Source organism: Phaethon aethereus, assembly GCF_964289735.1.
Source record: "Phaethon aethereus genome assembly, chromosome: 4".
Lineage (NCBI taxonomy): Eukaryota > Metazoa > Chordata > Aves > Phaethontiformes > Phaethontidae > Phaethon > Phaethon aethereus.
This window is the reverse complement of record NC_138578.1, coordinates 26466725-26610903: the sequence shown is the minus strand read 5'-3', so window position 1 is coordinate 26610903 and position 144179 is coordinate 26466725. Positions and strand designations below refer to the sequence as shown.

Below are 144179 nucleotides of genomic sequence, written 5' to 3'. Positions count from 1 at the left end.
CAGAACTCACCACAGGCATTTATTGGGCTTAAGACAGTATCATATTTTTAACTTAAATTGATACTCAGGCACCTGAATATCAACAATCCTTACTGAATTACAATTTAGGGGTACTAAGCATTTTTTTTAGAAAGGGGGACAAGACACCTAAGCAAGTGTTAATGTTAGCTTCCCAAGTTAAAGAAAACAAGAGCTTGAGTTACTAAAATTGATGTGCCAGTTAAGCATGCAGTATGTAGGATTACGCTAAAGAACAAAGTACTATAGAGTAAGATCATTAATACTTCCATGCTTTATGTGCAAGCAACAGCACGCTCTGATTTTTTTAGCTTAGCCTTTAAAATTAACTGAAATTAAATGTCGTCTTTTATTTCTACAACTGTAACACAAAATTTAAATTAGCAGAGACTGCTACAGTCACGTCTCACTCAACACGGACTAGTGCAGCACGATGGGGAACTCTGCAGCCCAGGTTAAGGACGGTTGTGGAGTTTATTTGAAAAATGACCCTTCACCTTGTTTCCGTATCGGAAACAAACCGAGGCCCCCATCAGAAGTAGTGGGGAAGAAAAAACCTGCATATTCTGGTAGAGAGAGGAAAAGCCGCGGTGTCCCGGCCCCCGAGCCGGTCAGGGTGCCGCCACCAGACTCATCTCCTGACTTAGCAAAAAATCCAACCTGGCAAGCAGGGGGTAAGCGGAAAGCCTGGCACCCCTCCGCGGCAGCCGCCTCCAGGAGGGCACCGAGGCTCCGGGGCAGCGGCGCCTGGGAGCAGCGGCAGCGCTGTCGCCCACCCAGCCGCCCGCCCGCTCTCCCTCCCTCCCAGGCCCGGTCGGTCTGACCGGGCCGGGCCGCCTGAAGCGAGCCGGCCGGTGGGAGGACAAGGGTCGCCGCGGACCGGCGGGGTCTCGGTCAGCTCCCCCCCGCCCGCCTCACCGTCGCTGCACTTGTACTGGCAGAGGCCGTCCTCGCCGCCCAGGAGGTCGAGGGCCGCGTTGAGGTACACGTCGATCTTGTGCACCCCGTTGCGGATGGTCTTCAGCGTCATCCGCCAGTCGGGGGTCTGCGGCGCTTCCTGGCACCGCGCCGGCCGCGGGCCCAGCCAGGCGCAGGCCAGCAGCAGCGGTAGCAGCGGTAGCAGCGGCGGCAGCAGGGCGCGGGCCATGCCGAGCGGCGCCCCGCCGGGCGCCCGCTAAGCCCCCGCCGCCTGCCCGCTCCCGCGGCTCCCCGCCGGCCCGGCCCGGCCCGCCGCCGCCGCCGCCATCGTCCCCGCGGGCGCCGCCCCCGCCCGGCCGGGAGGGGCACGCTGGCGCCGCGCGCCCCGCCCCAACGGCCCTGAGAGAGGGTCCCGCCCGGGCAGGCGGGGGAGGAGGAGGCGGCAGGAGGCGGTGGAAAGCGGCCTTCTGCGGAAGTACGGCGGGTGCGGGGCTGCGAGCCGCCTGCTGAGGGCTAGAACGGCTTTTCCTGAGCTAGTGCCGACTGTCATCTGTCGGAGAGAGGGGTTGGGGTGGGGTAGAGGGAGTGCGAGCGGGCAGAGTCTCTCGCCCCCGCTGCAGGTGGCCAGAGGAAACAGGCCGCAAATCGCGGCCTCAGGCCCACCCCGCTACAGCGCGGGCTGTTTTAACAGGGGAAACGCCGCCGTCGTCTCCAGCAGGTCACGGTTCCACGGGGGGACCTTTTCCAAACCCGTCCAGATACGAAGCGGGAGAGCAGCGGGCTACCGGTTTGTGTGGCACGGCGGCGCTGCCAGAGCAGGGCCCTGGGAGGTGCCGCTGCTATCGGCTAATACGAAACCCCAGGACTTTCTACTTGGGAAAACCTTTATTTGGTGACTCTGTTAGAAGTGGTGAGCTTGGCTTTGCTAAGTGCGAAAGAGACACCACTAGCGTGTTGGAGGATAGACGGAAAGGCTGATTTTCTAGCCAGCCATCCAGATGCTGCCGCTGTGGGGCTGGAGGGAAGGAGGGCAGGTGTCGCGCTGGCCGCGTTGGGACCCGGCTAGTGCTCAGAGCGAAGGCTGCCTATGCAAGGAGTGTGCCCAAAACCACATACTGCTCACCTTCTTTGCAGTCTGGGGGGAGAACTTGCATTAATACAGCTAGAAAAACATGACCTTTTGGAAGGCACACTTGTTTAGAAGGGGAAAAAAAATGCAGTAGGGAATATGTACTTGAAGTGTTAAAATTTTAACCTAATTTTACGATGATGTTCAATGTGAAGGAAACCAGTGGATCCAGGAAACCAGAAGGATCCAGTGACCTTTACACATGTGAGTGAGTCAGTTTCAGGTAGCATCATCAAATGTGCAAGACAGGGTTGTAAAAGAGGGCAAAATGAAAGTCCATCTATTAAACATTAAAAGCCTAGTCTTGATTGGCTGAAAAGAAAAATCAGAGCACGATGTGAACTTGCTTGCTAAACATCCTGCTTGGTTTTGTGGTTGGGTGGGTTTTTTTAAATGATAAAATTTTTATTAATTTTATATTTAAATTCTAGATGCTTCACAGATGAGCTGAAGTGGAACCATGCGGAAATTGTTTTAATTTTTGTAATGAAAGCTCTGTTTTAAGACGAGTGGAATGCCTCAGAACATAGTAATATTGGGCTTCAGGACAAAGTTACCGTAAAGAAGAACAGGAAATGAAAGAAAACTGAGAGCCTTCCACATCAATAGGCAGAGCAGAAAGATACATGGTTAAATATTCTGCTAGGTTTTTTCTTTTCATCATCAGCATTTAATATTATTTGTAGTTAACTGAAGAAATAGGTGGCAAAAGTTCTTTACAGAAGTTAATTAAGTCAAACAAGAGAGGGAGCTCTTCCTACACCTGTCCAGCTTTTCCCTATGATTACTTTACAAAGACAGCAAAGTAATTCCTGTGTAGGAATATACTTAAATGCTTTCCTAAATAGCAACACTTGTTGGGGGGGGGGGGGGTTAAGAGAAGCAATTCATACCCTTTCTTTAGTTATTGGTGATTGACAGTGTCTTTACATGACAGATTCATGCTGATGTGGGTTTTTTACAAGATTGGAAGGTGAAGAAAAGTCAATGAAAATGTAAAAATGTTGTCTGAAGCAAACTATGATGCATTATAGAAAAAACACCACCACAACAACTGTGTTGTATGAACGTATGGCATTTGTTCAACAGGATAATTGAGAGGAATAAAGTGAAATGGTTACTAAAAACATCTGTAAATTAGAATACAGTGAAGTATGTTGTAAAACTATTGAGCAGTTTCATAGAACTGATAGAGATGGTCCTGAAGCTGTTTGACAGTTTTGTGTTGAGCGTACCAATCCACAAACCAAATTCTAGTAGTTTTAAAAAATTTTTGTGCACACTTTCTGTGCATAACTGTTGCTGAATGTGAGACTGTTACGTGTAGACTGACATTTTGTTACAGTAGGCACCATTACTACTGTCTTTGGGTTGTGCTTCCTGATGATTATGTGGGCAGAACTTCCTCACAAAGATTGGTGGAAGCAGATGGACTTTCTGCTTAATTGTTCCAGTTTTGTTGATGGCCTCTCGTCTTCATCCAGTTCTGGGTCATTTAAGGCAGTAGGAAACCCCCTCCCCGACTGTACATTGCAGGATCAGGCCCTGGATGTTCTTTCTTGGCATTACTGTTTCACACTTCTGTATATTGGTGTAGGAAGCTTGTGCTAATCTGAGAATCTGGTGGGTGATTTCTAGGACTGAGAGTGTTAATTCTTAACTGTAGATCTGCAACTTGGTTTTGTAGTATTAGGTCTATCTGTATAATATATGGACTTTTAATATATTTATATTGTTACATAAATTGTGTGTATGTGTGTGTATATATGTAAGTATATATCTATACAGATGTTAAGAATTTGTCAGATACCAGAAATATACATGCACAAAAAACTTAAGATAGTAAAGATGCTTTTTATTTAAGTTGAAGATTCAAGTTTTAAAATTCCTTTGTTGTTTGTGACCAGCTGCAGTTAAATTAATAAAACTTGGAGCTACTAAAATTGCCCCAAACTAGATGATCAGATGAGGTAGGTTAACTAGATAAAAATTGTCTGTAACTGGAAAAATGATCACCAAACAGAGTTATTATTTGGGAAATTGTATCACAACAAATCTCATGATCATAGTCAATCTGTCAATTAATAGATGGTCTGAAGTCTACTTTTGCAGTAAGCCTAAAGAATCAACTGCCAAGCAAGTCAGCATCCTGAGGGTTTCTAGTGACCTATTCCTCAAGGTGGAAGTTCTTTAAAGTACTCTGGTTGCTGTCCTTTCTGGGAAGTTCACGTATTGCCAGTGCAGTCATTTTCCAACCACTGCTTTCAGTATGGTTGTCCGTTTTAAATAAATAAACAACCGCAATTGAAATGCAATGTGAAATGTGGGAAAAAACCAAAGTAACAACAAGAAAAAGATATTTTAATTTCCCTGCTTTTATTAGAGACTTTTGCTGCGGATTCATGTAAAAATTACCTTCCTATAGGCTTCTGCAAAATTGTGGTATTCATAGAGTGTTAAGAATTTTCAAAATATATTCTGTAAAGATTTGTACTAATTGTTACTAAGTTACATGGCTGCTGAGAGTAAAAAAGGACTAGCATTCATTTTTGCATGGGTGATAAGAAGGAAGTATTTAATTTTCCGAGGTTCAGATATTATACCGTGAAATGAGGCTCCTTGTCACATGATGGCTAATCCAATCATAATAGCTGGCGACTTTTGTATATACGCCAGGATGACCAGCCTCCCCGCAGTTCTCACCCCAGCTGACAATACCCCAGACATACGCCACATTTTCTGCATCAAAACAGACCAAGGGTCCTCCTGAATCTCCTTTGCAACTGTCTATGGAGCCGTCATAAGTACCTGAAGCAAAAGAGGAAATAAAAAAGTGGAAATAAGTTCATATCCAAGCTAGCACACAAAACAGAGCTCTGGATTTTTTTCAGGTCCATGTTGCTTCCTGGCAGATGTTTGCCTAATGGTCTCCAGTAAAGGAGGTTCCTAACCTCTTCGGTCTATTACTTCTACTTTCTTTTTAAGTGTGGGGCCCCTCTTTAGATTTGTGGCTGGCCCAAATTCTCCTAATTTGCTTTGATGTCAGTGATGTGAGTCTTGTTTTACCCTGTGGAATAGAGAAGAATTCAGCCATGTTGTGTATTAGATCATTAGAAGTAGCTCATGAAAAGTGACCAAAAGTGGGAAGAAAAAGGTAAAAAGATTTGTAGGCTGATTCCTATGGAAACTAAGCTATCGTGATATATGTGTGTGCCTACATGTCTGCCTTTGGTGTCCTCTCTACCCAGTAATTCATTGGCCAGTTTCACCTGTACAGAGCTGTACAGAGATGCAGAGGCCTCAAAACTATTTTCTCTACCAGCGTTATGAAAATAGGTGGGCAAGTACAAGAAAGAGAGCATGCGACTGCTGGGATGGTTGGGGGGAGAGCAACTGTCTGTAAGTGCCCTCACTGCAAGGTCTCAGTCACAGCGTGGACCTTTTGCAACGCCAGATAGTGGCCCTGCGGCACAAGTGTGGAGGATCCAGTGCTCTTCATAAGTTTCAGTGCGAACAGAACTACTTGTTTGCAATTCAGCAAATACAGTGCTTGTGAAAAAATTAATTGAGAGTGAAGGATGTGATATAAACAGAAGCCCTGCTACAGAGCTAGAATATGATTTATGCTTTGTCCTGTATACAGGTAAAAGTGTATTAATGTCTAATACCCTTACTACACTTTTCTGTTTGGTTGATTGACCTAGTATGAAGGAATCCATACTAAGCATGAGTCTGCAAGTTTTTAAAAATGTAACCTCTTTCTTGAATCTCTACATTACTGAGGGAGAGTTTTGTGCACTTTTTGGAGTTGGAATTACTAATCCTGTAAGACAATATTTTATTGCCTTTAACTCAGTTTAATTAATACTTGCTTGTATTAACTAACTCCTATGGATACTAGCCCTTAATTCCCAAGTTTGTGTTTGCATCAGGGAGGGGAAGCTAACCCCAGATACCCCTTTTCTGATGTTGTCCCATGTGATACTGTCTTTGTTACCACCTGGTAAAGTAGATCACTTGAAATACATTGAAGATCAAGGCGATAAGTTGCGGAACTTGCACAGTAGACAAACCCAATATCTTGTAGATGTCGTGCTAAATTTATCACAAATGATTTGGCTTTTATATCTGGTTTTTATTTTTCTTGTTAAGTAGTTTGTTTAAATATTGCCTTTACTTTTTGATTTAAAGAACAGTTGAAACTATCTGCCCTGTAAGTTGAATGCTCATTGCTCTTTTAGTCATGTATTTGGCAATACCTTTCGTTACTTCAGAAGTTAACAATGTGTATTCAAAATCCTTATTTTAGTATTAGGAGTGACAACCAGTTTCCTGGCCAGACTAATCTTAGTTTGAAAAGTTAATCATGTTTTTCCTGGGGTGCAGTATGGTAGTAGCAAATGTCTAGGCAGATGAATATTCACATTCTAGTCAACAGAACTACTAATGTGCTCTAAGACAGGCATTTGCTTAAATATGTTGTTGAATCAGAATCAAATACAGTAAAGGCAGGAATTTCAGTGGGATGTAAAGTCCTTGTGTATTTAGGAAAACACAACTCAAATTGCATGCTGAAATTTGCCCACATAATCACAGAAACTTGGCACACTGTCATCTTAACTCTGTTTATAAATAGTTATATAATGGTGGACACATCTAGGCTCCAATGGCTAGCATTTGGTAATGGTGATACTGTGGCAATCAGTTTATTGTGTTTCCCAAGTCTGAAAGATTCCCAGACAGTATGTCTGACCTTGTAAACAGTGGGTTTGATGGCAGAGAAATTATAGTTAGAAAAATGATGCTTACCTGCACATGCCATTTGTTTAAAAAATCGTCCTGGATACAATTCAGAACAATTGTGAAATAAATTAACACTGCCCCACTTGAGGATATATTGTTTGATATAACCTGGAAAAGGAAAGAATAAACTTTTCTAAATTAAAAATGGTAAGTACATATTAGACACTTTTAATATCATAAATTCAAAGTTATATATTTGCTTATCTGCAGAATATAATCTTCAATATTATAAACCAGATACCTTAAACTGCCACTAACACTTACCCCATATGAATTACAGTACATTGGCCATATATTTCAAAATAAAAGCAGAGTGGTTTAATTGCAGGGTTAAATACAGTACTTTCATTTTGTGACATTTTCACCCTTTTCCCTTTCCTTGTCTTCCTTCAGGTTTTTTCTGTGTTTTCCATATCAAGGTTTTCAGACACTGGGAAACTGGTATATTGTTTTCTATGAAATGGAGATGTGGCTCTGATCATCCTTGTTACCTTTTTTCCAATCTACTCTGTCTTTGCGGGATGAGTGGACCAGATATTGACGATACACGTGAACTATGTATCACAAGCTTAAGAAGATGCTCTGTTTTGTTCTCTGTCTGTTTGCTAGTAATTCCCAACTTTGCATTTGCTTTATGTACTGCTGCTGACTATGGACAGGAGAAGCCTCACAACCAGTATGTGGTACCTCCAACGCCAGGCTGTAAGCTCTCTGATACAAAACAAATGCTTCCCAAATCTTTGAAAGCATGATTACGTTTGGCTTATCTGTCTCTGTGCAACCTTCTCTGGGCTAAACTCAAACACGTCTGAGATAAGATGTGCCGAGATTCATAACTGTTGGCTGTAGCTCAGATCCTCTTGGGCAGGGGACAGAGGATGGGCTGTGACTATGGGCCACTATGAGCTACTAACCACCATTTGTTAAATGTCATTACCAGGTCTCTGCAGCCAATATAAATTTTAGATTGGCAAAAGGAATATTTCATATTGTCAGGGTAGTTTTCAACCAGAGGTGTCCTCCAGATCAATTTACTAAGTGGCTGAAACAGCAGAGGAAGCAGTACAGAAAAGACAACCAACAGCAATAGCTGAATGCTGAACCACAGCCTATGTTTTCTGTACTCCACGTCTTCCGAGTGCTTTGTGCACAACTACTCTTCAGCTTTTTCAAAATGAAAGCTCACCACAATTAGAAAATGAGTGATACAAATAATACATTCTTGTAGTAAGCACTAAAGCAAATACCTTTCTCTAGTCCCCATCCAGAAACCTTGCATTTGTCACCAGCCGTGAACATATACTCTGACCATGGGATACAGGCAGGTGTACTGTATTTCAGGAGGCATTCTCCTTTCCCATAATCTCTCAGCTGCAGCAGAGCAATGTCATTTTCGTAAGTTGATGCATTATAATTTTCATGGATTATCAGTTGTTTTAGTCTGAAAGTATCTGTCTCTCTGTCGTACAGTATTGTATCCAACAGTCCAATCCAGACACGGTACTGATGAACTCGATTTGCCCTGGAAAAAAACAGTGAAATAAAATATGTTTGGTACTTAACACAAGCACTGTACATTTCAACTAGCTGTAAACTTTTGCATTTTATCAAAGTTTATCTGGAATAAAAATTCATATTATATACATGTAGTTTTTTTCTGGACTTGATATCCAGCTTTTTCTGAAGTGTAGCAAATGCAAGACAGATGACACTGCTGAGTACTGCAACTAATACAGAAAAAAATATTAAAGGCAAGCCTCTGTGCTTAGTCCTGTGATAAAGAGAAATCAGGCATTTATGCCTCTCTGATTTCCAGTGAAAGAAGAGTGAGCAGATGTGTATGGGATGCTGGGAGTGGCAAATCCTCCCTGTCTGCCCTTGCTTGTTCTGGGGAATATGTGACCCCAGGGATATTCTCAGGGAAGAGATCCTGGACTTCACCAAGGCAGAGACGGGGAAGAGAGGAGGTCCCTTGTGTCACCCTTTCAGGCAAAGAGGCTACGGTGAACCTTTCCTGCCTGCCTGCTATCTGACTGAAAAATGCTGTCTCTTTTCAAACTCATCGTTACTTTTTCATCTTTCTGTTCACTGCCAAAATATTCTACTTCTTTCTCTGAATCTTCTCCATCATTAATGTGGGTGAGTCAATGTTTAAAATTGTTTTATTCAATGGGCAAACCAGAATTGGCAAACAGGTAGCTAAGAAGGGCAATAATATCCAAGTCAGTCTTTTGGCCCTGCAAGAAGAAAATAATTTCCCAGTATGTTGTTTTTACCTGACACAGTGTGCAGCAGTCAGAACCCAACAGCCACCAATATAAACCCCTCCACAGTACACTGTTGTACCTTCACTGCCGGTTTCTTTAATTGCCACTTGCCAAGGGAATTCACCCTGTTCAAACAACAAACACACAAATAATGTGAAATCATCATAATTGTACTATTTTCAGTGCATAAAGGGAAACACAGTTCTTGGTATGACCTCATCTCCTTGACTATACCTGATTGTAAATAAAAAATCTGCTATCCAGAAATTGTGAATTTGTCTCCATCTGATACAAAGGATATATATTCTAAAATGCAGTAATTTTGTTCAGTCTTCTGACTTTGTGCAATGCCGCCTTCCGTCCTGCTTTCTGTCATGAAACCCCGTGTAGCCAGAGAAACAGATGTAGAATAAGACCTGGTATGATTGAGTATAGCATTTCTGACTGCATTCTGTTTCAAAGGCGCAAATTAAAATTCCATTTTGTCAGAATTGTTATTTCTAGCTATAGTATTAAGTATTTTGCTGAATCATTTTCCATGTGTACTTGTACTGTAATGCTCAATTTTGGAACTCCATATTTTACTTTACAAATTGTGCTTCTCTTTACTTTTGTTCAGTGCAATGCCACTAATGCTGCAAAACATGAAATTAGTGTTATAGCTGATTTTATTATTTCCATACATTTTAACAGAAGGACAATAATGCCCATTTAAATTGATGCCAAATGAACTCATATCTGGTAAGGGGTTTTTTTTTACCTTTCTTGCAATATGTCCACCTACGATTCTTTTCCGTCGAGTTAACGTGTGATTTGTAAGACCGCAGTGTACTTGGGGAAGAAGTGTCTTTATGATTTTTCTTTCTTTAACAAAAAGGAAGAGTGTGCATCAGAATTCAGGTATCCATTCTCTCTATTTGGGGACAGTTTTATCTTTATATTGAAAATTTGAGTGCTGTGAATATGCCAATAGCTGAAGTAGCAGGAAAGCGAAGACCAAAAATTTTGGCATCTGTTTTTGCTTTGAAAATTGCTTGTGTCTTAGCATCACATTGCTTCTCTTCATTTTCCACTACTGCTTGCATTCAGGCAAATAATTTTAAAGCAGTTCCCCTAGATTTGCTGAGAGTTTACCTCCACCAGTTGCCAAAACATGCAGATGTGGGTCCTCAGCCAGGATGAATTATTATGGCATTCTTGAAATTAGTGGAAAGCAAGGTAAATTAATAAGCCCCAGAGTGTATATTACTAAATCACAAAGTCCAGATATCTGAGTGTTCTGGATCTGGCCAGGTGGCTGGTAGCTAGAAAGCTACTAATAAGAGGGGATGCTGTGCTTTTTGGAGGGTTAGTTACACTTACCTTCATCCATAGTGTGATTTTCAGCACGTTTGTCTTTGCCTGTAGTAGAAAAACAAATTCCAAAAAAGCTGGCAAGCATTTAAATTTGTTCTATTACTTGAGTATATGTTTGTGTGAAAAACTCGTAGTACACATTTTAAATGCATAAGGGCACACCATTTCACAGGGACAGCAATACTCTCTCAGCCTGGTGCTTGCCATTTCCTTTCCTACTACACACTCTTTGGCTGCCTCAGCCTACAAATGACCTATATCCAGCAGATACTCATTAATAACTACATGACATCTACTCTGCTTTCTATGCCTAGAGAACCCTTCTGCAAAGCAACCCTGAGAAATGGCCTTTTTTTGTTTTTTGATCTCTGAAGTGATATCCCATTCTCCTCCACCAAGAAACAACAGAAATTCCTCGTCCTGCCCCATCAACCTTTTGGAGCTTTCTAAAGCCCGAAGGAGTATTAGGTAACAGGATTTTTTTTTCCCCAATTTAGATGATGCTGTATGTACTGTGTGCCTCCTTTAACAGGATAAGGGAGGGTATTCAGCATGAGAGGTAAATTAAATGCTTTCTGAATCTGGTTTGTCAGCTTTTATTCAAACAAAATGCCCATTGAATTCAGTTCCTAAATGGAGGCTGAGGATTGGGTCTGTTCTCATGTTACTGACAGTAATGTTTACCTTGAGAGTTCAGTTTACCTTTACCAGTTATCATTTACCAGTAGTGTTTACTTTTTGGCTTTAGACGTTGTCTCTTATCAGAGCAAGGAAGAACATTCCAATTTCAAAACAAAACAAAATCTTTTCAACAGTGAGGGCAACAGCACAGAAGAATTATTATATTGACAAACTAGTTGAATTCCTCATCTGTGAGGAAAATATTTCTGCCCACCCTGTCTACGCTTTCTTCACAAATATGGGATACCAGGTTGACACATGGCCACGTAAGCAAAAGGCATAATCTGCCTAAAACACCATCTGTTTCTTCCTTCCTTTAATTTTCTTGCTATTCTTTTCCAGAAGAAAAGGGAGGAAAATTACGTAACCTTATCTTCATACTATGCATAACATAACACTGGGAAGACTAATTCTTGTGTACATTTTGGTTTTGCTAATCTGTTAAATAATTTAATAATATGCATTGTGAAGTCTTTAGTTATAATTGAGCAGAATGAAAGGAAAAAAACAAAAACATCTTTCAGAAGGAAACCTGCACAGAGAACTCGAGCTTCATCCTCTCCTGTGAGGCAGTCAATTTCTTTGTTACAGACGTTCTTATTTGGAATACAGATATCTGACCGACAGTGGAAACTGTTGCCTCTGCACTCTGTAACACAGGAGAATTACAAATGTAAATCACAGGATCATATGATTCAGCAACCTCACATAGTTAGACAGCTTTAAAAATATAAACACAATATAATATCCATGTTATGGGGTACTTGGCTGTCCATAAATAGATCACAAAAGCAGGCTCTGTAAGTGTAGAATGAAATTGATACTTGGCTCTCCTCACTTTACAATCTTGAAGTTTTAAAAAATGTGGATCTCTGTTACCAGTTCAGTACTGTACTTCTAGACTTGGTATCACTCCTTACCAGTTTCATCCACAACACATGCCCACACTCAACCTCAGCCAAAGGACCTCCAGTTTTGCCAGCATTACTGATCATCTCAGATTAGGAACTTATGATGCTTGGGTCAAATTCCTTACCCCCCCTCAAATCAGAATCAAAGCTGGCCTTTGGTTGAATGAGCTAAATGCCTAAATGGAGGCTTAGGAATCAAGAGTCTTATTTTGAAGATACTGGATTTAATAACATTTCTTTTAAAATTTTTCATTATATGAAACGTTCTTATAAACCTGAGATCCCCCTTCCTTTTAACTCTTGGGGTGACATTGTACGTTATCAAAAGCAAAGCGGTGCTTGAATTTGTGGCAGGTTTTTCTGAGTTACTTCATAATCTTATGTCAATCTACTATTTAAGGATATATGTCTTTAATAGAAAATAATCATAGAATAGTTTGGGTTGGAAGGGACTTTTACAAGTCATCTAGTCCAACCCCCCTGCAGTAAGCAGGGACATCTTCCACTAGACCAGGTTGCTCAGAGCCCCGTCCAACCTGACCTTGAATGTTTCTACAGATGGGGCATCTACCACCTCTCTGGGCAACCTGTGCCAGTGTTTCACCACCCTCACTGTCAAAAATGTCTTCCCTACATCTAGTTTAAATCTGCCCTCTTTTAGTTTAAAACCATTATCCCTTGTCCTATCGAAACAGGCCCTGCTAAGAAGTCTGTCCCCATCTGTCTTAGAAGCCCCCGTTAAATACTGGAAGGCTGCAACAAGGTCTCTCCAGAGCCTTCTCTTCTCCCGGCTGAACAAGCCCAACTCTCTCAGCCTGTCCTCACAGGAGAGGTGTTCCATCCCTCTGATCATTTTTGTGGCCTCCTCTGGACCCGCTCCAACAGGTCCATGTCTTTCCTGTGCTGAGGGCTCCAGAGCTGGATGCAGTACTTCCGGTGGGGTAAAATAAGATAGTTCTCTAAAAGTAACCAGATACCCCAATATGATCCAAAGACCACTGAACTCTGTTGAAATACTTCTTTTGATTCCAGGAAGCATTGTTTTCAGCCCATACCACTGAAACAGCACTGTTTTTGGTCAAGTGGAATCTGCATAAATGTCCTCTAAAGACATGAAGTTACAGGTATTTGTTTTTTTCTAAAATGCCTGTGACTGTGTTTCCACAATTACCAGATTAAATTTACTGACAATTGTGAAACTACAAAATTAAGGTTATTTAGGGGTAGTGATGGGATTTGTAGCCCACACCACCATTTGGCACCTGAAACCCAACTTCTGAAAGTACCCTCCTGCATTCAGGTTATGCTAGATCCATTCCTTGTTTCTAATCAAAGTTGTTACAGCTGGAATTGCAGATGCTGAAAGAATGACTGCTCATGAACAGGCAATGTGATAGGAACTGTTTCACAGATATTCTACAGATAATCTTGCATTAGTAATAAATTTAAGAGATACGTTACTTTGGTTTAAAGATAGCCCATTGGAAAAACAGTGTCTTTGTTTAATTACCATTGATTTTCTCCAACTAAAAATACTTTTTCATTCTATCATGGCTCATTTTTTTGTATCAATGCTTAACAGCCTCCTAAATAATCTCATATTATTTCCTCATCCTCTGAGGAAATCCAGATTCTCAGAGATCACTTGCCTGCTTCAAAAAATTCTATTATGCTCACTTTTTTTGCACTTGCAAAAAAACATAGTTGTACATAAACTATGGTTTGATTGCTTTAATGTAGTGACTTATTGGAAAAGAGACTTCATCTGTTAGATCACTGTAAAAATTCTTTGGAGGTGGTTTTCTGCTTTGAAACATCTGAGAAAGGAAATTATTACCTCTACAGCACAGTTCATCACTTAGGTCTCCACAGTCATTGATTCCATCACAGGTTTTATTCAGAGAAATGCACTTCTTGTTGACACAATGAAACTCACCATCTGAACAAGCTGTGCAGCACAATGAAAATGAAGTTAGTGTGGAAATATCTAAAGGTTCACAACTGCCCACAGGAATTTCTGCTTGCACATTTTATTCTATCAGCAGTTTAGGCTAGCAACAGTAGGCATTCTGGGGCCCAGTAATGGAAATAGGAATTTTTTTTTATTGTTTTATTGCCTTTTCATCATGCTTTCAATGTGACCACGTATTTTCCTCCTCCAACTTGCAGTAGCCTGGCAGAAGGGAACTTAATTTCTTCTAGACAAGGACTAAACCAGAAATGATCTGTTCAAACCCACTGTAAATGATTCAAGTGATTAAGATGATGGATGTTCCCCCTCTAGAAGGAAGTCATCAAGAGTCTGTTAACTCTTGCTTTTGTGGCATAAGAAAAAACTGAGATGATTCATAGCTCTCCTAACCAGCAGCATCTTGGGCTGATATTTATCAGTGCCAAAGAAAACTCACTACAGGGAAGAGCAAGCTGTTAGAAGTCAAAAGAAGGGCTTAATTCCCCTTATGTTGGTGAGAAACTGAAGAGTTCCAAAACTCCCCAGAAGACATAAGCAGTTCTGCTATAATTATGCTTGTCTGGCTACAGTGCTACTAGCGTCCTAACTGATCTCCCTCATAGGCAAAGCAGTGACTAGGAAGTTGTCACCTGTCTCATCACCTGGTCTCCCAGGTTGTCACCTGCTTGGCATCAGTTAACCTGGGAAAGACAAGACTTGTGGGATAAAATATACCTTGGTAGGGGTGGGGGAAGAAACAGAACCATGGGTGAAATATATTTGCTTTTGGGAAACATCTGTAAAAATACTTTAGGAACAACAGTGATTTTCCAAACTCATAACATCAAGACTGCCTTGACTCATGACTGCCTCAATTGTCTTAAAGTTTACAAAGGGATTATTTAAAAAAATCAAAAGGTTTCAGTGCAGGTTTGCTCTGACTTAGAGTTCAGCAAACTAGGTCCTAATTATTTAAAATAAACTTAAAATGTAAGAACCCCAAATAGATATAAAACTAAAAAAACCTACTAACCTCTGAGATTTTCATGGCACTGGAGGCTAACAAGTCCCTCATTCCTGTGTCTTGATTTCACCTCTATGTGACATTCAGCAAGACTTGTCTCTAAGCCCCTGCAAGTTATTTGCAGACAGTGCAACAAATTTAAAGCAGATTCTGTGATTCTGGAATTGGATTGGTAATATTCAGCACCTCTGTGAAGATACAAATAATAACAAATTACATCACAATGGATTGTCTACTGCTTTTATTGTTTAGAATTTATGTGATTTTCCCCAGTGTTAAAGATTTTTGGTCATGGCTAAGAAAAAGAGCAGACTTCCCATGGAGGGGTAAGTAGGAGATGTTTCCTTTGGAAGAAAAGGTGAAACAAAGTGCTAATTTTTGCAGGTTGCTGCCTAGAACTGTCCCTAAATCCCTATGTAGCTCTACGACAGTCACTGTATCATGACGGATAGAAGAGTCTCCTTATGTTGCAAAACTTGTAAGGTCAGATCTCTCTCTTTGTGTGGGCACAGGTGAGCCATAATTTGGAAACCCCCTGCCTGGGGTCAAGTACCCTTGATGTCACCAAAGCCAATGCATATTGAGGCAGCTCAGGCCACTGCAAGGTTGGCATTAATACATTTTATCTCCCTTGGTTTTACCTGAGCGATAGCCTCCTAACAGTGTATGTGTCCCCTACCTTAAAGAAATATGGATCGAGTAAATGAGTAACTAGAGAGGCTTACAATGGGACTCCAGGGCTGAATGCTCTGTCCCAGGACTAACCCTTCCTTGCTATCTAAAGAGATACTGATCAGGATGAGGAAATATTTGCTTCTCCTCTAGAGGGGACAGTTTAGGGCACTGCAGTAGCACTTTTAGCCTTCAGGTAGGGTTGGGGAGGCAGCCTTAACTAAGTTAAATTAGTTGTATATGTGTAAAAGTATTATGTAGAGGATACAGATTTGACTCTTTATGAGGAGCTGGATGTGCAACTCAGGTCATCAGTGTGGTTGCAGGAAAAAGAACAAGCTCTTGTGTGGCTTCAGCCATGCCTGGGGGACAAAGCAAGCAATGGCAGCTGGGGCAAGGACTGAATAAAAAAAAATGTGTTCTGATTCTTGTTTGGCTGGTGCAAGTGGCAAAACAGAGCTGTACCCTGTTGTCAGCTACCACAAGATATTTTTCTCTGCATACAGGTTATCACTCAGAGCTACTTGGGGATGGTCCATCTATGCACTTTCCCTTACACAGGCCCGAGAGAAAACCTGTGCATTGGTCTTCAGCTTTATTTTAAAAGTAAAACAATTATGGCTTGTATAGTATAGAACACAGAAATTTTATGTTTTGGCTTTCACTCTTGAGTGTCAATTTAAGAAGCTTTATCAGAATATTGTAGCAAATATGTCATTCATGAGTTTTCTGTCTTAACTGTTGGCTGACTGTGACTGATACTTATGTAAGCGTGACTACTTTTACTTCTTTCTTCATCGCTACCTTTGCAATTATCCAGATATAAATTCCCCAAACTTACAATTCAAAGCCAAGGTGCCTGCAAGCCACGTTTGCTTCATTCATAGTCCACTCACTATCACATACAAAAAAGTGGTTCTTTTGACTCACAGCCTTTACTTGAAGCAAATTTGAATCTCCATGGCCCACAGAGATTGCAAATGTTTCTAAAAATAAAGAGAAATAAAAAAAATCCCTAAATAAAATCATATTATATAGATGTATCTAGTGGAAAGACAGCACAGAAACAAATCAGAACTAATTTTGTATTTAGAGCCAAAGTTCATATGGAAAGAACAGTAGATTGGGAATCAGAAGCTTCAGGTAGTATTCCCGATTTTTGAGGACTGACTTTGTGGCTTTGAGCCTGCCACTTTTTCAAAATATACCAGTTTCAGGACAAATGAGAGTAATGGTTCCTACCATGTAAGAGTACCTGCAGGTCTACCAAGGAAAGGTTGCATCTTAGTATAATGACTTTCACTAGAGAACTTTTGATAACCAACCAGTAACATTTCAAGTGTGATGGCCAGATCCTGCTTCTGTTACCTGTGTAGCAAAACTTCTGTTCAGAGTGGAGCTAAGGTCCTCAGCTTAACTTAGTGAAGCTGTATAGCGAGCGCACGAGGAACACACAGGAGCTCTGATCCTTTCCAGTGTAACAGGCAGAATTGAATTTTGCCACCCTGAAGGTTATGGGTTGAGTTGCTGCTTCTGTGGGGAAAGGGAGGGATGGTACTGGGACAGAGACTGGGCAGGAGAGCCCCGGGCTCGGCTTGCTGCTCCCTCTGCATTCGGTAGAGGTGGGGCTGGAGGACAGGTAGGAACAGCAACTGCTACGTCTGAGAGGCCACCCGCCCAGTTAGCAGGAGCCATTTCTCCCTGCACTCAAACAGAGGTTGAGCTGACAAAGCAGCCTGGTGCAGCCTGAAAAGCAGGTGAGAACAAACAGCTGCTTGTCAGTGCGCAAACCATCACTGGTTTGCAGGGCAATAGCTTTCTGTTTTGATGAAATCCACAGCATGAAGATCATAGAATCATCGAATCTTTGGGTTGAAAGGGATCTTTAAAGGTCATCTAGTCCAACCCCCCTGCAGTAAGCAGGGACATCTTCCACTAGATCAGGTTGCTCAGAGCCCCGTCCAACCTGACCTTGAATGTTTCTACAGATGGGGCATCTACCACCTCTCTGGGCAACCTGTGCCAGTGTTTCACCACCCTCACTGTCAAAAATGTCTTCCCTACATCTAGTCTAAATCTGCCCTCTTTTAGTTTAAAACCATTATCCCTTGTCCTATCGAAACAGGCCCTGCTAAGAAGTCTGTCCCCATCTGTCTTAGAAGCCCCCGTTAAGTACTGGAAGGCTGCAACAAAGTGTCTCCAGAGCCTTCTCTTCTCCAGGCTGAGCAACCCCACCTCTCTCAGCCTGTCCTCACAGGAGAGGTGTTCCATCCCTCTGATCATTTTTGTGGCCTCCTCTGGACCCGCTCCAACAGGTCCATGTCTTTCCTGTGCTGAGGGCTCCAGAGCTGGATGCAGGACTCCAGGTGGGGTCTCACCAGAGCAGAGCAGAGGGGCAGAATCACTTCCCTCAACCTGCTGGCCATGCTGCTTTGGATGCAGCCCAGGACACAGTTGGCCGCCTGGGCTGCGAGCACACATTGCCGGCTCATGTCCAGCTTTTCATCCACCAGTACCCCCAAGTCCTTCTCGGCAGGGCTGCTCTCGATCCCTTCATCCCCCAGGACTGATACCAGGAGTTGCTCTGACCCAGGTGCAGGAGGTGAGCATGGCTTACTTTCTCCCCATGCGCTCCCAGATGTACCTCAGGAACTTGACTCCATTCCTTGGACTCTTGCTCCTGTGAGGTCTGTCCCTCTCCAAAAAGATACCCTCTCTGCTAATGTTCTCAGCAGGCCCTCTCCCACTGTGCCTCTCACCATAGTCAGTGCCCTGCTTGGAAACCTCTGAGCTCTCTCCTGTGTCTATTTCCCCCTTTTCTACCTGATGATTTGAGCAACTTACCAGCAGCAGGGTGACCTGGGCCTGTCAATCACTTTATTTTTGCAAAATCAACAGATACTGTCCACTTTTAATGACTTCTTATTTTCTGTTTCATGTTTTTACTGGTGCAAGGAAATGAACAGACTTTCTGAGCTATAAATAGTAAGCATCCCCTTGACCACAAATGACTGACTGATACATTTTGGAAAAGGAGGTGTCAATACCTTCAGACATGCATTTTCCCTTGTGCAGAAACTTTGCTTCGGGATGTTGACACTCGTAGCTCTTCAGGTGACAGTAAGTATGGAAGTACTTCCCATTGGTAGAACAAACTGAAGAGCCATTTTTTGGGCACTGGTAGGGAAGCTTACAAAGGCATCTTCCCTCCACACATCGTTCCCATGGGTGACAAAAAACTTTCTGACATGACTTTTGTGTATATTGGTTGCTTAAGCATTCTCCTATGAGGTACGTGTCTTGCTCAGCTGGCTGGGCAGGCTCAACCTGCTGAAACTGGTTTTCTTCAGCATTAGATGCTGCATTCTGCAAGGCACAAAAAAAAAAAAGGGAGCAAGACTAGGAATTGCACCAAGAATTCTGCAGATCCCTTTACTGACCTCAACAAAGTGTTCATTCATAAGCCTTTTCCCATCTTATGATTCCCTTGTCTTTGGCCACCTCATCCTTCTCAGTTTTTCTGAACTTTTTCTTTCTTTTTGGATCATTCACCTGGTGATCTTCACTCTTACTGGTCTGCCACAAACTTTAGACTCTTTACTCCGCAAACATCAGTTGAAGTGCATAGCAGATTATAAACGTTTTTAAAGCTAATGGTTTATAACACACCACAGCAGTGGGACTGTAAGCAAATCAAAACATAAGGGGAATTAAACTCCAGAAAAATTAAAAAAAAAAACTTGTTTTTTCCTGAGACTTTTTTATTGGCTTGCTTGGCTTTGCGTTTAAATATCACCTGTAAATATTTATAAACTACTTAGAAGCAAATAAAGAAATCCAAAATTAATGATCTGTTTTACCGTGTGACTGCTGAAGTAACAAGTATCTTAAAGAAATTTGAAAAGTAAATGCCCTCCCTTATCAGCTTTTTTCCTGTATCTTGCACAGCAGTGGATTTGCAGTCTGGTTGCTGGTCATCACTGGACTGCAAGTACATATCCTGAGCCCCCATCGAACTGCCTGTAGGTGAGAGACTCTGCACCTGCGTTTGCGCAGCTCTCTGGTGACTTCACTGCTGGCCAAGTGCTTTTGCTTACTAAGATCTATGGGTAGGAAGAATGCTGAAACATGAAAAATACATATGGACGGACTTTGCATAAAAACAGGAGAGCAAAGTTAGTCCTCAAATGTGATTTATCAGCTTTGACTGTGTCAACTGAATTAATAGAGCTGAAGCTTAAAAGTTCTCATGAAGAAATCCTGGCCACAGTAAAGTCAGTGGAGATGGTGTTGGGGCAGAATTTAATCCAACAAAATCCCTTTTAATCTTGTATAATCTTACTAAATTCTTCCTGCTGTTCTCAGGTCAGTAGAATCCAAACTGTGAGCCAGATCCGGCTTGGCATAACTCCCATATTGTACTAGATGTTTCTCCTGGATAGGAACAAAAGGTGCTGATTTTTATCTAAGGGTTTCTCTAACAGACTCAGGGCATGCTGAACGTTCAGCCCAGATGGGCTTTCTGGGACACTTCTGCCAGAAGAGATTCTGCAGCAAACCTTCAGGCAGTACAATATACTGTGTTGCCACATTAGAAGACTGTCATCTCACTTCTCAAAAACGGGGAGCAGGGAAAATTGCAGCACTTTTCTGCGGTCAACCATGCTTGCAAATTGTGTTTAGGATAGGATCATGATTAAAATCTTTTCCAGAAGCCTGTTAGCATAAACCCCAGACAGAATCAATACATGAGAGAGAAATAGCAAGCTTCAAACATTCAAGCTGGGCTAAAACAAATGTACAAAACACAAATACTATGAAAGGAAAATTTAAAAAATCAACAGGTCCTGCTTTTATAACAATAAACTGCTTTTTAACTCTTTTTTTTTTTAATAAATTACTGCTACTACAGTAAAGCAAGTTCTTACCTCTGATCCACAAAAACAAAAGAGAGACAAGAAAACCAAGAAAACAGAGACCACTCGCATGATGAAATTTTATCTCCCTTTGTAGACAAATTCCTCTGGCTGGGATTCTTTTGAATGTCAGTTGTTAGATTAGTGTTTAATTTTTAACCACTAGTAAAATATTTTAAAGTGTGTTTAGAAATAAAGTACACGAGCCTCAACTATCAACTGATAAATCTGATCTCTCCAAAAGGATACCGCTTCAATTTAACTGGTTTTACTGTGGGAGGTGAGGTAACAAGTAAAGCCTTTAAAGTAAATGATTAAAAGGAGGCACTTACTAAGGATACACGTCTCCTTTCTTTTGATGATTGAATCATCACGCTGGTTCTCCTGATTGTAGGAGAATTAATCTATGCTAATTATGGTAAAAGAGAAATGTTTTTGTACAAGTTATGTGTTAGTATATATGGAGAGATTAATGGTTGGACTTGATGATCTTAAAGGTCCTTTCCAACCTAGTGATTCTGTGATTCTGTGATTCTGTGAAACACTCATATCCATGCTGGATTAGAAGCTCGTATTACACGCTTTATACAGAGAATTTTCTAGTATGTGACAAACGCCTGAAGTGCTCTTCTGAAAGCCGGTTTGCAGGAAAACCTTCATTAAAGCCAGGCAGGCCACACGCTCAGGCGCAGAGGCGGGACCAGGAGCGCCGCCGGCTCAGGCGCAGGCCGTGCCGGCGGCGGGGAAGCCCACCACGCTACGCGGCGGCTCTGAGCCCGTTTCACACGGGGAATCCATACTTGTGAGCGGCGCGGACGGACCGTCCCCCACCGTCCGCGCCAGCCACCTGCCCCGGCGCTCATTTAGAACGCCAGCAGCCGCGCCGTCGCGGGAGAATGACTTGCTTTGCGCTCCTTTTGCGACGGTGCCGGTCGGAGGTGCCGTTTCATTTACGGCAGGCAGCCTCGTTTCCGGCGGTGTGGGCGGTTTCCTAGTGGCGGCGCGTGCTGCTGACGCAAGCGGCCGGCGGCGGCGGGGACGGCGCGCACGTGGAGGTACTACATGTACCAGGAGATCGGGCCCGAGACGCGTATGGGGGCGCGCGGGAAGGGGGACAAAACTGTTAGCGGCCGTTGGTCGTTCCTCAGCGCCCAGGGGCGGGCGGCGGACAGGGCTGCCGCTGCCCCTCCCGCCCCGCAGCCCTTAGCGCCGGTGGCAGCCCTGAGGGCCGCGCCGAGCTGCGGGCGGGGGTTCGGGGGCGCGGGGCAGGGTGCCGCTCGTGGGGATCCCCACACCCAGACTGCAGGCGGTGCCCCGTGGGCCCCGTGAGGTGCCCGGAAAAGGCGCGGTGGATGCGCGCCCAGGTTGTTCTCGCTTTGTGCCGCTTCTTCGCGGGGCTGGGGCTGGAGAGTTGCATAGGCTTCTCCTGGGGGTGGAGAGCATCACGTCCAACCTTCATACGTACGAGTGGAAAAACATGCCGTCACTGCTAGTCAATTCTTATAGGTAGGCGTTGCAGTGGATGGCATCTTAGGTGTAAACTTGATTTTTTATGTGCCCACATGTTTTTTAAGTGCGGACAAAAACCGGCTAACCATTAAACTAACAAACAAGGCTGTCAGGAGACTTTAATTTGTACATCAAATGCGAAATGTCTTTTATATCTTAAACAACTGATTTTTCTCTACAATTCAGGAGGTAGTAGAGAATGTCTTTTCGTGGAAGAGGAGGCGGAGGAAGAGGAGGTGGCGGTGACAGAGGTGGCTTTAATCGTGGTGGACGAGGTGGCTTTGGACGGGGAGGTGGACGAGGAGGCTTCAACAGAGGCGGATATGACCAGGGGCCTCCAGAAAGGGTAGTTTGTAAGTTACATGAAGATAGTATATTTATTTAATTTAGAATCACTGCTCCAGATCTTTAGCTTGTTTGTTCTTTATTTCAGTATTGGGAGAGTTCATGCATCCGTGTGAAGATGACATTGTTTGTAAATGTAAAACAGAAGAAAACAAGGTGCCTTATTTCAATGCCCCAGTGTACTTGGATAATAAGGAACAGATTGGTAAAGTCGATGAAATCTTCGGACAGCTGAGAGATTTTGTATCCTTCCAAAAAATGTGTGGTGCACAGTATTTGTTTTTTAAAGGCTGATTGATTATTAAATGGAATTTCTCCGGGGTTTTAAAGTAGTTCAAGGCTTGGCTACCAGTTAGATGTGAACAGTCACAAGTCTAGCTGCAACTGTTGGTGTCAGTAGGTACTTCATTCACATCAAGTGCCTATCTTAAAGGTTTTTCAGTATGACAAGAGTACCTTATGTCGGGCAGAGGTTTTCAGTCAGTACTAGTACTGACAGTTGTCTTTTGGATCCATGGTGGTTTGGGATGTTACTTTTTCTGGCTACCTGACCAAATTTTTCTGCTATAGGTTACTGACCTGTAACAGAGTTGAATCAAGAGAGTGGGGTTTTTTGTGCATTAGGGGCCCTTGCTCATACTCCAGCTTACTACTTAATTATAAAGGTGAGTTTGTGATAGGATGTCCTGTTGCTCATTGTCCAGCTTACTACCTAAACTGCCAATAAAAGTGGGCATGTGCTAGGACGTCCTCTTGCAAAGCAAATTTGTTGAGACAGAGGCACTGGGTTTGTTCTGTTGTCATGGCCAGACTGACAGAATCCATGACAAAAGCAGGACGATGAGGGGAGTAACCCTGTAACATGGCAGTAAGACTTAACCTGGGTTGATTAGTTGAGCATCAGTAGCTAGCTACATGCATTTTCCTCTCCCACATTAAATGTGAAGTAAAATATGCAGGTTTAAATCACTCTCACACTCTGTATAATTTGCATATTTATGTTTTGTGTCAGAATTATTTGAATTTCAGAAACTTGTTTTCTTCCTACAATAACATATTAAGAAAATATGTTATAGGATTTTGCAGCTCCTTGTTTCCCCATTTAATCTTGAGTTTTAATTAAGCAGAGTTGGCCAGCAGCTCTTTTTGATCTTAGGAACTGCATGCCAAAGTCCTTGCGTTCTGGAGAGCCAAAGGATTTGTACAAGACTGTATGTGGAGTTACAGAGAGTGTCTGCCACCTCACTGTAGGATGTGGCTGGCCCAGGAGTCCTTGCTGGCTCTTACCTCTGCGCAGCCAGGCAGTTGTACCACTCAGCAGCAGCAGCCACACTAGCGGAGGTAGTGCTATTTACATACTATTTACACAGCATATAAATTGTTCCATATAAGCCTTGAGGTCACCCTGGGGCTAAAGGGGTCACCACTTGCTATACAAACTTGTTTTCTTTACAATTTATGTTTTTCTGTACTCTTACCACTGGTATGTTCTTTATGCCTTTAATACATGGAAGAAAAAAAGTGATTTTACCACAAAATACCATATTTGTAACTATGAAAAAACCTTGAGAAAAATTTGAAATAGTTTCTCCTGATCTTTCAATTGTAACTTTTAATTTGCAGTGATGATGTTTAGCTTCATTTATAAGATACTAATTTAGAAAATGCCTGAATGTGCCTTTCATACAAGAATCAAAATCACAATTTCTAATGTTTTATTCCCACTATGTTCCTTAAAGAAACAACAGTATTTTTCAGTTAAACTGTCTGAGAACATGAAAGCCTCTTCATTTAAAAAAATGCAAAAGGTTAGCCAATCTTAATAACAGAATTCTACTGTGTGTCATCAGTTAGATAAATCTACTCTATGTCATCAGACATTAACTCTAAAAGCTAGTTGTCCTTTGTAAACGTAAGTATTCATTTCCTCTTCCCTTTCACTTTTGTGCCTGTCGTGTTCTTCCTTTTCCCCGCTCTGCAAAAAAAGATGTAACAAATGAAACTCATGCAAATACCATCTATATTTTAATAACTGTATGACACCGTGATTTCTTTCTTGTGTGCTTTCTTTATTTGGCTATTTGCAGAGGACAATTTGACATAAAGGGTTGTGGACATTTGGATATGTGGTCAAATTGTGGATATTTGAAAAGGGAGATATTAACGTGCATTTGAAAATGGTATTTCCAAAGCTTAATGGAACTCTCTTCCTACAGTTTTACATTGATCCAGCAAAGCTGCTACCCCTTCAGAGATTCTTGCCAAGGCCACCTGGAGAAAAAGGTGCTCCCAGAGGAGGTGGTAGAGGGGGACGTGGTGGTGGACGTGGAGGAGGAAGAGGCGGTGGTAGAGGTAAGATCCCAAGAATGGAAGCTGCAGAATGTTGTTTGATGTGGGGTGACTTGTTTGGTTGTTTTTGGTGTTTGGGGTTTTTTGTTACTGTTTTTAAGCTGCAGTTGAGTACTTGAATATCAACAGTTATATTGCAAAGAAAAATGTTATGCATATTTCTGTTTGATGACTACTGAGTCAGTCAATAGTCATTGACTAGGGGAGACAGTGATCTCTTTCCAATGGCAAGACCTAGGCTTCTGTAGCTAGCTAAATAACAGCTCTGAAGCATAGGGAGGCAAGGATGCTGATTTATAACAAAGACAGAAAGCATGACTACTAAGCAAACTTGCAGCAAAAGGTTGTAGATAATACACACTCAAAACTTTCAGTGAAAGCTGTATTTTTAGTATGTTCTAAAAATCTCGTTGAACAAAATACTTGAAATGCAGTGTTTGAGAGGGATGAATGACCTGGTAGATCTCCTTCTTTGCTTTTTGAACACCATCTGCGATGTACTCCTCAATTAAAGCTGAAGTTAGTTTTCTCTTACATTGCAGCTTCTTGCCTCTTCTCCCTATTCTGCCCCTTTGCAGCAAGGCACAAGTGTTTTGAAGTTTTTTGTTTTGTTTGCTTTAATGTTCTGTTGAGTTATAATTAATTAATAGTTATAATTAATTTTTTTGCTCTTATGAAGGGAGTTTATCATGGAGTTTTGTTAGTGTCTCTAGTATCTCGGACACTCTATATCAGATATTAAACTACACCTAAAATGCTGCAGATAGTCCCTAGAAGAGACAAGGTACTAGTAATTTATCTAGTAACTGTCCAGCAATTGACAATTTCTGGTTTTTTGTTGTTTTCCTTTCAGAAGCTGTCAATTAAATAAGTTGTTATGCATAATAAAGATTTTTATATGCTCCTCAAAGCGTAATTTCTTTCCTGTGTTTAGGAGGAAGAGGTGGAGGAAGAGGAGGAGGATTCAGAGGAGGAAGAGGTGGAGGAGGCGGATTCAGAGGGGGAAGAGGTGGTGGAGGAGGCTTTCGGGGTGAGTGTGAAGTTTTTACATTTCAGTAATAAGAGTAGCTCCTGATTTCTAAAGCTTTTAAATATTAAACAGAATGTTGTATTTTTTAATCTCTTACAGATGTTTATAGTTTTGTGCAGAAAGTTTCTGTGCATCACAGTCGCTAGCTCAAACTGAAGCACAGTTACATTTTTTGATGCTTGTGTAAGACCATGCTAGTTTTTCTGCATTCAAAAAGGACTGTGAGAGCAGATAATGATGATGAATTATTTTATTCTATCAACTCATTTAGTGTTATGTATATAATTATTTGCTTTAAATGCATCTAAGATGTGAATTGTTTGGTGTATTTTTCTTCCCCCTTAAAATAGGAAGAGGATATTAAAAATGGAGCCATGAGTATCTCCCCGCTGTCTTACTGTATCATCTGCGGAAGTGAAGAGCAAGGAAAAAGTTCTTGTAAAGGACCCGGAAAAAGTTCTTTTTATAAGGAACGTGGAGCTGTAAAATGACTATTATTTTTACGCTTAATGACTGTTGATCAACACATGAGGAGAGCGTAGCCCCAGGCGAAGAACTGAAGACTGCTCAGAATATACTGGAACTTTTTAACTAAGCCAGGATTCAATGTTATTCTTAAACTGTTTGTTTCTGACGAGTGCCATAGTCAATGCTTGACTTCATGTTCGAGTATGGAGTAAAGAATCAATTGAAATGTTTTCTTCAAAAAACCGTACGGGTTCACTACATGCACATTTGTCAGTATGAACCTGTTGCCTATGTGTGACTGATCCCTAGTTCTAATCCTCAATCTTCTGGGTTGCTCTAAAGTGGATATGCCATTTAAACAACCTTTGTGAACCTTTTTTTACAAACTAGACTTCAAAATTTTGTGTTAATAACTTTTTTTTATACATAATATTGCATAAAAGGACAGGAAGATAGCAAAGGATATTTAGTGGATTTTTCTGTACAAATCTTAATGAAAGTCAAAGGCATTAAGACATCTTCTTCTTAGAACCTGCTATCTAATGAATAAGACAAGGTTAATACTATTCATAAGTCACCTGATTGTATCTAATTACACTGGTATTAAGATTGCTAAGGGTTTTAACTGCCCCCTTCTCCTTCTTAGCCTGTTTCTCTTGAGATTTTGATGTCCTGGCACTGCACCTCTGTGGTGCTCTGAGCTTGCGTGGGGCTAAGATTAGATAGCACATCATAGGGCTCCTCTGCACACTGTGCTTTCACTTAAGTATTGCTTAAAAAGGCATGAAAAAAATCTGCACAAGACTTTGATCTCTTTAATTGGATGCATTATGAGGATTGTTGAAAAGCTAGTAACTGTCTCTTCTTAAGGATGGAGGAGAATAGGGTGCCTCTCTGCTCTTTAGCTTCGGAAATAAAATAAGAATAGAAAAGTAGAATCTCCCTGGATTCCATCTGGAGCCAGGAGTCTGTTCGCTGACTCTCATGCCAAGCACTTTTGAAAAGGGATCTGTAGAATAGTCTACATGGAAGTATTTTGAACATCTTGTTCAATGTGGAAAGTAGTATATTTCAGAATTGATCATACTGTTAGATTTTTTAATTAATGAATGCAGTAACAGGCAAATGAGTTATATTAGTCTTCTGCTTAACAGAAAGAAGCAGGTAATTTGTCAGCACCAGGATTGGACCGTTACTGGTCATTTTAACAAACGTGACTTAGTTTGAAAATAAGCACTGGAACAAAACTTGAAACAAGATAGCAAAACAAGTGTTTAAGAACTCAGTTAAGTCTGAACAGATGCTGCGTAGGATAATAGATAAAAACGGTCTTCAGCTTGAAAAAACACACCACAAAACATTAGAATTTCAGCTAGTTCTGCTTTTATGAAGAGAAACTTGAGTCTACTGTTCAGCTGCAGCACAATCAGGAATTGAGGGATACTGATTATTTTTCTGGTATTGCTACAGACTTAACTTTAACCGGGTCAGTTAAATCCAGACCTCTGAAAATGTTTAGGCTTTTGTTGCTGTGTACTGCTAGGCATAAGTGACTTAGGGCTCTGACTTGAGGCATTGTAGAATTGCCCTGTATCTAGACAAAATCCTATATGCAAGTCGTTGCATCTCGGGCATACCACATTGCAGTTGAACAATGCCAGCCTGCAGTGAAGCTGGAATTGTCATTATTTTTGTCAGATTTGTAATTGCATCCTCTGCTGTGCTCTGTTTCTTCAGTGATGCTTCAGTAGCTAGTTGTGGGTAGCTGACTTGGATCTTTCCTTATTCTTCTGGCTTTGGAAGACTAACATAACACAGTCCTCACTTTTACACCCAAATTCATGCTCTGCTTTGCTATTTTCATTGCATGCTTTAGGTACATATTTTTTCCCAGGATTACAGAAGACTGAACTGCCATCGCCTTTAAATTGCATGATGTAATGGCTGATGTTTCAGTTGTGTGAAGTACCGTCTTGCAGCCTAGGACAAGAAGCATATGCTGTGAATCTCGCAGCAGATGGAGCAGTGAGTCAGCCTGAAGCCGATGCAAGGCTGAAGCAAAGACCTCTACATCTGTGTGCGGAGGCATTAAGGAACAATATCTATTGCAGCTCTAGAGGGAAGATTGGCCTCTTGATTACAGGGAACTGGATTGCAGTCCCAGATGAGAAATGCATGAGAAGCATTATGGCATGCCCTGTGCATAGAAACAATGTTGGATGGGATTAATACAAATAGCCAGAGAAAATTTATCATCTTGGATCTTTGTGGAGGTTGTAGGATGTTCAGATGCTGATGGAAGGACATCCTTAGTGATTGGGAGTAAAATGGGCTGCAATACGAGGAAGCAGTGTCTGGACATATCTGCTGTGTGGTGATGCCTTTTTATTTTTATTTTTTTAAATTTTTTATTTATTTTTTTTTATTCCCCCCCCCCCCTTCCACATTCTGGGGAAAGACCATGTTTGGTTGTGGCAAAGCCCATCCTGTCCCTGTTCTGCCTTGTCTTCACTGTGTTATGGCATGACCTTGCCTTCCTGATGCACATAGTTGCTAACTGTAATAGGTGAAAATTCAGTATTTTAAAAAAAAATGAAGATGACCTGTGTTGGCTGCAGTGTGATGCTGCAATGAACTAAAACACAGGTTCGCTATGATTTTATATGATGCCGCCTTCTCTGTCTTGAAGTTTTTATTCAGATCCTATCTGTGATTCTGTCACTGTGCTTGTGATCCTGGGAAGTGTTTGAGTTTTATGTATGTGCTTACAGATATCCTAGGCTTTTTCTGCAGAGAATAGGAAAGATGGGCTTACCAGCACCCTGACAGAAGTGTGTATGTTGGCAGAAATGGTAAGTTTCAAGTAACTGTAGTGTCTCTGGAAAAAAGTCACAGTGCAGCCTGAAGCAAGGCAGGGCGGGGAAGGTGTTAGTGGCAGTGTAGGCTCTGGATGACTTTGTTGTTCCCTGGACTTCCCCTCACTGGTAGCCTTTGCGGCAAATGGCTGGGCCACCTAAAGAGCTGTCACCCGCTCCAGCAACGCAAAGCGGGTTGCTGTCGTGCAGTATTCCTCTGAAGCTCAGGAAGAAGGTAAGGCTTCAGTGCACCCCACAGTGCTTGGCTTCCCACCCAGGACACAGCAGTAGTGGTGTCACCTACCCATCTCCTTGTCCGCTTGTCTGTGTCTGTGTCTGCATGTGCTTACTGTTGGGAGAGGCAGAGCATTCAACGACCAAGTCATTTTCAACATGCAGTTGCAAGTAGTGAACATGTTAGCCACTGCAGTATTTGACCCAGATGTAGGGTCTGACTTTCAGCTGATTTTGAAAATGACAGCTGGTAAACCACTAGGATCAGATTGCTAAAGGTATGTAGAAGACCTTGAGCCTTTTGTCTGCACCACATGAAAATTCCCATTTTATTTTTTTATATGTGGGATCTCAGTCCTTGCTAAACAGAGGGTTTTACATGGAGGTATATTGTAAAGCTTAAATTGTTACCCATTGAGAACGGCTTTAGTGCCCCTGGATTCCTTCTTGGAGGAATGCTTTTTCTCCTTGTGTTTTTATAGTTGCTGGGGTAGAATGGTTCAATATAGTTCATAGATTTGCTATGTTACTTTGACAGAGAAATTTGATGAAGTGCAGAAAATAATTGGGATATTTTAATGTATGTCTGCAGCACTGTCTTTTGTAGAACAGAAAGGATTCTCCCTAGCACTGACATGAAACTATGGACGTTTGCGTGAAGGGATGCTGGATAGTCACGTACATATTGGTGCAAAGTTATCTGCAGTTGTGCAAAGCATTATTGTCTTGGCAAGAAACAGTGCTGTGGCCTTTAAAAAAAGCATGGCTACTGCATGAAGTATGGCGAGTAAAAGGCTTTGTGGAGTCACATGTTTTTCAGGGCATTTTCTTCAGTCAGCTGAAAATCTCCTTAGTTTGAGTCAAACTTTTCTAATCAACAGTATAAATCTAGTAGAAGTCTCTGTGAGGGAGGAAGAAACCTAATTTACTAATTTGTTTTCCGTTGGGTTTGAACCATTTGCAGCTGTTTGCGAAAATGAAGTTCGAAGGGAGGTTCAGCCTTACAGAACCCTCTAGTGGTGATGTGCTTAATAAACGTGGGAGGGGGCTGGTTTGGTTTGCGTTTTTAGCGTGGTTACCACTAAAACTAGGGAAGACGTTTTGCTTTTGTCTTGTAATTTTTTTTAAGTTCTAATGCAAACGGTAAGTTTCTCTACTCTCATCAGTTGTGGATTGGAATATACTTTACACATAACTGAAAGCAACTTGCTAAACCCCGTAATGGGTTCTGCCTTGCCCCATATCCATACAGATACCTACAAATTTAAGAATGGACTTTGAATAGAAATTGCATTTTGTTGCTACTGATCTGGGACAAGTGGGAAGGAAAAGCATCACCTGAGGTTATAAAGTGCCCCTCTGACACTAGTAATACTATGTTAGTGAAGGATAAAAACAGCCTGAGGTTTTGATTTTTTTTTTTTTTCCCTTATGCCAGTATTAAAAAGCAATGTGGTAAGCCATATTTTATCTAGTTTAGGAACTGTGGTTTCAACTTTCTGGATTATTTGTATACTTTAATTCTTTGCTTTATCTTTTTGGCTTTGTTTTATGAACTGCGGTGTTTTAGAAAAAATTACTTTTAGGTTAATGATAAATAATGTCTGCCTTTAATATTGACTTTTTTCCTCTCAATTCCTGTTGCTGTAAAATTAGCCAAATTTAAAACAAGAGGAGATGGAGACCATGTGGTGGTACATAGGATGGACCGTACATATTAGAAACTTGTGTTTTAACCAACAAGTACGTATAAAATCTGTATGGTCTCATTAACTGCTACTCTGAGTCTGGAATCCTATCTGAATAAAAATAGCAATGCTTTGCTTTTCTGAGACATGCAGCATTGCAAGCTATGACTTCTGTGGAAGCTGCAAGATCTGAGATGCTTTTGAAAATCTTGCCAAAGTTTCAGGGGAGGAAAGCAAAGCTATCAAATTACCCCCATGCTTTTATCTTTCGAGGCAGGGCTGTGGGGCACTAGGGAAGTGGCTTCATTGCCAAACAGATCATCTTTCCTTTCAGAACCCTCCCTCCCTGTTCCTGCCTAATCCTCTTCTGACAGGAAAAATACCACAATAGTACAACTACCCTGAGAACTGTAAGAGTGAGTGTAGATCTGTGGCATTAAAGAAAATGTTTGCTGGTAGAACTGTGACACGTGATCCCTCATCTGTAGTAATGATGACTAAATGTCGTGACTGTACAAGTTTTACGTCAAAATTTTCCTCAATTTAGATTCAAATGGGTGAAAGATGCAGGATGCCTGTTTTGGAAAGCTGAGGAGTGGGAGGGAATGCTCTGAGTGTTTCATGGGTTAGAGAAGGGAGAGCTCATCAGGTATACTTCCTTTCTATGGGATGGCTATATTCCTCAATACTGCCTGTGCCACTACACCCTTATTGCTGCTCAGGAGATGCAGCCCTAGCCTGGGAGCCTGCTTGACCTGCCTGTGAACCACAGACAACTGAGGAACCACTGGTTGCTCATCCTTGTCACTGTTACACCCAGTATGAGTACAAAACTGGAGGCAAAAACTGTATGAAGGGGAACTGGTGGGAAACACCTTATTTGATTGCTGATACCGATACTGCATATAAGCTCTTTGGGCAAGGGTTTGTTGCAGCTAGTATTTATGTAGGATTTTGTAAAATGTCCTTTGATGTGCTGCTAGCTCATCACTGAAAAGAAGAAAACATGGGCTTCTGCTGCTCAAGACTTTGGAAAATGCCTAATAATTTTCTGCCCAGTAACATGCTTTGGAAAATTTGCCCAAAGTAGGCTTACATGTGTGTGTTTGGGAGAGGGAGAGTGTTCAGATTTGTAAGGCATATTCAACAACTGTTTTCTGCAGACCAGGCTCTTTTAGAAATGTATCAATTGAGTTTTCTGAAAGTCATGCTTCACTTTAGAAAATACTGGACTGTGTTCTTGTGTCTGTGTCAGCTTCAGAGTTTAAATTAAACTAAGAATCTTGAAAAAGTTGGAAGCAGGTGTTTAAGGATTTGAAGGGATGGACTTCAGAGTAAGCGTATCCTGCTTTTAAAAGAAATTTACATTTGTGTCTCTGTTGTGCTGAGGTTTTGTGTGTTTGCTGTGATGATGGGAATTAATCCCAAGCCAGGCTGATGACCGACTGACCTGAGCCAACTTCTGCTGAGGTTTCCAAAGCATTGCACAAGAGGTTTGAAGGAAGAGGTTTGGGGGCATGTGACAGCTAATCTCTTTAGCAGTAAGAACGAAGTTTAAGCATGCTGTTGGAAATGTACTCAGTTCTGTGCTGCTCTTTGTTTTAATTAACAATCTCCTGCATAGATTGGGAGTGTAAACTTCTTTGCACTTTAGTCCAATTAAATCGTGCTTGGAGGCTGTCAATGGTGGGGGGAACTCCCCCCAACCCCCCCTTTTTTTTTCAATTGTTCAGTGAGTCTGTTGAATAATGAAAGAATTTGCCTGACAGGGTTTTGTAGTGTTTCGTCGTCTTGATGAATTCTTGCAGAAGATAGACGACAGTCTCTTTTGTCCAAAATGCATTGGAATGATTCGTCCAATTCCTCAGAAAGTGACAATGAAGCTCATTCAGCCTTTACACAGACTGAGCACAACATAGTTGCAGCTTACTTAATAACAGCAGGTATGGGCATTGGCAAATTGTTGCGTAACTCTTTAAAATAGAACTGTAGATCTGAATGCTCATTTTGTATAGTAACAGCAGTGGTATTTCATTTTGTATTATGCAAATGTCTGATGGCTTTTCTCCATAGCTTACTGACAAGTTAGCAATCAGCAGGCTGACTGAAGTGTGCAGAAACATCTACGTTTTCTGCTCTATATTTGAAGGCAGCGTTGTATCTCGAAAAATATATTTTGTTGATATGTAATTATAGAAGAGAGTGAGAATTAATTTCTGCCAGCTTGCAAAAGAGATAAAAATAGGGCATAGCTGTCACATCTTGCATTTTTCTGTGATGTGCTCGAAGCTATCTTGAGATTTCTCCTGGGCCACATGTTCGTAGCAATATATGTGTAGTCTGAGCATGTGAGAGGGTGTCTGCTGGGGGGATGTAAGGGGAAGGGTTGGAATGTGACTTAGAGGGAGGGAGCTGGTCATTAATCAGAGAAGAGCAGACTCCAGTTGCAGCTGTATTTTTCACCGATGACACATGTTAGAAAAAGCACGCTGGAAGGCTTGACATCGCGTTCGTTCCCTGTGACTGCGGTGGCCTTTGACTAAACTTGAATGATTATGGAATTATTATTTTTTTCCCTCAAACTTTCTCAATGTTCTAACCACAACTGCTTCAGTAATGTTTTTCCAAGGCATTGAGTGCTATAGCAATGAAACATCAACCTGACCAAAACCTGAAACCTACTGTGTTTAAAAATAGGCCTCCTAAACCTTTATTATGTAAAATTAACTCGGTTTATAAATACTTTGTTCATAGACTGTACCATATATTTTCTGTTATCATTAGCTTTTAAAATACTTTATAATATTAACACTTTAAAATATTAATGTACTTTAGGTTTATATGAAATAGTGTTGCTAATGGTCACATTTTATTTAGCATATCAGTGAGTGAGTATCAAATTGCTGTTCTGGTAATGTATTTTTGAATGCAAAGGCAATAATTTATTTCAGGTTTTTAAAGAAATTCGTAGAACAGCTACACAGATCAGTAGACTTATTAAGAAGCTGTAGACATGGATGACGGTCAAGTATTGGAAGGCTAGATACTCTCTGCAGTACTTCCACAGTATTTGCAGGTACCTGGATCTATTAGGTGCTGCAAATACCTATGATACCTGTTATATTTTAATTAAAATTGATTACGTTGTATATAACAAGGTGGTCTTTTTCAGACAGTTTGACCACCTGGTGTTAGGGATCAAGGCTGTCATAGGTGATCAGTGGGATTAGCCAGAATCAACCCAGCTCTTCTTTCTTAATCTTGCATGGAAATTACATGTTTGGGTTTTTTTTAAAGTTGCATTACTTTGTGGTGGGGGTTTTTTTCACTTTATGTTTTTTTCTTACTATAATGGGGGAGTCTAGTAAATCTTCCACCTGCAGCTTGGACTTTGCTTTCTTAATGAGGAATGTTTTTGACAGTAAGATCTATAACATCTTTGAAAGTATGATTGATTGCTTTGCAATTGCCTTACCACAGCAAATCTCACATCTGGAAAACTTAAGCTGTGTTAATAAGCAGATGTCCAATAGTAAGAATGAAGTACAACTACAGTGTTCATCATTATGCTGCTTTTTAAAAGGTTTGAATGCTGCTTGCAAATAATTGTTTTCTGAGAAGGAATAAGTATTGCACTCTACAGTGGTCAGTGTATTAATTTTAGTGATGACAACAGGGATACTCAGGCTGCAGGAAGCAATACTGCCTCATGGATATCCTTCAGCTTATAATGGTGAAATGCTCTGGTATCATTTAAAAATGCTAACTGGAAAAGTAAATTCCATGTTATACATGGACCTATCCTTCGTTGTTTCGATGCTACTACGCATGTGTCTTGCTTAATTCTGTTAGGGCTTGTATTTGCATTTGGTCTGCCTTTAGTTTTCATTGCTTCCCTGGGAAGAAGCAAAATAAGAAATTATTCTGCTCTTGATTAGGTCATGAGGTTTTTATCTTCATTTTCACAAAACTACAAGGTTTAATTAAACAAATATGGGAATAGTTATCTAAGAGGTTTCACGGGCCAAGTGGCAGCATCCATGTGCTTTTTCTGAATCACATGATTTTGTCCCAGCTGATGATTTCAGGTTACTGAAAGTCTTGGGCTTTGTCTGCACTTCCTGCCCTCTAAGAAATCACAGAATCATTTAGGTTGGAAAAGACCTTTAAGATCATTGAGGCCAGCCATAAACCTAACACTGCCAAGTCCACCACTAAACCATGTCCCTAAGCACCACAGCTACACATCTTTTAAATCCCTCCAGGAATGGTGACTCAACCACTTCCCTGGGCAGCCTGTTCCAATGCCTGACAACCTTTTTGGTGAAGAATTTTTTCATAATGTCCAACCTAAACCTCCCCTGGTGTAACTTGAGACTGTTTGTTTCCTCTTGTCCTATTGCTTGTTACTTGGGAAAAGAAACGCAACACCCACCTCGCCACAACCCCCTTTCAGGTAGTTGTAGAGCGTGATACGGTCTCCCCTCAGCCTCCTCTTCTCCAGACTGAACAACCCCAGTTCCCTCAGCCGCTCCTCATAAGACTTGTGCTCCAGCCCCCTCACCAGCTTCGTTGCCCTTCTAATGGGCACTGCTTAACTCCAGCCTGGAGAAACTTTGTTCTTCTACTTGACCTGATTCTCAGAAACAGGGAAGAGAGCATTTCTTGAATCTCTGTTCAAGATGGAATCAATCATCTTTCTTAACATTTTGCTCCCCAGAACATTTCTTCTTTTTTTGCTCTATTATTAATTTGTTCTAGTGATGATAAAAATTTTCATGAATATGGGCTTAACAATTTCCATTTTCTCTTCCCTGTTTTGGTTTGGTTCCCTCCTCCCTTTCCCCCCTTCATTTTAAGATTGGACTCTGAAGCACTAAATTTAAGTGTGTCTAGCAGGACCCTTCCTTCACCCTGAAGTTACGAGTTCACAGTCCTGTTGTATTTCTTATTTAATTCTTGGTAGCTGTAATATTTGTTGAAGCATGCCTCATAAGAAGCCTGTACTGTTTTATAAACTTGTAATACTGTTTTGCTTCCGCTATCCCAAGAGATGACATACTACCTTGTCAGCAGGAGAGCTGACAGAACTGGCATTGTGAGTGCTTTTACTATGGTGTTGGCTTCAGATCAGATCCCCAGCTCCCTGCTTTTGTTCATTTTAGGGGCTCATAGCATCACAGTGTCATTACTGAAATGTGTGAATATATGAATGTGATAGCTGATGGCATCTATGTGGCTGTGCATCTCCAACATCATCTGTCATGTATTTTTATGTACTACGCAGGAGATTAGCCCCTGAGAGGAGACGTGCTTGATGGTTTTGAAAAGAGAATGGAAAGAGAGATAGCCAAGAATTAATTATAATCTTGCCTCATTTGATTTTAAAATTACTGAATCTGTTAGGAGAGTTTCTGTAATGTGGGAGGTTGGTACTGCTTAATAAAATGTTTCACTGAAACTCCTTATGTGAGTTTCAGGTATAATAGAAAAGGTACAAACTTACATAATTGAAATGGAGAAACTCCATTTAAAAGCTGAAGAATCGGCGGTGTCCCTAGTGTCCGTTACCCAAAGTATCTTTGTTATGTTTTTACATATGTTACTATGATTGTATTGGCTTTCCTTCTGCCCTTTTTCCATATCCGTCATGGTATTAACATAGCTCTTGCTGAGCATAGTGGTTCAGATGGTACTTCGATGTGTATTTGACTCTAGAAATGTCTGCCTCAGTTTGATGCACTGGGGTGTGTGCTGGTATTTATAAATGGATTGTGTTCCTGTGGACTGCCAGTGATGGAGTCCCAGAACTTTCCATGATTTGAAGGAGTTTCCATATCGATACCAGTTGAAATCTTCAAAATTCATCGGTAGAGGTGAAGTGCTTGAAACTGGTTCTTGCCCTCAGGTTTTCTAACCCTGCTGATTTGAGGTTATTATTACGAACTGCAGCGTGTTTGTAGTCTGACTATAAACTGATGTTAGAGATTTTTAACTCTGTGTTGCAGCATTGACAGTGACAGAGATGGAAGGACATTGTATAATACTTAAACACCTTATTGCCCTTTCCACGGAGGCATGTCAGCAAAAGCCAAGCTGTGTGTGTTGGGTTTCTGGTGGAGCCAACAGAGGAGCAGAAATCCTACCAGTGAAGGTGATGGATTGCCAGGGATCTAGAGGAGGATGAGCAGTGACTGTGAAAGAAGGTGGATGGGTCTGCTTTTGGAAGTCCACATTCAGTATGACAGCCATTCACTCAAAGCTCTTTACAGAATTATGCCTCAGATCTGTGGTGATGAAAAGTACAGTGTTTTGATTCGTTGGTGAAACTTTTTAAATAAGAAAAAAAAAAAAAAAGAAAAATTCTGAGGGGCATTTCCATGGGTAATGTGTTGTTAGACTTTTACCAAAATACCATCCCACTATGCACTCTTAATTTAAGGTGTCCAGGCTATACAAATGTTTGTAAGTTTAGGATTTGGTTTTGTGATACTGTAACAGCTGTTCTAGACTAGAGAATCTATGAACAACTTATAACTTGTAAACAGTAACATTAATTTTTTTTTTTTTTTTTAGCAGCTGTGTGTGCTTGAACATGTTGGAATTCTCCATTTTATTGATAAGGGCTGTGAGTCTTTCTCTGCTGAGGTGCAAGGAGGAGTTTTTAACCTGATTAGCTGTTCATTAATAGCTTGTATTAATAGAGGGTTAGTAAAAGTTTAGAGGATGGGAGTTTGCTCTTGCTACCTCTGCAACAGGCTAGAGTCTGAAGAGAATAAAACTACAACAACCTCGCACCCCGCTTTGTTGGAGTGCCATGTAAACTCATTCCCAGAGCCACACAGTAGGTTTTGGCTAGGAAGGAGGAATAGCAGGAGAAAAGGAGGATCTGGGGGTTCACCATGATCAGATAAAGCTTGCTGATGCACAAGGTCCTGAAGGGTGTCCTGGGTGACTTGAAGAACATTAAGTCCAAAGCAAATTTCAGAGGGATTGGACATGAAGAGAGGAGAATGTACATTTTAGCTTTAGTACTGCATTTATTACAAGTTTTTGTCTACTGGCCATTTCTTGTCTTGCCTAATAATAGACTTCAGACACAGTTTGAGTCAAGCCAGACCAAAGAGGTTTAAAAATACACAGGTTTGCGAGGCAGGAGCAAGTTCAGCGCAGAGCTGGGCTTTTACCATGGCTGTGACACAGGCCAGGGCTTGTCAGCTGCCGGAGATGGCTCTGGTGCAGACCCACAGTGCCACTGTGGCAGGCCCTGCGGGCCATCCAGACTGCTTGACAAGGCTTAGAAAATACAATTTGCAGCAACCTGAGCCAGCTCTGATGCTTGCAAAGAGTTGGGACCTCATGAGCAGAGAGGGGAGTTAGTCTGGCTAGGATAGTGGTAGCAAAGGCAAAGCTTCTATATTCCTTTTGACCAGGATTATTGACTGAACACTCAGTGGAAACTCTCCACTGAGAAAGGAAGATCTCAGGTGGTGGCAGGGTGCTAGACCAGGTGCATCGTAAGCCCCATTTTTTTTGCCGGTCACCAACCTGCATTCTTTTTTTCCATGGAAGACAGCACTGTACTCTGTGGCTGGAATGTTTGAATTGTAATCTTAGATGCTCTTGAATTTCTGCTATGATTGTTGGCTAGGTTCAGCAAAACGGTCCACTTCTGGCCCTTACTGAATCCAAGTGAAATTTACCTACTTGGAAAAGGTTTTCTCTCCTTTTCAGGTGTCTATCCTCTTTGCCAAATTGTGCTTGACTGAAAATAAAACTTTTTTGGGACTTAGATATTACAATAGGATGAATTTTCTTCTGCGTGTATATTACTGGCTGGTGTCTATCTTTTTGTGAAGTTTCTCCTTTTCTGTTTTACAGGAGTGATAAGCATTTTCAGTAACGTTGTTGTGCTAGGCATCTTTGTTAAGTACAAAGAGCTTCGGACAGCAACCAATGTAATTATTATCAACTTGGCTTTTACTGACATTGGTGTTAGTGGCATCGGTTACCCCATGTCTGCTGCCTCAGACCTGCATGGAAGCTGGAAATTTGGATATACTGGATGCCAGGTATTGCAATTCAGTCAGAGAGAAAGTTTTGAGCACTTAAAAGCAAACAGCGAAATAAGTTGTAGCGCTACCTGATATTAGCTCTCTTAAGAAATAAGATGGAGATGCAAAATTTGACTCTATCTAGACCTGAAGGTGATGGACTGTAATGTCAGCAATTTCTGGATGTAGGATTTCATGTGAATTTCATTCCAAACTTATGTTTATAAACTGAAAACATTAAGGTGTAACCTTGTATTTATCAACTAGAGATTTTAAAATAGCTTTAAAAAGGCTTAGAAAATTAAATCCCCAAATGAGGAAGGTTATAGTAGCACATGCACATTTGACAACTTATTTGATAGTTGAAAGACTTTGGATGTGGCTACTGTTTTGAAGACTTTGACAAGTCTTAATGACTTCTGCTTGGCAAATACATGCTCTTTTGGATGGGACTATTAGGATATCCAAAATGAAGGCCTGCAAGGCTATTGGTCTCCATTAAAGATTTAGCCTAGTTTTAATAGCTGTCTATTTTTAAAAATAGACTGACTGAAAAATTATACTTCCTGCCTTTTGTTCACTGTGTACTGTGATTTAAATCTACTTTTATAAAAGACTGTTGGGCTTAAGTGCCCAGGAAAATGAGTAGTAATGTGAAAGCGTATGCCAAAAACATGACTCAAGGAAAATATTAGCAACATTATACATTTTGGACCTTTATATAATGGGTGTCTCGCTTTTAACATCTTTGGATCTAGACTGACTTGTAGTGGATTGAAGTTGATGTGAAATCTCACTGCCAATGCTTTGGGAGTTAAGGTCACTTGAAGCACAATTCACATCAACCTAAACCAAATGAATCCTGTGAGCTGAGATGGCTGAATGTCAGGTGGTTCTATTATAACCGCTGGTGGCATGTGGTCTGGCACAGGACTCTCTACTTCTGGGGTGTCAGTGGTAACACAGACCTCCCAGTCATCCTTCCTGGCCAGGCTGCCCATGGGATGACTGGGCAGATGCATCTGGAGCATGTTGGGATTGCAGCGTATGTCACTGTGCAGTAGGCCTGACACATGTAAAAATGGCGGCCAATGGGGAAAATCGGTGTTCCATATCCCTGAAATGAGTGTGGTTATGCAACAGAGGAAAGAGTGACAATTCAGGACCTCACATTTGCTAGAGCCATAACTTTTTTGATGAATCAGATGCTCTTCAGGTTTCTTTAACATATATTAAAAATATGAATCGAACACCCCCAACCTCCAAACTCCTTATCTCTGAACCTCAAACATTTACTTATGGAAGTATGGTGTTTGTTTGCTTTTTAGACTTCTGTCTTTAGCATTTCTGATGTGCAAACAAGCAGGTTGCTTTTGAAATGTTTAATTTTAAATAAGCCAGCTCCAAATTGCCTGCATTGAATTAGTTCCTTCAGTATCTTGTTTATGGAGGAGAACACTGGCTGAATGTAATATATCATAGTACCTTCGATTCAGTCCACAAATTTGTGCTTGTACCTTTGAAACATTTCTCAGAAAGGGTTTTTTTTTGTTTGTTTAATTTCAGATCTATGCTGCCTTAAATATCTTTTTTGGGATGGCGAGTATTGGTTTGCTCACTGTTGTTGCAGTTGACCGTTATCTGACAATCTGCAGGCCTGATATAGGTACTGTACTTATGGTCAAAAATTGTTCCCGGTTGGGCTTCTATGAAATACAAGTCTAACTGTATTGTTTTCTCGTGAATGACTCCATAATTACAGTGCTGGGCATAATTTGAATTTAGGGCACGATCCTACAGTACTTGGTTAATAAGTTATCTAGTTGGCATGGATGCTGCTGCTTGTGAAAGTGAAAATTTCACAGTTAGGCTGCCATTTTGTTTATAAGTTGTATTTTCATGGCTGTTTCCAGTCTTTAGAGGGCCACATCCACATAGAGAAGCACATGAAAATCCTCTAGCTGTGGGAGGTTTTGACCTCTGTCAAGCAGGTGTGTGCCTCTCGTGTTGTGTTTAACACTGTACTGGATGTTTTTCCTCTCCTCTCTGTTACAGCTGTATTCTAACAGCTAATTCCTCCGCCTGCAGTCGTGCACAGATGTACTTGAATGCACTGTTGCATAATAAGCTTTTTGGCATGGGGTTAGGGTCAGGTATTGCCTGTATGCTGCGAGTTGGAATGGGTGATGGTATTTAAGTGGCATTTAAGGCTGGAAAGCTTGAGATGTTGTTCAGCTGTATGAAACAGGTACGCTACAGCGTTCCGGAGCGTAGGCCTTTGAAAGGATCGTTATTAACCTGCTATGTGCTTGCTGGAAGCTACTTGTCGTTCGTGTTCAACACTGGGAAGAAGCAAAAGACGACAACGGTTTGTGATTGTATGTGCTTGGCCGCAGGAAGAAGAATGACTACCCGTAGCTATGCCGCTCTAATCCTTGCTGCCTGGATAAATGCAGTCTTTTGGGCTTCCATGCCTACGGTAGGCTGGGCTAGCTACGCTCCAGATCCGACTGGAGCAACGTGCACAGTAAATTGGAGGCAAAATGACGTGTAAGATTCCCCTTCACCCTTTCTTTTGAATTTGCTGTATCATTGAAGGATAAGATTATTTAATTCACCATATGTGAGCATAACTCCTTCTTTCTGAAGTATAAAGCCTAATCTATAAAAATAATTTTAAAACAGTGGAAATAATATAAAGCAAGTCTAGAAAAAACATAGGAATTGAGCCATGCTTGAAAACTGCAAGACCTGTAGTTGCTAATAAAAAAATCAGAGTTAAAGAAAATCTTCCTAATTCTTTAAAAGCTTGTTTTATAATTTCATAATCAAATCAAATAATCAAATTCTTTAGTAACTTTTCCTGGATGGCTATTTGTAAGTTACTGTGTTTTGTTTTTCTGTCTTATCAGGTCCTTTGTTTCCTACACAATGAGTGTAATTGCTGTTAATTTTGTTGTACCCTTAACAGTCATGTTTTACTGTTATTACAATGTTTCCCGGACAATGAAACAATATGCCAGCAGTAACTGCCTGGAGAGCATCAACGTAGATTGGTCTGACCAAGTAGATGTGACAAAGGTATGGTAAATGAGAGCATGTTTTGTTTTAAGCATGTTCTTTTGTGTTAAAGTCTTGGGGGCAAAGGAACAGTGCAGACTTTTAAGCATTTCTGTTTCCTTTCGTACTAAATATTAACTGAAATTTAGCCTTGGTATAACACTAGATTCTTTACTTTTGGCTTAATACTCTTTCCAGATAAATAGCTGCTTTGAAGGCTGGAAACAACGTGAATTTTCCTTGCCTGTGCCGTCTGTCATTACACAGAAGTGTACCTCCGAGATGTCCTCGGAGGACTTTTACTCTTCGTGTCTGCAGAGTCCTTAGGCTTTCTGCTAGGTTCACAGGTGTATCTGGTCTGAAATGGCTTGGTCAACTCTGATTTGAATTCACGGCCTAGAAAGGAAAGTGCATTTCCAAGCTCCTGATCTGTGTGACTCTGATCCCTTGTTCCTTTCAGTGTATTGAGCTTATCTCTTTCTTACATAAACAATAGCAAATGTGAGTTATGGCATAAAATGATATATCCTGCCTAGAAGGCTGACATTCATTTAACATATAAAAGTCCTCGAGAAAGCTTGAAGTTTACTAGCTCCTTCGATTTTGTGTAAAGATATGATTTATCCTTGCGCATGATTAAAAAAGGGAGAGACAATTGGACAGAGTCTGTACCTATGATTTTGAAATACTTATCAATGCAAACTTAGCATTCCTTGGAAAACTTTCTCATTGCTAAATTCTGAAAAATCATATTTTTTACCTAAAAAAAATAATTGGAGCATTTTGCTCTTCTGAAGAAACTTCAGAATGCTTGAAACTGAGGATTCAGTTATAAATTTAGACTCACATTTGTGAAGACAATGCATTTTTCCTGATTTGCCATTGAAGACATTGAGTTTTATTTTTTAAAAAAGAAAGGAAAAACAAAGATTGAAGCTTTGGAGTTAAGCAGTATCCTTCTTTAGAACTGGACTGCTTGCTTTTTCACAGATTAGCATCTTCTAAGCTTTCTACACACCTAACAAGCTTGTAAATGAAAGGGTTCTTTACATTATTATCAATAGGTATTGCATTTGTATTTAAATAGGAATCTTCTGTGGAGAGGGTCACTGCTTGTTTATTGGTTATGCTCTAGAACAGCTCATACAAAGTAGTCATTTACTTCTTGTTTCTCATTTTGTTCATCACTGGAAGACTGAGTACAGGTATGGATAAACAAGGTAAATAAGGAATCTTGTACGTACAAAGAGCCCTGCAGGGTTTTTTGGTTTTCTAGTGGTTTGTTTTGTCCTCTTGATTAATTTGAGATTTCCTTTACTGATTCTTCTCCCTGACAAAAGCCAGAAAAGTTTGTCCTAGTTGATTCATCTCCTACCCTCCCACTACCCCCAGTTTGTTGCTGTTCAGTTCTGCCTGTGGCGTGGTGTGTTCTGGGGTGTGAGCCCAAACATGCCCAGACTGTTCTCTCTGAATGACATGACTGCTCAGATATCTCCTCAGTATGATGCTTGAACACGGCTGTCATGCTTCATTAAACCAAGCAGGCACTTCTGGTTTCCTTAAGTATATGGACTGAGCCTTTGTGTCCTAGAACATTCACTTTCTTTTACTTAAGTGTACCATATTTAAGACTTATGAAATGTTTTTATTAACAGCCTTATTAAATGTTTGACTATAGATTTTTCTCTCTTATCATATTTATTGTTTGTAATAGCATCCCAGAGTGATCTGTTATGGTGGTCATCATCCATGTGTGAAGTCCTTTCTGGCCATTTAAACTTCTGATGGGTAGATTTAACATAATCAGTAGTGCTGACTGTGAAGGAAAATTGTACATAATGAAATAACAGCATGCCAGAATACATGGCAATGTGATGTGCTATTAAATCCCCAAAGCGAGATTTCATTACAACCTGTCAAAATTTGCCACGTGTGCTTGTTTACATGTTGTTACTTGGTTCTGGATAGCTCTATTTTCACACAGGTGCACGTGCTTTTGAGGTTAGGTGGTGAGTTCTTCATCTTCAGGTAATACTGGTTATGTGTCTGTTCCTCTTGTTTTACAGATGTCTGTTGTGATGATTGTAATGTTCTTGGTGGCATGGTCTCCATATTCTATTGTGTGTTTATGGTCTTCCTTTGGAGACCCAAAGAAAATTTCTCCTGCAATGGCCATCATAGCTCCTCTATTTGCAAAATCTTCCACATTCTATAATCCCTGCATTTATGTTGTTGCAAACAAAAAGTAAGTGTTCCTAATTTAGTACTGGTCTACTTCATGATTTTAGCATATCATCTAACTATAGAAGCGTCATCTGTAAAATATGACAAACTGATTAGTGAAGAGATCAAAGGGTAAGCCACCGTTGATTTACCAAAGATGGCCTTTTGGATGGGAACGTCTAAAAGAAATTGTTTTGATCATCATTTGATCATCATCAGAACATACCGAATTGATAAAGATTTTTGAGAACAGATTAATGAAGCTTTTGCAAGACAGTTTTGGAAGTCCCTTTGTGGTTTCTCAAAGGGACTTATTATGGAATTTGGGCTGCATCAGCAGTACACTGGTTTTAATGACTGTAGCCAAAATGTGTGGTGGCTTAGTGGCATGTAACTTCTGTAGATTTCCTTCCTTGATTTGGGATGTGTTGTATTTTGACTGATAAGGACAGATTGACACTTTTTATTAAAGTAAATAAACTAAGCCTATTCTTCTCTTTTGAGCAAGCGTATCAAACGCTCTAACCAAGCCAGTGCCTCTGACTGAGAACTGGGCTTTGCAATGAGGCATCCTTCCTTTTTCTACTACCAACCTAGGTGCAGAGCCTGTGATCTCTGTCTAGGTGAACTTATCTGATCCTGCTGAGTCAATGAAAAACAATCAAATTTTTTCCCCATTCTGTAAGTTCATCTTTGTTGTGGCTATACTCTGTCCTTGGATGAGCAAAAGTTGCTGTGACCCCTTGTCGTAGAAGAAACACTGAACTTAACTGAGTTATTCCTGTACATGGAAGTGAAAAAGACTCAGGTCCTTTTGAATTGCAAATACACCATTTTTTATTAAGTAAGTTTTACTAAAATTGAAAACTGTTTTAATACTTAAGGCCAGTTTACCCAGTTTTGCTTTGTATGTTGTTCTCCAGCTAATGATCTTTCTGCTTTCACTTTCTTGTCCTTTGCAGGTTTCGGAGGGCAATCCTGGCAATGGTGCGATGTCAGACAAGACAAGAGATAACTATAAGCAATGCCTTGCCCATGAGTGTATCTCAAAGTGCACTGACATCGTAGAACTCGTGTCATTTGCCTTGGAAAGGAGTGAAGTCTGGGTTAAAGTTAATTGACCTTTTGGAATATTAATCTTTCTGGCATAATAAACTGCCCCAGCCAGCCAGCTGTTTTCTGTTAATCACAGTAATCTTTTTAGATAGGTTAAGACGACAAAAAGACAAAAACCACTAAGACGTTAGTTCTTGAGAGTGAGGTTCATTGGCTCAATATATCTGTCCCAAACAAAAGAGGCCAGTGAAGTGGTCACTGTGACTCTTACAGGGTTGGACAAGGTGACACAGGGGCAGGGAGAGACTGAAGCAGGAGGTGCTTAGGTTCAGTAACATAGATTTTGCACCTGTAATTCCTTTCATGAATTACTTTCCCTCAGCTTCCCTTGACAGTTTTCCAGACTTTAAATATTCTGGGTTCTTCCTGTGTGAATTTATTTCTATACCGAGTGTCCTTGTTGATATGCTTTGCAAAGTTCTGTTTCTGTGAATATGTTAAGATATCAAACTATCTAGCCAAACCCTATAGAACCTGCTATCAGCTTTTCAGATTTTGAAGGAGTTTTAGGATAGATAATGTATTTTTAAAGTTTTTGGCTCACACAACCAAACGAATTTGTAGGAAAGACAGCTTTTGTTTTAGTAGTAGTACATTTCTAGTGCTTGTGACGGCACAGCAAATCCTGAAAATGAGGCAAAATGCACCCTAAGACTTGAGGAGGCACATAAAACTGAGTGAATATTTATTTCTTATAATTTCTAAGTCAATCTCATGGTTACATAGGTCTGTTGTGTAATTTTCAAAAAATACTTTTGGCAATGTGAGCAATGGATGGAAAAGATGACTGTGTATAGAACTATTTATTAGTAGTATATGCACTCCTGATGATTCTCAGATTTTGAGAATAAATATCTTCTATTATTACGTATGCATACATCTGAAGTTTGGCTTTGCAGTGTGTAACTTATTTAAAAGATGTGTTGTTTTGGTGAAAACCTGTTTTTACAGGATTTTTTTTTTTTAAAACTCTGGAATCTACGCTTCCTATTAATTTATAATTTTTAGTATTAAAGAAAAAGCTGTGCAATATCCTTATGCTCTACTAGATTTTATTCAGGAACCTTGGAACACTTTATGGACAGTAACTAATGCATTGTCTCTTAGAAGGGGCAAAGAAATATTTTTATTACGTACTAACCTTACAAGCTACATATTAAAACAGCCTTGGAACATGCTGGATATGATTTGAAACAGAGTGTGTTCTTCTGACAGAATAAAGAATGAGCTGGTTTAACTGATCCCTTTCAGGACACATTTGAAGGTTAAGCAACTACAGATCTCGGCTAATCTCGTGTAATCTGCTGTTACTAAATGGATGTCTACATTCACATTCGTAGCACACTGCACATGAGTGCCTAGGAATAAAGTTTTCAAATTTTTTCATATTAGTTCTGCTGGGAGGAAGCCATGTATCTGTTTGTTTACTTCTACCTCCTAATGAGCTTTTTTGAAGAAGTGCATTGTTTTTGTCCTTCACAATGCACTTGTGTTTACCATGGCAGAAGTGATGGCACTGGAACAAGGTATATATTTTATTATTTGTTATACAAGGCAATTTATAGGGAAAAGGGTTAAAGAAATTGGAAATAACATACATTGCAAATTAGTTCTAGCATAGTTAAAATAAAGGCATTTTTTACACTGGTGTTATGTGGCTAGCAGCATTCCTGAATAGGAGCAGATGGTGATTATGGCTTTGTACTTAACAAATAGCTACTCTGAATCTTCAGTTTCTGCAGAAAGCAATTTCTTTCTGCTCCACAATTTTCCTACTATTGTAATATACTTTCTATTTCTACAAACTAGTTGCCTACTGTAAGGTGATTCTGGTTTAAATAAATACAGTATTTTCTTCTTTTTTTTATCTGCAGGGAAATAGTATCATTTTGGGGAATAAAGAGGTTAATTTGAAATTTGATGATCTGGGTATTGTCATGTTAATTTTGGGAGATACTGTTTGTCATTGCTACTTGTTGTCACAACATATCTAGTATAAAGCTGCATAAGGAGAAAGTAAAACAGGGGAAGAATATAGAGAAAAGGGGACAAAATTAAAGATAGGCTTATTGAGGGGAGGGGAATCTTCAAGCTAATACAGGGCGTTTCTATGTAGACACCAGAAAGAGGGCTAGAAAGCTCTCCTTTAGAAATATGCTAATGTTTTAAATTTTCTGAAAAGTAAATCTAGACAAATACTTCGAATCTTCATCATGCAGAAAAATCAGAAATTAGTAATCCAACACTCTGAATTTTAGTAAAACACACGGCATGCAGTTCTCACTTGATACATTCATGTATTATTCCTTATACAATGGCTTCTGTTTTTTAGCTGTCGGTAGAATGATGGACAGAAAATGGTGCTTTCATGCTTTAGAATAAAGCAAATCTATTTTTTATGTGAAAGTATCATTGCTACTTTGTATTCTTTTTCGCTTTAGAAACTCCACATTTGTCTTTCCAATTTTTAAATGCAGAGGACTGTTCTTGATTTGATGTTATTTATTCTGCTAGTAGTGTTGCAGAAAGTAAGAGCATTTGCATTTAAATCTGAAATACAAATTTCTGATAAAGAAATGCTGGTATTTCTCTCCTTTATTTGATGCTAGGTCCGTGCTCTGTAATGATCCTGACATGTATGAGATCCCTGTGAATGTTCCTGTGGATACTGTAAAACTTCGTATAGAGAAAACTGTCATACGAAGGATTCCAACTGAAGCCTTTTACTACCTGGTAGATCTCAAATACCTGTGGGTAACTTACAACTGTGTGGCCAACATTGATATCAGCAGTTTCTATAACTTGAAACAACTGCATGAGCTACGCCTGGATGGTAATCTGCTCTCCACTTTCCCTTGGGAATCGCTGGCAGAGATGCCCAACCTACGGACTCTTGACTTGCACAACAATAAAGTCACCAGCATTCCTGCTGATGCTGGCCGGTACCTGAGAAACCTCACCTACCTGGACATATCCAGCAACAAGCTAACCACCTTGCCATCAGACTTGATGGACATTTGGCCCCCCTTCTCAGAAGCTGTCCTGTCCAAGAACGCGGACATTCTGGCGACCCAGAGAGTCATTTTGGGTATGTTAAACAGCCTGCCTCATTCCTTATTAAAATGTACCTAATTGTTAAGTTGCAAGTGAGAGCAGGTAGGGGACCAGCCTGGGATTCAGGAGAGTGGCTTTTATACAGGTCAGTCTTCTGGTTTGCTCTGCGATTATTCATTTATTTATTTTCTGTTGGTGACAGAAAACCATCAAATGAAGATAGTGATCTCCATGTATGTTGTTATCTCAAGGTTATAAAACTGAAATAAAATCTATGAGACTCCAACAGGAATACAGGCCTTGTGGAGTATTTAGTACCCATATAAATGCAGGATTTCCAAAAATTGTGTTTCTGATTACATTTCCCTCATCACTGTATGTGGGTGCAACTGTGTGCATGTCCATTTGCAAATGTTTTTTCCAGTGTCTCACAAGCCAAACAAGTAGCTAGAGTTGATGCTCATGTGATGCCTGTCCTGAGACACAGTGCTGCAGATAGTGTTGGTGGCTCAAAAGAGGGCAACTCTGCTTTTTCCATGACTCCTGTTGACCTTGTGTTGCTCTAAAGTTGACTGATTATCCTGAAGTTTTTCCCAATTTACATGTTGAATATGAGAGAGAGAATAGGAGTCTGATCCCTACAACTTCACAGTACTTAAGTAGTATTTAAGGTGAATATTTAAGAATAGCTTGGTCAGACTCTGATTTTTTATTTTCATAATTTTATTCCATATCTGTAGTATACCATCACATCAGTTCTGTGTGTGACTTTGTGCTTTATCTTACGCTTTCTCTCCATTTCCTGGTCTTGCAGGTCACCCCTTTCTCTTCTGCAATCTCAGAACATGGCTGGAACAGCTCTGTCAATAGTGTTCTGTTCTGTCACTGTTTATGTATAAGTGCATGTTTTGATGTTTGTGTAGTGTAGTGTAGCAGGTGGAAGGGAGGAGAACTAGCTGGAGCTCTCTACTGCAGTAGTTCTATACCACTGGTAAAGATCTGCCCTGCATTTTACTGCCCAGTATTTCCAATTTCTTGATCTAAGCCCCAACTATTCAGCTTTCATTTGTTCAACTGCTTTCTTTCACAGCAGAAGCTGCAATTTGAAACTCACGCTCAGATGAGATTGTATGTAAGGAACTGAATAGATGCAAGTAGGCTGAACGAGTTCCTCACATGCATGGTAACTGTAGGTTTGCAGCATTAATGGGATCTTTGTTTATTCAGGGTTTGGAGAGAAAAAAAAAAAAAAAAAGAAAAAGCTGTAAAAGTAAGCCCGGCTCAGTATCCCTTTCCCTGTCCCCACACTGAAGGCTACAAGAGGCAGTAAAGTAGGAGCTGACTGTGCAAGATCTAATCCTCCCGATGATCTCATGTGGGAGTCCCAGAGGTGATTTGGTTTCCTTGTCTAACATAGCCCTCACCACTTAAAAAAACAAAACAAACAAACAAACAAAACCCCCAAAAACCCTAAAACCACACACACTCTTTTCTCCTTCCCTTCCCCCTGGCACCCATCTGCAGGCTTTGCTGGTGCAGGCACTTTGCCAGCCTCCTCCTAGTCCTGGCAAACCCTCTGGTGCCAGCATTGAGTACTCCAGAGACTTGGGATGTGACCTTTAGATCATTTTCATTTATGAACTACAGCTGGGTTTGAACACAGATCTCCAGAGGGGAACACATAATTGGGTTCAAATGGTGCCTTGCTTCTCTTTTTTTAACGTTACATGCTGAGGGAGGTTCTGCGCACTCGTTATAGATTTGGATCTGAGAAGGCAGAATGTTAGGTAGTACTTTCATTGTGTTGTGTTCAGTAAATCTACTTTAGGTAAGCTGTGAATAATTAGCTGAATTTTCTTTCACTGACATCGTAGCCTTCTGATGAGTATATCAGTGCAGGCAGGCAGTGCTTGCTATATGAGAAACTCTATAGCGAATAAGAAAACATCCCCTTCCTCTGGAGATTAGAAAGCGCAGTGCTCTTTATGTCATGGGTTATTTTGACAAGCTTACTTAGCCTCCACTAAGTGTTAGTTTTATTACCTATATTACTGGAGCTTGAAGTTGTAGTTACGCCACTCTCACTCGCTGCCAGAGGCTCATCCTTAGGTTGCTGCTGACGGACTGCTACCAAGCAGTTGTTTTTCAGGAATGAACGGCTGGTAGCAACTATCAGGCTAGAAGGATGACCTAGGAGTTGAGATCTCTCTATAATGTTCCAGCCGTAGGAGATGTTGGCTTAGAACGACAGGAGCAAGATGTGCTCTGTGGCATTGCTTCCTCTCTGACACCCCTCCAGTCTCTACCAGGATTGCTGGAGCCTGAGGGGCGAGAAACTTATCCCACAGATACTCTCCTCCCCCTCTGAGGCGGAGATAAGGATCACAGAGGTGTGTGATCAGGAAGGATTTAAAAAATGCCTCTAGCCTGCTGGGGTGCAGGTCCAGATGAACTGAACCGTTCTGGTTGAATTAGTGCTGTTCTTAAAGCCTGCAGCCAGACCATTCCAGAGCCTTCTCGGGTAACCTCTTCCAGTGCTTATCTGTCAGGTTAGTGAGAAAGTTTCTCTTAATATCTAACCTCAATCTCCCTTACTGCAAACTAAGCTGATTACCTCTTGTCCTATATGAGATGGACACACAGAAAAACTAATTACCATCTCTAATAGTAACCTTTCATACATATTCCTTCTCTGTTTGCCACCTTAAATAATCATACCATTTCTTTCACCAGTTTCTTATAGACTCTGAGGGTTGGTTTTTTTCCCCCCATTTTCTACCATAATTACTTGTTCCCTTTGGACTCTTTAGGGTTTTTTAAAAAAAAAAGTTTCTCTTAAAATATGGTGCCCACAATTGCATGCTTTGATGCTCAAGGGCACCCTGTGTGCTCCAGCTGTTCTCTGTGGGAGCGTGCGGCATGACCTGTGTGCCTGTATGGAATGGTAACTGCAGCCAGAGCTCTGCTAGAAGCTGAACCCAGAGCAAATAAATGCTGTTTTTGTCTAGTAGGGAAAACAGCAGTCAGATTCTTAGTGTAAGCAATTATGGCTTGAGCTGGCTACTCTCCTAGTTCTGGCAAAACAAGATTGTCACTTGTATTTAATTAACAAGATCAACAACAGCAAAGCCCCAAACTCAAATGTTTGTGCATATGTATTTTTTAACACCAGGAGGCAATTTTAGCTTCAGTGTCTTGACTGAGCATCAAGAAGGTTGCATGTAAGAAGTTCAGGTTCCCTGTGTTTACTTCAAGGACTCTTGGAGGAGCCACGGACTACTTTTGTCAGGGGACTGGCAGGTTAGCATCTCCTTATTCCAATTTATAATCTCTGTACTTAGGGGTTTGGAGTTTTTAGTTACCCCCCACTGTATGGTGTTCCCCTGTGGGGACACTGTGGTAAAGATAAGAGGGTGAGGAGTGATTCCTGGCCCTATGGCCAAGTGGCTCACTGGCTCTCAAGCACCCAGTTTAGGACCAGCTCTCTTTAAAGCTGACTGTTTGTTCCACGCTTTGTAAGATTTAGCCCTTGGTTTTATGTGGGCTCTATGGGATACTGCAGCGACTCTAAAATGTAACTGTCTGGGTGGGGGTGTTTTTTCTTCAGTTTGGACTGCCTGAAGTAATGTGAGAATTGCATTGCAACCCACAGAATTGTGCTTTTGTAGTATAACGTAGCAAGGGTGTGTTGTATGCCTGATGGGCTGATAGGCACGCAGAACAGTTTGGAGGTGCAAAGCCTGCTGTCCGTATGCTGGGGGCAAGAACAGGGTAGAGAGAGCCGTCCTTGGTGTGGTCTCATCCGTAAGCCTTTCGGGGAGGAATCCCTGGAGCGCGAACTGTCCCTGGAGCCACGTCTGGCTTTTGTCTTGGAGAGTGCCTTTTGGAACAGTTCAAAACAAAGCTGTGGAGTGAGCTGGCAATTACGCAGTGGGAATGATTGGGGGCCCAGCGTGTGAGTTCATCGGGTCCTCTCTCGGTTACCTCTGGAGCTATAGCCTAGTACTTTGATCCAAATCGCAGCTAAGTTTCAGCACTGGCTGCTGTACAGAGATTGAAATTCCTGGTGTGAATGATGGCAGGAGCATTTTCCATATGGAAAATTACATGTAGTGATTCACTGAGAGGAACAGAGGAATCCAGGATTCGATAGAGTGGCAGTTAGATGAGATCTTGCCTCTGTTGCACTTAGAGGTGCCAAAAATCTGAAATGCTGCAGGTCCATCAGGCTCCCAGCTGTTATGCTGGCCCATTGGGTAGATGCTGCTTTTCCTGAAACTACTCCCTAGCAGTTATTGTCTGTAGGAAACACAGGGGCACAGTGTGGGAAATGGGCTTTGCTGTTCAGAACCATGGATCAAAAATTTTGTAGCTTCATTTGGAAGAGAGCCTTGGGTAGGTTGGCCCGAGCTGTGGTGAATATTTCCATCAGCCCAAAACTTAAATATTTCACATACCGCCATTTTACAGCAACTGAGAAGCAGTATATTATACAAGTTATGGACTGAGACTGGTTACTGACTTACAAAGGAAATTATGCTCATAGCTATTTTGAATGCTAAAGTCCATATTGACACAGCATGGGGAAACCCTGCTTACCGAGAGGACTGCAAAAATGTGCATGCACAGACAGACATATACGTATATTTCCTGTTGTACGTGCAAGCACACATATAAATGTGTGAGAGTAAATTTTAAATGTGCTAAATCTGGGTTAAAAAAAGAGTTTTAGAGCAATTTATAATATATATTTAATGTTAAAATACACTGCATTAGTATATTGCAATGCATAAATATTTATCAACGTTTATTTTGCCTTGGTTAGTATTTTTTTCTCAGGTCAACAAGCTGCCTTAATATTTCTACAAAAGAATCCAGGGTTTCTAAAGACTTGGTGTTCCATCAGATGCACATGCCATTGGAAACTTATCATTATTTTTATTTTCTCTTCTTAGGAAGTTATTTTCCTGAGAGGATTCTATCTCATTCCTTTAATCAAAGCTCTCAATTTTTTCCAGTTTATTAATTTTTTCCCTTTTTTTTTAACCTTTTCTTTATTCTTTCATGTGTGTGTTTTCACGTTTGCCATCTTGTAAACACAAGCTGTTAAATTTCAGAATGCCTTTTGTAGTTTGGAAACTAGGTTTACATTCCCATTTCTGTCCTCTTCAATAGCTGACTGGTATATAATAGAATTCAGCGTTTTATCCTTGCTTCCAACTCAATAACGCTTTCATCTTTTCATTTTGGGAGTTCATGAGACTCGATGACTTACAATGGCTGCGCAAGTTTACTAAAATAATGTGAATACTGTCAGATATTGGCAAGACACAGATAAATAGAAGGGATCAGCTGTGGAGGCAAGGAAGGAACTCCTGTAGCTGTATATATTATATGTATTTATATAAATTCTGATTCTTTAGCCAGTTCCACTGGGAAGCATGATGGATGCAGGAGATGAGATAATTCTTTCTTTGCACTAAAACACAGAAGTACAGAGTCTTCTGGGACTACAGCTTTCTTCTGAAGCTGAAACCAGGCATTCAGAATGATCTGAGATGGTCAAACCTGTGTCCCAGACTGGACTAAACAACGATCCAATCTAAGGACTATCCATTTTGCTTCATCATTTCTTCTATTTTGTTAACTTCTGATACTGTAACAACGTTGGGTCTTCTTTGGGACACTGGGAAAATATGAAAGCCATGTATTTATATATAGTAAGAAAAATTTCTTCACCAAAAGAATTGTCAGGCGTTGGAACAGGCTGCCCAGGGAAGTGGTTGAGTCACCATCCCTGGAGGTATTTAAAAGACATGTAGATGTGCCGCTTAGGGACATGGTTTAGTGGTGGACTTGGCAGTGTTAGGTTTACGGTTGGCCTCGATGGTCTTAAAGGTCTTTTCCAACCTAAATGATGCTATGATTCTGTTTGAAAGGCCTTTGAGCACTGTTAGTAGTATTAGAAACAATAACAAAACCCATCCTTTCCTGCAGTAAAGTTTGTAGGATGCAGAAAGCTCGCAGAAGAAATATATTCAGTAGTGTCCAACGTAAGGGAGAATGTGCTGCCTGGTATGAGGGATGGGAGCCCTACCAATGCTTCAAATCTGTCCTGATCAATGCTGTGGACCCAGAGTTCCCTCCCTGCCTGCTGCAGCACAGCTGCCCCACGCTTCTGTCCTCTAGATAGGACAGAGGCCATGCTGGGAGGGCACACGTATTTTAGCAGCATTTGTTGCAGAGGAACTCTGGCAGTTGAGGCCTTGTTTCAAGGGGATCCTGTCTTCTCTCTTATAGCTTAGGGGAATTTAATTTTCAGATGCTCATATAGTCTCTTTCTTAACACAGTGAGGAAAATTGACCCCTTATAAGCAAGTGAGAATGAAAAAAAAAAAAAAATTACAAGAATATTGTCTCTAACCCTCTCTAACCACAAACTAAAGCTTGCCTAATTTAAAAGATGAATGCAAATAGTTACATACATGTGCTTCATTGGGCAGAATTTTTATGAGCACAAACAGTTGATGTGCCTAGACATATGGAAAACATTCAGATGGTATCTCTTTTGCTTGTGAAAATACGTGTGAAGTTCACAGGCAAAATTTTTATCCTTTGGAGTGTGTTTTGTGTTTTGGTTTTTTTTTTTTTAAGAAAAGCATTTGCCAATACAATTTCTTTGGTTACTCCTTCTCCATTCAAGCTGGCAATAAGTAGTGAATAGATATAAAATCTCTTATGTCTGGAAGGAGTCAAATTGGATTGTGATGTCAAAGTCATGGAATCTCTTCAGGTCAAGTCTTGTTTTAAAGAGCGGGGATTAATTGGAGTTTACCACAGTTTTAACCAATGACTGCCATTGTGCTTAAAATAACCTAATCTTGGGCAGGCGATAAGAGGAAGCAGTAGTTAATTATTCATGAATTCTTTCACCTACAAGTTTCTTCCAGAACAAAAAGCAGAATTTTTCCACTAGCTGTTTGGGTAATTCCTAAAAATACACACTGAACAATATTAGCAGGTGTTTCAGGTTTTTTTTTTTTTCCTTTTAATTTTGGTTTAATTAATATGACTTGTCTGTTGCACTAATCAGTAAATTCAATTGCGAGAGGTTCTTGCATACCATCCCTTGTTTCAGACTGTAAATTCTGTTTATTGTTAATACTAGAAAAAAATGTAAAAGGTATGCCCAGATGTATAAGTCAAATGAGAAAGTATTTGAACTCATGAGTGATATGCTGGTGTTTTACCTGGTGAAGCTGCTGTTGCTCTATGAAGGTCAACATATCAGAGTAATCAATACCAGCTGAGGTTTTAGACTTCTCTTCCTTAGAAATGGCTACTCTCTTTTACCATAATAAGCTCACCAAGAGGGAGAAGCCTCTCATTCAAAGACTTTGGAATCAAGAAGCAAATGTTACAGCCTATAACAGAAGGGGACAGATAGCGCTCTTGTGTGCCAGCATAAAAAAATTGTAGTCATTGGCTTTTTTCAGGGTCCTTCCCGTTTTCTACTCTTCTGCTATTCTTTTTGAATGTATTTCAGAGGTTATCCGAAATTGAAGCCAGATTTCGAATAATATTGGTATAGTTCAGAGCCAGATAAGAATTTTATTGGCCTAAAGCTCTGTTTCCATAGCTTTTATCCTTTTTTCAAGGGGCAGAGATATTGGTGTAAGCTCTAAACCCTTAAATCATCATATTCTCTGCAAGCATTGAAAAAAGGGTCTGAGAAGATCAAATTGTAAGAGCCCAAAGAAGGCCTAAGCGCGGAGAAGGGTGACAGGATGCAATAGCCCTGAAAAGCTATCTTTCCAGAAGGCACAGGCAAGTGAAAATGTATCATCAGTCTTAAGACATCTTTTCAAAGTGTTTTTGCCTAGATAAATAGCAAAGTTAAGGAAAGGTAATGCCAGTATATTACTACGCTACTGTAAACTTCTGTGAAGAAAAAGTTTAGCTTAATAAACAGTCATACTGTTCTTCCTCACCTCTGCAAAATCTCCCCCACCAATCAGCTGAACAAAAAAGACATATTGAAAGAGAAAAGATTAACTCAGAATAGGTCCATGGTTCTCCTTGATTGTACTTGGTGGCAGTCATGTGTCATACTCTAATCACAATATCCATATTTTGCCTGACAACATTATTGTTTTGGGTTTTTTTCTTTCCCCTCTTCCCTCCCTGCTTTAGGTTTGCAGGACAACCCATGGTTTTGTGACTGTCGCATTTCAAAGCTAATTGAATTTTCCAAAATTGTGGACAATTCAGTTGTACTTCTTGATCCATTGGTTTCATGTAGTGGACCTGAGAGCTTGGCAGGAATCTTGTTCCAGAGAGCTGAGTTGGAGCAGTGTCTTAAACCATCCGTGATGACATCGGCGACAAAAATCACTTCACCGCTGGGAAGCAACGTTTTGCTACGCTGTGATGCAACTGGGTACCCAACACCGCAGCTTACTTGGACTAGGTCAGACAATATACCAGTGAACTATACAGGTATAATTGCTCTTTTATAGGAAATGGGAGAGCCTGAAATTGTTGGGTTGCTTGTGCTTTGAGATCATTATAACGAGTAAAGATGGACCAGGTATTGCACCAAACTGGCAATTGTTTCTGTGCAACAGCTGTTGTGAAATTCTTTGTCTAGGTCTTGGTCTGAACAGGTCCAACAGACTGTTCTGATTCTGGATGTGGTCTGTAATAAGAACAATGTGCGTGAAGGGGGAAAATGGATGGAGTGGGGGAAGGATAAAGGAAAATGGAGGTTGGGATATTTGGGCCCTCAATCAGAAGCTGAAAAGCAGGATTCATTACTGGAATCTCTGTTTTGGTTCAAAATGTTTATGTCAAAAAAGCTAGCGAGGCCATAACCGAGCCGCTTAAAACTCAGCATTGTAAACAGGATTTTCCAAAATCATGTGTTCTATGTGGTTTGTAAATATTTATTGTTTATTTGCAACACCCATTTTGAATGGTAAAGAGGCTGTGGTTGTCTGATATCATTCTAGCTGCTATGATAGATATTTATGCAGTAACTTAAATGTAAAAATTGTTTCTTGCTAATGCCAAGTAGTTAGCAGTTCTCTTAAATCATAGGTCTGAAGAAGGTAATAGTCCAAAGCACTGAAATATCTTAAGACAAAGGTAGTTTCCAAAAAATGTTTTAAATGGCTAGTGTGTTCAGTGTCACTTGAAATTAGTGAAACTTGTATTTCCTAGTCACTTAGCAGCTTTAAGACATTTGATTTATCTTTATGTGGTTTTGTTTTACTTAGTGAAACTGCAAATTATATTGTAATTCCTCTAGACATTCCATTCCATTTTGACTCAAGCTGAGCACTTTTCTGCAATAATGTAGAAAGGAAGGGAGACCCACAGTTTGTGTGCGGGATTTGGTGGTTTGGTTTTTTTGGTGTTTGTTTGTTTGTTTGTTTGTTGTTTGTTTTTTTTTTTTGAGGGGGAGTGGGGGTTTTGGTTTTGGGTTTGTCTTTTTTTAAAGTTTGATACATGTGATTCCTTCTGGTAGAAATAACTTAAGGGAGGAAGTAGTCTAATAGTGTTTCTCTTTAGCTCCCTTTTGTAATGTTTTATTCTTTGCACTTTCTTGTAGTTATTCAAGAAACGCCTGGAGAGGGTGTCAGATGGTCCATAATAAGCTTGACAGGGATTTCATACAAGGATGCAGGAGAATACAGATGTAAAGCCAAGAACTTAGCGGGAATGTCAGAAGCTGCTGTGACGGTCACGGTGGTTGGTGTAGTTACTACAACGGTATCACCACAGAAGTATGGAAGGAAGCAAGAGGCAGAGAGGCAGAATACCACTGGGGAGGAATCCAAGCAGGAACCTGAGAGGACAACCACACCTCTTCCCACCACGCCAACCAGCACAGCGCTGGTCAGCACTGAAAGATCAACGAGCAGCAGGTTTACTGACAAGAAGCAATCCAGGCCCGTGTTCGACGGAAAGAAAAATTCAAAGGCAGTGACAAATGGAAACAAAAAGCAGACTGGGGAGATAAGCGAGAAGAGTGAGGAGACTTCATTGAATACAGCAGGTATGGCTGAGCAAAATGTTACTGTAGAGAACCTAAGAGTGATCAGTGAAACTGATGAAAGAGTGACCTTAACTTGGAAGACTGTCAATGCCACGAGCAGCTCTGCAGTGACTGTGTTATACTCAAAGTATGGTGAGAAAGATATGTTGCCTCTGAGCACTGATTCTAGCAAAAACAAAGTCACAATTGATGGTTTGCAACCTAGTACTCAATATATGGCATGTGTCTCACCCAAAGGAGTGCCACCTACAAAAGAGCAGTGCATTATTTTCTCCACTGATAGGTTAAATGATGAAAGCAGCTCTCAGTTTTCTATTCTGATGTTGGCCAGCAGTGCAGCGTGTGTGGTTGTTTTACCTTTGATATTTTTCTTACTCTACAAAGTTTTAAAGCTTCGTGTGAAACCAAAAACTGCAAAGGAAGCTGACCTTGCAAAAGAGACCTATGTGAAATTTGAAACACTATCTCTGAAGCCTCGAACAGTGAACGCAGGAGAGCAGCTCTGGGCACGAAGGTACACAGACGAGTCGGAAAGGCTTCTCCTTTGTTCCAGGTCAAGCATGGATTCTCAAATGACCTTCAAAAGTGAGGGCTCTAGGTCTGAGTATCTGTGTTGAACATGCGTGAGGGTGAAGGAGGTAGAATATACAATAGGTAAAATTAAAATGATGATACTGCGTCTGGAAGCAGGTTGGTGCTAGGTGGTGGTCAGAATATATTATCTGATGTAATGAAGTCTACTGGATGGGTAGGGTGGTGAGCAGGAGGGAGAATAGGAGAAAAGTGTTGCCTGTTTATTTTCTTTTTTATGTTTGTGACTTTGGATGTGAAGGAAAGATGTTCTTCAAAAGATAAATACAGCATGAAATGGTTGCCTGGTTAAAGATCTTGTATTTTTTGTTTTCATTAAAACATCATTCTGGTTTGGTTTTTTTATCCCTCTCATTTTACTGTATCATGTGCTAGTTGCATGTATCAAACATTAATTACAACCTTCATAAAAACTATGTACTTAAAAAAAAATAGAACAGTTTACTTCTATTGAGGTCAAAACTTTATTTGAAAATACAAGTTTTCTTCTGACATCAGCTTGTGCTTTGAGATGTCATGCAGCTCTATTTGTACAGTATTTTGGACTGGAAGTTATCTCAGGCCAATCAAGACTGAAGCTAGGTAGCCACAGCTTATGGACTCTTTAGAGGTACAATATGCATCATGTTGTCATTTTGCAGATGCTATGGCAAAGGAGCTTCTTTAGTATTCTGAAGCGCAGGAAAGATACTGTTATGAGTGACTCTATGAGAGATACTACATGTTAATTATGTTAATTTACATCAAATGATCCTATTGTAAAATCTCAGCCTTAGAATTTACTTGGATGCATATGTCCATATACCTCAATTTCAGAAATCTCTGTACAGAAAATTTTGTGGTACTGTGTAATACAACACACATTCTTATATACCTATATATTACATAGATATTGCACAATATTATGTACTACACTCTAGTAATATAATACCTTTTGAGGTACAGTAAGAGGAGGTCTTGTCCTCAGGTCTCGTTGGATGTGTAATGAAGTTCAGTGAGCATAGTGAAAGCTAATTGTGAGCATGCTTCCCAGTGTGTAAAAAATCAGGTATTAATATTAATACTAACGATGAATGCAGAATTGCCTATTAATGAATTGTCTATTCTGAGCCTGCTTTATTATTGCCTGAAGTAACTATTGCTTTAGGTTCAGATATTATGGTTAGGAGTATGTATGAATTGAGAACCACAGTTTTTCCCCAAAATTACAACTGCATTGTTTTCTTGGACCTTTCCATGCATTGAAAAGCTGTTTGTTTTGCTATGAAATTGGGAATTTCTTTCCAGAGGGAGAAATATTACTCAAAGCTACAAACCAATGCTTAGTTAGTTAACTTTAAAATAGTGGCATTTCTTCGTATCGCTAGTGTAGCATTAAATTTTGCCTGCTGGAATGCTAGAGAGTTTGTCATGTAAGGCATAGTTTGGAGAGAGGAAAAGACTGTCAAAAAACTTCCGACATAAAATCGTGGCAGAAAACGAACACATTGAAAGATCTCCATAGCATTTACATGATGGTGCTCCATGGTCAGGAATAATAGAATGAGTATTTGAGACCGTGGGTGCTGTAGTAAGGAAGCGGGTGAGATGTTCAAAAGTACAAAATTAGCTTACCTGCATATGCTTTTAGAATTAACCTTGCTGTTCCTTTCTGTGTTACTAGTATCTGTGGTTAAAAAGCTATCTTTCTTCTTTTTCCATGGATAATTTTGATTGCAGTGAAAATGTTTTTAGTTTTCTGAATGGAATATTTTTGCTTTGTCAGTTCTTTAGAAATTTGGGATTTTTTAAGGAAAGCAGATTATTTTTGTGTCAAGATCAAGGTTCATCTGACAAGCAGTTTATGATAAACTAGATTTTTAACGGGACTTGAAGTGTTACAATATTTGCCTTCTATTTTCCATATAGATAGTGTAGCCAGTAGTTGTTGCTGAAGGCGTTTCCAACTAAAAACACCATGTTTGTCATTAATGAGAGCAATTATTTTAACATTTATTTTTTAATTCCTGGAGAATATTTGATTTCAGGTTTCAAAGTTTTGCAAGAAACTTGAATCCAATTCTGGAGCTCAAAAGTGCTATCACCTGACTTGTAGATGACACATCAATATATAGGACTTAGATGGTGCAAAGCTCTTTTGAGAGAGCTCACTTGCAAATGTGAAAACTTTTGGTTTGACTAATCCCTGTGGAATTAGCATGTCCTAAAGTTAGAAATTAATCTCCATGACCACGTGTGCTATCAGTATATCAGAGATGGAATGTATTATAAAGGGCATGTTTTTTCAAGAAAACATGAGATACATTTTTTTTTTTCCACAGTTCTTGAGAACAACAGAGTTATATAGCCCAGACACGCTCTCGTACCTCATGTCAAAACAGCAAATTTGCTGCGGAATTTTGATAGGAATTTGATGCAAAAGCCACATCACACAATAAAGACCTGTGCCCTGCATCACACATTAAAGAGCTGAAGAAATACAGGTGCAAATTTTTGTACTGTATATTGTTAATATTAATGGTAGAATCATTATGAGATAGGTTTTGTCACCTGTAATCGATTTGTATAGTATGCTCTGAAATGCAATACTGAATCAGTCATCACTACAAACAGTGATGACTGTAATCTATGTTTGCCTGGTAGGAGAATTTGGAGAGGATTTAAGCAATGTTTATGCATCGCCTTTCATATATTTTGCACTTTGTTAGCCCAATTAATCTTGCATTTCACCAAAAAGGTTAGACTTCTTTTTATACATTACCTACAACGGTGTGTCAAAATTGGTTTGTTAATGAAATAACTGAGTAATGTGACCTGAATTCCAAATAGACCTCATTTTAACTTAAAGCTTTAGGGACCCTCAGCACTTGTCATAGTTAACTGCAATCCTGGCTTCAATGTGCAGTTACTAAGCCAAACTTTAGGCATCCATGTATCTATTCTCGTCCTTGCTATGGATCACAGTGCGCTTTGTATTCCTTGCACTATCATCAGATTCTCATACTTTTCTCAGGTGGGGGATTAAGAAAGAAGACTCTTCTGTGTGTACCATGAAAATGTCTGTAATAGCAAAAACATTCAGACTTGGGCTATATCTAAGAGGCTAAATAAAGGACGTTTAAAATTCATTACCTTTTCAAAGATGTAATTAAAATAAGAAGTTGTTTTGATGTGAAAATAAAAGATTGTTTTTATACTTGACTATGTGTTTGCCTGACCCTTTCATCTTTCTTTATAGCTTTAGACAATATGTGATGACTATAGCTGTGGGGACAAGAGGAAATCTGAGAAGAAATAAGAGAAAATACAAAAAGAAGGCTGAGAATCAATGGAAGGGTAATATCCTAGAGAATGCTGGGACTGCATGCCACATAGTCTTTTGCTTGCAATTCTGCTATGTACATGGCAAGGGTGCTGGGGTGTCTGCAGACATGTAGCTATAAAAGGATGGATGGAGCGTGTCCAGAGAAGGGCAACGAAGCTGGTGAGGGGTCTGGAGCACAAGTCTTATGAGGAGTGGCTGAGGGAACTGGGGTTGTTTAGTCTGGAGAAGAGGAGGCTGAGAGGAGACTTTGTCACTCTCTACAACTACCTGAAAGGGGGTTGTGGCGATGAGGGTGTTGGTCTCTTCTCCCAAGTAACCAGCGATAGGAGGAGAGGAAATGGCCTCAAGTTGCACCAGGGGCGGTTTAGATTGGATTTTAGGAAAAATTTCTTCACCCAGAGAGTGGTCAGGCATTGGAACAGGCTGCCCAGGGAGGTGATGGAGTCACCATTTCTGGAAGTGTTCAAAAAACGTGTGGACGTGGCGCTTCAGGACATGGTTTAGGGGACACGGTGGCGCTGGATTAATGGTTGGACTTGATGATCTTGAAGGTCCTTTCCAACCTTAGTGATTCTGAGATACTGCCAGCTAATTGCAATGAGCGGAGCTCTATACATGCCCAGTTTCGACTAGGTGGGGGCAGCTATAAAACTGGAGTGTGGAACAAAAGCACCAGGGGAATTTGAGGAATGTACTTGAAGCTGGTCTTAAAGCCTACCTGTGTCCCAATGAAAGTTGTGAGAGCTTTTTGAAGAACATCATTGCCTGTAAACCGAAAAGGGGGGAGTGTGTAGTTTATGCATGTATTGCAAGAAAGAAGGGTATGCATCAGTAGCAATTCTGGCTAGGATGTAAATCCTAGACATAATATACCACAATAGTCCATCATGACCTATAGTTTTCTTCTAAAAACAACCATTTTGTTAGATTTGTGGCTGGCAGGTAGACCAACTTAAATTTCCTTCATGAACATAGATTAGATTTCAAAATTAACCTTTTTTTAATTATCTGACTAGATGTAGACTGGAAACTTACTGAGCTGGATGCCTTCTCTCATGGAATTCATTGCATTGTTCTAGATGTTACGGTCAGCCACAGAAGCTCCAGGCTTGCACTGTCACTTTCCTTTGTTGAAAATGAGAAGTTTTTAATAGAATAGGTGCTTTTTGTTTACTTCTTAAATCACTGCAAAAAATTTTCCTCTGAATTTCAGAAGATCAAAATTCTTATCAGACTGGAGGCATGATTAATGTGTCGTTTTTATAAACTAGTTTTTATAAATCTGAAAGGCTCCTTTGTTAAACAGTGGCAAAATCAAGTTGAAATATCAGTCTGAAACAGCCTGTAGCACGGAGACAATTCTTTTTACAAAGCTGTGTTCATTATTCATCAGTATTCAGGATGGGAATCTTTTAAATCAGTAAGGCAGAAAGCAACTATGAATGAAAGGATATCAGCTTTCCCAAGATCTAAGTAAAAAAGATGCACTTTTTTTCAAGTTTCTATTTTTTATGAGATAACATCCTAACCTTGTGCTTAGAAAAGAATGTGAAATTGCTCCAATTATTGCAGCAAGTTCAGTAGCACCTGTCAGGTACGTATTTTAAATATATTTCCTCTAACAAGGCCTGGTATTTTTGAAAGACATTTGATTGGCTTAAGAGTGTTGTGAAAGGAGTTGACTTTACAAACAACTATAACTTTAACTTCTCATAATAGTGGAATACAAGTTTATCCACAATGTGTGAATTATTACATTTTGGAGAAGATACTCTGACAAGAAAATACGTTATTCAAAAACACGATGAGTAATCAAGTATTTGGCACATCTTTTTGAGGAGGAGTCAAAGGAATTTGGCAGTGGTGTGGGGTTTTTGTTTTGTTTTGTTTCTTATGGAACTAAGGTGACCGAGAAAGGACTTGGTGAAATATTTCATGTCCAGAGAAGGCTGAAATGGAATGTGTTCTCTTCTCTCTTAATACAGGAGAAAGGAGGCTTATGTATGTGTGTATTGAGGGCAGGAATAGAATATTCCAATGTTGCCTCAGACAGAGTTCAAGTGGTTTCTTCTGAGGCCTCTGGTACGGGCTGCTGGTACTTGAGACATGCTACTGGACGAGATGGAAAGTAAGAACAATCCAAAATGACAATTACTAGTAGATAACTATAATTTAAATTCAATGGGTTGCTTGTTTAGTCAACTAAACAAGAGCTTTGTTGATATATTTTTAGTCTTTTCCTTCATTTAGACATACAGTTGTAGGAAACCTTTAGAGTCCTCAAACGGCTGTTTCTCTAATACTGCAGAAAGTAAATTCATAAACAAATCTCCAGATCATGTTCTTGCTTAACTCTTTCTCGCTTACTCTTTCCAGTTTAATATTGTTTTGGAAAACAGGAACAAAACAATATGTATAGTCTTCTTTGTAATATTTTCCAGTGTCTAAAACAATTACACCTTTGTCAAAGAAAAAGGAAATTAAGTCCAATACTCATAAGTACCTTTTTTTGGAAGAACCTGATTTGATTAATGATGCTGAAGTCTAATGCCATGGGCTGATCGGATCGACTTCTGAGTCATGTGTCTTGAATTTTATGCTGCTAAGATTTGGCCAAATGTTTGAGTCTCCAAAAATATCTTGTACCAATTATATGTTTTGTTTCATAGCTCAGTGCCTTGTGCTTAAGATCATGTGGAGGTTAAATCACAGAGGGAGAAAGAGGACAATACAAGAGTATGGTAAGCAGCCAGCTATAGAGCATGGCAAATTAAATTCAGAATAATATTACTTTCTCTTTTAATGTTACTTTTCTCTTTTCTTTGTCTTTTACATTTTATCCTTATTTGACTTTGGATAGAGCCTTCTTCTATGTTAGACTAATCCTGCAGTGTACTGCTAGCTTCAGATTACACATGAATGACATTATCTGTGGGTATTTTTCCAGAGCATGCTCTCAGGTCTTGAGTGAAACCTGTTCTGGTTTCTCACTGATTGGTTTAAAAAAGAATAATACTTGGTATTTCTTTGTTCTCTAGCATAAAAGTGACATGGCGGAGTGATTTCCTTCCTGCTGAAGCAGGAGTGTGAAAACAGGAATCATAACACTCCTGCTTGCTCTAGGACTCAAACTTCATAGCTGAGGATCACTTACACCTTGCAATTGTAGTGTTTGCCGTCATGTCTGCATTGCACCAGTATCCACAAAACACTAAATTCCTGGACTTCTGTGCCAGTCATTCTGAGTTCAGCCTAAAATCTGAACATAATATTTTTTAGTAGAAGATTGCCCCTATTATTTCTCAACATCAGGAAAGAATCTCTCCAGAACGGCAGAGGCACATTTTTGTGCACAAAAGTGCTGCCTATTTGTTCCTTAGCTTGCTTGAGCATTCTTTACTCTTTGACAGAGGAGCAGACATTCCCTTTGGATAGGGTAATCAGCAGCAGAAACAATGCAAGCCACGTTTTTCACAAGCCAGAAAAATAACAGTCTTTGTTCTGGTCAGGCACAATGGTTGAATAGACATTACGTCCCATATCTGTATGAGCTATTTCTTTGAAACTATAAAAGGGACTTCATGAGGAGAGGTAACTAATAAAGTTCTTTGTTTATTGATAGAAAAAAGTGACTTTTTCTTGTGTCTTTAACAATGACATAGCTCTAGAGATTGCCTGAATGTGAATTGGTACAAACAAAAGTTCAGCCCGTCACAAGATGCTTAAGTTTTCTGTTTCTTCCTACTGAAGATTCATATAGCAATGAAGTCTGGATCAAATTATATGAGAGGAGAAATGGTGATTCTTAAAGCTCATTGGCCTTCATAAAGAAATTAGAAGAATGGCCATGAAAATTCTTTTAAGTACGAGCAGAACACATAAATGATAGTTCGGTGGCTGGGACATGAAACAAGAATTTTTAATATAACTATTTATGTGCAAGTCTGTCCTGGAAAAGAGCATTAAATTGGCAACCTTATCAAACACAGATTCTAAACAAGCAAAAAGGCTGTGGTGAAGAGGAGCGCATAAGTAGCAAAAAAGAAATTCCTACAGGAAACACAGAAGTAAGATTAAGTAAAGAATAAAAACACTCTGCTAAAGAGTACTTGGTTACCTGAGTGGAAAGACCTCATTCACCAATCATTCAACTTATAAAATCACGGGCAAGAATTGCAAGGAGGAAGAATACTGAGAATTCAGCAGTTCCAATAAATGGATCCAGGAAAGATCTTCAGCATAGTTAAAAGAAATTTGGTCTGGGGGACAAAAGACTGTATTCTTGGACATGATTTGTTCATTATATTTAATAGTAATTCAGGAGTCGAGGTGACTGCTTTGTAACAAGGCTTGTGGAAGGGGAAACCCTAGACTTAGGCTGAAGGAAAGAAAAAGATTGGCTTTCTGAGCCTGATGAGGCTACACAGGCAAGGAGCCATGTGATTGACAACTTTGCAATCAAAGGAGTCTAACTGAACTGTAAAAAATGAGATGTTAAGTGGGAAAAGCTAGGACAGTATTTGATGGTGACTGCCAGATGGAAAGATAGCTCGAGTGAACTTGGACAGCACTGCCTGAATTATTTTCAGTCTTACTGAGAAGAATGCTGAAACAGAAGAGAGGAATAAACTATGAAGATGATGTACTTTTATAGGATCTGTTACAGTCAAAACATATCCTTGCATATCTTTCTGATCCTTCGCAGTTATAGGAAGTTCTGGGTAGAATGAATTGACAAAACTTTATAGGAAGCCCATTACAGTACAAATAACTTGTGATTCATCAAAAGGGCAGGGAGACAGGCCCGGAGGAAGTTGAAGACAAATGTCACTACCTAAAAATATATCTCAAATGATGAGGTTTCTTCCTCTGATGAATATTTGGAGTAAATTCCACAAAAGGGCATGCTCTTTATGAACTGTGTAATGCCGACCTTGCGTGGGCTGGGGATAAAACATAGGAACGGGTTCTGAAAAGATGCTCTAAATAACTTATTGACCACATCCTGGGAACTGGCATTTAACGATGTTTCTAAGCCCACAGCCATTTCAGCAAATGCCAGTAGCTCAAGACTTAGTGGAGTGGTACTCCAATTACAGAGAGATGAATCCTGTCACACGTTGTTTCAGGCAGCTTTCAGACACCAAGAATAAATACGCACAAATAGCGAGAGAGTCTGGCGAGACATTGTGCCATGGGAGAGATTCAGACGATGCTTCCACATCTTGATGATTTCAGCAACGTGACAGGTAGATTGTGAGCCAGTTGCGGTGTTGGTAACACAGTCAGACAAAGTACCCCTTACTAATGTGTTTCAAATCTATCTCAAACAAATCTTACACCAGGAAAGTCTCTAAGGATGACTGACTGTCTATTAAGGAGACCGTAGGTGACTGAGCTTTTTTCAGCACGCTGAAGGAGCCTGTGAAGAGGCAACTGGACGGCCTCCTTTCGTCGCTGTACAGACCTGGTGTGTACAAGTAACCGCAGACAAACAGGAACCGTCCGTGATTTTTGAGTTGGCCTCAATAGCCGTCAGAGACCTGTGTTCTGCCTGGCACTTTTGCGCAAGAGGGGGGAGCTTTTTGTTGATGTGCAGCGGTTTCGTAGCACTTCCACCATCCCCAAAGGTCAGCAGTTTATGAGAAACAGCCCTGCCAGCTGCCATAAAGTTGCCTCTCTCAGAGCTTAACATATCCACTGCCTAAGTAATGAGGCTGAAGAAAGGTAAAGTGACTGGCATTTACAATGTAGCATAACCTTTGTTTCTTTGGTGTGGGCTGACTACTTTTTCTGGTTTTGTGTGGAAATGCTGCTTCTCAGTAACTCTGCAATTCAGCCGGTCACAGAGAAGCAAGTGCTTTGGGTTCAGCGCTCCAATCTCAAGAGTATTACTTCAAGCCCTAACCCCTTTGCCTGAGCACTGGTTGCCAAGAGCTTTGCTGCATCCAAAAGACTCGTTTTTTTAATTCTGAGCTACTGAATATTGACCACATTACTTCTAGGAATAGTCCATCTGGTTAGTCGGGAGGAATCCCAACAACTTTGGAGGTAAATTTTCATTGTAAATTGATCTGTATTAAATGTGTGAGGCTGAGATATGTCAGTCTTTTCTCATCTGTACATTTGTCTGAATTAAACAATATGCTTAATCTGCTGGGTCCTGGTTAACAACAGGGTGATGTGGAATATGAATATTGCCATTTATTCATTATGGGTGCAGCTGTAGCAAGAGTTCTCAACAGCCATGCAGCAGTACAGGCAAACCATTCAGCCATAAATACTTATAATGCTTTCCTCTTTTGGATTGTTCTGTACTTAACAGATAGTTCTTCTTAATCTTATGACAAAATCATTAGTAGCTGAATACTTAATCCACAGAACACTATGACTTGAAGAATTTTTAATAACTGATAATTTCAGAAGGTATAATTGCTTTGTTGTGTAGTAGTGAACAGGTGGCCGTTATTGGCAGTAGAGGAAAAGGAACATAGATGTCAATTACTAGTTAACGTTTGCTGCTGGAACCCCTCATAGACTGGAGGTGGTTTGAGAAAGACTGAGAAAAGAAATTTCCATTTCATGTGCTCACGCAATGGCAACTTGTGGTTGGGACGGGTGTAAAAGTGCATATCATGAAAACCATATCTTGAAGTCTTAATCAGGTTGTCCTCTCATTTTGCCATTACTTTTACTAGTATTTTCTAAAATATTAGAATTATTTTTCAAAATTTCTCTTATTTCCATGTATCAGGCCTAAGTTAAATTATACAGGTTTAAAAAACCCAAACTTTAGCTCCTGGAGACCATATGATAGAGATATTATCTTACCCAGGAACCTAATCTCTTTTGATTTCTGTGGGAGAAAAAAGAAATGTACTTCTTTAGAGCTGTGTTGATGGTTAAGACAAGAATCTGCCCCTTCTGTAAAATAGGCCTAGTCCAATGTTTTTAATGCACTCAGTGGGAGTTTGATATTGACTTCAGTGAGCTCAGGATCAGTTTCTCCTTCATGTCTGGAAGCAAAGAGCTGTCACGCTGGGTATTTAATCCTGGAACGTGAAGATGAGCCTGTGATCCAGCAACATTTGAGGAGAGTCCCTGCCCTTGGTCCGCATGTTTTGCAGCAATGAGCGGCCATGAGCATTGAGAATGTAGGCAGGAACGAGTGTCTCTGACTTCTGTGCCAACATATCTAAGGTAGGTCCTTCTATAAGTGTCTCTAGAGAGATGTAGATGACATTAGGATTTTACTGCTTGGCCCAAATATTTTAGTTATTTACGTTTCTTCTTATGACACGGTCTGCCTTGCCTGTCAGCCCAGTTCTAAATAAGGCAGTCAAATGCAAACACACAAATAGAGAGGTTTCTTTAGCATTGGGAAACACATGCAAACTCTCAGAATAGATTTCCCATGTCCCTCTCCCCTTACTAGAGTCTTGTTTCATTTTGGAAGACTGGGCACCTATGGCTAATTTTCAAAGCACTGCCCAAGAGGTGCACCAAACCCTCTCCCACGGGCATTGCTGAGAAGGATTTGGGTGGTCACTCCCATTTATAATTTTGTCTTAATGCCCAGCTGACCTTAAATGCAATAGGATTGCAATATTATGTAGACTGGTTCTGAAGTACTCTAGGTTTCAATAAAGATGCTATAGTAGGTTGGGGTAGTTCTTATAGGTGGTGATTTTGGATTATCTACTGTGCTCATTATTATTGTGGTTTTAGTTTGGTAACTTGTGAAGTGACTTGAGGGTGTGAAGCGTTTTTTATATAGTGTGTAAGGCAGTGAGTCTCAGAAATGCTCTCTTATTGCTTTAAGCTAGCTGGTGTATTCCCACTGATGTCGTATGTTAGTTCTAGTAAAGCCACGGAAGACTTCTGTGCATTTTATCTTGTAGCACTGATAGGGATTTTATTATAATAAACTTAGTTTGCACTTTGAGAAATAAGAGTTTCTACAATATAGTGCAATGATTTTTGGTAGGAATGAAGTATAAACAACAACGTATCCCCTTTGAAGGAAGTGTATCTTTACTGTGCTTTTCTGCATAGAAGTAAACTTGTATTGCATTCTGAGAGTAACAAATGATATTTAGAAGTTTTCAGTGCTTTGCAACACCGCTTGGCAAGAAGACTGTTTTTTTATTTTGATGCAACTAATGTACAAACCCAAATTAATTTTCTCCTTTTGCCTTCTATTTTGTGGCCTAATTTATTCTCTCTCTGTGATCTTCGCAGTAATAAATTAACAATTACTTTGCAATTTTGAATACTACCTTACATACAAGGGTATCAGTACACTTTATAACAGCTTTTAAATTAAGTAACCCCCTTTCATGCAAAAGGGAATTATAGGTCTTTTTAATTACAAAAAGGTGAACAGCGAGGTGCACAGATCTTGCGCAGTATGCCAGGATCACGCAGGAAGCCTGTGGCAGGGATGTAGATGGAATGAAGGAACCTTTTAACATGTTGTACACATGGTTATAGCAGCCACAGAATTTGGCTGTGCATCCATAGACGTTTTAATTTACAGAGTCCAACTGTGCCTGATTTCACTGTTGCTTTTCCTGGTTTGTCAGTTGGCAGCTTAGTATAAGGCAAAGGCTACGCCAGCCAGTACATGCTGGCAACTACAGAGGTGGTAGCGATATCTTTCAGGAAAGTGTCCACTCTTTAGGCAGACATCACTCATTGCCATGCAGCCGAGCAGACGTTTTGTAAGAACGTATGCGACTGCTAATGACCACTTCGCTTGCTGTTTGTTGGTTGGTTATGCAATCACTTGTATGCTGCTCGGTTACAAAATCATTGTCCCCGGTCCTTAACACTTAACCCCGTGCTTAGTACTTGCTTGGTCAGTCCCTGAGACCAAGCCTTTGTTAGGCTGTTTCATTTTCTTCAAAACCACCGCAGGAATATACTATTTCTGATGCCGACGGGTGATCTCAGGGGGTTCCTGTAGCACACTAGTGTTCTACAGGGCTCCAGAGGCAAAGGGACTACCGTGAAGAACTGTTTGTCCCCTTTCTGAAATAACCACTGTCACTTGAGTCTGAACTGGAGCCTCCGTATTCACACTCACACCAGCAATCCAGGGTCTGTCTTAAGCTTTGGAGTATGCAAAACCGTTATCCGAATGTTAAATATAACGTGAGTTATTGCTTGTACTTAGTACGCCTGCCTCTTTCCCCACTGCTCTGCTCTTCTTGTCCCTGTCTAGGTGGAGAATTGACAGCTGTGGCCTCAAGCAGGGTGTGTTTGGTAGCTGCAGGATTTGGATGCCAAGTTCTGGGGTATCATTCTCGCAGTGGCATTTGCGTCTGCGATAGGCTCTGGCATTGCGCTGCCTGCAGCTGTGAGGTTCTCTCTGAGGTGGTGTCGGGTCAAGCTGCCTCCTCCGCGGCAGAGCCCCTTGCCAATCACTCGCCACTTTCCGTACCAACTGCTTCCTGACACGATATAAGAAACCCACGTGCAGGACTCTTATGGCCGCTGTGGGTAAGGTCTGGTGGCCACATATTGTTTTGCTTTAGATCTGTGCTGTGCCTGTAAAATTACCTCACACAGTAATGCCGTCACGTCAAAAACTTGCACTTCCAGAGCAAGCTTACTTTCAGTAGGCTCTAGGCAAATCCTTCAGGAGATTCTCAATACTCAAATAGTTATTAATTAGGACAAATGTGCTTCTGGAGATCTCTTGAATCTGTTCGACGAATTGTGGGGAAATTAAAATTCCCAGCCATTAGCAAGGTACTTTATTACACCTGCTTTTTGTTGCCCACCAATTCACTGGCGAATCCCTCTGGCACCAGCTGCACGGCCTCGTACAGGAAAATGTCGCATTTCCATGAAGAGAATGTGGCTCGTGGCGTGCTCAGGAAGTCATCGCCTCCGCCAGAGCCTTTGAATCCGGCAGCAACCGGGAGCGCCCGGCAGTCTGCTCGCAGGGGCTCGGCACCAGGCACTGACACCGCCTCTGGTAATTCCGCTCCTTTGAGTTCCTCCCGGGTGCTTTTGCTGTGGGAAGCTGACTATAACAACGCCTGTTTCTAGTTCTGCTCCTATTTATTGTACGTCTGGCTTGGATCTGCCTTCGAGATGTGATACACAGGTGTAAGCTGATGCAGGTGTGTGTTCGTGTAGGTATGTCAAACTGATGTCATAGGCACACCAGGTGAAATGGGGTTAGTCTGACAAAGTGGATTAGATGGGTAAATGCAGTGATTGTCTTCCACATAGCCAGCGAGGCAGCTGCAAAATAAAAACATAAAAAATGTTCCTTGGTGCTTATTTTCTGAAGAACATCATGGTCACAAGAAGAATGAACCGTCTGAAAAAGTCTGTAATGCAGAGACAAAAATTCACTGAAAAAGTAATTTTAATTATTCATCTTCCCGTCCCAGAACTCATGGGATAAAAAGAGTAAAAGTAGCAATACCTGTGATAGATGGACTCTATCTAAGAACCTACTGACTGACCAGGGACGTGGTGGAGTCACCATCGCTGGAAGCATTCAAAAAAGGCGTGGATGTGGCACTTCAGGCTATGGTTTAGAGGGCATGGTGGTGTTGGGTTGATGGTTGGCCTTGATGATCTTAAAGGTCTTTTCCAACCTTAATGATTCTGTGGTATTTAAAATCCTGATCTCTTACTGGTGTCAGTGGAAATAGTGAGTGCTTGGTAGCTCTGAAAAATCAATGAAGTCAGGTTTCAGCCAGTGCCTTTGTTCCGAGGGATCTGTTAGAGTAGCTGTTCTAGTACGTGCACTGGAAATCATTTTGCTGTGGGTGAAACAGAGCTATCCCTGGGATGGAAACACAGCAAAAAAACATGGGGAGGGTACTTTTTTTTGACCCTGATAGTGAAATGATACCATACCTGTTGCTAAGATCCTTTCTTAAACATTTTCACATAGCAAGCTACATAGACCTTATTCATGGCAACAAATTACTCGCTTTATCTTCACTTTTATCTCCACTTCAGAGCGCCGAATCACTGTTTCAACATGCTGTTTTAACTACTCCTTTATAAAGGTCTGCTAACAGAGGGGCCTAATGTAGTCATCTAACATGGATAAATGTCGTAAGCCAGTAATGTGCGATGTGGCTTCCTCAGAATGTTTCACTCTTGTTCTGACTGTCTGGATGTATGACAGCATATTTAACTTTCTTTCTGGATCTTCCTGTCGATTGCAGTGTGATCTAGCTGATGAAATAAGTATTCACTGTACAGCAACTGGTGAAAGGTGCCTGTCAAAATGTTAAACATAAAACTGCTTTAAAAAGATAGTACCAGTTATAATTAACAGTATGGTTTTAGCATGGGCTTTTTTGTCTTTTTCTTTTCCTCAAGATCAGATTGCAGTAGGAAAAATTGTAACCTTAGCAGAAAAGACATGGGACTCAAACTACCAAAAAAATTCCAGTGTCTATTTGTCGTAATTGCTGCTGTGAAACAAATTGAGACAACTGGAAAGAGATTACCTACGATAGCACTTGATTTTTATAAAGCTTTCATGATTTAAAGCCTTGCTCTTCAATTAATTTTACTAATAAATTAAATTACAACATCCTGACAGCCAAATATCATCTCCAAATTGTTGAAGAGAACAATGAGGGACATGCTTGAGGACAAAACCAGAATGGCCATCATACCTCGGGAGGAGATTTCAGGCATTCTTGGCTTTCAGAGATCGCTGGAATATGCCACTCTCTCACGCTGTGCCTCCTCCTGCTCTGTCTGACAGGCAATTTAACATTGTATAATGTCCCCTTTGTCGGAATTACACACAATGCAGGCTCAACCTGCTGAAATGTCGTTAGCAGTACTGAATCAAGCACTGTCACGTCAGAGAAAGTACGGCGATCAGAGTCAGCCATCCCCACACTGACCCTGAGATCAGGCGTCGGTAAGTAGGTGTAAGGCATGGCCTACAAAAATGTTGTGTGTTTTTCCTGAAGGCTCTCAGAAGTCCCCAGTATCGTTGTAAAAGTCGCTTGTGTCTATCGGCTACCGCTCTGGTGGCAGTGCCCCTTTCCGACAGAACGACACGTACTTGAGCATGTTGACCCAGGGGCTGGCAGATTCCCTGGGGCCATCGGGGAGGATCTGGAAGCTGTTTTGTGGGATCTGAGCATTCCTCACTGCTCTGTGCTGCTTGCACTAGAGGTAGCCACTACACATTTCTGATGCTGTTTCAGTGAACTCTTGCATTTAATCATTAACTTGTGTTGGTGGTAATTGGGACTGTAATGACTATAAAATATAATTTTAACCAGATTAGAATATGCCTAAGGCCAGACTCAAACTTTCAGAGGCTGACAGGAAAAGAAGTCGAAGTGCTGACAAGCTAGTGTAATGTGGAGTAAGCAAGAATAAAAACCAATATACGACTTAAACAATGTGCTAATTAATACCATATAGATACTGAAAGCTCTGGGAAACTGAGGGAGGGCTCTGTTTCCTTCACAGTTTAAAGACAGCCAGAACATACCGTCCTCAAAATAGATAACAGCAGCTCTTTGCCAAGGTAGGGGAGAAGACCCTCTCCGTTTAGATCGCTAGCTGGACTTTACCAGCTTTGGCAAAGAAAGCCTTCCAAAGCTAGCCGAGATAGAGAGAAGTCCAAACGAAAGGAAGAAAATATGTATTTGTTGTTAGCTCATCAGTCTCTGGAGACAGCAGGTCAAATTAAACTAAGTCAGTTCTTTGCATTTGATGTACTGAGACAGATAATTTGAAGATCATTTGGACTGATTCTGTGGTGAGCCCTACAAATGAGACTGCTGTGCTATTTTAGTCTAATTTATTGTATGAGTGCTAGACTAAAGTAAATTGCTGTACTTAATACCAGTAGGTGAGCACAATAGTTTGCTTTGTAGAAACATGTTTGAACAACTTCTTAAACGCTAGATGACTTTAGGTGTGAGGGAATGATTGTGTGCGGTATGCTGAACCACTTGGTGAAAAATAGTATGTTTGGAAACTTTAGGTGTGGTACAGCCTGATGCATTTCATACTTTATTGAGAACTTTCTGGTTTGGTTTTACCCGCTTTCACGTAACTTATTTACACCCTTAGGCTTAGGTCATACTTTATCATACTGTGGGTCTTGGGTTTAGTTCCGGTCTGAGCTACATTAGGTTTCTGAAGGGAAAAAAAGGAAAAGGTGAACCCACTATTAAGAGACTTTTCTTCCCATTTTTAAACCATTCCTATACTTCTAGGATGGTAAAACTAATGACTTTATTAACCACTCTTTACCTGACTGCAGTGAAGTGATCTCTTCTTCCAGAAAAGACCATTGTGGTATTGGCGTGTCAGACAGTTCTGTCTTCTCTTTTACTTTAGAGAAAAGAGAGAAATTCTGGGACATGCCTTTGACCGTGTTTTGAGCAAAGGCATAAAGAGGAAATGGAGCGAGGGAGGCAAGATTGAGGAACGTGTTCAGAAAAGACAGTGTGTGTAAATGAGAGACTGAAAGAATGCAAGTAAAACAGAAATTGCTTCTGGGTTTTAATAGGGAAGGGAGAGCTATTCATTTTGCTGTCCTCAGTGAGTTTGTCTGAGTCTGCCCTGGAAGAGGTCAGGGCTGTGCTGGGACAGCCGCCCTCACGATCTAGCAAACACTCTGCTGGTGGTTGCTCACAAAGAAGTGACACATTCCTTTTGGGCTGTTTAGGTTGCGTGCTCCCAGCTTGAACACTGAAGAAAATTGTGTGAGGAGGAACTGGCGGCTGCAGAATTAGTAGAAGGCGTTCACGTGGAGCGTACCGCAGCTCCTGGGCAGGACCCTGTAATCTTAGATGGGATGGCTTTATACCGTGCTTTCACACTGGTTGCCCTTTTGTATTCCAGGGGACTATTTGGAGAAGCAAATGCTGTTTGGCATGAGTCTGGCCCTGCATAATTTACATTACTGTTATTGTATTTTATAGCATTCAGAATAGAGACTCGGGTTTGAACAGGGTATATTGAAATGTGGCTGCCATTTGTCAGTCCAGATTTAATTTTTTGCGTTAGCTGTATGAGCAAGATGTGCCTGCACACAGGCAGAAACATCAAGAAACAGTTGCTTTTAATGGAGAGTGGCCCAATTTATAATCAGGTTTCATGCTGCTTATTTTCTGACAGTGCAAGTCTGGACTCTTATCAGTTCAGACAAACATGGGGAGAGGGGAGAATTCCCAGAGTCGGAACTCATACAGCTGTAGGTTGCCATCTGATGCTGCTGTTGTATCCAGCTGTTGTTATTAGTATTTGTCCTAGCACAACACTGCAGAAGTTATTTAAAAAAAAAGGAAAGAAAAGAGGGACAGAACCAGAATGCCTCACAGTAGTTAGCTCAACAAAGCCTGGCACAGTCAACCATTTAAACACCTGCTTAAATCTCAGCATATTCAAAATTCAGCAAATCACTTATGCTCGTGCTCTAGAGCTTTGCTGGTCTGGGCCAAAGGACTGGGAAAAAGGAGATTTTTGGGGTTTTTTTCCCCCCAATACTGGAAGAAATATGAGTTTGACGTACCTGGAATTCCTCTGGCTTATATACCTCAGCACAACAGGTGTAAAAAAGCACTGCGTAACAACAATAGCCTCTTACAGCACTGATGTGTACATACAAATGACTGCAATATGTGAGAGATGCAGACTCAGAACATGTTGCCTCAGACTCTGACAGCAGGTATTTTCTTGGAAGTGCAGAACGGCCAAATTCAGACCTGAGAGTGATGGTTGCAACTTCTTTGAAATCAAAATTACAAACACATACTCTAGATCTGAACTTGACCTTAAGCCAATTTGCATTCCAGTTGGAATATATTGGAGAAACCAGAGGGATATTTTTTTTTTCCCATTTTCCGTGAAATGTTTCGATGACAAAGTTTGTTTCTGGTGGTAAAACACATGAGAATATTAAAATGAATGCAGCTAATCATGATTGAACGGGCATGGTATAAACCTGCCTACAATCGCTGAGAAATAAAATTCAGCTGGCGTGCTGCAGGTACTTCTCAAGCAGGAGGGGCTGCTTTTCTAAATAGACTGTATTTATTACGGGTGGCTGGGTATCTGCATTCTGGCTGAGTTCCCTGTAGTAAGGAACTGACCACATTACTATTTGCAAACACAGGGTTCACTCAAGTGGTACTAAAAAGAGAAGAGGTGGGGCAAGCAGAGCTTTAAAAAGAAAAGAGGAGTCCGTCCAAGTTTATATGTAAAAAGCAACTGCGTTTTGGAGAAGGACGGTACCTGGACATCTCCCTCCCTGCACTTCACTGAGGGCTGTGGTGAACGGTTTTCCAAATTCGCAGCTTTTAAGATTTAAACGGCAGCTTTGCTTGTTGTGAGGAAATTCGCAGTGATCCTTGCGAGCATTGCTTTTAAGCTGTGTTAAATTTGTGGCAAGAGTGTCAGGCATTTCATACTTGGCTTCCAAAAAAGAAAAAAAAAAAAAAAGAAACTAGAGAGAGAGAGAGAAAAAAACTGATGTGTGTGGGGAAGAAATCTCCCAGGAATTTCTTCAAGGTTGTAGCCTGACACAGTAAGGGCTCAAGTGACAAGAAAAGCAAGGCAAAGATAAAACTTGGTATTGTGATAAGATGTCTGAGTGTAAAGTGGGAGATTGCAGAAACCTTTTGGGATTACACATGCTCATCTTGTCCTGGATATGACTGAACACAAGCTAGTTTTTCTCTAGTGACAGTTCAAAAAACCCTCAAGATTATGTTTCTCTTCCTTGTTGCTTTTTTGCCAGTGGTTTTTAAAATTGGTTTTGTCAGCCTCTCAGCTCTGCAGCACTGGAACTGTCCTAATGGATACAGATTAAAGACTGAAGACTCTGCTTGTGTAGGTAAGTTGCTGACCATTCACAGATTAAGAAAACTGCATTTGGATTCTTTTAATTGAGCTTTATAATTTTCAACGAGGTTTTTTTACAAATTGCTTGTGTTTGTACTGGCAGAACTGATAAATCAGCGTCTCTATACCTTTTGCTTCTCGTAATGAAAAGAACTGATTTTATTTAGTTTGTTTTTCAGAAATCAGTCGCTTGTCAGTTTAACTATCAGAAAGCAGGATAAACTTTTATATGACCATTAAGAGATCTGAACTGTTCCCTAGTTACCAAAATTCCTTGCCACGGCTTTAGTGCCTCCATATTTTCAATACATATGCACGCACATATTTGTGCTTCTATATATGTAAAATTGTGTATAGGTGTATTTTTGTATTTCTATATGCGTATAGAATGAGTATTTTAATGATTATGTATTAGTATATACCTAGATGTGGGCTAGATAACTTTAAAAACTACTCTTTCTATGTTTATTGGTGGATGTAGATACGTGTGCTTATATTTAATAACACATCTCATACAATATGTGAATTGCAGATATGTTTCATCCTGTAGCACTAAAGTCTGGATAAAATGTATGACGCTAATATTAGCATCATCACCTCCAATGATTTGGAACATGTAAAATGCATGTTCCTATTCTTTTACAAAATGTAAGACAAAGAATGACAGAACCCTTCTTGCTACCCTGCTACCTTGAAGTCCAATTTTTTTTTTTAGAAAGCCAGGGCCGATGAAGTAATGGGTTTTGCAGTGAAGAGATGAGGAAATGCTCTGTAAGGATTCAAGCAAAGAGCCCTGATACTTGGAGTTAATGCTTTTGCCTTAGATTGCTTGGGCTTCAGAGGCTCTGACTCAGTTCTTGACATGATTCCAGTGATTTAATAACAGGTGCTGTCTCTGTGCATTCTGCCAAGAAATACCATCTTGTAAGCAGAAAATAGAAGTATGCATGTTAAGTGCTGTCATATTGAGAGAGGAAGAATTAGGCATTTTTTGTGTACAAATGACAAACCACACTGAAGGTTTATCTGAGGTCCAAACACACCTAGGGTGCTTCCACACTGATGTTTGAATTCAAATAAGCAGCATACTTCTGAAATGAATCTCCATACTGCCACTTACGCTGCTTGTCTTTGCACTGCAGAGCACTCTTAAAGTGCACAAACTGGGTTCCCTTTAGGCCAACCTAAACCAGAAGATGTTCCTGTAGGAGAGCATCTATCCTCTTCACTGTTGATGGCCAAATCGGTCCATGGGACCAGCCTAGCCCTGGTTCTCTGTAACCTAAACCTGAAATATATGCAGTGCGTATGTCATATCCTCAGCAACCGTTGCACTTTACACAGCCTCTCCCATAGGTCCACGCTATTTGATAATATGTATGTAGTTTCCACAACCTAATTAGGATGTACATTACATGTAGGACTTCTACATTACTGGGTTGTCCACTTAAGAGCTCACGTATAACAGGAGAATCCTATTGACATGAAGGGAATTGCTTGGCTATTGTTTAGTAAGTCAAAATGCACTATAAATATGGATGTTCAAAAGGCTGCAGAGAGGTACTTTTTACTTCGGTTGACATATTGCGCATATTGATGTACATCGCTTTTCCATTAATGAAGACATAATCTGACCTGCATTATGTCTTTTCTGTTGAAAATTTGATACATTCAGCTGCTGTATGAATGGGGGACTCTAGGTAAAGCACCAAAATAGAATGTCCAGTAGCTCAGCAAACGCTGCAAGAAATAGTAATAGAAGAAGTCTTTTTTGTAAGAGCTAACGTTACTGTGAGCAATTCCATGTAACATAGAATAAATGAAAAATGAGATGTGCTAGGCTATCTTTTTAAATTAGAGACCACTGGATTACAGGGGATTAATTAAAGGTGAAATTTTGAGATGAAATATAAGACTGAAGGATGCTTTGGTGGAATGGATTTCCCCCGTTCTTTCCTCTGTGTGCTGGATACACAAGTCGTGTTCTGACCAGAAGACTGGATGCGAGATATTCTGGTTCATTAATTATGTGAGATGGAGGGTGCAGTGGAAGCAAGTGGTAGGAAGCTGGAGGCAGGCTTTGAAGGTAATAGTGGGGATAAAAGTGGTGAGTGGGAGAAATGACTCATACCGCTGAACTGTGAACAATGACAGCAAGCTGGACTGTGGCTTGGCGACCATTCTTGGTGACCTGTAATAAATATACCAATTGTAAAATGTCCTTTATCATCTGTGACTGTGGTGGCATCCTGCCAGCCATAAGGACTACCCTGAATTGAGAAGGTGTCTGCTCTCTGTTAGTGAACTGTTACAAGCGACACTTAGTGGAAGGTGTGTAGGATTTTCTAGATTTGTTTTCCATACTGCCACTGCAGATGAAGGTCTAGGTCATGCTCTTTACACTTGTTGTGCTCATTTACATTGCTAAATACCTCAGTTCTTAATTAGTTCCTTTTATTTCTAGAGATATTCAAAGATCAAAGATCTTCTCATCTTGTGTCTCACATAATTTTATACAGTTATTTTAAAAGAGATTATTTGAATCCTATCTTGGTATGCCAAGAGTGGAGAGGCCTTTCAGAGGGGCCTTGTGTCCCACAACAGCAAGGTTTATCAGAGAGAAAGTATGGGAGATCAGATCATGAGGTCAGAACACGACTAGTCTGGTGAATGAATGAACATGTCAATTTACTGGCAAGTTGTGGTAGAACTGGAAACATTTCTGCAGTTTTTGACATTGCCATCTTGACTTAATAATTTATTTTAAGCTGATGTCAGGGCTGGGGACTCAGTTACCTTTAAAGAAATCATCTTTCTTAGACCCCAGTGAAAACATAGAACCTTCTACCTCTAAAGAAAAATGTTCCGGGCTACACAGGAGTTATTATTCCTACAAGGTAAACACATGTGCATAGTTTGTCCTGGGAGAGCTTTGATTTCTAACATATTCGACCATGTAAGCATACATGGTACACCAGGGGATGAACCTTATGCCTGTTGGAATCAGTCGCCTGTGCTCTTGTCAAGTACTGCTTTAACAACACTATTTTTTTGTCCTCTCATGGTGTATAGATGCTTTCCTCACTTGAGGCCAAAAAGTTTCCCACATGGCACTGTTTATCTGAAGAAGGCCCTAGAGCAGCCCCTTGCATTATCTGTTTTAGACTAGATGCCTGTTAGTCTTGGGCTACCCTAGGTAAATATATCCTGTTCTGGATACTGCAAGACTGGAGGTGTACTTTGGCTTCAGGGCTGACTTTGAATACTCACTTTGTAAGTTTTAAAAGTGAGGGGAGATAGTTACTGGAAAAAAACCCCCACAACAATAATGTAAAAAAGCTTTTGAAGAAGACAAAACACAACCCACATTATTGAAGTTTTATATAATCATAGGTTCTTAAACTCTGCACATCTCTACTAACTTCTGACATGAACTGGTCAGACCTTGTCACTTCTTCAAGGCTAACATGCTGCACATTCCTACAGAGCTACAGCCTGCAACTGAAGGTGACAACTGCAGCTATCTAGGTCAGCTCTTTTGGTCAGATGTATCTTTCCGTGTCTCAAGCTTCCCTCCTTTCTTTCTTACTGTTCACCACTCGCCCGCCATAGAGCACTGGTGGTGTGGAACGTTGTTATTCCTCTTTGTATTACATCTTTAAATTCACCTTAATTAGCTAAATCCTGGCTTCATTTCGCTCCATACAGCCTTCTGAAGACACGCTGTCAAAACTTCTTATGCTGTATTCTGAGAAATACGAAATGCCAAAACCTTACTAATTCACAGCTATCCTTTCTTCGTAAGCATCGCATAAGGAGCAGTAAGAGCCAATGGGGAACTGTGGTGTCTACCCCTGTCGTGACATAGGGATAAACCTGTTGAGACACCACTGTTTCCCTCTGTATTTCAGAAGGGCTGCAGTCGAGGCATGCTTGTTTCCTTGTTTTCAGCAGCGGTCTTCCAGCTAGCTCACTTCATATTATACTGCCTTGGGGAAAGACACTTGAAAATATTGTTACCAAATAGTAGTCAGGAATTCTTGAACAGGGGTCTGAACCCACAGACCAATTCGTGAGAATATTCCCATTGAATTCTCTGGAAATTAGATCCAGCTGAATGTGGACAAAATCTTTAGCTGTAAAAACTGACATCAAAATCGGAAGGAGGCGAATTGTTACAAGAAATGACAGAAATGGCGTCACACATCACATGAAGCTTAATCCTGAAGAGGGCTAAGGGGCAGACTCCGGCACCAATGACTAATACTTCAAGACTCATCATTGTTTTGCTCAGTGGAAAATAGCAGATATTAATTTTGTGTTCTGTTTTAAACACTGACTACTTTCTAGTATCTAATTTGAAACCTGATTTTAAAGGGAGCTGGATGACAGTATTTGCTGATGCCTTTCAAAGAGGACCAGATGACAGCCTCATGAACTTAATCTTTGAAAGGCAAGCCAATAACAGTATGTTGTAAGGTGCATGATACGGAAAGTAGAGGTCCCTTTTGTAGTTACTAATTTAAACATAGAATTTATTTCAAAGACAAAACCGAAATACACTTTTTTCCATTCTAGTGTTCAAACCCTGGAGTCTAGAAAGGTAGAAAACTAAAGATATTGTAGTCTCTCGAGATCTTTTTTGCCATTTCTCTTCAAAATGTCTACAAGTTTCTGAATTTTATTTTAATTCTGAATTTGATTCTACTTTATAGTTGATTAAGTTATATGATTGCTCTTGCTGTCATATCTGTGATATGACCATCTCTGCGTCTCTGGACTGGAAGAGTTCAGGAGCTGATAACTACCTTATTGTATTCACAGTGTATTTCTTACCATAGTATTTGAGCACTTCACAGCCTCTATCCACTCAAAAATTGTGAGTGATCAGGTTGTAATTTAAACCTCATTTAAAATTAGAGAGAGAGAGATATTGAGCTGTGCCTCATCTATTTTATTGTGACCTGCTGATAGACGGAGCATCTTTTTCCATTTCTGGCTATCTTCTGTTCTTTGAGCTATATGCTTTTAACAAAACAGATAAAAGGGATGGTCTGCTTTCTTTGCAACCTAGATGAAATTTCATGTTCAACCTTGTTGAAAAGATTATGGTGGTGGCCAGATATAACGGATTTAGTTATTCCCCAGTCCAACTCCACAGGAACCGAATTTGAGAGAGATTGTTTGAGCGTGTGGATCTGCACATGTATATGTTATGTATATGAGGTATTCAGGGCCATAATGAAACACAAGTTGTGGCTCACTGTGGTTTCTCTGTATCCCTGCCAGGCATACTAATGCTTCACCTTCTGCAATCACAGCCTTTCTCAGGGCTCTCAGTAAAGTAGCATATTTGTATGCAAAGTCATTGAGAGCTGCCAACATCATGATGACATGATTCATCGTTTTTGCTGATTCTCAAGGCATTTTTTGCATAAAGAGGCCTTTGAGAACTGAGCAGAACCTCATTCTTCCTTTCAGGGCTGGCTGTCAGGGCACTGCAGACAGCTTTTGTGTTCACTAAGCTGATTTCTTTCATAGGGTAAAGTTCCCACTGGGGGATGTGGTTGCCAGGACACGTAAAACAGCTACAGCAGGATGCAACTCTACGCTTCGCTTTGGCACTAAGAGTGCAGGTGAAGGCACCGTTAGCTACAGTTTTACATCGTAAAACCTGATGGATGGTTTTATGATTGAGTTCTCCTAAACCTTGAGAAACAGCCTTTTGTTTTTTCCTTGTTTTTTGGGGGGTTTTATTTTTGTACTTTAAGCAAAGAAGAGAGCATGGTAAGCATAGGACCCTCTTCCGCTGGTAGTGCCATAAGAGCTGAGTGTTTGCAGCGCTGCGGCGTGTTTTACAATAGCACTGTGTCTGTTGGGGCTTCCTGTTTACCACTGGAAGGGACGTTCTGTGGTGGCCGAGCCGCCCGTCACCGCTGCGCCCCTTGTCTTTTATTGGGCGATTATTCTTCCAGTATAGCCTTTCTTCAGCTGGGGCCATTCCTCACTTTTCAGTCTGTGTGGGATTTGCTTTATTATATGAACTTTGGTGGTGATGAAAATGGGAAGATTGATAACCCTGAAATCCCCTCTTCAAGGACAATTAACTGGGGAGGCAGTGTAAATTCTCGTAGCCCGATCAATCAGTGTGCTTTTCTTTGGAGAGTCATATAAAGCTGGAAAACTCATCCTGCAAATAACAGGTCATTGTCCAGTTACCTTGGTACATTGCTCAGTAACCTGTGCTTGGTTAAAGCATGTCTTCCCAGCCTAATCTTGACTTGAGAATATCCACTGATGTTTTTCACACCTTCACAGTTTTTCTTGGTAGCTAGTTTCCTTAGTGAATCACAATTCCTATAAAACTGTGAATTTAATGTCTAAATTTTATTTCCCTGTCTTCAGTTCTCAGCCATCAGTCCTTGTTAAATCTTTCCTGCAAAAGATTATAGTGTCCTTTAGAAAATCTTGTACCTTTTGTTTGTGATCAATCCTTCTCTCAAGCTTCTTCCTGATAATCTAAGCAGACTGAGCTCTTTAAGAGTCTCAGAGAAAGGCACTTTTCCTTACCCTCAAACCAGGCTTTTTATCCTTGTGTACACTTTCTAATTTTTCAGGATCCTTTAACAACCTATATCTGAGAAATACAAGCAGCATGCCAATACAGTCTGACCGCTGCCATATACAGAAGTAAAACTGTTTCCCCACTGTCATTCATTTCTCCTATATGTGTTGTGATTTGAATTTTCTTGCCCAGTAACATGCTAAGAGGTCAGCTTTCTGTCCGGTATGAACACAAATCCTTTTCAGAGTAAGAAGTCTTCCAGATACAATCTTTAGGTCAGGCCTATCTTTCTTATTCTTATTTAATGTGCTCTTTATAGTGATTGAATAATATTTCTTTCATCGGTGTTTCACACCGCTTAGTCAAACGACCTCTGTCTTTAGCAATCTTGCATCTACACAGTTGCCTTTATCACCCATACTTGCGATTTCCTCAGAGAAATATCATCAGGTTTATTTAACAAGTCACTATTGTCATAAAAGTATATTGATGAACGTGAGCTGCATTATTGCCTTTATCAACAGTCTTGCACTGGTGACTAGATCAGTTTAACTGTCCAGCTTAGTCAGCCAGTTACTCCATTTGAAAACCAGTGCATCAGGGAGAGATACAGTGTTCATGCTGGCAGACTCCTTCCCATCTCTGCTAACACTGACGGCAGCCGTGACAATGAGCCAAGGTCACCAAAGTCCTCCCTCCTTGTCAAAGAGCCCTTCGGTTTCAATGACCTCCAGGCAATGTTGGCCACCAGTAGCTAGTTTTAAACTGGCAAACTGGAGCTCACGGTTTCTGTAGCCCATTAACAAACTTCTAAGCCAGTCAAACCTTTCTGGAGGGGATTTGGAGGAGTTACTCTTTTAATGCCGTGGAGAATGGCATGTACATCCCTAGTACATGTGGGAAAATATGCTCCTGAAAGCTGATTGTCTGAAGGAGATTGTGCATTAGAATTAGAGTGCTTTATGGAATTGAGTTGCTGAAAATGCTTCTGCTTTACCTTCATAATCTGTTCATAGAAATCAGTTGCATGTGCTCTGATTATGTTTCATACATTGTCCAACTAGTTCAACATGCAACATAACATTGTGGGAAAACTCTGAAAACAATATGGAAACATTCCCTAGTCTGTACAGACATGTTAGGTGGCTGTAAAGCGTTAACATTCTTTTTGAACAACTTTGATACCTGACACAGAAGAAACTCCTAGACACTTCTGCTGCGCTTCGTTTTTTAAAGCAGTTAAAGGAGACCAGTTTCTCAGACCCATGGGATATCAGAGATTTGGTTGCTTAGCTCTCCCTAGGTTACTGAGAGAGAAAGTTTCTTTCAAAGTGCTGGTGTGAGTTGGTTAAATTGCAGTTCCTTGTAGTTATCATGAGGTGCCGTTTCTGACCTTCTCTGAACTAGAGGAATCCGCACCTAACCCTCACAGGCCTCCTGAAGCACTGTGATAATTTGCACTTGATTCAAATGATCATCTAAGAGAAGTTATTCAAGGAGAAGCTCTTCTTCTGTTGCCCTAAATTCTTGATCAGGAATACAGAAAAAAATGTAATTGTTGAGAGCTATACCTGGAATAACAGGATACATATATGTAGTTTTGATTATGAATCGATGTCCTTTAGTGACTTAATCAAATGTGTCTCTTTAAAAAAATAGTTTGTGTTGATTCCTATTTTTCTGCACCTGCAAAGTCAGAGAATAAAACCCAGAACAAAAGCCACTGACATCAAATAGATCTTGGGCAGGGAAAGAGCTGCTCCTTAGAGCAACAGTCACAGTGGTTGTAAAAGAAATATCCCAGGATATGGTACTGCCAGATGTCAAGCACCTTGGGAGGTTAACGATCAGATGCATTTGTTTTCAGTAGGAACTAAAGTTTATCTAAATTTTCTGGGACAATCATCTGTGGTACTGCCAAAGGGGTTAATATCTTTCCCCCTTAGTGTAAAATATGCTCCTCAGTGGTGGCCTTTTTTTTGAAAAATAAAGCTCTTAATTTAGGACTTAATTAATAGTTACTGCCTCAAGCCCTGATAAAACACCATAAATACATCAGATATCTTTTAATTCCTAAAGGCTTTTGCCTAATCTACCACTTAAAAGCCAAGTTTCTAATTAGTTTGCTTGTTGCCTTGGTTTGGGCTTCTTGTTGTCAGAGTATCGTGGGGGTTTTAGTGTTTTGTATGTATTTTTGAGAGTTGACTCAAACCAAAATGAGCTCAATGTGGAACTCGGTGCTGTGGCAGTCTGTTTGCCGCTTTGCTGTTTTGCAAAGTTTGTTAATTTGTTGGCAAAATTATTACTGTGGAAGCAGGTGTAGGCAGAATTTGGATAGCAAATGATAATGCAAATCACAGAAATAGAGTACAAGACAAGTCTCTCGCCTGTGTTTGGGCAATCAGAGACCAGGCTGCCCAGACACTAGGGAGAATGGTAATTTCCCTGGACATTCTTCTAATAAAAATAAAAATCACCGTGCATGTGACAACGGACAAAACAATAATTCTGAAACCAATTCATGAAGCAATACAGCCATCCTCCTCTTCTTTGTAAATGATGGGATATTAAATTTTGTGTCCAATTTATTATTAGATAACTATGTCAAGGGTATCCTTTCTCTTTGCTCTTTGCTGCTTTTGCCATCTGAATTTTCCTGATCTTTTCAAAAACATGTTTCAGATATCGACGAATGCCTTGAAGGTGGTTTGGGAACCTGTGGCCAAACCTGTATCAATGTTCCAGGGTCCTACATCTGCTCCTGTTTGCCTGGCTACACTTTGGGTATTAACAAATGGTCTTGCTATGTGAATGGTAAGGTACTTTTCTTTTCTGATGACGAAAAAAGAGCTTTAGAGATTTAGCTAGCATTAGTTTTCAAAGAAGTGAACCATGCCTGGCTGGTCACTACTGGACGGCAACTGGTTCACTGATGGGAAAGACTGCCCCTTCTACTGTGTGGGTAAGCAGCAAGGCCAAAGGTGGGTGCCACAGAAGAGTGATGGTGAAGAATGGAGAGCATGGTGGTGGGAAGATGAATGAACATATGAAAACAAAAATATAAAACTAAACAATGACTTCCTGTTTAGTAGACGTACTCTCTCTGTGTGCTTGGAACTGTAAACTCTTATGCCTTACTCTTACTCTTAGTCCGTACTACTTCCAGGAAAACACAGCAGTACACAAGATTTTGCTACCTTTGCCTCTTTCAGTGTGTTGGCATTGATGTCTTCCCAGTGTGTCTAGGTTCTAGGGACATTGCTGAGAAATCATAAGCAGTAAGCCCTTATTTTGGATTGGCTTGTTGGCGGTTTCTTAATAAACATGAGTGCTATTGTAAGTTCTTTCTCTCTCTTGCTCTGTCCTCAGCGTATAAATTGATTTTTGAATGTGTAAGGTGCATTTAAATTTTAAAATTTTTAGCTCTTCCAAGAGGAAGATATTCACAGTTATGGCCTTCAAATAGCCTTCATTTTGTCCTCAACTGATGCGACCCATGGGAAAAAAATCTAGTTGGATTTTATTGATTGGTTTAACTCTATATTGCATCTACAGTATGATGTGGGAGTGCTCTGAAGTTCACCTCTTACCTCTCCACCTCGGTTTTCCAAATGTCTGGTTTTGGCTCCTGTCTGGAATATGCTACAGCTCCAGGAGCTCAGGTTTTCTTTTTCTGACTAATGTTTGCCTGGGACTCTCGCTAATGCAGAGATGGGATGTGACAGGGTATGTTTCTGACCTACTTGACTCCCATGTACGTAGCTTTTGGGACCATAAATATAATAAAAAGTATTCTGTGCAGCTCCCAAACTGGCACCAACACGGTCACTTCAGCTCCTAGAATCATCATTGTTGACAGCAACATGTGACTCACAAAGACCCAAGCTGGATTTTTTACAGTCCTGCCTAGACATTTCTAGCCCCTTAAATAGAATTTTTTTTTTTTTTAATAAAATGTTTTATAAGCTCTTCAATTCTGAAGTGAAGTGAAAACAAACATTACCTCAGTGATACATGTACACAGGTATCTTTCAAAGAACAAACCTACCTTAATATCGGAGGACTTCAACTTTCTTTTTAACCTTATTGCTAACATTTATAACACCAGTAGAAAGTGAGTCATGGTTCAGGAGCTACTGTGATGGATAAGGAACCCTCATGCTAGGTATAAACCCTTCTGTAGGCGTACACCAAGTGAAATACCCTCATGTTTTAAAGACAGGAAGGTCTTTGATGTAGGTGTTGTTTACCTGTTCATTAAACCCCTGATAAAATTAAGACCCAAATCTGACTGGTGCCTCTGCAATCAAAATTAGATTTGTTCGGTCCCTGTTCCATTTACAGCCCTCATTTATGGATGCCTGATAGGAAATTCAGAGACTGGAAAGGACGAAAACAAAGTCTATAAATGCTCTTGGTCAACTAATTGGCAAAAATGCAGGCAGTACAGCTGTCAAATTCCTGAGATAAATCAACCTTGCTACACTTCACCGTTCATTTACCACTTACATAAAGCAAGGCTTCATAGTTTAAATATTCTCACATGGGGTTGCTCAATGCAAATAGCAGCAGAAAAAGGGAGTCTCTCAAATCCTAGAAGCAGCTGTTCTAACTGGGTAATAGCCTGAAAACTTGAGATACAAACCAGTCTGTTAGTATGGAAACAGAGTACTGATCATCTTCCTTGCGAACAGAGGAAAATTACATCTTGGGTACTTGTCAGAACTTCCTGCCTAACTTGCTCTTCACTTGGAGAAATCAAAATTGGTCTCATTCCTCTGTTGTGAAAGGGGTTGAATCAAACCGTCTTACAACCATGATGAAGGTGGAGCGTCTGGCTAAAATTTGTAGAAGTGATGTTTGTTGAGTTTAAAGCCTCAGGTTTCATGCTAATAGTAAAGATATTTAATTGAAACTTTGCAAACTTGGTCAATAAAACCAGTTTAATTTTCAAAAGTATATGTGCAAGAAAACTGATGATAGTGAATCTTTGATGACGTCCATTCCTGATAAACGGAGAGTTGCTCTGCATTGCAGGAAGATCAAGTCAGCAAGTGATTAGACGGGCTTGAAAGCTGTCATTCTGTTGGATCTATATCAATAGAGCACCTGGTTAGAGCATTACTTGTGTGCCATGATCTGTTTTTTCAGGAAACTATTTTATAAATCCCCACCATTACCACCACAATGGGCTTTCTTCTTTGGATGTTGTTTTAATGGTAAATTAAAGACTAGGCTGTACACACCCAAATTTTATTTATTTATTTATTTATTAAAAAAAATGTTTCTTTTTGAAATGAAGGCTAAAATTTGACTGGTTACATAAAAACTCCTTTCCTCCGCTACACACTTGATAGACATCCATAATATTCAAATTGCCTAAATGAAAACCATTGTGGTTTGGAAATGCAGTTAAGGTTCCTCAGGCAGGTTCCCCTGCCCTATGGTGATACCCTAAAAATAACAGAGATGACTTGATAAAACTGTGTTAGTGTAATCTGCAGCCCCAACCATTATGCCCTACTAATTTTACTTCCATACTAAAGACCTGGTTTTAAGGCTACATTAAGGCTATTTGGACCATCCTAGTTGCTCATTACTTTCAACCTTAATTGGATTTCTAGAGTTTGGGGCATAACTGGAATGCCTTTCATTTTAACATATTTCATGTTAAGTTACCAATACGCTCTTTCCTTTCACTCAGTATGAACACAGATTTTGTGTGGAAGGAGTTGTTGCTGTTGAGCTGTAGGAGTTTTGAGTACAAGTCTTTTGGATTCCTTCAGCCCTCTGCATCACAAGAAACCTCCACAGTTTCTAGCTTCTTCCTTTGTCCTGTCTTGGGATCTTCAGTTTCCCTGTTTGCATAGTTAAAGTGAGACTCCAGACCACCTACCTCTCTGTGATAAATTCTTACTATAGCGCAGTAGTTGGAAGCAGTCTTCAACTTGGAGATGCACCCATGGAATAATTCTTCCAACCTCTGTTAGCATGCATGCAATGGTTCTTCTGAATTCTGACTAGGCTGTAGGATTTGCGACTAGTGGTAACAACCACTGCAATCTCAGTTTCATGACTCAGATTTTTGACGTAATTTTCAGCATCAGATGTGAAAGGACCATTACATTTATATCTTATATTCTCTGTGACATGTGTGGAAAGTTATCATTAAAATATGAGAGAGATGGTTAGATCCTGAACTTTCTCTTTGGCTAGTCTGATACTGATGAGAACTTAATGCAGCAAAAGTGCAATACTTATCTATTAGTTGGTCCCTTTTTGTTTTCTCCACACCAGACCCTGCACCATTCCTACTTTTTAGCCATGGAAATGCGATCTTTAGAATTGACACTGAAGGGACCAATCACGAAAGGTTGGTGGCTGATACTGGTCAGTCAACGCTTATGGATTTTCATTATACAGAAGAGAAAGTTTATTGGGTAGACTCTGAAAGGCGACTACTTCAAAGAATTCACCTGAATGGCACAAAACGAGAGGTAAGTAATCAGTTCTCTGGAATTCTCCAAGCTAATGGGTATAAAACCCTCCATGGAAACCACTTGCTCTTTAGGTACAATTCTGCCATTCCTGTTCATTGATTAGCACTTAAGACTTATTTAATAGTTTTGCTGTTGTAATAGTTATGGTCCTGAGTCTAGGCTGTTTTACTGGCATTCACAGTACATTTAGTATTTTCTGCGGATCAAGTGAAGGGGAGTTAAAAATGAAGGAGAGGAAATTCAGACAAACTAAAGCTTCAAAGACAATAATGTTTCTATTACAGTTTTAAATTAATTCCTGGCATTATGGAAGTTTATCTTCCAGATTACTGTAACTCAAACTGGCACAAATGGTATGAGAAGAATGTGCTTGAATTCTTACTCATTTTTTCTCAAACCTTTTATTGGTTTCTATGGTTGCATAAATGCTTCTTTTAGCACTTCATCCTTTGTTCAGAAAAAGCTGTGCAGTTCATTGCATTTGTCTGATTAAGAAGGGCAGACAGGCTGTTGTGGCTGAACTTTAGTGCTTTGAGAGCCTTCTTTTGTTTGAGAGAGATTGCCAGTGTTCCTGTACCCATGTGGAGTCTTCACTGATGTATTTTACACTGATTTTTAAGGACCAGTGTCCAGCAACCATGTGTTAGGAAGTCTTCCACCTGTAAGGGTACAGGTCAGGGTGCTTCATAGCGTGCCAAATGCAAGACATTGTAGTTAAAAGATTAATCCAATGTATTTCTCATGGAGAGCAATTTCCACTTTCACAGGAGATCACTCAGTGCAGAAGGAGTATGTGTAAGTACAAAGACCAAATGAAAGTGATTAAAAAATAAGAGAAATATCTACAGGTCTGACAGAAAATGAAGCAGGCAAAGGCACTCTGTTCCCTATATTGAAAGTCAAGTATATTTCTTGTTGTCAACTTTTTTTTTTTCGTTTACAGAGATTATGTTACATAGACAAAGGCATTTCAGGATTTGCTATTGACTGGATAAATCAAGACATTCTCTGGGCCAATAGACAAAAAGCAACCATAGAAGCGACAGACATGAATGGGAAGAAACGTCGAGTTCTCCTAAGAGATGTTGGTCATCCCACAAGGATCACCATTGATGCCGCGCAAAGGTAAATTTAACTAGGTTAGTAATATCATTGAAATGGACTCAAAATATGCACAGTGCTATGATTGTGGTTTATAGGCTGCGGGGCTAATCTGTGCACAGTGTGTTATCTATAGAGCAATACCTCCTTGAACTTTGACAACAGAGGATAAAAGATTAATAAGAATATAAAATATAAATAGAGAAGCGCATGAGAAAAGCCCACCAAAGTCTAATGCAGAATCTATACCTCTTGATCATCAGCAAAAATTTTGCTAGTGAGGGGAGCTGAGAGAAAAGAGACATTGCTGGTCCATTCTCGCAGGCAGCAAAGTTTCAGGGCAGCAGAAAGCAGGATTGGAGCAACAAGGGGAATGATGCCTGCAAATGCTGGGATTCACTTGTGCTCGAAACCTGGCACACTTAGAATATAAATTAGTATGTTTTCTGAAAAAAAGGTCTAAACTTACAGTTTTGTTCCTGTTTCCCTTGTCTCTTTGCCAGTTGCTCTGAATATTGGTTCTGAATCTACTGTTGCTACTTTGTGTCACTAGTAATTTGTTCTTCATAAAGGTTCTTCTTTCTGCTTCGAGCTATTTACACTGAGAACCATGCTCACATAAGAGATTTGGCCTCTAGAAATATCCATATGGATTGTCACAGTGGTCTCTCCACACTAATTTCTCTTTACACATGAACCCCTGCCATTAAAGTTGCAAAAATATAAGCTTGAGGAGACTTCGAGCTGCTTCTGCTTTGTACAGCAAAAGCATGTTTTTGTTGCCACTTTTGACTTGCAGTAAAGTTGCTCAGCAGTGTGTGAAACTATTTTAATATTAAGGCTTATGTGCCCTTTCCTAGTACACTTATACATAAACCAATCTTCTGATGCTAGTAGCATTACTAGTATTCTTTGTAGTCTTATAATTTGGGTGGGATTTAAAGGCCCGAACATCAGCCTATATAATTTTTTTTTTTTCTGATTTTCTTCTGAATGTAGTATTTGCCAATCTCGGAAATATTCACAAGTCCTCAAACCCACTGTCAAATGCCAATGAATCACATGTTACAAGTGGCATCATAGGGATATATTCGCTGAACTTAGGCGAAGTTTGGGAAGACTCAGGTGCCTATATTCACCTAGGTGTGATTCACCATGCATAAAAGCTGTACTCGTGTGCTTACAGCAGGCCAGTAAGGCAATAATGAACTGTAAAGAAAGTAGGCTCTAGGAAGTCTAACATAATTTTTATGCCCTATGGAAATTTACTTGTATGAATACTCTGAGGGCTCTATTTTTAAAGTGAAGTGAATTAAAAACCCCAGCATGTTTACGTGCACAGGCATAAACATGAGTTAAATCTGGTATTAACAATGTCTTCCTTCAAATGTGTGCAACTCAAGTAATGAAGGTCAGTGTGACACCCTAGGGTTTTTCTCAAAATAGAGTTTTTCTCAAAAGATGTGTCTGGATATTAGCAGTGTTAGGATTATTTTCCCAGTAATAATATAACTATTGCTGTAAGATCAATTTATTTTGTAATGGTGTTTAGAAATGCTAAAAAATAAGGATTAAGACTAAGGAAAAATAGAGGGCAATACAGTGAAGGCTGGCAATTACTCAAGATGGTTTCTAATCTTCATTCTTCTTCTGTTTTCCTGTTTTTTCGTATCATATCCTGTCCCTACAGTGATTTGCAGAAGTTGCTCACAGAGACTATAACCACCTTTGTTTCTTAGTTTCCTTATCTGTAAAAAGTAAATCCTAGCATTTGTCCAAACTTCCAGAGTAGTGACATTTCATAAATAACAGGGGCTTATAGAAATGCAAGCACATATTATTAAAATGTTTAAAAATGTCGGTATAAATTTGGGCTGTCCTTCTGGAAACATGTTTTCACCTATGCGTTAGTATCCTATGATAACTAAAGACTATGTAACAGTGAGGAAAAGCTGTGAGGCAGGGCCTGATTCTTCCTACTAGTTTAGTATATTCCCTTGCCAGTGAGATCTAAGCCATTTTGGGGCCTTCAACAAATGATTAACATAAATGTAGTAAAGCTAGCTTTATGCTACATTGTTTTTCAGAATATAAATTCTGAAATTTTGTGAAGACAATGCAGAATGATGATGCTTCTTGGAATTTGTGTACATGAGAAACCCAAGCAAAGAATCTAAACACAAATATTAAAAAATAAAAGATACATGAATAAGGATAATTTACTATTTTGGAAGGACTTTTGTTAACCTTAGTCACAGTAGTAAATCCGGGTTCTGATCCATGAATAACTTGACATATAAGTAGCTTCAGTGCATAACTCTTTTGAGTATTGGAGCTGTATTTTGACTGTGTGTTAATTTAATGACAGCATAGTCTGGCTGCTATAACCAGCAAGAAGGTAGAAAGAAATGAGAACAGTAATAGAAATGGTGTTTTTACATTAAGCACTTAAGTGATGTGTTACACTAGAGTTTCTGGAGACAGATTCCTCCCCAGAGGCAGAGGGCAATGCGTATCTGCCTCAAAGATGTGCCTTTCCCCAAGTTTGCAGGGGTTCCCTGCAGCTTTGAGAGGTTATTCCAGTTTCCTTCTCCAGCTGCATGGCCGAACAAAGCAGAGAGACAAACGCTAGTGCTTCGTGGTTAAGCTGGGCTGATTCCTGCTTGACCTACATGAGAGAAGTTTCTAGGATCTCACTGCTTCCTGAACAGAGTCTTACAGTCTCTGATAGAAACACATTTATTAAAATAAGAAAACAACTGTAACACAACTTCTGTGGTAATATTGCTTCTGTTAAACAGGCAACACTTTGTTGTAAAAAGTTATTTCTGTTCTTAATAGAACCATGTAAAGGGGAGATGTAAATGGGGCTTTCCTGAAATGGTTGAGTACATATTAAGCAAGTCCCTTGCTTTATTATCAGTTTTGGTTCTGAAAGCACTGTGGTAAGATTGAAAAATTCCTTATACAGCAGCAACTAAACAAGGAGTGTGTAGCAGTGATGTGATGTTACAAATGGGGGGGGGGGGTTGTTGTTGGGTTTTGGGTTTTTTTGGTGGGCTTTTTTTTCCCCCCAAAAAATATGCCTCTCTTGCCTGCAGGCTATTATTTTGGTCTTCAGATGGTACAGTTTCCAGCATACACCGAGTGTCCCTCAGTGGAAGTGATGTGATAAATGTTTTAAGAACCACAGAAAAAATCAAGGCCATCTCACTAGATTTGGTTGACACAAGGCTCTACTGGATTCAGCATGACCACGGGAAAGAGATTTCCCATATTGGATCATGCGACTATGATGGTGGAGCTGTTCGTTTGCTCAAAAATTCTATCCGGTGAGTTTTCCTGAGCTTGTCAGAAATAAAACATTCATTTCCCAGGGACGCAGTTAAGCTCTCTTCCTCATTCTCCCTTTTATTTTGTCAGTTCATAACACAATAAGGAGTACAAAGTGTAGTGCAAATGGCCTGTAACTGTAAATCTAAAATTACTGATAGGAAAATGGGAAAAAGTCACTATTGTAAGGGTAATACCGCCACTCAGTACTCTCCATCTTCCAAACTTTTAGCAAATGATAACTACTTCATCCTTAGAAATCTTCTCTGAGCATTTATTAGTGGCTTTTTTCTGCAGATAGAGAAGCCAAAACCAAAGAGATTAAATGATTTGTCCACGGTCACAGTGGGTGAGCTCAGGTGTCTCAGCTATGCTCAAGAGACTGAGCTAGATTGGGTCTTCCCTATCCTCCTCTAAAGCCCCTTGTCCTCCGGAGCCGCCAGGCGGGAGGCTCGGATAACCCCCTGTGCTCAGGCCCAGGCACCGGAAGGCCTGGTGAAAACTGTCCTACGCAACAGACTTGCTCCCCTCTGCCCGCCGGCGCTGGGGCTGAGCACGGCTGAGGGGGTTGTCAGACCCCTGTGCCTTTGGGTGCCCTTCACCTTTGCCCTCATGCTGTGCAGTGGCGCAGATGCTCCGTGGTGGGCACGTTTTCGGTGAGGTACCGAGAACGAGGTGACCTCATACCACTGCGGTTTCTGTCAGCATGGCCGGATTGCCAACCGCAAAATGAGAAAAAAACATGGTTTTTACCGGCCTGCTGATTTAAATACGCAGCACACCGTTTGCGTGTGACGAACACAGAGCTGGTTTCTCCCTACCTTGCCAGCTGTCACATCGGATTTTTCCTTACCCTTTTCCCCTTTCTCCCTTGAGCTGGCTGGTGTTCACTACGGCAGCCACACGTTCCCTTTGAGCCTGGATGATACGGGTTCTCCTTTTTCCACCTGGAATATGTACTGGAAAGTGGAGACCAAAAATCCCACTTTCAGTATTTTTTCTGTTTTCCCTCTTACTTAAAACTGGGCCCGTTTGTGGTTCCTGCTGGCCGCTATAACCGACCAGCGGGTGGAAACTAAATTCCTGCGATAGGAGAAGCAGCAAGGTGGATTTTAGGAACGCCCTACTCCTACCCCTCCATCTCCATCCTGATTTCCTGGGGCAGTCAGAAGCATCAGAGCAGGCACTAGAAATTGGGAAATGGGGGAACTGCTCTGGCCTACATCCTTCAACAAAGCGAGTGTCCATTTTAGTTGCTGGCTTCCCCAGAAGCAGGGTGATACCTAGCCTTTCTCTGTCAATTGAGCCAGTCCCAAATGAAGCTCATACGAACTGTGAGAAATGCAGGTTATCCATTTTGCTTCTATTTCTTGCAAATCTGCAGGATTCTGGGTGCTGGATTATTTGTGAATGTCTCTGGCACCTCATCTGTTTCCCATACATATAAGATAATATAAGTCAAGGATACAAAGAAGGGTTATTTGCAGTGATCTTGAGTGAACTAGATGCTCAGAAAATGTATGAGTGACTAAATATATAGGGATCAGGTAATGTGCCACTTTGTGTTATCTTCTCTTTGTTGTAGACATCAATTGCTTGGTATGTCTCTCTTTGCTGAGCACCTGTACTATTCGGAGTTGAAATCTGGTATGATATGGAGAGCCAACAAGTATACTGGAGAAGTTGTAGTCACAATTAGCCTGAAGCCATCATTTTTTCCACCACTGGAGATAAAAGTGGTGCATCCCTTTAAACAGCCAGGTGTAAGAACAGATCCTCAGGATTCTGGTAAGTAAACTGTAATGATAAAGTTGTATGTGTGAGAATAATAACATCATACACTCTGATTTTGCACAGTAATAATGTTCTTCAGCAAAATTCCAGGCCTCAGTGAAGTCAAGGAAAAGCTTCCTTTAACTTCAGTGATCCACAGTTCCACTCGGTGTGTATAACTCCAGCTGGAGTATCAGGCTGGAAGTGTGCTGAGTGTGAGCTGCTCATTTCATTAATCTGAAGGCATATGCAGATAAACGTGATCTTCTCCTTCTCTTCCCTTTGTTTGCACAAAGATATGTTTATACTGTCCTGCTAAATGCACAGAGCATGCAGCTTTTTAATTCACCATGTAGATCATCAAATGTCTGCTCCTTTCTCTAAATTTTATTCTAATGTGCATCTAAACACCTCTGATGATTATGGCACTGAAGGATTTGAAATGCCAGTGATACTGTGGATGTCTCAGCTTTGCTGTGAAATGGCTGGATTAGAGCCAGCCTGTTTTAGACAGACTTGAAGTTGCCATAATAACTATGAAATAAGAGCCTTGGGTCTCTTTAGTCGATATCAGTTGCAGCCTACAGGTTGAGGTAGTCATGTCACTGCCTTTCGCTGTAGGCCACAAAATGAAGGTAGTTGACTTTGGATAGCTCGCTCTCCTTGAGGATTCCTGCCGAGGCAGTAGGAAGTGGGGGGTGTCTAGGGGAAATAATGTCCTGTTCTCTGATCTCTGGAAAGCAGACATAGAGTATTCTTGCTTTAATGGAATAGCTTTTGTCACCAGTTTTGCTTGGATATGGACAACTGAGCAAACAGCATAGAGTCATTTGTGTGTTGAGCAATGGTTGCAGAACTCCCAAGGGAAGATGGCCATGGGTTCCCAGAGGTATAGGTGGTATAAAGACATGAGAAGAAAGTGGTGTTTGTTTATATGAGCAAAAATGAAACTGTAAATATCTCTCTTGAACCATTTCTAAATATCTACTACAAAACAGGCTTTTGTCTGTCTTCATGCCAACCAACAGCTTTATAATGGTACCATGCTGTCTCTCCTTCCTGAAGCCTGGTCTGAGAGGGAAAATCAAAATCTTCAAGGGAACTTTCACCTTCAAATGCTTTGTTTGCAGTGCAGAGCTGTTGAGATGCAGAAGAGAAAGTATTCCTGGAAATCAAGCTTATTGTTGTAAACACCAGGATCCTCTATTGAGAGACAATACCTGTTCTGTGCTTGCTTTGGTGGAAACAGTCATCCTGGCAAATGGAAGCACTTTGTTCAGCTGACACGTTTGGTGCTCTCACACAGAGTAACTAGGGAAGGATACATTTGTGGTGCAGACAGTGGCATGTCCACGTGTCTCAGGGTCGTTACAATGAGATTTGGAAGGTCTCATGAGGCCTCCTTGGATGTCTGTCACCCTGTCTGGATATGCATGAAGATGGAGAGGAAGAAACAGTGACCAAGAAAGGTAGTTCATGGTAGCAGTCTCTTGAGCCTCAGGGGCTAATTGGTTGTGTTCCATGTGTCCTCTCCACAGGAGTGTGTAGCATAATTTCAATGACTATGGGCACTTAGCTTTTATTCTTCTCTCAGAAGATTAATTCCACTTCTTCCATGAGAACCTGCTACTTTCTGGTGTTTCTCTTTCCACAGGAAAGAGGGTTTCTCCACCTTTATTAATAAATAAATTACCAGTGGTTTTAAATGCCTTGCAGTATATACACCTATATTTTTCAACATGTTTAGTAAATTTTTGTATGACAGTAAGTGTTGTCAGCAGTTCACCTTTTTTAAATTCCAAAAACCTTCTTGTAAAAATGTCTGGGAAGTGATGGAGTAGAAAGAAGCTTAACAGCCTGAATCCAGATGAACCTTTTGGACTTCGCATGTATGTTACTTGGCTTATCCAGTGCAAGAACTGGGATGAAAGGAGGACTAATGAGCCTGGAGTACAAATGAGATTTATAGCTGATCTTACAACAGAGAAATCTGGAGATAAAAGCATACCTAGACTAATTGGATGCTCTGTACAAGCGAAGAAAATGTATGTTGCGATGTAGTGTCAGCTGTGAATTATCAAGCCTTCTTTAAAGCAGATAGCAAGTGAGTTCATTCAGATGAAAAGGGAACTGACGGCAAGTGCTCAACTGACATGATTTGATTTTTTTACTGGAATTTGGATTATTTATTTTACTACTTAAATTCCTCATGTCCCCTCTTCCCTTTCTCTTTCAGAAGACTTTCCTGGATTGGTCAGGGCCAATAAGTACAGAGAAGACCATTAATTCAGCTATGGGTTTGCTATAACCCCACACAACAACTTTAGTATGGCAGTACTACCTCTGGAAGATGGCCTTTAATTTACCTCAACTCTCTTTGACAGCTAATCCCAGATTTGATGACAGTATGTGTATTTATAAATGCCTACCGGAATGTTCTTCACACTTTTATTAATGACTCATAAAATACCTTAATTACCTTAAAATCTCAAAGACTGCCTCTGGAATTTTTTTTAAGTATCTTCTTTGACAGATTAATGATACTCAGTACACTCAGAATATTTTTTTTGAGAAATTATGTTGTGTTTCTTTCCAGTGTAAGACACCAGCATCAGGCTTTTATCTGAGAACATCTATTTCCATATAGGAGAAGTGATGGGAGGGAAAAAAAACCCCCAACAAACAAACAAACTAGAAGTGTGGTTTGTAGGGGTTGTTCTTCCAGAAAAGATTACCTTAAAAACTTTGTGATTAATAATTTAGTAATCTTTAAGATTTGAAGTATTGTTTTTTAACATATTGGTATGGAAATATCAAGTTCTAATAATTATTTGGTTAAAAAGGAGTATCCTCTTGAGATTGCCCAGATGGTGAAATTATTGCTTCTGTTATTTCTTCTGTAATTCCTGGTGCCTTAGGTCTCATTAGACAATAATCACAAAATCACAGAATCATTAAGGTTGGAAAAGACCTTTAAGATCAAGTCCAACCTTCAATCCAACACCACCAATGGTACAAGCAAGGGGCAAAAAACCAACACCAGTGATAAACATAAGATGCAGCCTTGAATGTGGTCTTGTTTCAGTTTTGTATTGTTTTGTGATTGCATATACATGCACTTTTGTCATTCTAATGAGTTCTGTATTTGAAGATTAGACACTCATTATGTATGGGTGTATATATATACACATCATTATATATCATACACCATACACATATATCATACACCACTGTATCATTTAGTGGTACAACTTTTCTTAGAGAAAAATTAACCATTTTGATGCAAATAAGTGCAATATTGATGATTTCAGCCAAGCTGAAGCCTCGTGTCTGGGAAATTATTTCAGTCTTTTATAGATGTGATCTGTCATTCCACCAAATAGGCAGCGTTTTCTCTATTGTGGCTAGCAGAAGACTAAATGTCGAATATTAGGCTGCTTTCCAACTCTTGGAATTTAGAGGGTGAATTAGAAATAGCACAAGAGAATTGTTCATGTACAAATTTCTTTGCCTGAATGAGCCCATGATTTCTTCTGTGTTACACAGACAGCACAGGGCAAAGACGGCGTTGTGTGTGGATGGCTGCATACCCACATTCGGTAGCAGCAGTTCGGCTATTCTTCGCTTGGGAAAGGGGCAAGCAACCCTAGAAGAAGATTAGGAAGATTAAAACAAAAATAATAGTTTGGGAGACAAAAATAAAAACACGAGTGTTGCATATCTGTGAAAGCACCAGCTCTAAAAGATAGCTGAGCACAGACACGAGGTTCTGCAAATCCTTCTCATAAAAAAAGATACTTGAATAATACCTGTTTGCCTTTTTCTGTGAAGCAGGACAAGTAGGAAGGCTTCTGGGGATCTGCTGGGTACTTTTTTCTGCTTCCTTTGAAGAAACTGTGAGCATATCTTGTTGGACATCAGAAACATTCTGAGTTTTAAATCTGAGTCCAAGATTTGTAACGCTTGTATTTCTCATAGTCAGAAACCAGGACCACTCCAGCACAAAGATTCTCTAGACTGTGCTAGTACTTTTTGTCTCAATAAAACGTATGGTAATTATGATCTGTGAGCTGTTTTTTTTGTTAAATAGCGTGAGGCTCGAGCACTGCTTTGTGCTAATAATTTCCAGCCATCTTATGCTTGCTCTCTTCTTTTCTCTCTTTTCTCTTTTTGCCTGTGTGCTCGCTCTCTGTTGCTCTCTTCTTTCTGAGTGTTTTACAGAGCCTGGTAACATATAATACTGTGCAGGACTGGTGGCATATGAAGCCTGCTACACAGGGTTTTCCTTTCACAAGTCGCTATAGATATGCACCCAAACCATCCCCTACTTCAGGCTCTCTCTAGGTCTGCTTGTGCTGACACGGAGCTAGAAATGATCGTTCACACAGACCTACTCTTAGTCTTCCAAGTACTTTCATGTTTATAGTGGCTTTTGACCTGATTTTATCAAGAGAAAAGAATAGATGTTATTTTCTATTAATAAGAAGTTGTTCCTTTGAGCAAGTAGCTGTTGAGAAGAAGACACATCACTGAGCACCTTTTCTCAAAAGAGTTTCTACTTGATGGTTGATATGGTAAGAACTCCATTACATTTACACTATATTTGTTCTTCCAGAAAAAGGAACCTGTGATTTGAACAAAGAAAAGTGCAGAAGAAGAATCTGCAGGCCAGACTCAAGGACTCATCGGTGTAAATGTTCTAGTGGCTTTATTTTAAGTCGAAATAAACAGTTTTGTGAAGGTAATATGCGAATCGCCCATCAGCTTTATCCAATCAGATGAAAAAATTCTCTGTTCTTTTACTTTACTCATATCTTGAGTAGGAAAAAACACTCTGAGATCTTAAAAATTCCAGTTGTGCCATTTCAGTTTTGTGTACTTCCAGGTACTGAAATAGTCTAAAAGGAGACCTATGAAAACGTCACAAATGCTATTCTTGCAGGAAGTTTTGGTCTTAGCCTGAGTAGTTAAAGGAGCTTCAGATAAGCAGACATGCTTATGGGTGCTTATTTAATTTTTAAATAAAAAGCTAGACAGATATATCAACAAAGGTGAAACACTGAAAAACCCTGCAGCAAGATGGCTGTCTTAAGCCCCACTTTCAAAAAAGACATAAATTCTCAACATGTTCCTAAAGGTTTTAATCTGGATTGTTTTAATAAAAATCTAACATTACTATTAATAATAGTTTACATCTAATTTTTACAAGCATCTTTTTCACTACATGATCACATTTGAAAAGACATAAAGTCATCACAGTTCCTAGCTTACAGGATCTACAGACCTGCCTGAGCAGCAGGCACCCAGATCTCGGGGAATTCACCAGGATGGCTTTCCGAATTTCAACTTCTAAACTACTTCTGTCTTTTGAGAATTTTACTTAAGTCATGTTGGGGCCCATTATTCTAAAAGAATTTTTATCTGAAGAAAGTATATAACGTATATTTTTTGGCTGCAGACAGGATTTATCTGTCACTGGAATCCGTATGGGAAGGCATACTTTTGAAAGTCTAGGCACATATGCTGGACACGTGCAGCCTGAGTAGGTTTCGCTAGAAAGTGTTTAAAGCTTATTTGAATAAGGTCTGCAAACTCTCTTTTTCATCATTTATTAGGACCAACATATTTTTGTAAAACGAATGGGAAAAAGAAGTACTTCTTGAAGCCCGTTAGTTTGTCTCATTAATCTAATTCCCTGACACTGGTTGATGATGATGTTGTGACACAGCAAGTGCTTCTTTTGGCAGATATCAATGAATGTGGTTTCTGGAATCACGGCTGTACTTTGGGCTGTGTGAACATCCCTGGTTCCTATTACTGCACCTGCCCAAGAGGTTTTGTTCTGCTGCCTGATAGGAAAACATGTCATGGTAAGTAGCAGTAATACATAAATGCCTCCTCCAGTACGATATTGGAGAGAGTCCTGATTTGACACTGGAACCGCTGAAAGTCGTGCGTGTTGCGTTGCTCGTTTCCAATCCTTTATTATGTAAGTAGGATCAGCTTAAACTGAGTGAACGGAATTCAGATGTCGTGTTTAAGGAAGTGTAAGTTACACGTGAATAATCAAGTGCAAGCCTCTTCAGGAGGCAAAAAAAAAAAAGAGCCGGGTCTCTAGAGAGACCTCTTTGCTCAGATTAGGCTCTGTGGCACATTCTAGGTGGATAAGCAGTTATAGCTTTTTAAATGTGGTCTCTGAATTTGGCTCACTCTATCTAACCTGCATAACAATTTGCACAGTCTCTGAATGAGCAGCTTACAACATCGTCTTTTTTCTCTTCAGGTCAGGGTTGATAGCATTGCTAATGTGCATGAAATTAATGAAATTAAATGCATGTGCATCTGTTTACAATGAATAAGACACACAGAAGTACTCATAAAATTGATTTATTCCGGGGGACTGCTGTACTCGTGGTTTTTTGTTTTGTTTTTTTTTTTCTTTTTCTTTTATTAATTAAATTGTGTGTAAGAAGTATGCCTGAGAGAACTTATCTATATGATGTAGGTACCTAAACCAGGAAGCTCTGTGGAGCTGAATAAATGTGAATAAACTAAATGCAGAGAACACAGAGAAGTGGAGGGAAAACCAAAGATCTGTCTGTCAGTAAGCTTCAAGGACCATATTTTAGTCATAGTAAGAGTCGGAGGTGAAAGTTTTTGTTCTCCCTTTATGCAGCATTGTGTATATTCAGCCTGCAAATGATTTAAACCTTTCTAAAGTAAGTCTAGAACATAAAATGTGAAATGCATCCAAGTTGTGAGGTCTTGGGATATTCCCAGACACTTTTCTATTTCATAATGAAGTGAAACTTAGGCATAAGCAAATGGTCCTTCTACTTGTTTCCATGGAATTAAAACGTTGGTATATGCCCCAAGTAGAGATGCCAGTGTACACCAGAGAGCTCAGTCTGGACCATGGCAGGATCAGGACCTAGGGTACATTAAATATCGCTACTAGAGAGTAACAGAGTGTAACAGACTCTAGTAGTCAGTCTATCTATTTTAGACCTCCAAGAGTCACTTCTCCCTCTCTATTAAAAGGGAGCCAGGAGTAGGATTCAGTGACCCAAATGTGGGGGTCCAGGGTGTGTGTGACAGCTGCAGAAGGCAGCCAGATGTGACAGAAGACTTATGGGAGCCCTGCAGCCAGAGGCTATTGGGAGGTGGGATATCCTTTTGTGTGCAAAACAACACTTAGACACAATGCAACTCAGTCCTACTCTGGATAGAGTATAGCTTGAACTATATGCCTACATTTTGATTGGCTCAAATTAGATAGAAAATAATGTTTTTCTAACACAGGCTAGGGATGCAGCATGGACAGTATAACTCCTTAACTACTGCAGCACAAGGCAGATATGTCACCATCTACGCAGCTTGAGAGAGAGATGCAAGGTGAGAAGTCCACGTGCTGACCAGACACGTTGATGCTTTGTCCTCCAAGTCCTGCACCAAGCTCTTCATCTAAAGCCACAAGCTCTAGTCAGAAAGAAACAGAAGATCAGTTTCATGACCCTCTTCACTCTGCTTAAGGGGTTAGAACAACCCAGCCGGGAGCACAGCTGCCCTGCAGAAGCAATATTTGCAACAGCTATGCACCATTTAAGCCAGTGTATGCAGCTGATTCAAAGAAGCAGCTGTGGGAAACTTTCATTAGTTCCGGTCTTCCAGCGGGTGTTGCCATATGGCACTAGAATGGGCATAACGGGATGCAGCACTGCAATACTGACGGTGGAAAGAGGATGGCCTGTGAAACCGCAGTAAAGAAATACTCAAAAAATCGTTGGCATTGCAACAATTATAATGGAAAGTAAAGGAAAGCTATTGCCAGCCTCAGGTGGTTTTGCCCCAACAACTTCAAAAATTGCCACTAAGGAGCTATATTTCTCGAAGGTTCATCTCCTGTTTTCATTGATTCTAGCTGTGTTATCCTTGCAGTAGTAGGAAAGTAGTTTTTCCTCATTCTCTTTGTGTTTTGTACTTATTCTTTCAGTATAACTTCTTTGTAGTTTTCAAAACCTGATCCATTTTTTATGAAATGCAAAAAAGAAAGTTTTCAAATTTATTTCTATTTTGATAAAAGATCTTCATACAAATTTGGAAAATTTAAAGCTGATCAGTATGATGGCTTCAGGACCCAGCAATTTTGGCTTTCTGCTTTGCTATAATTAGGAGAGGGTGCTAAAAAAATTTTGGGAAAAAACCCAAACAAACCAAAACAAACCCCAGAAAGACCACAGAAGTGTTGTACTCTCAACATCGCACTTTTAAAACATTTTTTACATTTTCTTTTGTTATTTAAGGAAGTGTTAACATCTCTTCTGGAGGCCTTAGTAAAAATGTTTATCATAATTTAAGATTTTTTTTTTTCCTCTTAAAATTACTGTAGAGCTAATTCCCTGTACAAGTAACGACACTGAATGTAGCCATGATTGCCTTCAAACATCTAAGGGTCCTGTTTGCTTTTGTCCTGAAGGATCTGTACTCAAAGTGGATGGCAAAGCATGCACGGGTAAGTAACATTTTTTTATAGCTGTAGTGCCTGCCAAATTCTCTTTGCTCTTGGCACTGAGAGCCAGAAGTGAATGATGGCATTTTACACCCATTTTGCACAGCAGTAAATGATTGTACAAGAGAGGAGGCAATGGTATGTCAGGCGCTTTGAATGCTGAGACGAGCAATATTCATCTTAATTTTTAAATAGATGTTTTTAGCAGCAACATACAATGTTTGCAGGCCAAATTCTTTTGTTGTCAGCACAGATCAAAGTATTGCCCAGATGTTTGTTGCAGAAGACATCTAAAATTTATATTTGAGGGAAATAGAGGTACAAAATTAGGGCTTGGGTGAAATCTGAAGATGAATTTATTGGCATCATTTAACCCAGGTTCGGAGCACTCTAACTTATAGCAATTTCATCTAATTACCCACAAATGGAATTTTTGCAGTCAGAATATTTGAAGCTGCTACACCCACTCATCTGTCATCCCCCATTCCAGCAAGCTTTCCAAATTCAGGGGACTGTAGCTTTTCAACGGTATCTTTCAGTCTTAGAAAGCTCCATTAATGCCAGTCTTACACCTTGACAAATCCCCTTCTTGTTTTACATCCCTTACGTACTGTGGACCGTACTGTACGCATAAATTCAGTCAGTGTTGCTGTTTTGCAAGGGACACTCCACCGAGTAAGCTCAGGTTGGCATTGAGGCTCTAACTATTGTACAGCCCCAAGAAGGAAGGATAGCTTCTTTTTGTATGAAATCTTGGTTTGTTGTATTAGAAAGTATCAATTCACCATCCTAGCCTAATTAACTTCTGGGAGAGAATGGCGTTAATTTGCTGTTTCTTTGCATGTAGTGCAAAGTCTGATAAAATTTGTTATTCTGTTGTAGATGGGATGAGATTTGCATGAGAGAAAGGGTTCTCTGAAGTAATGAGCACATGGAAGCCCTCTTCATATATTCTACCTCCTCCCCCCCCATCCCATCTTGTGTTGCAGATTTCCAGGAAAAACTCTGGAATTACCAATTTGCTATTGGTTACTTTATAGCAAATTACCAATTTGTTATTACCAATTTGCTGTCCCTTCACTAGACTTCTGATTTCAGCAGGAGGCCTTTCAGTAAATCTGTCAGTCACTGAGGTGCTTTGTACTGTAGAAATCCCAAGCAGAGTGAATCGTTCTCTTGCTTTATGCCTCTGATTTTGTTGTATTTTTTTCTTAGAATGACAAAGTTAAATTTTTCAAATGCTCTGTTTAAGGTTGTACATCTCCAGATAATGGTGGCTGTAGTCAGATATGTTCTTCTTTAAGCCCGTCCTCCTGGGAATGTGCTTGTTTTCCTGGATATAAGCTTCAGCGAGACAGAAAGCACTGCACTGCTGTAGGTCGGTACCTCGGTATGCCTGCATATTTCTGCCAATAAAAGCAAAAACACTTTAGGGCCCTTTAAAGCAGATTGCATAACTGGGATCCATTTTTGTACTGCTTTTAGGTTACTTTGTCAAACTTGGGAAGTATTCATTGTTTGGAAAAATAGACAGTTTTGGAAATATACCAGAACAAGCTCCAGCATGTGGTTCAGTCTCCCTCGCAGAAGATTCAGTCTATTATCCAACTTCTGCATTTCACTCTGGGCTCCTGTGCTGCAGAGGTCTATCTGCAGTATTCAGGTTTTTGTGCCTTCATATAAATGTGGGTGTAGTTTCTGCCCAGTGTTACAGAATTGGGGTTGAGATGTCTGCATTTGCTGAACAGGGCATTTGTTTCAGGAATAAGGGAAAAGCTTTCTTTTTTGGAGGACAGCATCTTCCTTGCTTTTACAGTGAAAGGCTTCTCATGTGCAAAAGTCAAGTGTTCTGGCATTTTATGGTGATGCTGTGAAATGCAGAGGGAAGATTGTCTTGAGGCTAAGTCACTCTGTGAAATGCAGCGAGGCTAGTGACTGCCTCTATCACAAATTTTGAGGCTGATCTTGGGCAAGGCACTGATGCCGAAAACCTATATTCACATTTATCTCTGATTTCTGAGGCAAGTGAAATGTAGGACAAAGGGCCTTCATTTCTTTGTGCTTCTGTTCTTCATTTTGTCTTCTACTGTTACTTACAATGTTAGCTGGATAGGTGATGCAGCCTAGAGATCACTATGAATATATGTGCAAATTTTCATCGACAGGTCCTAAGCCATTTTTGTTGTTTGCAAATGGCCAAGATATCCGCCAGATGAGTTTTGATGGAACAGATTATGCAAGTTTACTTGACTGGCAGATGGGAATAGTCTTAGCACTGGACTCTGACCCGGTGGAAAATAAGGTAAGGCATTAAAAATGAGAGGATTTTGAAGTGTTGCAAGGACAAATGGATTGGGCTTTCATGTGCCTTAACCTTCCTGCTGTCAGCGATCCAGATTACACGTTGTGCTGCTCGTTGTTCTGTTGCCTGTCTAGGAGCACAACTGGTACAGGATGCCAAACATTAGTTGAAGAGTTTCATCCTTTGCTTACGGGTTGTATGTGCTTTGTACATCGACATGGCTAACTGACAGAGAATTTGGACTTCTAAATTCACTTTAAGCGTGATTTCAATTTCAAAGAACTTTTGTGTGATTGCAAGTTTTCTCCCTTACGATTTCAGTACTGTTTTCTGGAAATATAGTGCGGATTTTTTTCCACTGGGTAGCTGTAAAAGCAGCAGCATCTTTTTTTTTCTGTACAGCTACATCCCACGATCCCTACTAAAGGTAGGAGTAATCTTAACAAGAATTACTTCCCATGTCCTGGCATTATTGAACAAAACTGCTGAATGCTCACGGGCTTTCTCGCTCGTACAAAACGTATTCCTCGTATTACAAGGTATTGCTGTTGGGAACAGGAGTCTTCCCTGCATAAAGAGCTCTTTGTGTGGCCGCATCCCAGTGCCCTGCTCCTTGCCCGCAGGGTCGGGAAGGAGTTCAGCCATGCTTTGCTAAACCTTCTGTGGCAGATACAGTTATTTTTTTTCCCCACGGTGAGACCTATTTCCACTGTAAAAGTGTAACAGAAAGGTGCTGGATGGCACAGTGAAAGCTGCCGGGGAGCTCAGCTAAGTTGCCGGAAACATCTCACGGCCCGGACGGACACCAATGCTAAACCAACGCGGACGTTACCAGATCTGCGTTAGAGGGGGACCGTTTCGGGCACTGCTGGAACGCGGCCACTTGCTCCTGAAATAGGGCCCTGCTGGGGCACGAGCAGTTGTTCCGCGCTGCGCCGAACGTAAATCAGCTGCGCCGGTGACACCGGCTGCGCGCTCCGGCTCCGCTGCCGCAGGCGGCTCGGCGGCGCGGAGCTGGGGCGCGGAGCGGCGCGGCGCGGTGCGGCGGGCCGGGCCGGGCCAGGCCAGCCAGGCTGCGGCGGTCTGGTCCTGGCGGCACAGAACCGAGGCGCCAGGTAAAGCAGCTCCGCATCGCCCTGTGCTCCCACGGCAGTTGAATTAGCTGGTTTAACGCTAGAGGCCTCCCTCCTGCTCTGTTGGTCCTCGTGGTTGGCATCAGAACAGTGTCTTCTGTTTTGTTGCTGTCGTCTGCGAAGAAAACCTCAGCATTGCTTTGTATGTAGTTCTGCCATACAGTGCTTGGCTCTCTCTGGATACCAAATGCAAGACAATTATTATTTTTTTTTTCCCTCATCCTTGGAAAACACAAGCCTGGTTTTCCCACCAGCAGAGAACTTTTATTTTGACCCAAAACTGAGAAGCCTCTTCTGGAAATGTTAGAGCCTTACAGAATAGACACCTGGTAAAAATTTAAGGTATGTGCAGGCTGAAAGAGAGGAAAAAAAAAAAAAAAGAAGAAAATTACGTAACTCCTTTTCCCTTCTCAGCTCCTTGGCCTACATACCCTACTACTCTCTTCCCCCTACTCCCCCCTTTTTAAAACAAGCAGCCAGTGAAATGATAACATGCTGCTTTTTGCCTGCTCCTACATTTGCTGCCTCAGCTGTGCTTCACATGAGGTAGCTGCTCGCTGAAACAAAACCACAGGATATTCAGAGGGCTGTATATAGGGCAACCAGGATTTATAGCTAAGCACAAGCTGCCTGTAGAAGTCATCCTGGTTGAAGGATAAGTAGTTTTTTCTATTTGATCAGGGATCACAGGTTACTTGTGCAGCTTTTTGTGAATAAGCAGTTCAGGGAACTTTCAAGATGATAAAATTATTTTAGGAGTGGAACTATCAGACAAGGGAAATAAATAGAGCAGAAAGTGAGATGGTAACTGATAACACCTCATCTGTTATTTCTTCACAGATTTACTTTGCCCACACCGCCTTGAAATGGATAGAACGAGCCAATCTGGATGGCTCAAATCGTGAAAAAGTTATTCATGAAGCTATAGATACACCCGAGGGCCTTGCTGTGGACTGGATTAACCGTAAATTGTATTGGACAGACAGAGGGTACATGCTCCACAGTGCATTTATGTTGAAGCATGCCATAAAATATTTGGAATAAATGACTGGTGATACAGAAATAGCTGAGATATCACTCTAAATTCAGTAATGCTTCACATTCTGATTGGGTAGCTGTAATCTCAAGTATATACAATTGGAAGGTTCTTTAAATCTGAAATGCTGGAAGATCACTTTGAGTCTGCTGTTGTATTTTTATCCTTGTTTTTCCAAGAAGCAAGGGTTTGGACACAGTTGCAAGGAATCTAAAGCATGTACTGCATGTATACATATCTGTATGTGTACATGTACATATATATATATATGTATACACTCATATTTATATACACACACTGCATGTGTATATATATTTTTATATCTTTTTAATATGTATAAAAATAATGAGTATTACTGCACTGAGTACATCTTGGACAGGAGTCAGCATTGTTGACAGCTAGAATCATGCCCCTTTAAGCCAGTGGAGATCCTTTGTCAATTATCTCTGATAAAAGAGGAACGGCCACTGGCAAACAATACAACTTCACATTGCAGCTGATACCTAATCTTACATGCAGAGAGAAACAAAATCAACCTTTAGTGAAAAGACAGTGTCAGATCAGAACACATAATGAAGACTCCTTGAAGAGTGGTCATGATGTTTCAGTATGACCCATATTTTATTAGTCAATAAAAAATGGTTTTGAATGTACAGATCACCCTCCTTCTCCCTTTTAAGTGTGCTGTCTACTTAAGTCTACTTCCTTGCTATTAGGTACAATCTTGTCTACACAATTGTGCTCCTGTATAAATATGCCAGTGTTTCGTGTGAAATGGGAAATTTTGGTGCTCGTCTCCGTAAGACGAGAGTCAAGGATGAAGCTGTGAATTTGTATCTGCCTCTCCCTTCTCATTCACTGCGTTTACCTGTTTGTATTCCACGTTTGCACAAATCTATTTCTCCTTCCATCTTTGTGTGACCTTTCTTTGCAGGTCCAGATAGGCATGGAAGGCTGTAGGTTTGCTTTCAGGTAAAGGCTGATGCTTGTTTGGCCAGGTTTGTAGCAATAAGGACAGTTTTCTGGAAAAAAATCAGATTGGGAGACTGGCAACGTAGATTATATACTCGACTCTGCCATAGATTTTAGGACTGATCACAAGGACCTTAACTTCATTCTTTCCTATAAAATAGATATAATATGTAAATAGGTTGGCCGTTTCTGCATGAAAAATGCTACATAGAAGTCCTATTTTTAAAAAATTCTTTATACGTTTGATAATGCCATTCAGTTAGGAGCTTGTTTTCCTCCTGACTCACTTTAAAGCTAACATTCATCTATTAGTGATCATACTTCCAACTTGTTATTTGCCCAAAAAAGGAGAACTTCATGTCTCCTGCAGAGCAGCAGGTATTTGATCATCATGTCCTGGACCAGATAATGAGGCTGTAACATGAATTACTGCTTGATAAAACAACTAGACATCCCACATCAGCAGGATTATTTCCTGTCATTGTAAAGTTATTTATTACAGTTTTGTGATAAGCTAAAGCAATGCAAAAACTTTGTATGTTCTACCTGAGAAGGTAATTAAAAAGATAGCAGGGAGGACCTAACATGCGTGTGTGTTGCAGGAAGGCATGCATCGAAAGGAGCAATCTGAATGGAATGCAAAGAAAAATGATCATCTGGGAGGATATCTCCCAGCCCCGAGGGATTGCCATTCACCCATTTGCTAAGTAAGGAGTGATAAACCCTGTTAATTGTGTAATACTTGGAGAGGCTTTTTAAAAATGAGCATGTCAGCCTTGCCTTTTTGGCAGTCAAAAAGTGCATTAGCCTTATGTTAGGGTAGTCATTGCCTTGCAGAGCTGTGTGAACTGCAATGTTTTATTGCTGGGTTTCTTTCGTGAGTTGGGATGTCTTTGGTTCTCATACAGATTTAAAAAAATACCAGAAGAATTGAAGATATTTTATGCAGTTTAAGCTAAAGAAAAGCACAAGTGACTGAAGTCACCCTGAGAGCTGAAAGCACCACGCTACAAACTTTGATGGTTCCATGTCTATTAGTGTGAAAAAGGTAGTCGCTTTTAACCAATGGTGCTTACAAACGATTTTTTTGGCCATGTTTCAGTTTCTGAGGAAACTAGACCAAATCTACTGTTGTGGAGATACGTTGATTTAAATGCACTTTGTATCTTCTTATCTAGTGCTGAGATGATCAAAGGAATTTTGAATGTTTAAACTATTGATGAAATTCTGGCCATTTTAATCAATGGCAAAGCCCTGTGGATTTCAGTAAATATGCTGTTGTAGGATGGTTTTAAATCTGTTGGTTTGGGTTTTGGGTTTTTTTTGATGCTCATATCATGCTATAACTAATTACTGATGAACAAAGCCAAGTTGGGGAGTGTGTTTTGTTAGCTTCACTCTGTATCGAAAGCATCTTTCAGTAGAGGTTGAACATGAGAGACACTTTGCAGGAAAACGTTTAAGAATATGTAGGTTCGGGGCACTGTTTATTAAAATTGTTGGTAGAGGCAAGGGCTACAAGGGAGGAGGAGACATCACTACAACCTTCCTTATTAGAAAGTGAATGGTGAAAAGAGGAACAGACATTATAGCAACATCTGTCATTTTAAAGTCATTAAAGAGAGACACAACTAAGACGATTGAGAATACTGATGCCTGCACTGGCTACAGCAAAACTGCTCACGTAAATAAAACTAAGTGAATCCGTGAGTTATCTCAGTAAACCTGACAAATGATGCTTGGGAAGACTGGAGTCCAAACTTCAGAAGTAATTTGTGGGTTTGCCTATCTCCATTTTAAGTGGCCACCTTGCATTATCTGTTCTTTGAAAAGCAGTAAGCACTCACTGAGTAACACTCAGGACTCTGGAGAGAGACCCTGAGAATCATGATTTTATTAAAAGAAGAAAAGAGTCTGGGCTTGGTGCTGGTTTATTTTTTAAAGCCAAAATAACCTGAGGATTCTTGCCTGCTTTCCATGGGTGTTGGGTAATTCTGGTTCCATTTGTGCATCGTTACACCCTTGTTTAGACAAGGAGCTGGTTAATGCGTTGTCTTCTGTTGCCTGAGTTTGCTAAACCGCTATCATCAGTCACGTGGAAAACTCAAAAAGCAGATATGAAGAGCTGGCAGTTAGCATCGGTGGGAGGAGTGGTTTTTCAACGGTTTTGTGCCAACGAACAGGGTGGGGATTCTGCATAAGTCCCAGTGTAATCACCTGGAGCCTTATGGCAAGTGTGAAAAGATCAGCAGCCAATATATTTACTTGAAGTGCGCACTTTTTCTCACGTGCCTCAGGCCTGTGTTGCTCTGATCTGATCTTTTTGCTTTGAAAGAACTTCATGGAGAGAAGGACAAACATTTACTTACTGACTTCATGTATGCATTTTCTTTTCTAAAGGAGATTATTCTGGACTGACATGGGGGTCAATCCCCGGATAGACAGCTCTTCATTAGAAGGCATCGATCGCCGGGTTATAGCCAGCACCGGTCTGGTGTGGCCCAGTGGAATAGCTCTCGACTACTTAGTAGACAAGGTGTACTGGTGTGATGCTAAGCAGTCGGTGGTTGAGAGCGCAAACCTGGATGGTTCTGGTCGTCGAATTCTTGCACAGAATGATGTAGGTGAGGCTTTGGGGTTGATAATTACCTACTGCTGCTTGACAATGTTCATGTGTATCTGCATATGTGCATGTGAATTACCGGCCAGCGCTGTGCTGTATATCCCGTGCAAAGCTCTATTGAGGTTAATGGCATCACTTAGTTCTTCATTTCTGTTACCCAGCTGACTTTTTATTTATTCATTTTAGCAAAAGAACACCTTTCTAACACTCTCTTCTTTTACTATTCAGTCACTTTGCATTGCACAGAGAACTCCTCTGCCTCCACAGAAAAATGCAAAGAAGGAAAAAGTTAAAAATGTGGTTTGCTTGTTCCGTGCATGGCTGCTTAGTGTAATTCAGGTTTTGCTGTGTTTATTACACCCAGTGAAGTATATTGACGTAAACTGGAAGGGAATTAATCTTGGCCGTTAAGGTCCTTGAGCAAAGAACCTGCATCTGCACAGTGTTGAACACTGGGATGATTCTAAATACACAATAGCCGCTGAATGGAAAAATGGTTTATGCAATATACTGGTAGTTGTTATGGCTGAGAATTCTATTGTTTGACACATAACTGTGTTGCTCTGGAGCAAGAGAACAGAAGTATTAGCAATGAGGAACTGATGTTTTACCACATGTAAAGTAAACCATGTGTTTAAGAATCTCATATATGGCAAATTAGTTTCTGGAGAGGACAGTTCCCTTTGTGCATGATACCTCTCTGGGGACTGTTTTGTAGGTGTGCACACAAAACATGGATAGAATGAGGACTCTTGGCTCAGTACCATGACTGCCATGGGTAAAGACTTTACAGTTGCTCTATTGAGCAGCCAGTGTTCTGGTCTGTGCTTGTGTTTGTATCCTAAACCAGATTCCCTCCCACATGTGTGAAGGTGAGCAGAGTGAGGTCTTGGAGGGAGCAGTGTTCTCCAGTTCATAAGACGTCAAAAGCCCCGAGCAGAGTGACTCCCCACTGTTCCTCTCTTCTTACCTGCTGCTCATATTCTGCTGTACACTCCACCTTGCAACTGATGTGCAAAGGAGGACCTTTGAAAGCCTGATGAAAGTTTCACTTTGTTTCTCCACAAGGAATGAGTCAGTATCTTACAGGGAGAAAATGGAGAAAGAGGGCCAGGAGTGCTGGGGAAACACGGGACATGGGAAGGGAGGTAGGCTTGGAGCAGTGATACGGCTGTTCGGAGGTGGAAGAAAAGGACATTAACACCGGTATGGAAAGAAGTGAAAGAGATGAAGTGCAGACCAGTAGGGCTATGAATTTAGAGAGGCAGCGAGACTGGGTATCCTGATGTTTTGCTAATGCTGTTAGTGAGACCAGAATTCAGCTTCTGTTCTTGGACAGCTGTACGCTGGAGGATGGAAAGGTGGCATCTCTTCATACGCATTCTGCTGTAACCTGAATTTTTATTACAGCAGCACCCTCTAGTGCCCTCGTACTGAGAATTCAGTCAGTATAGCTGCATGCAAAATAGGTAAAACTATTTTGGCTCTTCTGCTAACCCCGTTTTCATCTGGAAGCACCCACCCAAGGCAGTGAACAACACAGCCGTTCCTTTTCTTTATGCAGTGGGTTGGGTATGCACTGTTGTGGAAACGATTCATGTGGTTATTCATTTTTCTGTCCCTGCTATCTCCATTGATGACACTGCACTTCTATTTTTAATCCTTAGTGTATTTATAAGTCAAGAGGTTAAGGAATTGCTGGTCCAAGCAGGGTGTTTGTTGATAGTGCAAGATGTAGATCCTAAAATCATGACTATATGTTTGGATGGGAACAGTATCTAGATCTTGAGGTAGTTGCTCAAATTTCATGGAAATCAAAACTAAGAACCACACCCAATGATTAAGCATGGTTCAGTGAAGGCAGTGAAGTGGTAACAGAATAGCTATATGCTCTTCAACTTAATACTTAAGAACACTTAAACAGTGTCTTAGAATTTTTGTTATGTAGGAGTGTGTTTTGGTTTTTTCAGTTTATTTGTGAAGTGTATTTAAGAGGTACCAAACTCCTTCTCCAAGGTTCAAATTTATCTGTTGTTTTGTTTGCTTGTTTGCTTGACTTTGACTGTTTTTGTTTTTTGTTTTTTAAACTAATACCTTTTGGGATCCAGTTACTGAAATTAAACATTACCTAGTTGAGGTCTACATCAAAACCCAAAAACACAGATCATAAAACCACGTGCCTACAAAACATACCTTTCAGAGAGGCTCAGACTGCAGTGGTACAAAATGAGGTGCATATTCAGACTGTGAGTAAGGACCAGAACAAAGCAAACCTGCTTCAGCCAGAAAGTACCAGCTCTGAAACCAGGTGGACATCCATGGAAGAACAGTATGTGTCCTCATTTTCCATTGCAAAAAGCTTGCCCAAAGACTACCTTGAAAGCAGGAGATTTCTAAATGTATAGAAAGAATGCATAGTTCCATATGAGCTAAAGACCTGGATGATCTATTGCATTCTGTGGTTTGTGTTAGCTGCTACTGCTGGTTACCTGGCAAACAGACAGTGACTAACTAGTCACAGCCTACTGCTGCCTGTTGGCTGAAGTGAGGAAAATTAATTCCCCTCTTGAATTTTGCATGGTGATGAACTGGCTAGTGAATGTCTGTGCATGTTTGTATGTGCATGTGGACACCTGTGTGTATTTTTGGCACTCACAGAGACCACACACTGGCTTTGGGGTCCTACTATGAGTCAGTGGCTATAATGTCTGTAGCTCCCAGGCTGCCCCGTGCTGGCACACTTTTGCAGGACAACACATGCCATGAGCTCATCTCCTCCCTGTTATGTGAAGACTGCAAAAGGAGCTGTGTACCTCAGCAGCTCTGTGCTGGGCCACATACTGGTGGAGGAGGGAGGCACTCCACTTCTGAAAGGCTGGTCCCAATGCTGTTTCAAGAAATGATGATGTCTGAGTTAGAAGCATCTTGTGAACTTGATCTGGTTGGAGGTCACCAGCAGCATAGAGACTGTACTGAGCCAGGCAAGTGTCATAGCCTCCTCTGCTAAGAGCATAAGTAACACGTGCCTATGGTCCATCGTGCATGGACACTTATCCCTCCCCATGAGACATCAAAGTGGAGAAGTGGCTATGGCTATGCCACTGTTTTAGAAGTAGACCTGTATGCAGATAATGCTTTTGTTTACCTGGTTTCTTGTGTATATTCTACAGATATGGAAATGAGAAATGTAATTTCTTTGTAGGCCACCCTTTTGATGTAGTGGTGTTTGAGGATCACCTTTGGTTTTCTGACTGGGCTAGGCCATCACTAATGAGGGTGGACAAGAAGACCAGCCAAAACAGGGTACGTCTTCGAGGCAGCATGCTGAGACCCTCATCAATGGTTGTAGTTCATCCTTTGGCGAAACCAGGTATACTGCAAAAATTAAGCAGTCATTCCCTTCCAGCCTCCTCTTGTTCACTGATATCAGTAGAATAGATGTCCTTGGGGAGAGGATTACCTTCTCAGAAATAGGCTCTCTTTAGAAGGCTTTGCATCGTCAGACTGGCATTTATTGAAAGCATCATCTGGGCCTGTGTCCCTGGAACACTAACAGATTTTGTATATTTATGATCATGCCCAAGAATGGATGCTCATCAATTGCCACAAGGCTGCCATAGACTTCTAATTCCTATTTATCTTAGTTTATTAGCACCCCTCACACGCACAAATAATAACAAATGACATGGAGAAAGATTTTGTAAGATTTATTAGTTTTGGATCAAATAATTTGATTTTCTGTTGGGAACAATCTCCCTGTAAGCAGAAAAAAAGTAATTCAATAGACCAGGATTGAGAGAAGGTAATCACAGGTTCCCTATGCCCTTGTAATGTTCTTTCAGGGAATGTTAGGACTCTAAATATTAAAAGAGAAATAATAAAGGAAATAATAATAAAGAAGTGATACATTTATTAGATAGAGAGTGTGCGAATCTGCTTTCCTGCCAGAGACTAGATGATAATATCTTTGCTTTACTATATGCATCTGTTTTTAATGAAAGAAAAAAAAAAAGATGTTCTAGTTATTGTCAGTCCTTATTCTTCTTCCAACTGCTTCAACTTTAAACAGCTAAGAGGAGATGTTGACTGAAGAAGCAGCTTGTTAAGTTGCCTGTTTTTCTGCATTAGGGGCAAATCCTTGCCTTTATGAGAATGGAGGCTGTGATCAGATCTGTGAAAACAATTTTGGAGTTGCCCATTGCATGTGCCATCCAGGATTTGGGAAAACTCAGGATGGAAAAAACTGTCGTGCTCTGAATGCTTCCAACACAACAGCAGGTACGATCCTCCAGTTCCAAAAAATACCCTCCCCAAACCCTTGAGGATCCTGACAGATAGCACTGGAAAATGTTCACCTTGCTCTACACAATGTTTGATAGTTTCTTGGAGGATGAAAACACTCAGGTGTTGTCCTGGGACAATAACATGTGTCTGACCATTGTAATTTTTCCCTTGGCATGTTAGCAGTAAGACAGATGTGTGCAGTGCTGACAAGTATTGTGAGCAATGAGTTGCATTCCTTGTCTTTTGTGTTTGAGAAAACGCACCAGTGAGTGGTTTTAAGAATAATTTGAGGCTAGAAACAGGCTAGTCTGGGAGGATACTGATGTTTATTTTAAAAGGAAGCCACCATGATTATTGGAAAGTAGGCAAGTGATAGAAAATCAGAAAGTTATTTAAATAGTCTGTGTTACTTTTTTCTTGTCGTTTTCAGGAAGTGGCTCTGTGCACAAGGAGGTAGTGCCGATGCCAACACCGGAGACCTTGCTCTGGAGCACACAAAGCAGTGGGATATTCAAGGATACAGACAGTGGAGAAAAGCAGAAAATCAGCATTTTGCTGATGGCTGAAATCATGGTATCAGGTAGAGTCTGATGGTTGTTTTCCTTCTATTTGCTCTGAGGCTCTGAACAGGTTTATAGAACAGAATAAATCATAGGCCTTAAAGGAAGAAGGGCTCAATGACCAGACTGGTGGCATTCATGCTCTTAACCCTCTTACGATAAGTTGGGCCTATGCAATTATGCCAGGTACAACTGCTTTTTTTCTTTTTTGTCTCCATGTTCCGTCACTATGTCAACAAAACTTGACAATATCCAGGTCTAGAGAGCAAACATTCTAACTTGGAACACTTGTGAAAGTCTCTCCCTTAGATTTTTGTATTAAGTTCTTTTGAACAAAACCAGTAAAACCATTGAATTCTTCACATGTTCAATGACACTAGATCATTAAATTGTACAATAAGTTTTGCATACAATATTCAGAAATCCTGATACTAAATGACACTTCAATTCCATCTAGACAAAGACAGCAGCCATAATGATTGTATTGCCTTGTCATCATTAACCCTGGAGAGCTATGTTTCAAACTTTGACTATATGTTCTGGTTTTCTTATTAGATTTTTAGTTAGTTGTTTGTTTGTCTGTTTGTATGTACAGTACCTCCTTTGAGCTGTGCAAATGCATTTAGTGGTTTATCTGGGGTTTTTTTTTTTGTATGCTCAAGATCAAGATGACTGCACTGCACTAGAATGTGATGTCAACGCACAGTGTGTTTTGCTGGAAGATGGTGCTATGTGCCAGTGTTTGAAAGGATTTACCAGGAAGGGGAAATCATGCTACGGTAATAAAAGACATTAAAAACTGTCTGTAAAACTGCAGACTGGAGAGAGGAAGAAAATCTATCTTTTCTCACATTGGCAGCTCTGCTGCCTAAGCCCTCACAGAAAGGTCAATGGTATTGCTTGTTTTGAAAGGGATGATGAGCAGAGAGCATGTGAGATGAAATGGCTAGTTATCACATGCCTTATTTTCCCCTGAGTCGTGAGTGTTAATCCTATTAATATTAACAAGCAATAATGGGGATAATAGGAATAAAAGCATAATGTATTTATTGGCAAAAATTTCCTAATTATAAAAGCTCAGTCCGTAGACATGATAGTTGACGTATAATTTAGAAGTATGTATTAGGGAATCTATTACAAATTAGTATTCCTGATGTAACGTTTGTATAAAAGTGCTGCTCTTGTTTCTTTCTAGCACTAGAAAGAGACTCTAATAATCAGGCAACACATTGCTGAGAGTGGTCTTTAAGTTTTTGGACTTTCATACAACATAAATGGAAGCATTTTGTTCTCTCGTAAAGTCCAAGACAGGAAGGCATTAGAAACAGAACAATTTACCATTTGGTGGCTAAGCACAAAGACTCACAGGAGTCTATGTTGCTATGGAAAGGAAAAAAAAAATTGGAAGGTGAAATGGCTGTAAATTTTTGTTTCATTGTGGTACCTTTTTTTTTAAGCTTATGTGTTCTTTCTCAAAACAAAGTTTCTCTCTGAGTAGGTCTTAAGAACATAAGGCTAGTTTTCATAGGATCATTCCCTCCAAATGGGACTTTTTTTGAAGCACATGGTATTTTTGGAACCTCTTAGGTCTCCAGTTGAAAGTTGCTGGTTGACTGTCTTAGGTTCTTTAGAACATCCCCATCAAATGCCATACCAAGAAAATACCATAAAGCCCTTCTCTTCCTATTTGCTTCAGATGCACAAGTGACAAGTGACAACATAGTCTGAAAGATTCATGATGTAGACATTTCTTTTTATTGATTTACCTGATGTTTCATCACCCATGTGTCCCGTCTCCTTGTTTTGTCTCACAGATGTTGATGAGTGTGCTGTAAATATGGACCATTGTAATCGAAACGTGTCGGGCTGTATCAATACGGAAGGGGGCTACGTCTGTAAATGTCTCGAGGGCTATACTGGAGATGGAGTCCATTGCTACGGTACGGGCATGTGCAAGGGCTGTGCTGTGCCTGGAAGGCTGGGGCAGGATGAATGAGCAATAGACATGTCTTATGATTTGGGCTAGCCTTGCATCAAGCTGTGAAGCTGTCAAATGATCTGTTCGGGTTCTTTTTGAAAAAATCTGATAGGGGCATGGATCCTAACAGGGGCTCCCCCAGACAGTTGACATTTATAATTTCTTCCTTTTTGATTCTTTCCTTCCTGTTTGAAGTGTGGCAACCTCAGCAACTGATCAATATGCAAAGCCTGTAGTTGTCAGTGGATACCTCCTCTCAGTGTTTGCACTCTTTTTAGTGGCTACAACAGAAGAGAGAGGAAGAGTGAAGGGGAGGAGGGAAGAGGAGGTGAAGCAGTAGAGCTTTATTGGAAATCGTTGCCATGAATATAAATGAAAGCAGGTATTGAGTGTGTCATAATACTCATCAAATAATTCCAGGTCTGCTTAATAGGCATGAGGTTCAAGGTGTTGACACTGACAACTTGAGTACATTTAGAGTCTTGTTAATAATCAGACCCACTGATTTTCCCATCCAGCTCTAATGCCAGGTGTGTAGTTCATTCCCTACATTTCTTAATTTTTTAATCCATTTTAACAGTAAATATGAAGGAACAGGAAGCATTTTCCCCCAGTATTTGACTAGCACACAGTTTGTTCAGAGCTTTATGAGAGTCTTGGCTTCTCTTTTGTCCTTTTTCCTTCCTCCTTTATAGCCTAATTCAAAGCCCATTAAATTTCACCCAATTCTTACATAATCTTTATTGGACTTTGGTTCTTCGACACAGCTAAGGGTGACTGAAAAATTAAGAACAATATCATTATTATGGCCAGGTGTGGAAAGTATCAGAGGCAGGAGGTTCAAGAAGGCATTCTTCCTACAGTGGTCAGAGATCCAGAGCTCATGTCTTTGAGGATGTTTGGAAGTGCAGACTGAAGTGACAAGCACCTTTTGCTGTCCCAGCACCACCTACAAGGCATGTCCCCAGCCAGCCCTGAGCTCTCTCCGTCTGTGGTATAGTTGCTCAGCTAGAATGATCGTGGTAGCTACCACTATTATTGAAAAACAGTCCATCTTCTTCCTGAAGTCTTTAAGACCAGAAGATGGTAAGATATGTTTTCACAGCATTTTATAAATGATGCAATGTTGTTACGATGTAAACAGAATTGAAACTAATTTAGTGTTTGATGGCTTGAAATGTACTATAAAAACCAGAAACTGGTAAGTGATTTTGTAATTCAGTTTTAGATGCCTGCATGTATTCACAGTGTCCAGAAATGTGTCAGTATATTGAGAGATGGTGCAAGATGTGTTCATGTTGTGTTGTTGAAATCACATTTCTTGGAATATGCTGCAACAGTTTTGTTCCTGTATTTTTGCTTTTCAGTGTGCTCTGAATTTTCTGTACTGTTTTGGGCCAGATGCTGTTAATTCTACTGTACAAAAAGTCCCAGTGGTTTAAGGAATAATTTCACACAAATTGGGATGGTAGATTTATGATTTTGTTTCCCCAAAGTAGAACTGGCACATTTGTTCTGCTGACAGCTCATAAAATGAGTCAGAGGGTCCCAAACTCTGGTATGTGAACCCTTTCAAAGTTCCCACCTTTGAGGGGGTGCTTAGGCACTTAGCACCATGCACGTGCCAGCCCGGGGGGTGAGTGCCAGGCTGGCAGGAGCTGCCACCGGGGGCTAGAGGAGGTGTGGAGGCAGGGTGAGTGTGCGCGGCGAGGAGTGGATGAGACCTATGGATGAGCCTAATCCAGGCTCTGAGCCTGGAAACTCTTGTAATCAGGGAGCCTCTTCATAGTAATTCAGAGGCTCACTTCATTTAAGTGTTTACACAAACCGGATAAACCTGTAGGTTTCTAGACTCTTTCCTTCTGTCTAAACTTTTTGTCTAGGCTGGACCAGGCGGGGGATACCGGGGTGGGTAATGCCCCACTCGCAAACCCTTCTGCGGTCTTAATGCAAGAATTGCAGCTGACAGTGCTCCAGTGCTCACCCGGGGTGCAAGCTATGACTAGCAATGCCAGGCGGATATATCTAGCACAAATAAGCCTTCTCTCCAATTCCGTTACGTTTCCTGGGGAAGCCTTTCCGTCCTTCTTCTGCAGCAGCGTGGAGTGCTCTGAGAGGCTGGGGAGGCCGTGATTACTTGGCACAGAAAGTGTGCTGGTCGCTTTTCCATTACGTTTTCCATGAAGGTCTTTGGTGTTTTTCCCCACTGCCCGGAGACTGCAATGCTGCAACTGCTGCCCTTTTAACCGATGCTCTGAGGCATTTCGTTCTTCTAACTGCAGACTGTTTGGGTGACAGATATTGATGAGTGCAAGACGGGGTCTCACACCTGTGGAGAGAACATAACCTGCACAAATACAGAAGGAAACTTCACTTGCTCACGTGCTGATGATGCTTCTGGAACTTTGAGTAAGTTGTTGTGAGTAAATGGAGTGAGCAATTAAAATGAAGTGGTCCTTAACTAATAACTATGCTCTTGGATAAATTGTTATATCTGGAAATTAAGGAAACCCTGTACGGTGACATACCGGGCAGCTTGTGGATCCATGTAGCATTGCTTTAGGAGGCTGTTTTGAGGTGAGCTAAAGAGACCATATCTGAGTTTAGTTTGGAAATACCTACATTAAGGTTCAATGCTAATTTTTACTGTCTAAATGTAATGACACATCTATATAATGGCCTTTACAATCAACAGAAGAAGTAAATGCTCCTTGGAGGTAACATTTCTGGAGGTGATTTCAGTCTGTGTTACTTTTCAAACCCTCTGTGCCGCCTTTCCCTGTGCAGGAGGCTAGCACAACAACTGCACATAATTTAAGTCCCATTTAATTCTTCAGAATAAGCTAGACTTTCAGATTCAGTGGCTAATTTTTCAAAAGGGCTCTGAAACTCTTCAGAAAATCTGATTACCAATTTAATGAAGGGAGCTGCTGAAGGTTCAGCACTAGTGACTATCTGACCCTCATTTCAGTGCCTCAGTGCATTCTCTGAAAACGTGGAGCCGGGTGACTCATCATCTTACTCTGTGTCAGCCCTCTTCATCGGGATGAATTTTACTCCAGGTCAAGTGGCTGTGTGATGATGGAGGGACACTGTATCATTGTCACAGATCTGCTTCTGCAGAAAACCAGAAGGAGATTACGGCTTTTTTAAGTAGAACACCTATCAGGATCCCTACCCCCTTTTCAGTTATTTAAGCTCTTAGTAGTTTCAGGTGTCACTCAGGATATTATGATTTTAAATGATGCATGACTTGGAAGTAATTCCTTCTAGGTCCCCCAGCTGTAAACCTGATCCTATGTCTTCATGTGTGTTAACACACTGTTTCAGTTCTATGCCTAATAAGCTCTTTTAGCAAGGTGAAATTTTCTTTGCAGTCACACCTGGGGTTCACTAAAATCACTCATCCCTTTCCATTCAGACTCTTTGCCATGGCAGTGCTCCTGCAAATGAAATTTTAAAAAACAAATGTCATTGAAGGTCACGTTGCAATAAAACTGGTGTGAGTCACAAAACTGATCCTGTAAATGCACGTGAGCGATTAGATGCTTTTGTGCTAAGCCATATTGCTAGAAATTCTTTGCCATGTAGATGTTTGGTTCTGACCTATAGATTTGCTGTAGCATCAAAGTAGGCAAGAAAGTGCTCCTTTTCTGTAAGGGCATGTCTGCACCGTAGGTCATGCTGTGCAGAGATGCTAGAGCTGCCTTTAAAACTAGCTAGTTTGGATATCTATGTAGGTGACTGTGTGTGCGATTCAGAGCAGGCTACAGAACCCTTTGAAGAACTGGGACAACAGAGTTCCCTCTAAAAATAAGAAATGTGATCTGCAGTCACACAGAGATGCAACCAACTGGACAGCAGAAGAGTAGAAATAATCTGCATAAGAACAACAAGTTGCATGCGAAAACTTCTGAGTCTGAGATCCACGTGCATGAAATACAGTCACCCTTCACCTGTACGTCTGACTCTGGTACTTTATGGATGGCAGAGATTTACCATACCCTAAAGCTGTATAAGTTGCAAAAGTCATTGAAGCCAGGTGCAGTTTTTCTTCAGAGCTGTATTCACACATCTAAATAGACAGAATGCAGCCAACCTCTGTGGGTCTTTCATTGCAAATCTAGAATCAAGTATTTTGATCTAAGGTTCTGTGTGCCTAAATTTGATAAGCAACATAAGCAAATAGGTAAAACACAAGTAATTGGTCAAAATTAGATATTTTTGCCTACTTTCCTATCTTGAAGTTCTGGAACTCTTTCGTAAGATCATGTTGCCAGTGCAGCCAAAAGTTTGAGATGCCCTTGTGAAATCCTGTGTTTCAGAATCTACTATGTCCCCTACTCTCGTCAGCAACGAATACTCTACACACCCTGTGCAAGGTGATTCTGTAGGATGCCCTCCTTCATACGAGTCATACTGCCTCCATGGTGGAGTGTGCAATTATGTCTCTGATCTACAAGACTATGCCTGCAAGTAAGTACAGAAATTTGTATTGTCTGTGCTGACTAACGGTACCCATAGGGCCCAGTCGAGTGCAGGCAGTGAAGTGTTTGTCCATAAATTATCTGTTAATCGCTCATGTTGGCAATTATCATTAGACTCTGCTCTTTTCTGTAAGCGATCCCTGTAAGTTTCTGTAAGTGGTCACTCCATTCACACCCATTGCAATTAATAGCAGGATTGGAATTGTTCCCTAAGCACTCGATTCTTTGCTTTGGAAATGTGAGATAAGTTGTTAAATGACTTAGTGGTCATGGCTTTATGAAAGAGGTGCTTGCCATCTCTCCTGCACGTATCATACCGACCTGTTGGCCTTGCTGTTCATGTGTAGCACTCGCTGTGGTGGAAGAGGACACCCCCATCTTGTCTTCACTGCTTGGGACCAGGGAGAAGTCTGGTATCAGCATCTTCCCTTACAGTTTGAAGAGTCTTGGTCCCTAGCAGAAAGGGCACAACATGATGGTCCTCTTAAAGAGAGTTAGCAATGAGGCCTCCTTCCTCCTGTCCATATTTTTGTGAAGCTTAATTCCCAGTTGCCCAAATGCAGTTACTGATAAAAGCAAAAAGAATCTCATATTTCCAGAAGTCAGCCTTGGCCTGGTCAATGTAATGGCCTAGTCACATGGTGTAATCATTTCTTCAAAACCATTAGTGCTGGAGTTTGTGTAAGTTGATTATATTTGAATCTGTGTTACATCTTTCTTCAAAATCAATCATGAAAGTGTTTACAGTGGGAGAAATCCAATGCCTGCCTCCTGCCCTGGGATCTCACCTGGTAAGTGAGGACCTGTGCAGGGGACGGATGCTGTTCCGTAGTAGGCAAATGTCCCTCTGTGCCTCAGTAACTCGGATGGCCCTGGTATAACCCTGCAGTGAGGAGAGCAAGCTTTGTGCTGAAGGGTTTCTTTGACCCACCATTCCCCCAGATATTCCTTGTAGTACACTGCGGGAACCTCTGTACTGCAAGCACTGTCAAATCCTTGACTTTCTTATTTTTCGATATGGGTGGTCTCCCCTGCCTACAGACCTCTGTAACCTGCGGGAATATGAAAAGGATGTGTCTCATATACATACATGGGAATGAAGTTGATGCTTTGTGCTGTGGATTTCCAAAGCTCAGCAAAGCCATTACAAGAGATGGACTCATGGTCATCTCTGGTATTTGTTTTACATTTTTAGTGTAAATTTTAGAGGCGTTGCAAACTTTCTTTTTTCACCTCATTGAGTTTCTGCTATTGGAACTGAAGAATCTAGAACTGCAGAACTTTGGTGAACGGCGTTAAATCCGGCTGGCGGCTGGTCTCAAGCGGTGTTCCCCAGGGCTCGGTTCTGGGGCCGGTCTTGTTCAATATCTTTATTGATGATCTGGATGAGGGGATCAGTGCTCCCTCAGTAAGTTTGCAGATGACACCAAGTTGGGTGGGAGTGTTGATCTGCTGGAGGGTAGGAGGGCTCTGCAGAGGGATCTGGACAGGCTGGATCGATGGGCAGAGGCCAACTGTATGAGGTTTAATAAGACCAAGTGCAGGGTCCTGCACTTTGGCCACAACAACCCCATGCAACGCTACAGGCTTGGGGAGGAGTGGCTGGAGAGCTGCCCAGCGGAAAGGGACCTGGGGGTGTTGGTTGACAGCCAGCTGAACATGAGCCAGCAGTGTGCCCAGGTGGCCAAGAAGGCCAACAGCGTCCTGGCCTGTATCAGAAACAGTGTGGCCAGCAGGGGTAGGGAAGTGATCGTGCCCCTGTACTCGGCACTGGTGAGGCCGCACCTTGAATCCTGTGTTCAGTTTTGGGCCCCTCACTACAAGAAGGATGCTGAGCTGCTGGAGCATGTCCAGAGAAGGGCAACAAAGCTGGTGAGGGGTCTGGAGCACAAGTCTTATGAGGAGCGGCTGAGGGAACTGGAGTTGTTCAGTCTGGAGAAGAGGAGGCTGAGGGGAGACCTTATCGCTCTCTACAACTACCTGAAAGGGGGTTGTGGTGAGGTGGGTGTTGGTCTCTTCTCCCAAGTAACCAGCGATAGGACAAGAGGAAATGGCCTCAAGTTGCACCAGGGGAGGTTTAGATTGGATATTAGGAAAAATTTCTTCACCGAGAGAGTGGTCAGGCATTGGAACAGGCTGCCCAGGGAGGTGGTGGAGTCGCCATCTCTGGAAGTGTTCAAAAAACGTGTGGATGTGGCGCTTCAAGACATGGTTTAGGGAACATGGTGGCACTGGATTAATGGTTGGACTTGATGATCTTGAAGGTCCTTTCCAACCTTAGTGATTCTGTGATTCTTCATTCTTCAGCACTGGAAGTGGAAGCCGTATAAAAAATTAAGGAGCAACCATGCTTAGCCATGCTCTTGGGGGCCAGGGTTTGTGTGTGGACCTTGCTGAATACTCACATTGCTGAATTCTCACTAGATGGCAGCATTCATTCATCTAGGCTGCAATATCTTAAATACCAAGACCAAGTCATGGAAAAATGTTATCTAGCAAAAATCACATACCAAATGTCATTTGTATTTCAATGAATAAAAGCTCTTACACTAGAAAGTAGATCTTCTAGCTTGTTTGGAATTTCTTGTGATCTTGCATTAAAAAAATTAACATTTTTCTGCCTTCCAACGTATATGCATTCTAATTTGTAAGAGAATGAGAGTGCTTGTGTTTGATTTAATAATGAATGCTGATACAACGTTTTCAGGCCATTAGGTAAGAGCTGCTGCAGGTCAAATCCTGCTTCTTTTTCTCATTTGACTCGGTCTTTTGACTTGAGTAAAACTAGACTGATAAGAATTGTGAGAAGGATTTGAGCCTAGGTTGCTGAGAGATTGTTATGAATTGAGTAGACTTTTCACTTATGTTTTTTATTTCCTTTTTTAGGTGTCTCACCTTGGACAGTAAAACTAGGCTGAGATTCTTTTTGATTTATTTCTTGCTTTCTAGTAATTTTGATTTGAGGGTTTCAGGCTCTGATAAGATATTTCTATGTTGGGTTTTACAGTGGTAAAAACAAATAAACAAAAACTGCCTACAGAAGAAGCTTGTATTAAAGCTAAATTATGAAGATATTTCTAACCCATACAAGTGGGTTTTTTTAACACTTTCATTTGTCTTTTATTTTAAAGCAAGAATTCAGATTAAAATTTGATTTCCGTAACCAAATCACTCTGAAAATAAAAGTAAGTCCTATATTGCCTATTTCAAAGAAAGGGAAGCTTTCTGCTGGAAACAGTTAAAAGGAAAATCTTAGGGAAACACTAATCACACTGCAGGATTTAAGAGAATTTTTTTTTCCTATTCTTCCTATTCTTCTTCTTGTAATTTGTAATCTGGAAATTACAATCTCGCTTTATAATTCTATAGCTTTCCAGTAAAAAAAGTCTTTTAATATTGAATACTACAAGTTTTGACAGCCATTCCTTTAAAGTCATTTTGTCTTCACCACTACTAAATTCAACCAGATATTTCCGTAGCATTTGCCAATCGTAAATCAATACACAAAGTGACTGAAGTGATGATCTGGGGTTTTTTCCTCCGCCGCCAGTTACAAAGTGTGCTCACTTCTTTTTGGCAGCTGTGTGACGGGCTACGTTGGGGAGCGGTGCCAGTTCAGCGATCTGGAGTGGTGGGAGCAGCAGCACGCCGAGCGGGTGAAGATGCGAAACATCACCATTGCAGTGTGCGTAGCTGTGCTGGTCCTCCTGCTCCTGCTGGGGTCCTTGGCTGCCTATTGCCACAGGTAGTGCTTCCAAACATGCGCTGTGAACGCGTGGCGCAGGGACCGAGGTGCTGCTGACTTTCACAGAGGGCTCATGGCGAAGAACCTCAGCTGGTGGAAATCACCGTATCGCCCTTGCTACTCTTCTGCTTTTAAGTAACTGGCATGTCCCTTGCCTGCAGTACTTACATTGGTGTTAGTGAGTGACATGCATCCTGGGAGGAAGAAGACTAGACCTTATTAGGTCTAGGTTTTGAAGAGGAGCCATCATTTGTATTGATGAGAGAGTTCAGGAGCATACTATTTGCTCCTTCCTTGGTTTCCCTTAAGAGGTCTAGATGTCTGAAACTCTCATGGTAGGGTTTGGCTCTTCTCTGCTATCTACCCCATTAGTTTGGTTTTGCTTCCCTTTCAGTGTAGACTGGCACACAAAAGTTTCCTTGCCATTGAGAAAAACAGCGTACTAGCCTTCCAATAGCAAACTTCCACAGTGGTACCTCCAGCAGTGAACGTGAAAGCAGTTTTCCTGGCAGTGGAAAGAGTAAAACCAGGGATGTAAGCCTAAGGCACATCTGTTGTAAAAGTACTCCCTGGCATTTTCCATGCCTGTAATGAATTGTGCAGGTTTGGGATTCTTCTCATGGCAAAAGGAATCCCTACAGTCACTATTTAAGAACCTAGTCTGATGTGAAATTAAATGTCATCGATGTCCCTTGGACTGGAAAGTATTCAGCATTTAATAAGTTAGAGTCTTTTAGCCATGACCTTGGCAGATAACTGTTCCCAGAGGCTCTTGTTTAAATGCATATTTATATTTAAAAGTAAATAAACAAAAAGCCAGATAGCAACCAAATCATGTCTCCTGCTGCATGCCAACCTGCTCTCCGGTTTTGTTTATGGTTTAGGTTAATTTTAAAACTAGACTCTCCTAAGCATAAAAAGTTAAGCTACAAAAGAAGTTAACTATGGAAGTTAATATTTTCTGTTCTTATTTAATGGTTCTTAGCATATTTAGTCCACAAAAGTAGAGACGCTGCCATGTTTCTTACTTGCTATTAAATAATGGTAGAGGTACAGAATTTAAGCTAAGCACAGCCTGGTTTGTTCTCACAACCTGTGATTCAGAAGCTAATCAGTGGAATGATACATACAGAATAGACAAATTGTGAGATTCTTATATTTTCCATATATGTCATATAAACTGTCAAGAAAAATAGCCAGAATATGGCTGGTTTATCTGTGAAGTTATTAATTCTCTTCCCTTCCTCTCTCTTTTGTAATTTCTCCCTGATTTACCTTTCTTTCTTGACAAATGCTTTCGATCAATATAACTATTTACTTTGACAACAAGTTTTCAATTACATACTTGACTGAATTTGTACTACAGTTATTACTAGCCTAACTAGATCAAAATGAAACCACTGACCTAACATCCCTATTTAACTGGAGTCTGGAAACCAGTATTTGGGTTGAAATTGCTATACTGCTTTTTCACATAATCTACTGTATTTTGAAATGTACCGATTAAGTCTGTAATAGTCCTGTTCCTTCCCCTGTAAAAAGGAGATGGCTATCTCCTTTTAATTGAGGGAAATGAAGTTGGAGATCCACACCTGCCCGTTTGAAAAATGTGTGAACTGGAAGCCAAGAATTCCAAAGTATCGTGCTGGGTTGTTCAATGACTGTAGTCTGCTGAAGAGCATTGTGTTATTCTTAACGTTAGGTTTATGTAGTCTGACTGTATAATATACTAAGTTTCCGATCTTCCTTGGGAAGTAAGGATAACAGCTCTTTCCCAACAATAAAAAAAATCTGAATCACAGATTTAACACCCACAGCCCCTTCACCTCAATTGGCCAAGGCCATGCAAAGATTGACAGTTAGACTGGGTTTAGGATTGAGAAATTCTTGGCCTCTTGCCCATGCTCGGTCAACTAGATTTCACTGCTTCACCTGCTTGTGCTCAGTCACACACAAAGACTCCCGTACCCGCCAAGTCCATCTGGCATCTGTTACCCTGCATGCTGTAAAGTAAGATGTAGAATTAACGATCCTCTTGAGCGGGGCATCCTGCTGAGGACCATGCCTGTGTGTGAGCTCTGTGCAATGGATTTTGCAACTCTCAAGTAACGGGCTCAAGTGTTGTGAGCACTCTGAGCTGCAATGCAGTACGGGCACATCCAGGTGATAGGACATGAACAGCAGCCTTGCCACAATGTCAGGAAAAGTCAAAACAGACTAATTTACCTTATTTCTCAGCATTCTGCCCTCTGGATATACTCTCAGATCTGACACCTAATTGATTTTGTACTAGCAATCCCAGTCTTATCGTCTGCTGGAGACAATTACTTATTTTTTTTAAATGTTTGAATACATGGGAACATGTTATAGAGAGTTGGGGGAGAAAATCCATGGTGGAGACAGGTGTTTCTTGTTTCTAGCAAAAAGCAAATGTTATTTACATTGTATTTTCATGAAGGGAGCAACATATGATAATTATAGAAGATGCACTTCTCCAGTTAGTATATGAATGTGATGTAGACATAAAAGGAAAATTCCTATTTTCATTGGTACATATCTATTAAATTTCATTTAAAATAGATCAAGTAGAAGGACTTGTTACTTCTGGAATTTGAAGAGTATAACATGAATTTTGTTAGCTGATGTCTAGGGGGAGAAAAAACGTGTACGTAAAGTCAGTAAAGATGTACTGACTTGGATCTCAAACAGTGTAAATAAGCTCTATATGGGCTTTTAATACTGCCTTACAAGTGATTGCCGTTTAACTGCAAAAATAACAATTTTTGAATTTATGGAACTGGCCACCTAGAGCTGGTTGTTCGTATGCTTTTCCAACTCCAGGTTGTACTCTTGGCTTTTTTCCCTCTTGAGCTAATTCTGTTGATCGTGCTTTTTCCTGGAAATGTCTTCGTTCCAAACTTTTTGAGGCTTTCGGTTTGTTTATTTCATAGTAATTTCTGAAATTGTTGTTTTTCATAAATGATATAGACAAATGCAGAAGCAACTTTTGTAATTGTAACTATCAATGGTGTACAAAAAGACAGATTTTTCTTTCTGAGCTTCACCCACAAACACTGTTCATTGTATTGGCTGAAACCTAAATCTTTACAAGAGAAACGTATTAGAAATAGAATAATATAAGCAAATATTAAATAGTTAATATTATGAGGCCTGTTGTTTTTTCTAATGAATGACCCTTTACTGATGGCACATTAGAACAAACATTCGCTCACTTCTTAGTGACTTCTGTTTCTGACAAGATGTTTGTTTTAACCACTGTGCGGTAATTGACAGTAATACACCCTTTAAAGCCAATGAAAGAAAACAAAATACATGTGCCTTCTCTAAATACCTAGAGAATAATGTGTGAAAGGAAGCAGCATCTGTTCCTCCCAAAGCAAAATAATTTGTTTCAGCTTTTGTTCTGTTGCAGAAGTCAAAACTTGTATAAGAAGAATCTCTATGCAGAAGCGATAAGAGATGCTAGCAGCCGCGCTGACAATGAGAACGTGACACCTACTAGCAACAAGTCTCGGGTAACTATATTAATGTGGAGTGGAGAGGGAAGCAGGAAGGATCAAAGTGTGTTAGGGATCCATTTGAGATTATCCATAAAATTATTCACATCTTAAATATATTAAATAACTGCTAGAGTCATCAAGTGCTTTGCTGTGAACCCTAGTTCATCTTACCTCATTGTTATCCCTCAAAGTTCACAGCTGCCTGAATGTATTGCAACCATTAGCCAGTGTTATTGTTAGCTTTGAACACAACAGTTGGGGAACTGTGTTCTGAATTAAGGAAATGGCAATGTGATGACATGGCATATCACAGAGTTATTTTCACAGGAAAGTATGCCCTCTGTAAAAAAGGCTTCTTGGAAGCCAAGTGGTGTGTGTGCTACATGAGATGTTGAACTTTATTTTGGGGGTTGATGAAATTAAATGTCTTTGTATAAGAGGCTGCTGCCTTGTGAAGAAAAACAATCAGGATGTTATCAGGCAGTTTGGGAGGGAATATGAAATACAAATTTTGTACTGCTGTAGGTAGAAATACCATCATGATCTGGTTGTACTGGCCTGTTTCTGCTGTCATTTTTGAAATTGCATGAGAGAATTTGGCACCATAAGATCTGATCTAAGGACCTGATTCTCACTGGCATTTAAATGACGTTACACTGCTGGGTGATAGCAATTGAAACCTGATGGCAAAAGTGACATAATTGGCATCTGTGGCTACTTCTGTGCCTTGTCTGAGACTCCATTCTCAGAATGGCATGACTTACCCTGAGAGCTTGTCTGCACACACATATCATTCAGCTCTGAACAAGCTTCTTTAATGCAGGTATCACCATACTTGTCCAGGTAGCATCACATTAGCTAAGCAGCATGCACTCTTCAAAAGCAGCACAGTAATGCCACTGGAAAAGACTACTGGAAGAGTTTATACTTGTACAAAATTGGCAATAAACTCTAGTGAAGCACATACCTTTTTACTGGGGTAACTGCACACATAAGCCTTCCGCTCCCAACTATAGCTGGAAAGGTATAGTAGTGTATGTAATAGTCATGGTCACAAAAGAGTTTGACTTAAAATGGCCTGAAGGTGACTCTGCTCCAAATCTTTGAGTCCAGAAAGAGATGAGTTTGTTCTACTTGGGAGTCCGAGGTGTTGAATATCATGGAATAGTTATAGTGCAAATACAAGGATTTTTAATCAACCCAAAGAAGGCTTCGCAATTAGATTGTCTGGCAGGACTTGTGAGCAGGTAGCCACTGAAACAAGCTATCATACATATGTTGGCAATACTGAATTGACTTGACCCATGTTATGACATATTTTTCCTTAGCCGGTCAACTGCGTCATCTTGTGGACCTTTTATTACCAGCACTTTGTCCCTCCAGATACTGGACAGCAAATGTGCTGAATAGTGGCGATGACAACATTTATTCGCAGCGGAGACAAAAACCACAGCTTGCAAAATATCTGAGGCTGGGAAAATCGGAAACATTTGTGGGGCCTGAGAACAGCTCTTTGCCTGGGAGCAGTGCTCTAGGAGGCCTGCAGCTCATCAGCTCTGTCCCCACCTGCTGTTGTCTCCACAGCTAATGCTAGTGGTCAATGACATTTTTGCTGAATATAGGAATAATTAAACAGCTAAGCAATGGACTGACTCAACAAAACCAAATCCAACCTACTCCTCTATTACACACTTGTGTTAAATTTCACCATGCATTCTCGCATTGGGAGGCATCAAATACATTAATAAAGTTATTTATGGCAAATGGCTTGTTGCAGGCTGGAAGAGGAAATCACTGACCCTTTGATAATTATTGCTGCTTACACACTAATGGATTCTTGTGGTTTCATGCATACAATTTTCTCTGTGCTGATGCAGCCTTTGAGTGTTAAGTTCACTGGAGCTTCATGCATGCATGCACTCAGGTTAGAAACTGTAGTGTTGCCAAAAAGCAGCAGGAAGTTGTCCATTTCTACTGTTAACTTAAAGTGGATTATTGGGGAGCTTTATGTAAAAGAAGAGACTATACTACAACGGGGACAGAAAACTCTATAGGTCCTCAACTCTTAAGGTATTGGAATAGGTTTTTGGATGTGATTTACACAGCATTAGTAATCCCAATGAAGAACTTCGTATTAGAACTGGATGATAGGTATGCAGTAACCGTAAAGAACTCCTGAAATTTACCCATTTGTAGCCCATGGTGCCAATGCTCATTTGTGAGGCTGGAGAGAGGGAGTGCAAAGATTTTCTTGTTCTTGCACATCTAGGTTAATGTAGAGGATAACAAGCTTTTACGCTATCACACATATTATTTGCTAGGTATTGTGAAACTGAAACTATACCTATAAATTGCCCAAGTGTCATTCATTTTTCCCTTTATTTCTATTCTGCCAGTTGAGGCTACATTTATCTGAGGCTATGCCTGGGTATTTTTTCACATTCATATTAGAGTTCCATAAGCCAGGCTAGGTTTGTCCTAGGGATATATAAGCCTTGGTAAACTGCTGCACATGTCTGGATTTTGATGCTATTCTGAGACTTTTCATCCAGCAAGCGTTCTGCTTTGCACACTAAAAGATATTTTGCAGAACTGTGTGTAGCTGAATCTCCTCCAGGGATCTGTCGCATGTGGGTTAGCAGCTGTAAGCCTACAGATTTTATGTAAATGAACTGATGCCTTAAATAGTCACACCTGCTACATCTGTGATCTATCCACATAAATCCACTGATTGTCCACCTGGACCACTGAATCTGTCAGTCCTTTTGTTGGAACATCTTATTTAGAGACACTTCTCTTCTTCCCTGTCTCTGCTTTTTAAACATCCCCCTTTTACCAGGTTTCCCTCTTTCCCTCTCTAATATTTCAGCACCGTGCTTCACATTGGTTTCCTCTACCCCTCTTTTTTTCTGTTTTCCCTCTGGTCTTTTAGCATGTTCCCCCGGAGGGTCCTGTCTTCTGCTTCTGAGGTGTCACTTCCACTGTCACCATGGGACAGTGGAATTGCATACCCCAGGCGGTGCCAAGAGCTGGAAAGGGAGGCTTGCTTCCTTGCCTTTGTCTGACAGGGTTTCCTGCTGTCCTGTTGCAGGGCTCTCTAATACTTTAAAAGTGGCCCTCAGCACTATGGAGAGAATTGATTTTCATGTACTTTTGTTCTTGCATCTGGAAAGGTTTGATTTGCAAGGCAAGCGAATGGGTGGTTCTTTACCAGACTGGGACTGCACACTTTTCAAAAAAGACCCGGGCTGTCATCAACTCAAATGTTTAAGTATCTGCAAGGTGGAAGGATCATTCCAGAAGCCAGGATGACATTTTCCGCCCTGCTGTGGTTGGAGTGTGTGGCCATTCTAGTTTGCCTCTTGGGTTTCAGAAAAACAGTTCATTTTATATTAATTTGGTCTCTGTATATTTTGTGCATATTGTATGTATTTGCAGTTTGCGGTGGTTAAGGAGTGTAACAGTTCTCTGGAGACTAAAGCGGTTGATCTAATTGAGTGTGAGACAACAGATCCTCATCCTGCCCGTCCTTCAGAATATGGTGAGTAGGATTTCCTTCCTTATTAGATCTCTCCTCACCTTTGTACCAGCAGGAGCAGCAGCCGATGGAGGAGACAGAGAAATCAAAATTATATTTCTGACCTGTTTATAGCTGCTGTGCACAGCAGAAGCCATGTTTGTATTGCTGTGAAGAGACCGTTCAGTCCTTCACTTTGCAGATTGTTCATGAGAAATTACACTACAGCAGTGCCTTCACATGCATAAGAAGCCAGATGCTTCTCACGATAGTAATAATATCATATTTTTGCATTTATATAGAACTTCACAGGTTTTCTTCATAGCAAGTCAGTTATGCCCATCGTACTGATGGGGAGTGTCCATCCATGGAAAGATACACTTTGACAGTCCTTATTCATTCAGGAAAGAGAACTGACATGGTGTGGGGAGTCCAGGTCTCCCCAGAAACCTTTTGCCCAGCAGCAGCAACTGCAGTTCTGCTTTTTGTGTTAAACAAGGTGTTCAGCTGCTTGAGGAGTGTTTGGTGCTTAAACAAAGATGAGATGAATGAAGGAGATGTGCCTCCTGACCCTGGTGCAACAGCAGCAGGCAACACAGAAGGACACAACGGGCTTCCATGGCCCACAGGTTACCAGCTGGGCCACTCGGAGTTTTAAGAAATCACAGAATCACTTGGTTGGAAAGGACCTTCAAGATCATCAAGTCCAACCATTAATCCAGCACCACCGTGTCCCCTAAACCATGTCCTGAAGTGCCACATCCACATGTTTTTTGAACACTTCCAGAGATGGCGACTCCACCACCTCCCTGGGCAGCCTGTTCCAATGCCTGACCACCCTCTCAGTGAAGAAATTTTTCCTAATATCCAATCTAAACCTCCCCTGGCGCAACTTGAGGCCGTTTCCTCTTGTCCTATTGCTGGTTACCTGGGAGAAGAGACCAACACCCACCTCACCACAACCCCCTCTCAGGTAGTTGTAGAGAGCGATAAGGTCTCCCCTCAGCCTCCTCTTCTCCAGACTGAACAACCCCAGTTCCCTCAGCCGCTCCTCATAAGACTTGTGCTCCAGACCCCTCACCAGCTTCGTTGCCCTTCTCTGGACACGCTCCAGCACCTCAACATCCTTCTTGTAGTGAGGGGCAATGCTCAGAGAGAAATGCTGCCTTAGAGATGGCAACTGAATCTCCTAATTGCTCAGATAGTGAGAAATGATGGAGAAAGACTGATATCCTTAACCTTTTTTCTTATATACCATATATACCTCCTAACTACAGAAGTTACTAGAGAACCTAGTTTGCATCAGTCATTTAGAAATACACAAAGAGAAATGTTTGAGGATACTCAAATGGGCAGGCATCTTGCAAGATTTTCAAAATTGCCATTCCGGTCCTCAGTCATATGTTGGGAAGTCACTTTATTCATCAGTAGAATATATGCCTCACATTTACTTGGTTGGACTAATCTTGTGAACGTGTGTAGAACTGTACCATCTGGTGAAGGAAGCCTGATGTTTCCCATTAGGAGGCTCTGTTTTCATTTATAATTTTATCAGATGCAGCTATTGGAACAGAAATTTCTCATGACAGGTGTCTGATTTTTCCTAGTTGAAGATTTTAGCAAAAGTGCTTCAACCATTTTAGAGAACAAGACTGGTAGATAATGTGATGTCTTTTCTAACATGTTAAAGAAGGTTCTTATACCATGCCAGTGAATAATTCTAAGATCTTTTGACTTTGGAGCAGGGCGTTCAATTTTGCCAGGCAGGTGACCTTTCTGTCACGGACATGCATTTTCCTGTTCTTGTATGTTAAAACAGGAAACCACAAAATTTGCCTAGGACAAGTAGTTTCTTAAAATCCGAAGGATGTTCTTGACTTTGCCTCTTTTTTTGTTCTTTTGACATACATTGGTTTTGTAATTTTCTGAACACAACTCTGTGCTTCCTTTCATAGCTTTCCTCTCTCAAAGCTGCCATTAGCTTTCTTTTAGCTTAGTTATTGTGAAGCTTCTCAAACGGCTTTCAGTAATACATATCCGTTCTCTCCAGTGGAAGAACAGCCTATAACATATGGGAAAGCAGCAGAGACTTTGGCAGAGGAGGAGAAAGAACAAGGCTGTCGACAAGAGGTTGCTGTTGGCGAGACATCGTGTCAGCCCGTGGGAGCGGCGAAGGGCCCTCCCCAGGCTCCCTGGACCATCCACCCCAAGCTCCTGCTGGAGAGGGAGCCCTGCAAGCTTGCCCCAGCCAGCCTGCTGATGCAGCCGGACTAGCAGCAGCCTGGGTTTGAGTCGGAAAAGGAGGAAGGATGAAGACAGTAGAGAACAGGAACTCATGAAAAACTGAAGCAACCCTCATTTTTTTTTTTTTTTTTTTAAAATGTGCTTTAGGAAAAAAAAACAAACACACAACAAAAAACCACAAATCAAAACAGAACAGAGAAGTCCTTGCCACTCCTTCCCTGTCATCTCTGCTTGGAAGAATTACTGAGCAATGTATTAGCAATGAGTACTGTGTATCACTTTAAGGGTCACCGTTGCTGACTTCATTAACTGCCTGCTAAAAGGACACTGAGGGGAAAACGGGCTAGAGGGTGATTTGTCAGATAAGTATTTTCTAATGGAGTTTAATGCAAGTAGTGGTCTTCACACATACATGCACAGAGTCCAGAAAACTGCCTAGAAAATGGGCCACAAGCACAACTGCAGAAAAACTAGAATCGAAGATGATGCAAGAAAATTAGTTTAAAAAAGAGTCTTTTACTTAAAATATTGTTCATGGACATTTTAAGCATCCCCCCAGCACTGCTGTCAGGCCAATGTAACTTCTTGGACTTCATCAGAGATATTCTTGTATCTGCTTCTGTAAATGACCACCAAATGGGGTCTTGCATTTCTCAGGTTTGGTGGGCTGGAGGATTGTTTGTGAGCATATGGTATTAATGATGGTCACGTCTATTAAGTGAGAGGTAACATTTGAGGGGAACGGTGACTCTTCCATTAAATTTTCCAGTCTACACTGGTTCTTCAGAGCATTACAGGATTGTTTCTGGACTAAGCCAGTGAGCCTGAGTCTGCTTTCAGCCCTGCAAGAAAGAATGTGCTGGAGCTGTCCTTGCCTCACAGAAGAGTGGCTGGCAGAAAACCTGATCCATTATACAGTACTTAGTGTGAGGAAAGACGTCCAGCCTGTTGTTGGTCCAGAAGAACAGGAGGAGTGGGACAAACAAAAAACCACCTCAGTTTGGACTGACTTCCATGTAACTGATTTGTGCTGCCTGATAAAATCCATGGGATCATAACATCAATTTTTCTTGTAACTGGCTTTCTAACAGCTACAGTTCCCTTCCAGTTATTTACTAAGAATTAACTCACTTATAAAGCTCTGTTGTATACAGAGTTGTAGCTTAGTTGTTTATCATCTCAAGTGATTTTCACCACTGGTCTTGAATCAGAAGATTTTGGAAGATATCTGGAAATGGTCTGTATTACTAATAAAGTTTTAATTGTAGGCGATCTCTCAGTCCTCTGTCTTTGAAGCCTACTACTATAACTATTGGACATCTTCTTTAAATTCCACTATGGTGCCTACCACTGGCGTTCCTTGCAATTAATTAGCTGGATAATAGTGGCAGATGTTACTAATTTGTGTGCTTACCATCCTGCTTTTTGTTTTTTTAGAATCCTGCCAGGAAGGTATGGGATGTTCTGATTTGGTTACCAGGTCTGTAGGCCAATGATTTGAAAAAATATTGAAAAGCTCTTACCTCTTCTCCAGAACAGTTACACACTTGCGTAACTTTGCAGAGTCAGTTCTGATTTATGTTGGTGTAAACACTAAGAACATTGAGCCCGTGGTGTCTGAATCACAATAAATATAATGCTTGGTTGTGTAGAGAGTTGTCATTTACTTGTTTATCTTCTAAAGTGATTTTTGCTACTGGTTTTGAATTGCTGAGTCTGTTTTCTAATCACATCAGTTCTGAATTCAGAATAAACTTGTAAAATAGGCTTTTCCAGAGGTTAGATGGAATCAGTAACAACAGATGCATTCTCTTGTCTGAACAGCAACAAGGGTGCTTCCACGGGGAGAGAAGTGGTTGAAGAAAATTGGCATACTAAACTGTGTTCGGGAGAGGGCAATATTTGGGTTGAAACATTAGTATTTGGTAGACTTTATTTTAAGTTCATTATAGTTTAATTTCATTAACGTTATTAAAAGCATCTCATTTGGATTCCCTGGTCTTTCACAGTTCATCATTGATCTTGTGTATTTTGATGGGAAGAGAGTCCAGCTATAAAGGCTCTGATTCAGTAAAGCATTTTATTTCCATGAGAGCTAGGCAGTAAAATGACTTCAATCCCTGCACTTTGATTACCTCTGGTGAAACATATTTGAGTGCTTAAAATCAAAGTGTTGTGTTGAATGAGAGTCAACATTATAGTTTGCAAGTTTCCCCGCTCAAAGGAAATGAAGATTTGTAACTTTGAATCTTGTCTAAACAAAGTTGTTTGAGACTCATTAGAAATTAGTTTCATATTCTACCCTGTGTTTTGTTTACTTTCCTTCAGTCAAGGATCTAGTTTTAAATTTGATAGTGTTCTTTACAGAATAAGATAGGAAGATCGAGATGATATGTTTTTGTAATTAGGGTGTTTTGAGTTTTAAATGTTTCCTAAACTCATCTCTAAACTCAAAATAATATTTAGTGTAAAACCTTGAGATGATATTTTGACACAAATATAATATATTTGTTTTATTTGTACGTTTATAAAGCTATTGATTTATAAAATAAAATTTAAAAAGGTCCCTCTTGTCCCTCTTGTTTTAAGAGAAGAGAATGCAAAATTCTGGTTTCAGTTAACCCATGTCATGTTTTTTGTTATCTCCATTGGTTTCGTACAGCCATAGTGTGTAATGTGTTGGTGCAGCATATGCGAATATCATGGGTTTTTCTTTCACCGCTCAGAGAATCTATGCTGATGAGTATTATCTTCTGTAGCTCACAGGTAGAGTCCAGCTTGGATACGGTAAGTTTTTATTTATTATTTTCATTATCCATTCCCATAAGCCAGTAGTAAACATATACTCCTTTTTGTGCACATTTAAATGGCTCTGTTATGAATGTTTGCTACTTGTTTGTCTACAAATATTTTCCATGGCTTCACAATATAATTTCAAACTGGTCTCCAAGATGTTATTCTCAGGCTTTACATGCAGATCAGTTGAAGTCAAATGGCTGAATCCTGGAGGATCGTCTTTTTTTTTGGCTAAACTTTTTTCAAGTATGCAAAAAAAAACCAAATCCAAAAGTTTTAAAATTTTTAGACTTTCTGGGTATGTCGCTACCTTACTATTGACCTCAAATCCTACTGGTATACTCTGACTTTTAAAAATGAGATTAACATGTGTTATATTAAGCTGTAAAAGAGGAATTCAGAAACATAGCGAGGAAAATCTTGTCAAGTCCAAAGTGAGAAAACTATTGGGCAATTCTAAAGAGCAAGGGAGAAAATAAGTTTGTTTAGTTTAGTAAATCCTGTCTTCGTTGAAATTCACATTTCGATTCTCAGAGCCATATTTTCATCATAAAAAAGTGAGGACTGATTTATCCTCATCCATAATGAACATAGGCAATGCAATGATTGCTTGCCATAGGAATGCATGACACTTCTCATTTTAAGTCTCTTTTGCAGTCATTTGCAGCTTTGCAGAAGTTTATGTGTTCAGGCAAAAATTTTCCATACTGATAATCTCTTCTAGAATGAAAATATCTTTTAAAAAAAATTATAGAAAAAAAGTAAAAAATTATTCAGAATGGGATTAGGGGAAGCTCTGCCTTGTTAACATACATTGTGTTTTTGTCTTATTGGGAGTCATTTTATCTCATGATAGTTCAGGGTGATGCCTACGCTCATCAGTTAGTCTTCAGGACACACTTGGTGTTATTGCTTCACTCCCTGATAACTTGCCATCTTTATCTCTGTGCATGTGAAAAGAAAAGATGTTAGTGGCATTAGAAGCCTCCCCCAGAGCCCAAGGAATGCACCCCAAATACAATCTGCAGGGGTGATAGCCTAAGCTGGCTCACGTTCCTCTGATCTTTTATTGAGACTGCTGTTTAATGCCAGTTTTGATGTGGACCAGGAACAGCCAACTTTGTGAAGACCATTCATCATGGGATTAACTTTCAGGCACTCCTCAGTACCGAGGCTGACTAGATTCAGACCAGTGAAAAGCCTCAGTCCCTTCTAACGAGCCTTAGGGGCCCTCAGTATCCTGCAATTTCGAGGCTTTGGAAGTTGACTTTTGAGGCAACTGCTGCAATAATCAACTATAAAGTCGCAGAAGCCCTTTTGTATTGGGACCCTGACCACTACCACATCTTCTTCCTCAAGCCTAGGTGTTACAACCAAAATGTCTTCTCCCTGCCTACTTTCTTTTTGGAGAGGATGATTCTGACTCTTGTTCTATTAGATACAAGCAGAAGCTAAACTGAAGCCTAGAAGGAATTTCTACACTTCATAAATCAAGACCCTGTAGTCTGGCAGCGGCCTTTTTTCCAGGTAAGAAGTTAGGATATGTCTCCAATATTAATTTTAAAAACATCTGATTCCTAGACCATTGTTTTTGCTGGCACCTACTGCTGCATGACACTTACATTTCCAAGCATCCAGCTTTATATCACATGCCTTCCGGGAGCTTCAGTTCACAGATGGTCTTGTCCACGTTGCTCCTAATCTGGCTGCATCAGTCTGACCCTCACCATATGCCTGCTGTGGGTTATGGGATCCTGTCTGCCAGCCAGTTTTCAGTCCATGTGGCAATATTGGACTTAACCACATGGCCTTTGTCCGAACCAATTTGGAATGGTTTTAAAAGTAAGTCAAAGATACCATGTAAGGGAATTTCTCACTTTTGTGTGAGCAGCTACTGGAAACAGAGCAGCTGAAGTCCTGATCCATTAATAAGTCCCCTAGGTATTAATATGATGCAAACAATGAAAAGAATACTTAATAATTTATAAAAGAATTAGCTACTCATGCCCATATAAAAAAAGAGATTTATTTAAAAAACTCCAAACAGTTTAATAGCTTTATAGTTTCATGACCCAGCATTTTTTGTGCAGCTCTGGGCATTTTATTGATTAAAACCAACAATATTTATGTGCTGGATTCAGTCTACAGAACAGCGTGCACATTTTAATGGGCATGATCTTTGTTAATATTGATTGTACAAAACACTACATTTGAGTGTGCTGTAATAAACGGAGAGAATGCACAGTTGATATTTCATTGGTCTATTAACATAAGTAATTATGTAAGAGTAGTGAAAGTGTGCTATAGATAAATTTATCCTTTTTTCACTCAAGAAAGAAATAGAAATATTTAGACTAAGATTTTAATGGCCAATTTGCTGTTTACTTCTTGATTGCAAAAGAAAGTTGGGCCCAGTTCTGTGTAGCCTTTGTGCAGTGTGTTTGCCTGTAAATAGTTGAGTTAAGAAGAAAAAACTTGTATTTAAAATGGTTTTTGAAAGGTAACAATTTAAAAGAAGAAATCAATAAACTAAATACAGCCAGATGCTGAACATCTCACTGGAGACCAAACCCACTAATAATTATGGGAGATTCAAGGATCCCTACAGTATTTGTATGAAATAATAATAGAGTTCAAACTTATTTCCAGCTGACCTTAGTGTTGCTCATTAAAGGTTTTAGCAGAGACCTGGATACAGTCGCATTCAAGTGAGGTGTTTGGAATTAAAA

General features: G+C 40.5%; 6 protein-coding genes across 6 annotated transcripts in view; 4 read left to right on the top strand and 2 right to left on the bottom strand.

The window, feature by feature from the left end:
- The window catches only part of PLA2G12A (phospholipase A2 group XIIA), a gene marked incomplete at both ends in the record, with an annotated part of 3730 nt that extends 2565 nt beyond the window's left edge, over positions 1 to 1165 (bottom strand). Inside the window, one exon of the mRNA XM_081998833.1 lies at positions 937 to 1165. Within this exon, the coding sequence (XP_081854959.1) occupies positions 937 to 1165 (229 nt within the window). The remainder of the gene's footprint in view (positions 1 to 936) is intronic.
- A 3490-nt stretch (positions 1166 to 4655) lies between these two features.
- Positions 4656 to 20718, bottom strand: CFI (complement factor I; the record flags this gene model as incomplete). Its single annotated transcript, XM_081998695.1, has 12 exons — positions 4656 to 4873; positions 6875 to 6976; positions 8116 to 8390; positions 9145 to 9260; positions 9896 to 9999; positions 10498 to 10536; positions 11705 to 11821; positions 13921 to 14031; positions 15068 to 15246; positions 16572 to 16716; positions 18778 to 19096; positions 20659 to 20718. The coding sequence occupies 12 exons, from the start codon at positions 20716 to 20718 to the stop codon at positions 4656 to 4658; spliced, it is 1785 nt and encodes a 594-aa protein (XP_081854821.1).
- Positions 20719 to 22354: 1636 nt separating this feature from the next.
- GAR1 (GAR1 ribonucleoprotein) lies at positions 22355 to 26025 on the top strand (the record flags this gene model as incomplete). Its single annotated transcript, XM_081998874.1, has 6 exons — positions 22355 to 22508; positions 22589 to 22743; positions 24249 to 24308; positions 24717 to 24852; positions 25784 to 25879; positions 25979 to 26025. 6 exons carry the CDS (start codon positions 22355 to 22357, stop codon positions 26023 to 26025), a joined length of 648 nt encoding a protein of 215 aa, XP_081855000.1.
- A 6936-nt stretch (positions 26026 to 32961) lies between these two features.
- Positions 32962 to 45529, top strand: RRH (retinal pigment epithelium-derived rhodopsin homolog; the record flags this gene model as incomplete). The annotated part of the gene is made up of 7 exons (XM_081999224.1): positions 32962 to 33067; positions 39006 to 39196; positions 40745 to 40844; positions 41575 to 41728; positions 42091 to 42259; positions 44305 to 44483; positions 45424 to 45529. The coding sequence occupies 7 exons, from the start codon at positions 32962 to 32964 to the stop codon at positions 45527 to 45529; spliced, it is 1005 nt and encodes a 334-aa protein (XP_081855350.1).
- Positions 45530 to 46987: 1458 nt separating this feature from the next.
- Positions 46988 to 59308, top strand: LRIT3 (leucine rich repeat, Ig-like and transmembrane domains 3; the record flags this gene model as incomplete). Its single annotated transcript, XM_081999670.1, has 4 exons — positions 46988 to 47103; positions 48187 to 48665; positions 56825 to 57130; positions 58245 to 59308. The coding sequence occupies 4 exons, from the start codon at positions 46988 to 46990 to the stop codon at positions 59306 to 59308; spliced, it is 1965 nt and encodes a 654-aa protein (XP_081855796.1).
- An 18259-nt stretch (positions 59309 to 77567) lies between these two features.
- Positions 77568 to 138790, top strand: EGF (epidermal growth factor). The gene is given in 26 exon segments (XM_081999223.1): positions 77568 to 78463; positions 87719 to 87850; positions 91334 to 91533; positions 92480 to 92661; positions 95739 to 95969; positions 97556 to 97758; positions 102359 to 102484; positions 103491 to 103613; positions 106133 to 106255; positions 107505 to 107630; positions 108418 to 108554; positions 110528 to 110676; positions 112298 to 112402; positions 114096 to 114319; positions 117521 to 117688; positions 118447 to 118596; positions 119033 to 119182; positions 119825 to 119941; positions 120977 to 121102; positions 123439 to 123548; positions 123550 to 123558; positions 125468 to 125616; positions 129208 to 129372; positions 132806 to 132908; positions 136332 to 136434; positions 138461 to 138790. Coding segments are annotated over 26 exon segments (3762 nt in total). The 5' UTR covers positions 77568 to 78336; the 3' UTR covers positions 138685 to 138790.
- Positions 138791 to 144179: the final 5389 nt, after the last annotated feature.